This window comes from Lepisma saccharinum, chromosome 18 (genome assembly GCF_977018435.1).
Source record: "Lepisma saccharinum chromosome 18, izLepSacc3.1, whole genome shotgun sequence".
Classification (NCBI taxonomy): Eukaryota; Metazoa; Arthropoda; class Insecta; order Zygentoma; family Lepismatidae; genus Lepisma; species Lepisma saccharinum.
The window spans coordinates 37,832,319-37,963,741 of NC_139246.1; the positions used below are offsets into that span (position 1 = coordinate 37,832,319).

Here is a 131,423-nt window from a genome sequence, read left to right on the forward strand (position 1 = left end):
TGTTATGACCCCCCCCCCCCCCGCCTTACTCTTTAGCACATCACTGCTCTGATTTATGAATATGTTTATGAATACATAAATTTATTAGTTATTAATAATTTTATCATGTTACTAATGGCATAAATATTTTTTCTCCAGATGTCGGCCAAATGCTACAATAATGAAGAGCTCCTGGGTATTCTGTTTTCACTACCAGATTGTCCCAGTGATTCGGAGGCTGAAGGAGATTTAGATATTGATGAAGCTGGTGCTGTTGATGAAGGCTTTCACTCTGCTATTCCTGGTACGGCAGCAGCGAGCATGACTCCACATGCAGGCCCCAGCAACATTACTGAAACTAGTCCAGGAATAATGACAAGAAAGAGAAGAATTGACGAAGAACATTTGAATCAAACCCGTGAACGGAACATGAAGAAACAAGAAACTTATATGGGACAACATATATTTGCAGTAAAGAATGAAGTTTGTGCTATCCAATGGAAAGATACCAAACATGTAAACCTTCTTACCTCAGCCCATAAACCTGACTCTGTTGTACAAGTGAATAGGACACAAAAGGATGGCACCAAACAGCTGATAACGTGTCCTGTTGTTGTGAGGGACTACACACTGTACATGCGCGGCGTTGATCGTTTTGATCAGCTTCGCGAATCTTATACAGTTTCAAGAAGATCACGGAAATGGTGGTTCCGTATCTTTTACTTTCTGCTAGATGCTGCTCTTGTGAATAGTTATATTATGTACAAAATTGCTGAGCAAGGAAACACAAATGCGCACACTCATCTTTCTTTCAATCTAGCAGTATCTAGATATCTTGTTAAGGATTTCACATCAAGGAAGTATGCTGTTTATCCAAACTTCGTAAATAGAAACAAGCATCTGACTGGCAAAACATTGGGAGTTCCAGAAGAAGTGAGATTCTGTAATGTAGGGCAGCATTTGCCAGAAGGACTGGAAAAATTCAGAAGATGCAGACTATGCTCAACAAAGAAAAGAGACAAAAGGACAAAAATTTCATGTGTGTATTGTAAAGTGCCATTGTGTGCAGTTCCCTGCTTTGCAAATTTTCATAGGAAATAGTGATAATGGATCAGATTATATGTTTATATTCAACCATTAGCTTAAAATAATTTCGCCTAATTGGGCAGTGGGAAAAATATTCCCACATTGTAGAGGAGTGTATTTGGGCAGTGGGAAATATAACGCCACCTCATAAAAATTATTGTGCATTATTTATTATTAAAAAATCACCTTTTTCCATCAAAGTGTACCTAAACTAGTGGTTATTTGTCAGAATTTTCAAAATTCCAATTTCAGAACAAAATTGCCCATTTAAGGGTTAAAAATGGAAGTAGCAAAAATTAAGATTGGAAACCGCAAAAACACTAACATGTGGCCTGATTACTTGTTAAAAAGGAGACAAACAACCAGAAAACTAAGGAAATCATATCAACAGGCGAAGACATTCCGAGATAAGCAGTTTTTCCTAGAGAAATATAGGGACTCCAAGTGGATGTATAATAACTTGCTAAAACAACATAAGCAGAAATCCTGGGCGAACTTTGTTAAAAGAGAATTGGCTCGAGATCCGTGGAGTTTTCCTTATAGGATGGTGACTGGCAAGTTAAAGCAATCAATAATACTCACAACAATTAAGAAAGAAAATGGTGAGTATACTAAAGATTGGGAGGAAACGGTGAGTTACCTCATGGAACATCTTCTTCCATTGGATTATCCCCAAGATGATAATGATATACAAGCTGAAATAAGAAGCAGAAGAAGAAATCAAATATATACATCAAAGACTCTTTTGTTACCCTTTACGTTTGAGGAGGTGGCTTCTGTTATAGATAAATTAAAGCCGAAGAAAGCGTCTGGGCCGGATGCAGTCCCGAATGAATTGGTTAAGATTTCTAAGAATGAGATATCGTATCATCTTCAACAGATCTACAACCTATGTTTAATAAAGGGTGTCTTTCCAGAATGCTGGAAAGAAGCCAATCTAACCCTAATACTGAAGAATAAAAATAAAGATCGAACTGACGTCAAATCTTATAGACCAATATGCCTGCTGGACACTTTTGGGAAGATCCTAGAAAAACTACTGCTTAAAAGGATAGAGGAAAGAGAGCTCCTCAGAGGCACACCACAAAGGCAATATGGATTTAGCAGAGGACTGTCAACGGAGGATGCTATTAACCATGTTAAGAGAACAGTCCATGAATCCACGTACAAGTACGTACTTGGAATAGCTGCTGATATAAAAGGAGCTTTTGACAACGTATGGTGGCCCTTTACACTCGCTACATTAAGGGAACTTGATCTCCCAACAGCTCTTTATAACGTGATCAGTGATTATCTAAATAACAGAGGGGTCAACTACGTTTGGCAGGATCAGAGTGTCCATCGTGAAGTCAATAAAGGATGTCCCCAGGGCTCCGTATTAGGCCCCAAGTTATGGAACATCACCATAGAACCGCTGCTGGAAGAACTGAATGAGAATCCCTTGTCCATTGGAGCAATTGCTTACGCAGATGATCTGATGATCATGGTAGGCGCCAACAATAGAAGAGAACTGGAACTTAAGGCTATGAATCTTTTAACACAGTTAGATGCTTGGTGTTGCAAGGCAAAACTTACCATTGCAACTCATAAAACTCTCTCAGTATTACTAAAGGGGAAGCTTATGGGATCTCCTAGTGTAAAACTTAATGGTAGACCAATTCGGAATGTTAAGTCCCTTAAATACCTAGGAGTATATATTGACTCCGGTTTAAGATTTAGATCGCACGTTGACTATGTTATAGAAAAAGCAAAGACGGAGTTACATCGAACGTTGAGCATGGGGAATACAGTCTTCAAGGTTCCTTTTGATATCGCATTGATTTATTATAAAGCGATTTTTCTCTCAATTATAACATACGCCGCCAGCACCTGGGCTAATATAGCTTTTGAAGAACGGGTGAAGTCCAAACTTAGATCAGCGCAGCGCAACGTCCTTCTTCGGATCTTGGGAGGTTTTAAAACCACTCCTACTCTCTCACTTATTGCGATTGCTGGGGTCCTTCCCCTGGACATTGAGGTACAGCAGGCGGCTACCAAGTATTGGATTACCAAAGGAACGGGACAGAACTTCCTTGCGAACCATCATATTAATATTATGAGGAAACAAGAGGTTAAAGCCTTCTTCGCAAATAAGTGGGAGCACGAATGGAGTCAAGATGCTTCAATACGTACTAGGAATTTCATAACGACCATTGGTAAGAGGAACAAGTGGGTATACTTTAAACCATCCAAAGGTCTCACACACTTTATAACAGGGCATGGGCCCTTTAAAATGTATCTCAGGAGATTCAACCTGAGAAATAGCGACACCTGCGATAACTGTGGCGAACTGGACACACCCGAACATAAGGTGCTAAAGTGTAAGGAACACGCCTCAAGATATGTGAGTGAACTTAGACGTAACCTAGGCCAGTTCAATAAGGAGACAATTTTTGACAGCCAAATTAAGTTTAATATTCTAAATAAACTATCTGCTGAAATTTCATATATGGAAGAACTTAATTATAGTGTCAGATCCTCGTCGCAACAAAATGAAGTTTCGTCTGTTCCTACATATGTGAGAACAATCAATACAAGATCAATGACAAGGAGATCACTCAGGACAGAATCCCCTGAACAGTGTTAGACTAGATTTTATGAAGGTCCCTCTTGCATAAACAGACGGAAATTTTATATTACGTCAAGTAGATCAAAGTGAAATCGGTGGGTGCCGGACTATTTGGCCCCGAGACAATAACGGAACTAAGTGATCTTAAGTGATAAGTCTGAATTGGAAGAACTGTATGCAAAGTGCTCTTAGATTGAGGCTCGTGTGAGTGTGGAATTGCCAACTTGGCTCTAGACCCTTTTGAAGATTTAACCGGATAAAACTTCGAGGGATTCAAGTGCTGTATTAGAACGGAAGAAGTTTGAATGAATGTCATGGACAAAGACAACTTAAGAACTTAGAACTCCCTTGTTGGGAACTATTCTTCCCTTGGAAATTCCCTCAGGGAATGCGAAGGTTAAAGGATAAGGAATTTTATCATATCATCTATTCAAGAAGTCCGACTTCCAAACATCTTCCACTGCCTTGAAGAGTAGGGAGTAGATTGAAAATGAAGAAGAAATTATGGAACCCTCAAGAGTTAAGGTTACACTAAGAAGCCAGATTGAATCCACAGCCGAATGATCCATCCAGAGCTCCAATGCCAATGGTGCCTTAGGGCTCCCTGTGTGCCACCCAGGTTAGAAGGAAGTTACCAGAAGCCAAGAAGCCATCAGAAGCCAGGATGACTACAAGACTGGAACTTCCCATACTTCGGGAAAGTCCTTCCTTGGGTAATTCCCTTGTTTTCGGGAAGCTTTAGGTCCAAGGACCTGTAATGCATATATATTATCTATTTATCTGTACACTGTTATTTTCTTGTATATATCTATATCTTGTATTTTACATAATCTATCATATTATTATATTATAATATTTTCTCTATTAAAGTGTATCTAATATATATTAGATTACACAGTCAAATAAATTTAGAAGACTTAACACTTAGTCTAAGGACTAATTTAGTAAATACTTATTACATTTTGAACATCTTAACTTACTGCTTATTTTCTTTTCATTCATATATTCTCTTTCTGAGTCATAACTAATTAGTACATACACCTTGGTTTATAACATAGGTATCAAGGTATAGAACCCACTCTCCTTTCCCTGTCCTCACCTATTTACCAAGCTGTCTCCCTGCATCCATGTATGCGAATATGTAAAGTTCAACCACAGCTTGTCACATACACCCTCACTAGGGTGTATCGAAAAAAACTTTTTTTCGAAATGTTAAGGTGGCTAGTGCGGAAAAGTGGCCATTTGAAATCAAAAACACGTCTGATTTTGATTTAAATTTTTTGGAGGTCGTTTAGGTGGCGCGCATCGACCTTGAAGTTTTGATAGTGATTTGGTTATGCAAAACGCACAACAATTTCAAAAAAATGTCATTATTTGGCTATTTCATGTGTTTTTTTCTGCACTATGGTCATTTATTGTTTTGTTTATGGCAAATATGTTACATTCGTGCCTTAGGGGTGGCTTCCTATGCTGTTTACGTATGCTTTTGGTCAAAATTTGTCAATTTGAGGCTAAAAACTCCATTTTTTCTATTGATGGTTTCCAATTGGTTTCGACTGTGTTTTATTCGAAGGTTTTCCGATATAAAAGACTAAATAAAATATTCTGGCTTTCTAATTGCTAACAGTTCCTCAATTACTGTCCAGCGCTTCGCTTATTTTCATAGCTTATTATGCTTTGAAAATAACCCAGAGCTCACCACGAGGAGGTGGCTGGACTGGGAGCTCCGCCCACCCAAATGATGTTGGCAAGCATAATTTTACTAAGGGGCAGGCCAAGATTTTCTTCTAGTTTTCTCTTTGAACTTTATAGTCACTTTTTGTTCGAAATGTCTGCATATGTTCTCTAGATTCTAATTTCGCTTTGATGTAGCCATCACATGCGCTGGCGCCGAAAACGGAAGAAGCAGCCTCTGTGATAATTTTCACAAGTCGCTCCACTCCTTGTGTGTGGCAGGGGAAGTCTTGAATTTCCGCTATATTTTTGTTTTTATTGTAGTCATCTACTTCTTCATTTGTAATATTATTGGCCAACGTAGGCTCGTGGAGGGAGCATGAAGCCCAATCAACCATGTCATAGTATTGGTCTGCATTAAAATTGATGGTTGGTAAAACAAAAGTGCGAATTCTTTTGCCTTTTTTTCAATCCTCTTGCTTTCTTAATTCTTTGCCAACCAAAACTTCTTATTTATAGGATTTTGTCGGTTATTAAAGCCAGCAGGAGAGTTTCAGGATGGGCCAAGAATGCGTTTTGTTGAATGACCCTATTAATCAGATCTCTCAAGTGGGTGGGAGAAATCGGGACAAGTAGATCAAATTCCACATACTACATAATGAAGGTGTACGCACCGGTGTGGTTTGGGATCAAGAAGGAACCATCGATAACTGACGGAGCCCGACACCGAGCACAGCGGAAGCAGGCCCGAAGCTCACCCGATCTCAAGTCGCTCACGCTGCCGCTATGGATGATGGGAAACCAGCAGCCACACGTGATTGCAGCGGCGCCAGCCATTGGTTGTCATTCCAGATCGGACGTTGTTATGAGCATTTTCTTTACTCGATTTCCTACTCCGTTTATTACTTATATTCTCATTTGTATGGTATGTGTTAAATATAGACGTATTCTCCGAAATCTCATCTTTACATTGATCTAGAATAAGCAGCAACATTTTGCTTCTTGACTGCTGTCACAATTCTTAAAGCTAACCCTTCCGATGGAAAATTTAATGGCTTGGGATAGGAAAAGACACGTGGCAGCTTTGTTTCGACTCATGACGTGACACTAATATGGTCCACTCCCAGACTTTACCCGGAGGATGATCGTCAATGCCATTGTGTCACTTTACCTCAAAGAAATGAACTTTTTGCTTTTAGTGGGATGCCCACTCCCAGGCCGCCCGCAAGATTTTTTCTCAGGAGGGGGGCATAGTAAGATTACATATCTTGCCCTTCAGTCATTGAAACTTGTATTGCTGTTATTATTATTATTATTCCTATTTTATTATTACTTTACAAGTTCAGACTCCAGTCTCCTATCTAGGTACAAACTCGATTTGCCTTACGTCCTTTCCATAAACATCTATAACTTTGTTGATGGACAGTTATTTGTTACGCCTTGCTTAATTTGATAAATTTGTTAAATTATTTATAAAGAAAGAAAGAAAAATTGAATAAGGTGCCAACATGAAAACTAAAACATATGTTATAACCAAAAGAGTTGAGTTGAGTTGGTGTTTTAAGTCCACTTTGTGCACAGCAAGGCTAATCGGGACTGGACCTACAGTTTAAAGTGGGATCCGAACCACTATGTGCCTCCACCGGGTATCGAACCCCGGACCCCTTGATTACAAGGCAACGACGCTGCCACATCGCCATCGGGGAGGCCTTTATAACCAAAACAGTAGATTTGATTACTCCGCTAAACTAAATGTTATGACGAAATCGAATGAACGCCAATTAAAATTTAAAAAGATGCTACTAACCTTTATGTAAGAACAAATGGCGGAAGTTTTTAATTTTATACTTATCGATGTACAAGTATTTGTTAACTGTAAAAGATGTGTCAGAACCTTTTTGATAATTTATCAAATCCAAATTATGTATAATCTGCTCATTTTATTGTAATTTAAGAAAGATTATAGCTTGCTAGTCAGGGGTTCGAGAGTACAGAAATCGGGTATAAATACGCCGAAATTTCATTGCAAAAGGAGTTGTTTCTTGGTATCCGCGCTTACGTGGGTCTGTTTACAGGCCTAGTGTTGAGTCGCCTACACCCCGCAGGTTTTCTATACTGAGTATAGTTCTTAGGAACGATCTCAGGCGGATATTTAAGAAGTCATCATATACAAAAAACCGCAATTACCCGGTTTCTCAGTCTCGAGCTCCTTCTATTCCGATGTACATAAATTGACTTACTCTAATAAAACAATATAAAATCTATATCCGGTGGTTCGAGTCTTTCTTTTGCCCACCTGAAGATGGCTCCAGTGCGGACTCTTGGAGTTCCCATGATGCTGACTACAGGAGCTGAGGGAAATTAACTTTGTTCCTGCGACTGCGTGTGTCTGTTTACAGATACAGTGTCGAGCCACTCACACCCCGCAGTTGCGGGAACTTAACATATTTGTATTTTTGTAGTTTTTCACAATACACAGATATCGAACAGAAACCACTTAATCTACTGTCCTTCATGCCATCTCTGATCCATGTTTTGACTCCCAAAGGGTACAGTAAACAAATAAAAAAAAATATTTCAAAATGACGGGGTGTGAATTATCGAGGTCATATCCCGGCTTTTAAAAATCCCGAACTGCCGAGAAATTACAACGGATCTTATTTAAAAGAGGCTAACTCTTGATATTTTCTGCACTATAAGTTGGGTAATGTGGTACATTTTCGATCAATTAAAACTTTGTTCAATATAATTTGAAAACAATAGGCAGCAATATTGCAGTTTTTGTGCCAATGAAATGCTTACCGTGCTACTCTAGACAGAAGAACGAATTTGATCAGATAAAATTTGATTAGAATTACAGAGGTTGTTCGCTTTATATCCGACCATTTTCGATTCCGTGCTGCCACCTGGTGTATCATGCTGGAACTATGGGTCTGCTGACGGGGGCAGTGTAGTGTCTGACCTTGTAGGTGCGTGAGTGTTGGTAGTGAATGTTATCAAATGGCGCCGAAAATCAACCGGTATTGAGAGGATTACGTAATGGCCCTTTCCAATGCTAAGTTTTCATACGTACACATTTTCCATGCTAAGTTTACATACGTACGCATTGTGAACCAGTGTCGGGAGAATGGGTTAACACTCGGTGTGACTACTGCGAAAGCTATTGCGGCCCGTTACACACAACAGGCTCTCATTGCGAAACATTCACCCACAAATATCACCAGGAGAAGGGCTGCAAGCAAAGTGTCACCCGTAGTGCGAAGGTTGATCCGTCGATTGGGGTGCCAAGAAAATCCCCCGACTCAACGTAATATGGCCCACAGATTTCACCTCGCACCGTCAACTGTGAACAAAACAATTCGCAAGCGCCTCAGGTTGAAGTGTGTGCGGAAGGCCCGTGTACACCACCTTCTACCGCGTTACATTGCCGAACGTAAGACGAATTGCAGGAAACTGTATGAAAAGTACCTGGTTCCAAATGGAAGAAAGTTGCCACAACGGATGAATCATATGCCCATCTCACTGCTGGTAGTCACATTCGGGCGATCACATACCGTGACATTGACGGCGAGGGGCGCAGTAACTTTGTTCGTCAGTGCAGGGAAAGTTTCCCTCGTGGCTTTATGGTTGTGACGGGATTCGGATATGAGGGTAAGTTGATGATAAGCAAGATGGACAAAAACGTGAAGGTGAATGCCAGATACTTTCAAGACTCCATCCTAACACCTATCTATCGGAGAGACATCCCACAATTGTATGGAATGGACGCGAACCAGATGATGATCCATATGACAAGGTTTCGAGTCATACTGCAAAACATCACTACGTTTTTATCAGGAAATGGCAGAGGAATTAGGAATTCGTGTCATTCCGTTTGCAGACATTCCTGTGAAAAGCCCAGATGCCAGTCCAATGGATTTTTGCGCATTCGGACTGTTGAAACGACGTCTTCAACATCGTCGCCGCGCACCTTGGATGGTCTATGGAAAGTTTGCAGGGAGGAGTAGGACAGAATTCCCATGCCTGTCCTGCGCCGGAGCTTGCTGCAATGGAAACTGCGATGCTGGGCGATGGTCCACAATGCTGGGGGTCCAATAGAACATGATCGGTGGTGGCGGCGTGGTACCCGTCAAAAATGGTCGGATATAAAGCGAACAACCTTACTGTACACCTAGGTAGGTACAAATCTGATCAACGTGCGGTACAATTTGGATCAACATTGAGTGAAGAAACAGTATTCTTAATACTGTATATTCTACAAGTTTAACATCATCTATGGCGTAGGCCTAGAGGAACAAAATATAAACAAACTGCATGTTCTGTTAGTTTAATAACGCTGTTTGACTACATACATCGTTAGACAGCTACCGCACATCCATCGGTGTCAGTCCCAATCCACGTCCTTCCCAATACAGAACGTCAGTTTCTCCACAATTGAGTCTTCCACGTGCTTGGAGAAAACTGTTGGATGGCCAACATCAATCCTGGAAGAGGAAAAAACACACTGTTTCTTGACGTGCCATCGTTACTTTATTTTGGAGGGTGGCCAATGGAATATGATAAAGTTGCGATGCTCCGCGTATATATAAGTGTCACTCTAGAATACTCTGCACGGCATTTTCGAGAACTCGGGACGAATACTGTTGATATACCTTCTTCTGCGTTCTTTTGCAAGGCATCTGTAACTATAAATTGAACATCGCATATACTTTGTGAAGTAATATGTTGCACGCCTTACGGTAATGGAACTCAAACTGTATACCTCGCTGATCTCAATTTTACCATTTCCGCCGATCGAATATGTACCACTTTGTGCATGCTAACAAATATTTCTGTAGTTCCCTTATCTCTCACCAAATAGCTACAGATGCAACATGCTACAGCCAGCACATTCTTGTCCACGTTTGACCTGAATTTTGCTGTCCTACATTCAAGCATAAACACGGAACACGCAAAATGATAGGCAAACATTTATATACAAAGCACCAATTCTATCCACAACGCACTCACCTTGCCATACAAAATTACGTCTGGTTCTCCGGGTTTTTCGTAGAATTTCTCGATGTTTCTGCACAACATATCTGACACCCCACGGAACAACTTTCACTCCTCAAATCCGCGTTGTCAGTAACAGGAAGCAAAATATTCGACTTTTTAGAACGGCTGATCGGAATAGTGCCTATATCGAGTATGCATTTTTTTTAAAAAAATTAACAGTTTTTTTTCCAGAAGTGCAAAGACAACCACTTGAAGAGGAAATAGTGTGTACAATTCGAGATTCAAACCACATCGGGAAATTTTAAAAAATTTCCGACCTCGTCGGGAAATGGAGGATTTTTTCATTCCCGAACGTCAGGATTATTAATATTATTTCAAATCACATCCCGAAGAAACATTTTACGTCCCGTTTGCCATGGTTGCGTCAGTCTACATGGTTCTCTTGTGAGAAAGTTCTCTCGCTATTTTGTTTGACATGGCAGTTAGTTGCTGTATCTGACATCCTGTAAAACTAGGCAGAAAACAATATTATTTGTAATAAAATATCGCCTGAATTTCGCCATTCGAATTACATGATCATTTTCAGATTTCTCGTGCGGGAGGGGGCTAGTGCCCGCCTTCGTTGCTGGCCCCGTTGGCCCACTCAGGGGTTTATTTGTGAGTTTTTTTGTCTGCAAATTTGTATATATGTTACGAGTCAGTAAACTAAATATTACCTTGCGGTTCTAAGTACCATAGAACAATTGTTCTGAATTAGGCTATTAAATCTTACTTAATACAGTTATGACGTAATTAAGAAACAGTACACAGTAAAACCTCGTTTATCCGGACCCAGATAAGCCGGACATCGCTTAATCCGGACCGGCTAAAGGCAAAAAAAAAAAAAAAAAGAAAGGAAAAAAAGCAGAATGCAAGCTTTTAAAAGTGGCTAGAAGTCAACAAGAGAACTTCCTAAAGAAAAGGCAGTCAACCACTGATGAAATTCTGTTTCCCTTTTTCTGCATACCTTTCGGCAGGAAAATGTTAATGGGCAAGAATGATTTTTCAATTGTGTTTGTCACCTAGTTCAGAAATGGTATAGTACAGGGTGTTTCATAAAGGACTTTACAACTTTGAAATTATATATAAATTTATTCACACGACTTACAATGCTGATTTTGGTGTCATTTTGTAGTAAGATACATCACGGTTTTACCCTATAAGTTAGTAAGGTTCAATGTGACCTCCATTGGTAAATTGGTAGACATACCATCTGAAGTCGATTTCTTGCCAAACCCACTGCAGCATGTCAGGCGTAACTTCCTCAACTGCAGCGTAGATTCTTGCTCCGAGATCAGCGAGTGTAGCAGGTAGGGGTGGTCTGAAAACTTTATCCTTGATAAATCCCCTCCAGTAAAAATCAAGAGGTGTCAGGTCTGGTGAACGAGGTGACCATGCAATCGGCCCAACTCAACCTATACACTCATTTGGAAAGAGGTTACTGAGGAAATCCCGGACGTAGTTGAGGTAGTGAGGCGATGCGCCATCTTGCTGGCAGTGAATTTGCAAACTCTGCAAACACTCACTGGAAACCAGTGAAGGCACCCATTTTGGTACAACTCTCGCTAGCACTAGCGGTGGTGTGATTCGGAACTAAGCTACTACCTGTGTCAAAACGTGATGTATTTTGATAAAAAAAATGACACCAAAACCAGCTCTGTGAGGCGTGTGAATAAATTTATATATAATTACAAAGTGGTAAAGTCTATTATAAAACACCCTGTATATTATTTCAAATCCATTTTATTTGAGGGGTATAAACACATCCCTGGCAGGTGTAAAAATAATTTACCTCTGCTGCATATGACTAATAATCCTTTTCTAATTTACTACCCCTGACAACACTTAGTAGCGAACGTAAAATGTAAGTTACGTGATCTGTCACCTTTGGTTAAAAGGTCGTAACAATCAGTTCCAGCCTCGATGAAAATTTTTAGCCTCAATGATAGTAAATTGTCACCTTATTTCACTCACGCAATATCGATTATTGGCGTCAAACATGTCATTCGGTGATTTCGGTTGCGTGCACTTTCACACTGGACGTCTACGTAAAAAATCATAATTATCTGTCTTATCGTAATGTCTCTATAATTTTCGAAACTTCACACACCCTTCATGTTAGTATATAAATGTGTGCTTGGACAGGGAATTTTCAAAGAAGTACTTGTTCCACTTAGAGACCAAGCCGTAAAATTTTCCATTTCGGTTTTATTCATATTTCTTATTGAGGTTAAATGCAACCATCAAGTTATTCAAAGGATAGGTAATAGAGTACTACAATGAAGACTTTTCGCTTCAGCGTCAACAGTTCACACAGGTGACGCTAGATGCCATACAGAATTGATAGGTCTTCCGCTCGAGCGAAAAACGCTCGAACTAGCGAAGTACACTCGAACTCTCGAACCCCTTTAGTACACTATTTCCGTCATTTGTCTGTGGTAGTGGGCAATGAAAATTGGGTATTTTAGTAAAAGACGCAGTGAAATTAAAACTTAAGTGAACATAGTCATTATTTCCTTATTAAAATTTAATTTAACCTATCTTACCAATTCATAGCATATATGGAAATGAATAAATGATTATGGGCTGAAACTACCTACGCTGACATTTTATGATTCTACGATTATAGATGTATTTCACTCACGTCACAAGCTGTTGTTTTGTGACTTCGAGAAGCCATGATTGAGGCCAGTTCTTGCAAGCATACGGAATTCAAGCGGGCGGGAGGGAGAATTTAACACAGACATTCTGATTTAAAGCAAACGTTCAGTAGGTCATATGTAGTAATCAACGTTACATATTTGGTATTTCCTTCAAAACGACGAAAAAATTGGCCGCAAACATGACGTGACATGAAACCCACCTATTGGCACATTAAAAATGATGTTCGATTGAATGTAAAGCTGCCTTTTATTATTTCGCAGAATATGATTATCATTTTCGGTAAGGGAAGAATGTTGTATACGTACTTATTGCACTGTGATACAATATTTGTAGTTGCTTAGGCAGGTCTGTCAACATGAGTATTCATTTTACGTTTCCGTCTGTAGATAATTGCATACTTTCATATATATTGTATTTGAGTCTTACATAATAATATACGGAATTATGATTTCGATTTGTAATTGCATAGAGTGGTTTCCTTCCATGTACAGGTATTAGGTTGACAGTGTTGCTTATTAGGCTCTGAAATACGGGAAGTTGTCAATCATTCCACTACGAGTGTGGTACGCTCGATCGTGGGAGACTCGAACGAGTTTGAGCAAGCGAAACATACACTACCCAACCAAACGTCACCGGACACCGAGTGCTGTTCACATCAAAGACACCAGCCAGGTAACTAATAAGATATCGGACCTCCTTTCGCTTTTATTACAGTATTTACTCTTCGGGGAAGGCTTTCCACTAAGTTCTGGTATATTGCTGGTGGTATTTTGTTTTCATTCGTCCTATAGCCTCGTGAATTGTTCATGGGTGGTTTTCGGTGGAGTGTGTCTGAGACGCAACCGACGCTCCAGTTTATTCGAAAGATGTACTATGGGGTTGCAGTCAGGGTTTTGAGCGGGCCAGCTAAGCACATCCACCTGATTGTCCTCCAACCACGATGAAATGGACCCTGCTTTATGGATAGGGGGAGTATGATCCATTCCAAACTGTTGCCACATTGTGGGCAGCATGCTATGTCTAAAATGTCCTCACGACTGTTCATATTGCCAATGACCATAACTAATAACCCGAGCCAAAACCAGGAAAAACAGCCCCAGACAAAGACACTATCGCCATGTTCACTTCGTTCTCCGGTGACTTTTGGCTACATAGTGTATAATTGTGGATTATTTTGCACAGCCAGCCCATTCTATCGTAGTTGTTATACGATCTCGTGCACTGGAGTCCGCTACTTCTACTCTTCAAACAGTTCAAACAGTTGTCCTCTTGGAGCTTGGTTTATCGAATCGTTTGGCCGACCAAGTATCGAGACGAGATCCGGCGAGACTTGGTCGAGTTGTAAACGCTTCCTCTCGATTTATAAAGAGCAGTCTCGGTATCGTCTCGGTTGATTCAAAGATTAATTTCGTTCATTTTACTTTGCTTTTCCACCACTTTTGGATAATCGCGGAGATTAGGATGAGTGATGGTATGATGAAATTGATTAAGGCAAACTCACAAAGAACACCCAAGCCAGGCCGGGATTCTAACATGCCATCTCCGTGGTGGAGTGGTTAGCACATCGCGCTACGATGCCAAGAGTAGCCGGTTCGAAACTCGACCTGCGCATGGATGTTTGTAAGTGTCCATTCATCAATTTCATCATATCATCACTCATAACCATCTTCGCAATTTAGCCAAAAATGACTCAAAAGCAAATCAGAGCAAAGGAATTGAAACATGGGACCCCTGGAGTCGTACCGTACTGTGTTAACCAGTTCGCCATGGAGGTCGTCTCAAGTGTTTCTTTCGTCGCCTTTTCAGACCTACCTACCTTCTGAAGCAGCGTTAAATAATAATAATAATACAACACCACCCTTAATTTTAGTTTTGGTAACCTTTAAAAATAATGGCGCTTAAATACATAACTAATAGCACAGATAGGGAAACAATTATAAAAGCGGGCCAATATAACCAAAGCACTCCAAATGAGTCTTGAGATAGCATAACTGTCCTACTTCCAATGGGCAACCTTCAATTTGTGCATTCCACAGGTATCGCATGTCGTCACGCTATTCTCATAAATAAATTTTTGTCTAATGAGTGTTTCCTGTTCGAAACCTTGGTGAATTTATGATCCTCGATATCCGTACATCAATGATAGAACACCCGGAAAAACCCTTCAAGGAGTTATATATACAAGTTAATTGAGCTTAATTCCGGGAGCCGACTTTGGGGATAAGTTCGTTAAGCATCGTAAGTAGTTGCTGCTTTCTCGCTAGTACATTATGACACTCTTAATTATACTTATTAGTTTTAAGCAGTTCGTCACAAAAATTCGACAGAGTTCGTTTTATATTCCAGGGGCATATGTCAATATTTCATAGTCCCACGGACTATTGGTTTTTGAATTAAGGGAATATATGACTAGCGGTGATACGTTGCTAGTGTGGTACACAATCCTGTACTACTAGATGCTTTGCCCGCATATGGCCTATATGACGTCATAAATCCGAGATCGCTGCCACTTCATTCACTAACAAAGAAAATCGATCAGAACTCCTTTAAGAGTGGTTTTTAACAATTTTATATAGAAACATGTCTTCTTCAAAATTCAAAAGCGAACAAAATTCATTCAAACATTCTTTTTCATATCTCGAAATGTTATGGAGATTTATCCAGTGAAACTATCTCGTGCCCTTTTCTGCAAGGATTCTAAGCGTTAATTTACACCTTACTTGACATTCTGGCATATAAATGGGAAACGTTACTGCCTGTGATATTTTGTTCATGCTTACTATTGTGGCGTGTGGCCAGTGTGACGTCATACATACAAGATGGCTCCCTCTGCAGACATTAACAAACAAAAACGACCATCATTTGTAAGTTTGTTGGGTTGTGCACGAAGGGAAGGCATATGTATGGAGGATTCTTTCAATTGGAGGCATGCAATCATGTATTACTACAGGTGTTTTGCTGGAAAATGTGTCTCAGAGACCATACATGGGTCCGAAATCCACGATGAACAAGAAGACAGAATGAATTTATTTATTTCACTTCTCGTTTCTGCTTCTTTTGGCTAATTTCAAAGATGAAAATGAATGACGATAAAATGAAATAGATGAAAGGACAATCACAAACATATGCGATTGATTGGTTGATTTGGTGTTTTAAGTCCATTTTTTTACACAGTAAGGCTAATTGGCACTCGACCTACAGTTTAATTGGGATCTGAACCGCCATATATGCCCCCCGGGTATCGAACCTGGGACCCCTTGATTACAAGCCGACGACGCTACCACTGCGCCATCGGGGAGGCCTTAGACGCCAGAGCATTGTTAGTCTGCAAAATGCCGTCCAGGGTGTACAGTCAACGGCATAGATAATGGTAGGCCAATTGTCCACCTCTATTTTCACTACTTTTTAATCTACATCCTGTGTTGTTTTAAGAAATTATACTATGTTGGTTCTTAGCAGGCATTGTTCTCTACTTATTGACGTCTTTATTTCAATTCATTGTCATCACATTGTGTAATACAGACCGACTGAGAATGGTGGAGGTTTCTTTCGCCGTTGAGTGTACTACATGGAAGTGAGATTAACATTTGGGTCTCTCTTACATGACTTTTAAGAAATTCTATCATACAGTATACCTGCCTGACACCAAAATCAAAGATTTCGGTAAACTATAATAGTACATGTTTGCGAAAAGGGATGTGGAAGGCTCACGTCTTGCTCGAACCTAAGTGCCACTCACACTCAAGGTACATAAAGACTAGATAAAGCCATCCGAAGATTGCCGATCTTGCACGAACGCGTTACGTCACCGGAGAGAGTAGTGTAAACTTATTGTTTCTAAGTAACACTTTGTAGGTATCCTCTTTTTTTATCAATTGAATATCAGTTTTTGACATAAATTTTGACAATTTTTTGTCGATGTTTTAGCGTTTAGCGATGTTTTAGTACAATTTTCAATGCACCACTTTTTTTCCCACCTCACACTTGTAGGTATATCACGATCTTACGTGATATAACTTAACCTATTCATTTTTTTTGCTAAACTACACGACAGCCTCTACGTGCTTCGACCTACTTTAAGAAGTAGTATGAATGCTTCTTTCTGGAACAGTCCTTTGACCTACTTTTTATTTTACGACGTTTTACGCACTAAACTAACCTACAATGAGAGAAAAATGGACAGAAAAAGCTCTGGCATCACTTTTTAAGCTATTTTTTACCTCCTGCAAATTTTGCTCTTATGCTAACTCGTCCTTTGACCTACTTTTGAAATGACTTACGACATTTTCCTATAAGGCTGCTGTCTCCTCATACTGTAAGATCCCTCAGTGTAATCTACTACGACCTTGCTCTCAGCGTAATCTGCCACGATGTGTTTTTTAAAATTCATGTGTGATCTTCTACAATGTGTGTGGCCCCCTGCTACGACCTAACGGGACCTCTATCTCCTACGATGTTTTTTTGGGCCCCTGCTACGATGTTTTTCTCCTCATGATGTAAAAAAAAAATGGTATTGTAGCGGTATTTGAAATCGACTGTGGTGTGTGAAGGGCATGTTCAGTGAACATTAGGAGAGCAGGAGAGTACAAGCAAGCGTCCCCTCATTTTTTTTTAAGAAATTCGATTTTGTCAAGTTAGTTTTTTGATCCTAAAAAACTCTGCAAACCTATTGGAGTGCTTTGGGCGTTTTTTTAGATTAAAAATTTTGTAATGGGGGTTGTAGAAAAGCCATTCTTGCTCGACGAAGGCAATATTTAAAACTGCTCCGTGACCCTCTCGTTCTTCACGTCGTACGCGAAGGACTTCTCTGCGACCAGGATGACGCTGCACACGGTGTCTTCGGGCAGCGCGTCGTGGAACTCGCAGACGACCTTGATTTTGGTTCGATCGTTGACCACCACCTGCTTCCTTTTCGTGGTATTGATGACGAACATGGGCCTGTGGGTTTTGAATTCGCTGGGCGTGTAGTACATGTCCACGTTTCCCTCGGTCACGCGCTTGTAAGCGGTGTAAGCTTCGTAAAGTTTGAGGTAATCATCTTTGGTCATGTCGAGGTTTTAATTTTCGCGCGGGATCACTTCGTTCCTGCCATTCTTGAGATAAACGTTCTTGATCTTGCAGTCGTCGAATTTGCTGGAATCTTTTTCCTGATATCGCGTCCGGTCTGAAAGAGTACAATGACGAAATCTGGCATGTCGAACTGTATGTTGTTGAACTGCGTCGTCACGTCGAATTCCATGTGACTTCCCGACGCTAATTTCTGCACGCACTGGTAACCGTGAAAGTGAATGGGCACCTGCGGATTTTTCAAGATCTCCGCTTTGTACTTGAGGGCGTAGTTCGTTTCGTATTCCACGATCGGCATTCTCAACTCCATGCTCCGGATGACGCATTTGGCTGCTTCGGGTAATGTGTTGGGCAGCGGCGTGATACCGTCCGCGTTCAAGTTACTGTATCGCATCAGTGCGTCGTTGTCGTTGGCCGCTCTTCGAAATGTGATTCTCAGTCCTCCCTTCCACATGATCTCCTTGTAGTCCGAGAAGAATCCCGGAAGCAGACGCATGGGAAAGAGCACCGTGTGACTTCTCGCCGATGTTTTCGTCCCCGCTTCGAATCCTCCCGCCTGATAGTATGCTGCGTCCGTTTTGGATAATTTCAATGTTCCCACTGCCGTCGACGTGATGCCTGGATAATCGATTCTGTCGATGACGGTGTTGTGTTTCCTCACCTCCACCTGCGAGAACAGGTGAGGCACGAAGTTGTCCAAGAGTATCAAATTTGCTGCTGCGGGGAACGCGTCTCCGCTTTCTTTCTTCACCACGTCGAATTGAAGGTGAGGATGAACGAACCCATCGCCTACGTCCACGTCGTATTCGATCTCCCGGTTCGCTTTGTTCAAATTTGCGAACGTGCGACGGTTGGGAGGGAAAGATTGCAATTCGTAACTTTCGATTTGCTCCATTTTTCTTCATTTATTATACGTCGATCTCCAGGATGGCCGTCGTCGTTGCACCTGCGAAATCCACCACGTCTCCTTTCTCGTTCGTCACCACCAACTCTATGTTGTCTATGCGATTGCGACATACTGGAAAATAGATCGGCGAAGAGGGTGTGTAGATGATCGGTTCCATGAACTCGGAACTGGGTTTGAACGTGGCTATGATTCCCGTCTGCTTGTGACTTCCTAATAATCCGTCAGATTTCGTGATCATGCCTTCCGCTACGTTACAGTGTACGTTGAGAGTCTCTATGGCCAAGAATTTAGGAATGTATACTTCCGTGTGCTTGATGCCAGCTTCGAGTTTGGTGTCGTTCTCGAAACCTAAAAGTTCTCCTATGGTGCCCAGGTCCACGGTCTCCGTCGCGGATACGATTTCCACTCTGTGCGTGACCGAATTTTGAGAAAGGTACGTGCCTTTGGGTAATTGAGCTTGCAAAGTAGAAAGATTGTATTGACCTGGCGTGACGACGATATGTTCGCTTCCGACGCTAATTTTGTTGTTGTGCTGCGTGACGTTAGGTATGAGGTACATGCTGTAGAATGCACGCAGAGCTACGGATTTAGGATAGACGATGTCGTCGTGCAGCGTGAGTTTCAAGATCGAAGATTCGCTCGTGAGATGGAACACGCCCATCGTGATGCTTTTTCAGGTTCCTCAATGCTTTCTGGAAATCATCCACCTGGGGCTTATTTATTTTATAGAGAAACGCGAGCATGGAGAGACAGAGATGACCGCAGTTCACGTCTCCGAAATTTTGAATGCGTTCGTCGTTGTAGTATATAGGATTGTTCGTTTTCAGATAACGAACTAAATTTGTAGGTGGAACACCTCCGAAAGAATCGAAAACGAATGCTTTGTCATTTTTGCGGTAACATATCCAATGCGTGCCTGGATTTTCTTGACTGTCCAAGTTGACTACTCCGCATTCTCTTTTTTTAACGGTTGAAGGTAACGAGTCGGACATAAAAACGCCTCTGAAGTGTTTCATTTGTAACGGTTTGATCAGAGATTCAATGTCTCGGTTGGTGAGTGCTGTTTCTTTTTTTTAAACTTCCTCGCGACGGCCTTCCCATTCTTCTCCATGGCCAGGTTGTGACGTTTCTGTTCTTCCAATTCCGCCTTGTTCTTCTTTGAGTCGATGACGGTTTTCGCGATGGCGGCGCTACCCCCAGCCAAACTTCCAACGGCCCCCAATGCTGCCAGGATGGCCGGGATGCTGAATATGAACCCCCCTGTCTTTTGCTGTTTCCGCGAACGCTGCAACCGTCTCAATTGAGGTGTGCTGAGCAGCAATTTCATTCCGTGTCCTTTGGACAAGCAAGAACGTTTCTTCTCGCGTTGTTTCTTGGTGAGTAACCCATCGAGGGCACCCAGCGTTTTCAGATTCGAATATGGTATCTGGTATACGATGCCCTTGGACTTCATGTTTTTTTTCACGGTATGTTATTTATATTATGTTCTGAGATTTTTTTTTGTTTCCCTCTCTCCTGTAATTTTTTTTTCAAGGTATGTTACTTTATATACTCCGCGCAGCCCGTTACACAAATTCTATTACGTGCTTTGTTTTCTTACCAAGATGTTCCTTTGTCCCCTTGTACACGATTCGAGTTTTGTTATCGATTAAAATAGATGGCTTCTCGTCGGATAACATGTTAGCGTATCGATCTGGTAAAAATAGACTGTATTGTCCGTTGAGCAACAGACGCAACTTGGGACCATACTGGTTAGAGACAATTGAACCGGAAGTTATCGTGTAAGGTTTGTCGACGTCCAATTCCTGAATTTTTATATACTCGACTGACAAATTTAGCATTTGTCTTAATGCTAGGAAGTCACTCATTTTTTCAGTCATATCGAAGAGAAATTCAGGGTGTGTGTGTGTGTTAGAGAATTTTTAATTTTTCACAATGTGTTATTTATATACCGAAGATTTTTTTTCACGATGTGTGTTATTTATATATCAAGTCTTTTTTTGACATGTACATTTTTTTTGACGTACATTTTTTTGTCTCGTACATTTTTCTTGACAGTGTGTTAGAGGAAGAAAGTTCGTGCTTTGGAAAACGCGATGATATGCGTAGTAGTGTAAGTTAAGCGTTTCAAAATAGTACTTAGTAGGTATGCATTTGTAGCCTCTTTTTTATCAATTGAAAATCAGTTTTTGACATATTTTGACAATTTTTTGTCGATGTTTTAGCGTTTAGCGATGTTTTAGTAAAATTTCCCTTCTTTCCCACTCGTAGTTGGTAGGTATGCATTTGTAGCCTCTTTTTTTATCAATTGAAAATCAGTTTTTGACATATTTTGACAATTTTTTGTCGATGTTTTAGCGTTTAGCGATGTTTTAGTAAAATTTCCCTTTTTTCCCACTTCACACTTGGTAGGTATATCACGATCTTACGTGATATAACTTAACCTATACTTTTTTTTTTATTACGTGCTAAACTACACGAGAGCCTCTACATGCTTTGACCTACTTTAGAGTAGTGGTGGTGGACCGGTTCACAAACCGAAAATGAGGCTCGAAGTGAGGCTCGGTGAGGCTCGCCTTAATGGTTTTCTCTTGTAAGGCATAAGCCTCATTTTCTCGCAGTGTTGCCAACACCTTACTCGAAATAAAATCACCAAGGTTTTTTTCCTTGGTCTAACCTATGTTATTGAACTGCGTCGTCACGTCCAAACCCGCATGACTTCCGGACACTATTGGTTCTTTTCATACTTTTTCTTACGTATAGGTGTACGTGATGAATCCGCAAACAGATTTCTCCTAAGTCTTACCGTTTCCAAGATAAACCCACTTCCGGTCGCCATTTTGGATTTCCGAACATAGGTTCTATTCATACTTTTTCTCAAGTATAGGTGTACATGACGAATCCACAAACAGATTTTTTCTAAGTCTTACCGTTTCCAAGATAACCCCACTTCCGGTCGCCATTTTGGATTTCCGAGCATAGGTTCTATTCATATTTTTTCTCACGTATAGCTGTACGTGATGAATCCCCAAACAGATTTTTCCTAAGTCTTACCGTTTCCAAGATAACCCCACTTCCGGTCGCCATTTTGGATTTCCGATCATAGGTTCTATTCATATTTTACTTACATATAGGCGTAGGTGGCCGCGGTGGCTCAGTCGGTAACGCGTCTGACTACCATGCTAAAGGTCCCGGGTTCGATCCCCGGCCGGTTCAAATCCGGGAACTTTTCTAACGATGGAAGCGGCCCCGGCGCCCACTCAGCGTCGAATAACATGGGTACCTGGGGGAAACCCTGGGGGGTAAAGGCGGTCAGGGGCGTGATGCTGATCACATCACCCCCACTCACGACCGGATCAAGAAAGTGTGGGGCGTTACCCCCACACCCCCTATACGCCTTCATGGCGTGGTGCTAAGCACAGGGGAGCACTTTACCTTTTTTTCTTTTATAGGCGTACGTGATGAATCAGCAAACAGATTTTTCCTAAGTCTTACCGTTTCCAAGATAATCCCACTTCCGGTCGCCATTTTGGATTTCCGAGCATAGGTTCTATTCATATTTTACTTTCATATAGGCGTACGTGATGAATCCGCAAACAGATTTCTCCTAAGTCTTACCGTTTCCAAGATAAACCCACTTCCGGTCGCCATTTTGGATTTCCGAACATAAGTTCTATTCATACTTTTTCTCACGTATAGGTGTACATGACGAATCCACAAACAGATTTTTTCTAAGTCTTACCGTTTCCAAGATAACCGCACTTCCGGTCACTATTTTCGATTTCCGAACAGTAGGTGGAACCGTACGTTCTGGAGCTACCCTTTGACCTACTTTTTATTTTACGACGTTTTACGCACTAAACTAACCTACAATGAGAGAAAAATGGATAGAAAAAGCTCTGGCATCACTTTTTAAGCTTTTTTTTACCTCCCGCAAATCTTGCTCTTATGCTACCTCGCTACTGAACTGTCTCGGATTTTTTAGTTTTGTATTCGACCTGAGAAAATTCTATATAAAATAACATACCTGAAAATTATATTCACAGTAGATTGATTTTTTTGTGTTTTGTAATCACCTCAAGAAATTCTATATAAAATAACATACCTGAAAATTGTATTCACAGTAGATTGAATTCTTGAGTTTTTGTATTCGCACACAAGAAATTCTATATAAATAACATACCTTAAATTCTATTTACAGTAGATTGAATTTTTGAGTTTTGTAATCACTCCAAGAAATTCTATATAAAATAACATACCTGAAAATTGTATCGCTATATACTAGACTTTTTGATTTCTGTGATTTTGGAGAAAGCAATGGCATCCACCACCAGTTTCAATCGTAAAAATAATAAAACTGAATGTGTTACTTGTGGGAAGCTAATCTCAAGGAACAATTTATCGGTACACAGGGCAAGATGTAGCGAAACAGGTTCGAGAATTAATCGTTCGTCACCTTCTAAGTCTTGTGCTCGATGCGGAAAGATGATTAGCATTACAAATTTAAGTAAACACCTCAAAATTTGCAAACCATCGACCGGACAAGCATCGAAAAGGAAAATCGATAATGCAGATACGGAAGCTTCCACTTCCAAGCAAATTAAATTATCCAATGAACGCAAACCAATCAGATCTGCATTCAACGACCAACTCCAGGATTTTTCAATTATGTCAGAAGCAGGCCGTGACATCCTTAGTTTCTTGCATGAAACGAAAACATCTGTACTAAATATTTTGAAAGATAAACTTGAAAACAACTCTATAAAAGTATACGTTGTTCTGTTTTCCGAATACGAGAAAGTTGATGGCACAACGAGTATTTTTTATCATCGTACAAAAAACCAGACTCTTTATTTTGCTGACGTCGAAAATTTGGACAACTTCTATTATAAAGTTTCCAACGAGCTGGTTAAGAAACATGACGGTTTCGAGGCTAAAAGGTCGGGATGGTCTCTGTGTGGAAGTCCTCACACGTTAACTGTTTACGTGAACCGATTCTCGCCTCTTCGCGCTTCCAGCTACGTTCCTCTTCCACCGAACATTCAACACAAGAGAGCTGTGTTAAATATACAGAACAGCGATAAAAAATGTTTCCTTTGGTGTATATTGGCTGCACTGCATCCTGTTTATTGCAAAAATAATCCACAGTGGGTTGGACATTACAAACAATACGAGTCCGACTTTGAAAGTGTAATGTCTGACATTGAATACCCGGTGACATTGTCGGATATAACAAAGTTCGAAAATCGTGCAGGAAAACGCATCGCTATTAATGTATATTCCTTCACGTCAGATAAATATCTCGTGCATCCAGTCAGGATAAGCGATATCGACGATGACGATGTTCGTGTAATAAATCTCCTTCTCATTTCCAACGAGGATGTCTATCATTACACGCTAATTCGTTCTCTATCACGTTTGGTCAGAAGTCAAACTACCAAGTATAAACATTGCATCGAAGTTTGCCCGAGATGCCTAACCACGTTCGACGATCAAAAACAACTCAATTATCGAAAATACACCGGACGTCAAATTGCTATCGATAAACTTGCCGAACATAAAATTTATTGCGGTGACAACAGACCGGCTAGAATGTTGATGCCCGAAACGAACGAAGTCGAAGAATTCAAAATGCACAAGGCATTGTTGGAACATCCCGCAATCATCGTCGCAGATTTCGAGTCTTTCCTGAAACCACTCTCCTACTGCGAACCGGATCCTGAAATTTCCTCCACAACGCCGTACCAGCTTCATCAACCTAATAGTTTCGGCTATGTTGTTGTGCGACGTGATAAAATAAATGAAGCATATATATACCGCGGGCCAAATGTAATCGAACACTTCCTGGAAAAAATGGTGGAGGAGGTTGAGGTAATTGGTAGCGTACTGCTTACATCAAAACCGATGGCACCTTTAACTGAAAATGAACTTCAAAATTACAATTCCACTGAGGTGTGTCCGGTATGTGATCAAAGTTTCACTGATGAGAACAAAAAAATATTCCACCACGATCATTTCAGCGGAAACTACATAGGTGGAATTTGCAACACGTGCAATCTTAAAATCCAGAAACCTAAATTCATCCCCATATTCTTTCACAACGGAAGCGGATATGATTTTCACCACCTGTTGAGACATCTTGGCTACGATCCGAAACGTATAGGTGTCTTGACCGAGAATGAAGAACGCTACATTAGTCTCAGCAAGCAAGTGTCGATTCCGGGAACGAAAAATACAATCGAGATGCGCTTCCTGGATTCGTATAGATTTCTCTCTGCAAGTCTGGATGCTTTAGCGAACAAACTCACCGACGATCAATTTAAAATAACTAGAGCTAGTTTTCCCAACGTAGACATAGAACTCGTTAGACGTAAAGGGGTTTATCCTTACGAATATGTTAGTGATGGTTCTAAATTTAACGACGACGCTCTTCCACTTCCAAGAGAATTTTACAGCAGACTCAGAGAGAAAGGAATCACGGACGAAGAATACCAACACGCGCAACTCATGTGGGAGAAATTAGAATGTAGGACACTCGGAGACTACCACGACGCATACTTAAAATTAGACGTGACGATACTCGCGGATGTTTTTCAAGCGTTCAGGAAAACGGCAACGAATATTTATAAATTAGATCCAGCGTATTTCTACAGTCTACCGGGATTAGCGTGGTCGGCAATGTTATTCCAGACAAAGGTCAAGCTGGAACTGATATCGGACGTTGACATGTTGCTATTTATCGAAAGAGGGATACGAGGTGGAATGGTGCAATGCGTACAGAGACATGCAAAAGCTAATAACGTACACATGAAAGAAGATTACGATTCAAATCGAGCATCGAATTACATCTTCTACGCCGACGTTAATAATCTCTACGGACATGCCATGGTTCAGAAACTTCCTTACGGGGGATTCGAATGGTTAGATCCCACTTCGATAGACATTATTCATTTCGACGATAGCGAGTGTGGTTTCTTCGCAGAGGTAGATCTCCAATTCTCCGACCACCTGCACGACACGTTTTCGGATTTGCCTCCGACTCCCGAAATCAAATGTTCACCCGACTCGGTTCAAGATAAGCTTTTGTTAACATTGGACCCTAAACAGAGATACGTCGTCCACTACAAGAATCTCCGGTTTTTGATTGGGAAGGGTGTTCAGATAGTAAATGTTAGAAGAATACTAAAGTTTAAACATTCCACGTGGTTAAGACCTTACATAGAAACTAACACACAACATAGAACAGCTGCCACTTCCGATTTAGAAAAGGACTTCTTTAAATTAATGAACAATGCGGTGTACGGAAAGACCATGGAGAATGTTAGAAAGCACGTAGACGTGAAATTAATTTCCGATAAGAATAAATGTCGGAAGTGGATAGCCGATCCTAGATTCAAGTCGAGAAAAATTTACAACGAGAATTTGGCACTTTTCAATCTAGATATAAAATTGATGAAATTCAGAAAACCAATTTACGTTGGCGCAACGGTTCTCGACTTGTCGAAACTTTACATGTTCGAATTTCATTATGACGTGATGAAACCCTTCTACAATGATAAAATATCACTTTTGTACACGGACACCGACAGCTTTATTTACAGCATACAAACACCTAACCTATACGAAGACATAAAAAATCCTTCCATGCTTGAGTATTTCGATACTTCTGCGTATCCTCAACCCAACAGATTTGGAATTCCATCTCGTAACAAAAAAGTCCTAGGTAAACTGAAAGATGAATGTAACGGTGATATTATTGTCGAGTTCGCGGGTTTGCGTTCGAAGATGTATGCCATGAGAACAGAGAGTAGCGTCACGAAGAAAGCAAAAGGCGTGGGCAAAAATACGGTGGAGAACAAACTCACCTTCCACGATTACATCGATTGCCTTTACTCACAATCGACGATACTAAGTATAGAACAAAGAATCCAGAGCGTCGACCACGTGATTACAACAAACAAAGTTAGGAAAGTAGCATTAGATCCGCATGACGATAAAAGATGCATTTTGTCTTGTGGAATGCACACGTTGCCTTGGGGACACTGTCGTTTAGAAATTAGTAAAAATTGTAGGCAATGCAATTGAAAAAAAAAATAAACTTAAATAACTATAACTAAAATAAAAAAAATCTTTAACTGTCTCAAATTATCACATACACAATAAAGAACTAGCGAGGACAATGAATCTCTTTGGTTTCCGAAAGCAAACAATGGAGACTGTACACCGCAAGGCAGATCATGAATTTCTACCTTCCATGTTATCTAAACTCAACGGCCTGTTGATCAATCAATTTTCGGAACGCTGCTCTTGATTGATCAACAGGCCGTTGAGTTTAGATAACATGGAAGGTAGAAATTCATGATCTGCCTTGCGGTGTACAGTCTCCATTGTTTGCTTTCGGAAACCAAAGAGATTCATTGTCCTCGCTAGTTCTTTATTGTGTATGTGATAATTTGAGACAGTTAAAGATTTTTTTTATTTTAGTTATAGTTATTTAAGTTTATTTTTTTTCAATTGCATTGCCTACAATTTTTACTAATTTCTAAACGACAGTGTCCCCAAGGCAACGTGTGCATTCCACAAGACAAAATGCATCTTTTATCGTCATGCGGATCTAATGCTACTTTCCTAACTTTGTTTGTTGTAATCACGTGGTCGACGCTCTGGATTCTTTGTTCTATACTTAGTATCGTCGATTGTGAGTAAAGGCAATCGATGTAATCGTGGAAGGTGAGTTTGTTCTCCACCGTATTTTTGCCCACGCCTTTTGCTTTCTTCGTGACGCTACTCTCTGTTCTCATGGCATACATCTTCGAACGCAAACCCGCGAACTCGACAATAATATCACCGTTACATTCATCTTTCAGTTTACCTAGGACTTTTTTGTTACGAGATGGAATTCCAAATCTGTTGGGTTGAGGATACGCAGAAGTATCGAAATACTCAAGCATGGAAGGATTTTTTATGTCTTCGTATAGGTTAGGTGTTTGTATGCTGTAAATAAAGCTGTCGGTGTCCGTGTACAAAAGTGATATTTTATCATTGTAGAAGGGTTTCATCACGTCATAATGAAATTCGAACATGTAAAGTTTCGACAAGTCGAGAACCGTTGCGCCAACGTAAATTGGTTTTCTGAATTTCATCAATTTTATATCTAGATTGAAAAGTGCCAAATTCTCGTTGTAAATTTTTCTCGACTTGAATCTAGGATCGGCTATCCACTTCCGACATTTATTCTTATCGGAAATTAATTTCACGTCTACGTGCTTTCTAACATTCTCCATGGTCTTTCCGTACACCGCATTGTTCATTAATTTAAAGAAGTCCTTTTCTAAATCGGAAGTGGCAGCTGTTCTATGTTGTGTGTTAGTTTCTATGTAAGGTCTTAACCACGTGGAATGTTTAAACTTTAGTATTCTTCTAACATTTACTATCTGAACACCCTTCCCAATCAAAAACCGGAGATTCTTGTAGTGGACGACGTATCTCTGTTTAGGGTCCAATGTTAACAAAAGCTTATCTTGAACCGAGTCGGGTGAACATTTGATTTCGGGAGTCGGAGGCAAATCCGAAAACGTGTCGTGCAGGTGGTCGGAGAATTGGAGATCTACCTCTGCGAAGAAACCACACTCGCTATCGTCGAAATGAATAATGTCTATCGAAGTGGGATCTAACCATTCGAATCCCCCGTAAGGAAGTTTCTGAACCATGGCATGTCCGTAGAGATTATTAACGTCGGCGTAGAAGATGTAATTCGATGCTCGATTTGAATCGTAATCTTCTTTCATGTGTACGTTATTAGCTTTTGCATGTCTCTGTACGCATTGCACCATTCCACCTCGTATCCCTCTTTCGATAAATAGCAACATGTCAACGTCCGATATCAGTTCCAGCTTGACCTTTGTCTGGAATAACATTGCCGACCACGCTAATCCCGGTAGACTGTAGAAATACGCTGGATCTAATTTATAAATATTCGTTGCCGTTTTCCTGAACGCTTGAAAAACATCCGCGAGTATCGTCACGTCTAATTTTAAGTATGCGTCGTGGTAGTCTCCGAGTGTCCTACATTCTAATTTCTCCCACATGAGTTGCGCGTGTTGGTATTCTTCGTCCGTGATTCCTTTCTCTCTGAGTCTGTTGTAAAATTCTCTTGGAAGTGGAAGAGCGTCGTCGTTAAATTTAGAACCATCACTAACATATTCGTAAGGATAAACCCCTTTACGTCTAACGAGTTCTATGTCTACGTTGGGAAAACTAGCTCTAGTTATTTTAAATTGATCGTCGGTGAGTTTGTTCGCTAAAGCATCCAGACTTGCAGAGAGAAATCTATACGAATCCAGGAAGCGCATCTCGATTGTATTTTTCGTTCCCGGAATCGACACTTGCTTGCTGAGACTAATGTAGCGTTCTTCATTCTCGGCCAAGACACCTATACGTTTCGGATCGTAGCCAAGATGTCTCACCAGGTGGTGAAAATCATATCCGCTTCCGTTGTGAAAGAATATGGGGATGAATTTAGGTTTCTGGATTTTAAGATTGCACGTGTTGCAAATTCCACCTATGTAGTTTCCGCTGAAATGATCGTGGTGGAATATTTTTTTGTTCTCATCAGTGAAACTTGGATCACATACCGGACACACCTCAGTGGAATTGTAATTTTGAAGTTCATTTTCAGTTAAAGGTGCCATCGGTTTTGATGTAAGCAGTACGCTACCAATTACCTCAACCTCCTCCACCATTTTTTCCAGGAAGTGTTCGATTACATTTGGCCCGCGGTATATATATGCTTCATTTATTTTATCACGTCGCACAACAACATAGCCGAAACTATTAGGTTGATGAAGCTGGTACGGCGTTGTGGAGGAAATTTCAGGATCCGGTTCGCAGTAGGAGAGTGGTTTCAGGAAAGACTCGAAATCTGCGACGATGATTGCGGGATGTTCCAACAATGCCTTGTGCATTTTGAATTCTTCGACTTCGTTCGTTTCGGGCATCAACATTCTAGCCGGTCTGTTGTCACCGCAATAAATTTTATGTTCGGCAAGTTTATCGATAGCAATTTGACGTCCGGTGTATTTTCGATAATTGAGTTGTTTTTGATCGTCGAACGTGGTTAGGCATCTCGGGCAAACTTCGATGCAATGTTTATACTTGGTAGTTTGACTTCTGACCAAACGTGATAGAGAACGAATTAGCGTGTAATGATAGACATCCTCGTTGGAAATGAGAAGGAGATTTATTACACGAACATCGTCATCGTCGATATCGCTTATCCTGACTGGATGCACGAGATATTTATCTGACGTGAAGGAATATACATTAATAGCGATGCGTTTTCCTGCACGATTTTCGAACTTTGTTATATCCGACAATGTCACCGGGTATTCAATGTCAGACATTACACTTTCAAAGTCGGACTCGTATTGTTTGTAATGTCCAACCCACTGTGGATTATTTTTGCAATAAACAGGATGCAGTGCAGCCAATATACACCAAAGGAAACATTTTTTATCGCTGTTCTGTATATTTAACACAGCTCTCTTGTGTTGAATGTTCGGTGGAAGAGGAACGTAGCTGGAAGCGCGAAGAGGCGAGAATCGGTTCACGTAAGCAGTTAACGTGTGAGGACTTCCACACAGAGACCATCCCGACCTTTTAGCCTCGAAACCGTCATGTTTCTTAACCAGCTCGTTGGAAACTTTATAATAGAAGTTGTCCAAATTTTCGACGTCAGCAAAATAAAGAGTCTGGTTTTTTGTACGATGATAAAAAATACTCGTTGTGCCATCAACTTTCTCGTATTCGGAAAACAGAACAACGTATACTTTTATAGAGTTGTTTTCAAGTTTATCTTTCAAAATATTTAGTACAGATGTTTTCGTTTCATGCAAGAAACTAAGGATGTCACGGCCTGCTTCTGACATAATTGAAAAATCCTGGAGTTGGTCGTTGAATGCAGATCTGATTGGTTTGCGTTCATTGGATAATTTAATTTGCTTGGAAGTGGAAGCTTCCGTATCTGCATTATCGATTTTCCTTTTCGATGCTTGTGCGGTCGATGGTTTGCAAATTTTGAGGTGTTTACTTAAATTTGTAATGCTAATCATCGTTCCGCATCGAGCACAAGACTTAGAAGGTGACGAACGATTAATTCTCGAACCTGTTTCGCTACATCTTGCCCTGTGTACCGATAAATTGTTCCTTGAGATTAGCTTCCCACAAGTAACACATTCAGTTTTATCATTTTTACGATTGAAACTGGTGGTGGATGCCATTGCTTTCTCCAAAATCACAGAAATCAAAAAGTCTAGTATATAGCGATACAATTTTCAGGTATGTTATTTTATGTAGAATTTCTTGGAGTGATTACAAAACTCAAAAATTCAATCTACTGTAAATAGAATTTCAGGTATGTTATTTATATAGAATTTCTTGTGTGCGAATACAAAAACTCAAGAATTCAATCTACTGTGAATACAATTTTCAGGTATGTTATTTTATATAGAATTTCTTGAGGTGATTACAAAACTCAAAAAAATCAATCTACTGTGAATATAATTTTCAGGTATGTTATTTTATATAGAATTTTCTCAGGTCGAATACAAAACTAAAAAATCCGAGACAGTTCAGTTTTAACGTGTTCATATTTGAAAAAAGAAAATGCAAAATACGCCTTGGAGATTTCAACCAATCCACTTTACTAAATTGGAGAAACTCTAACTATTGTTATTTGGAACCTTTAACCTTTTTTTGGTGACGTAGAGTACGCGTAGAGAGGTCGAGTTTAGTGTTTTGGTCGATTCTCAGTGTCCTCTGTCCTCCCATACCAAAATCAACATAGGTCGTCATGGAACCATTTTATTTCATCAATCGAAATTTTTTTTCCAAGTCCTGCGTTAAATTGCAAATATCTCGAATTTTTGACAAACAGAGGTGTCCCATAGGACCTTTGAGAAAATAAAACACGTGAAACTCTACAGAGGTGTGGTTATCTAACCGCAGCCGTTAGAACCTTTTTTTTTGGGTTGGGCACCACGCACCCCCGGCGAGGTTATAGGGGCCAGGGATCCTAAAAAAAACAATTATTATTTGTTTGTTTGCGTCACAATACGGAAATAATGAGAGGCACGCGCGCGCGCGTGTGTGGCACATCGTTCCCCCGAGAGAGGTTCACAAAGGTCACGATATATAAACATTGGTCCCGGACTTGGAAAATTACGATAAGGTGCACTCATCCTTCAAAGGATGAGAGGATGAGAGAGTGAATTTCACTCATCACTGCTTTTCTACGCTGTGAAACATCGTTACCGCAATAAATGAGGCGCGGAACGTGGAGAGAAAGTGAGTTTTTCAGGTTTTGGTGGTCGTTTGGTCAAGAAATCAGAGTTGGCGTGAAAATCACATTTACTATCTACGAAATCAGAGTTGCGGTGGGAGTCACATTTACTATCTACTACAGTGGCAGATTACGAAGAGAGCAAGGTCGTAGTAGATTACACTAAGGGACCTTACAGTGAGAGGAGACAGCAGCCTTATAGGAAAATGTCGTAAGTCATTTCAAAAGTAGGTCAAAGGACGAGTTAGCATAAGAGCAAAATTTGCAGGAGGTAAAAAATAGCTTAAAAAGTGATGCCAGAGCTTTTTCTGTCCATTTTTCTCTCATTGTAGGTTAGTTTAGTCCGTAAAACGTCGTAAAATAAAAAGTAGGTCAAAGGATGGTTCCAGAACGAAGCATTCCACCTACTACATAGCGACCGGAAGTGGGGTTATCTTGGAAACGGTAAGACTTAGAAAAAATCTGTTTGCGGATTCGTCATGTACACCTATACGTGAGAAAAAGTATGAATAGAACTTATGTTCGAAAATCCAAAATGGCGACCGGAAGTGGGTATATCTTGGAAACGGTAAGACTTAGGAGAAATCTGTTTGCGGATTCATCACGTACGCCTATATGTAAGTAAAATGTAAATAGAACCTATGCTCGGATATCCAAAATGGCGACCAGAAGTGGGATTATCTTGGAAACGGTAAGACTTAGGAGAAATCTGTTTGCGGATTCATCACGTACGCCTATATGTAAGTAAAATATCAATAGAACCTATGCTCGGAAATCCAAAATGGCGACCGGAAGTGGGGTTATCTTGGAAACGGTAAGACTTAGGAAAAATCTGTTTGGTGATTCATCATGTACACCTATATGTAAGTAAAATATGAATAGAACATATGCTCGGAAATCCAAAATGGCGACTGGAAGTGGGGTTATCTTGGAAACGGTGAGACTTAGGAAAAATCTGTTTGGTGATTCATCATGTACGCCTATATGTGAGAAAAAGTATGAATAGAACCTATGCTCGGAAATCCAAAATGGCGACCGGAAGTGGGGTTATCTTGGAAACGGTAAGACTTAGGAAAAATCTGTTTGCGGATTCATCATGTACGCCTATACGTGAGTAAAGTATGAATAGAACCTATGCTCGGAAATCCAAAATGGCGACCGGAAGTGGTGTTATCTTGGAAACGGTTAGACTTAGCAAAAATCTGTTTGGGGATTCATCATGTACACCTATACGTAAGAAAAAGTATGAATAGAACCAATAGTGTCCGGAAGTCATGCGGGTTTGGACGTGACGACGCAGTTCAATAACATAGGTTAGACCAAGGAAAAAACCTTGGTGATTTTATTTCGAGTAAGGTGTTGGCAACACTGCGAGAAAATGAGGCTTATGCCTTACAAGAGCAAACCATTAAGTCGAGCCTCACCGAGCCTCACTTCGAGCCTCATTTTCGGTTGCAGAACTGTCTTTATGGTCCTACTCTAAAGTAGGTCAAAGCACGTAGAGGCTCTCGTGTAGTTTAGCACGAAAAAAAATGAATAGGTTAAGTTATATCACGTAAGATCGTGGCATTCGTACCAAGTATGAGTGGGGAAAAAGGAAAATTTTACTAAAACATCGCTAAACGCTAAAACATCGACAAAAAATTGTCAAAATATGTCAAAAACTGATATTCAATTGATAAAAAAAGAGGTTACAAATACACTCGTACCAAGTATTATTTTGAAGCGCTCAACTTACACTACTATGCGTGATGATATCATCGGTCTCCTGTCTAGACTTACGCCAATCATCCGTGTATCGTCTTCTCTCCTGCCTCGCCTCGTGAAGTTCGTCCATCTTATCGTTTAATTTTTCCCCTGCGGCCGAAAGAAGAGTGTCGAGATCACCGCACCTCATTCCACTGATCTCCCGAAGATGGTCCTTGAAAACCATTTCACAAGGGATACGAAATGCCGGCGTTGTTTTTGCTATGATTACAAGTTTATCAACATCCTCGCAATCTCCGTTTAAACAGTGTGTGAATATTTTACATAGCAGTTCGGGCGGTAAGTCGGTTATACAAGACATGTTGTTGTTATTTTTTTATTTTACTGTATGTTATTTATTTATATACCCCATCCAAATTTTTGTTTCCCGTTCATGGCAATGGTGGTGCCCAATGCTGCAACTCTTTCACCCAAAGAAGCGTCTCTGCTGACGAATCTTTCGAAAGCGGCATGTTCCAATTTCTTGTCTGCTTCGTGACGTGCATCCAGATCCGTGCGAGTGTTGTAAGCGATTTCGTGATTTTTGAATGCCGCATCCAACGGATTCACACCCTTGTCTCCTCTCTCCAATCTTTTCTCGAGTTTGGTACCCGGTCCGCAGTACTGGTAGCCAGGTAAATGCATCTCGAAAGGTAACTTGTTGATGATGTCGTTCACGAGTCCCTTTCCTTCGGCCACGTTCCAGAATCTCGGAAGCAGCGTGTTGATAATATTGATCAGGTAGCCGATACCTTTGTCGTCGTTCACGATGAAGTTGGAAAGTTTGGTGCTGATCATGTCCACGATGCCAACTTTCTCGTTGTAAAAATTACGATTGCCTGCATTCTCTTCGCCGGCTATCACTAAGAATCTGTCGATGAGTTTCCTCACGTCGTCCACCCAAACGAATTCTTTGGGTAACGTGTTGTAGCGTTTGACGCCGCTCCCACTCTTCACCTCGTTCCATATCGGTTTGATGAGATTCCTGTACTTCTCACCGCTGCTCGATTTCACCCTATTCTGCGAGGCATCGTTGTTCTGGTACATGTCATCCGTGATGATTAGAATTTCCCTGTAACTCTGGTAATCTTCGTCCGTGTAATCTTTCGGATATTTTTTGGCAACGAGTTCCCACAGTCCCACCGTACCCGGATACCTGGTCCAACTGTTCTTCTCGCCTAAATTAACTCTAATGTCGTTGCCTTCGAAGGTGACTTTCGATTTCCCAATCTTCCACACCACACCCTCGTTGGTTTCCATGCTCGGATACAATCCGAACACTTCATCCTTGTCGAATTTCCCCGTGCTCAGGTAGTCTCGTGCCAACGGTCCCAACTCGATCTTATCCGAAGACGACGTGCTACCTATGGCTTGACGTCGTGCCGGTACTTCCTTCAGTTCGAACGGCGTCGAAGGAATGCTTGAAATGGACGTGGGTACAGTGTAACTTTTAGCTGCAAGTGGTACGAGTTCGTTGATCAAATTTTTATTTTGTTCCGTGACACTTTTAATTTTTTTACCTAGAAAGTGATGGCGTCGATCACAGGTTGATCCTGACGCTTCTTCTCTTCGTAGAATCCGCGATTCTCGGATTTGCAACCTTTGAAGCGTTTCACTAGATATTCCCGCAACTTGAGATTGTCCTCTTCTTGTAATTGACGTTTTAACATTTCTCGTTGCAAATCTGAAATTTTCCTCTTGTTAGCCTCAGGGTGATTAATATACTCCGAGACGTCTAGATAAACGTTTATTTCATTCCTATACTTTCCATGGTTTGCTTTTCGAGTCATGTCAATGGTCACGAATCCGAAATCACGTTGATTCCAACAGTGGGAGCAGAATTTAGAAAATATATTGTAATTCATGTCAGCCCCTACGTAATCATCATGTGCGTGCTTTAAATTGGTGTGGTCTTGTCGAAACAAGGAAATAAAATTAGCATTATCACGTAGCAGTTGTTTCGGAATCTTGGAAAAAGTTTGTGCCAGGTAGAAACAATCTAATCCTTTGTGACGACCTCGAGTGAAAAAATTACGAATCTCGTTTTGATTTTCCAGGATCATGTCGTCGAACACCACAACGGAATTCTCGAGACAATCGTCCAGTGGAATGATTTCAGATGTGAAAGTTGCAATGCCCAGTCCCTCGTACAGTTTCATAAGTTGCTGGAAATTCGGTTGTTCGAGACTTTTCGAAAATACGTAGAGGTGTCTGTTTTCCCAGTCTAACCAATTGGGTGCGAGGATAAAATTATCAATGAGCAGTGTCGTCTTTCCGCACCCTGAAGGTCCTACGATCAGACACCGTATGCTATCGGGGAGCAATTCGCCGTTCCTTTTTTTCGTTTGACTTTCCGAATCAGGTAAACGTTTCACAACATTCCACGTACTCATAGAATCACTTCGTTCGAATCGATCCAACTTGTTCCCGGAAGTCCCAGCCATTTCACCAAAAGTTTGTCACCTCTCTTACGCAAAACTTTTTCGATAAGGTACGTGTCGGGGTATTTAGTTTTAGAGAGTTCCTCTTCGTAGAAGCGCCCCAATAAAATTTCACCGCCACTGTCCTTTATTATATACGTGTGACGATTCCCGGGTAAAACTCGAACCACGGTAAAAAGTTCCGTGCTCCAATTTCGTGTGAAACCCTTGCCGAACGTTCGCTTCAATTTACTGATCCTCACCTGGTCTCCAATTTTGTATTTAGGTCTTTTTGTCGTGGGTGTGTACTTTGGGCAGTAAACGGTAGAAATTAAGCGCTGCTCGTCGGACTTCGTAACGTCAGCTGGCTTCATGCCTATCGTTCTGTGCACCGTGTGATTATAGTCGTTAACGAGTTCCGGAAGAATGGTGACCCACTTGTAGCTTCCCTGAAGCGTAAAGCGTGACCACATGCGCGATTTCAGAGTCCGATTGAATCTTTCCACGATGCTGGCTTTGACGTCACTCAAGGTCAAGTAATGTCGAACGTCGTGTTTCCGAATAAACTGCCTGAACGTGGCATTGTAGAATTCCATCCCCTTGTCCGTGTGCAGAAACCGAGGTCGTCTGCCGCTTTCGCGAAAAATTAATTTGAATGCTTCCGTGACGCATGTTCTCGTTTTCGCTTCCAAAGGTAGAGCCCATGCGAATTTCGAAAATCTGTCTATGACGGTGAGAAGGTAATTGTTGCCCTTGTTCAATTTATGTACATTTTTTAACTTGCCGCTACTCATCTCCATGAGGTCATTTTCCCAGAGGTCATCGATGCCCTTGGTTACCACCGCTAAACGTTCGTAGTTGCGGCGTGCAGGTTTATGCAATTCTTCGACGATGGCTTGCCTAGACATTTTTTTTTAGAGATTACGTTTCAAGAGAAGCACGAGCGTGATGGGATTCAAAGAGGGTGGCACCTCGCTCGTGTTTTGAATGATCAGCTTATCGCCGGCACTCACGTCGAAAACGGTAAGATCTTCTTCTTCGTGTATTTCATATATGTTGCGCGTTTCGTTCCAACGTGCCAGAGGAATGTTTCCTGCTTTCTGGACACCACGATTCGATATCAAGGTCATGGTGGGAACGCTAGCTTTTCTGCCGTGAGACCAGTACGAAAATTCGTTTATCTGAATCGTGCCATCGAGGAGAAACTTGTAATACGGATGATAAAGATGTAACATGTACAGTTTGTTACCTTCGACGAACGTGGAGATTCTCTGTTGATTGGGTACGCTGTTGATTTCGATGGCTTGCAAGGTGAACAATTTGGCGATTTTAGTGTCGACGCTGAGCAAATTACTGTGAACGTGTCCAAGTTTATTTTCAATGGGCAACAAATGCTCGACTATGGTATCCGTTACGGCAGAAAATGACGGTTTGATTTTCACTTCCACGTTCAACTGCTTGTAGTTTTCGTTCAGTTCTTGCAACTCGGCACCGAAAGAGGCCAGCGTCGATTCCTGCGTGGATTCCAGCACTCCAACTTGATCTCTGATGTTGACGACAATGTTCTGAAGGTTCTCAACTTGATTCAATTTCGAACTTTTCTCGGTAAGATCATTCACGATGCTTCGCATCTCTGTAAACTGCGTGTGAAGATCCGTGACGCTCTGCGAAGTGGGCAACGTCGACACCAGCGAAGTAATTTCATCTCGAATCTGTTTCACGTTTGCCGTTTCCGTTTCTAGTCGTTTCAGCATTCGAGATATGTTCCTTTTCAAGGTGTGTAATTCTTTGGAGGTGGGGAGATTGGCCACCGTACTTTCGAGATCGCTCAATGAACTTTTGATGTCGCTCGATTCGGATAATGCCGTCACTGCCGTTTTCAATTTTTCCAAATCTTCCTTCGAAGGCACGCTCGTCCGTAACGATTCCAAGTCACCCTGTATGTTGTCCAGTACGTGATGAAAATGAGCAAGGTTCGATTCGACGTTCAAATTTTCTAAATATTCGATCTTCTGCTGAACCGTGCTTAACGTGTCTTGAATACTCGTCAACGCGCTTGCTTGAACGTGAATATTTTAATTTCTTCGTTGATCAACTCGAAAGACGCCTGAAGCGTAGCGATGGTGGTTTGAATGTGTTCGAAATCTTGATAAGCTTCCAATTGAATTTTTATGTTCGCAACGCTTTTACCGATAACTTGCAGTTCGTCTGACGATGGTAGGTTTGTCATTGTATCTTCCAAAGTCTGTAACTTGGATTTAATTTCTTCCAACGTGCTGGTGAATTCTTCTTGTAATTTAGAAACGACGACATGCAAGCGTTCTACATCGATATCATTCACGACGGTTTGAAGTTCAGAGAAATTCTTTTCAATTGCGGAAGTTCGTTCTTCGATTTCTAGTTTCAATTTTTCCAAATCTTTCGATTGAAATTGCTGTAATTTGGCCAAATCATTTTGAAGCGAATCCACGCTCAACTGCATATTTTGAACGTTGTCGTAAGAAGGTACATCAACATAATTTTTTTATGAGTGTTTTCAGTTCCGAATCAATTTTCAGAATAGGATCGAGACATTGCGTGTGGAGCGTAGCGATTTCCGACTCTAAACTTTTGTTTAAGGTCTCCTGCAAAGCGATCAAATCGCTCCTCAACTTTTTAACTCGAACATCGAGCATGAGAATTTCTTCTGCGTGGTCTTGTCGCTTGGTGTGGCCGAAAATGTCGTTAGGCATTTTTTGTTAACGGTTATTTATAATAGGATAGGTGATTTGTAATTCTACGAAGAGAGGAATGAGTTTGTCGTAATCTCCAAGGAGTTCCACGTATAAACAATCGCCTGCAGACACATCGTACGCCATGTTAGAAAGTACCTTGTCGTGCTTCATTCGAAAAATGTTCTTGCCGGTAGAAATTTTGATTTCGCCTGCGTTCTCCGGATTCACGGTGATCCGAAGTTTCCCGTCGATCGGAATTTCGTAAAAATTTAAATTGTTATTGAAGACGTAAAACATCTTGCCGATCTCGTCATCCAATTGCGTCCAAATGCTGTTAAGGTGAATGATCAACAGGCCGTTGAGTTTAGTTAACACGGAAGATAGATCTGTCGTGCGGTGTACAGTTTTCATTGTTTGCTTTCGGAAACCAAAAAGATTCATTGTCCTTGCTAGTTATTTATTGTGTTTGTGATAATTTGAGACAGTTAAAGTTTTTTTTATTTTAGTTATAGTTATTTAAGTTTATTTTTTTTCATTTGCATTGCCTACAATTTTTACTAATTTCTAAACGATAGTGCCCCCAAGGCAACGTGTGGATTCCACAAGACAAAATACATCTTTTATCGTCATGCGGATCTAATGCTACTTTCCTAACTTTGTTTGTTGTAATCACATGGTCTACGCTTTGGATTCTTTGTTCTATACTTAGTATCGTCGATTGTGAGTAAAGGCAATCGATGTAATCGTGGAAGGTGAGTTTGTTCTCCACCGTATTCTTGCACACACCTTTTGCTTTCTTCGTGACGCTACTTTCTGTTCTCACTGCATACATTTTCGAACGCAAACCCGCGAACTCGACAATAATATCACCGTTACATTCATCTTTCAGTTTACCTAGGACTTTTTTGTTGAGGGAAGGAATCCCAAATCTGTTGGGTTGAGGATATGCAGAAGTATCGAAATACTCAAGCATGGAAGGATTTTTTATGTCTTCATAGAGGTTAGGTGTTTGTATGCTGTAAATGAAGCTGTCGGTGTCCGTGTACAAAAGTGATATCTTATCATTGAAGAAGGGTTTCATCACGTCATAATGAAATTCGAACATGTAAAGTTTCGACAAGTCGAGAACCGTTGCGCCAACGTAAATTGGTTTTCTGAATTTCATCAATTTTATATCTAGATTGAAAAGTGCCAAATTCTCATTGTAAACTTTTCTCGACTTGAATCTAGGATCGGCCACCTACTTCATGCATTTATTTCTATCTAACCAATTTCACGTCTACATGATTCCGCACGTTTTCCATCGTCTTGCCGTACACCGCGTTATTCATCAATTTAAAAAAAATCTTTGTCTAAATCGGAAGTGGCAACTGTCCTATGTTGCGTGTTTGTTTCAATGTACGGTTTGAGCCACTCGGAATGTTTAAACCTGAGGACTCTTCTAATATTCGCTACCTTAGCACCCTTCCCGATCAAGAATCGGAGATTCGAGTAATGAACAACGTATCTCTTTTTCCCCTCTAGAGTCAATAAAAGCTTTCATTGGTTAGAATGAGGCGAAGATTTGAACTCGGATGTCGGTGGTAAATCGCTGAACAGATCGTGTAAATGGTCGGGGAATTCGATATCCACCTCTGCGAAGAAGCCATACTCACTATCATCGAAATTTTCTATATCTATTGATGCCCATTCGAATCCCCCGTAAGGAAGTTTCTGTACCATGGCATGTCCGTAGAGATTATTAACGTCGGCGTAGAAGATGTAATTCGATGCTCGATTTGAATCATAATCTTCTTTCATGTGCACGTTGTTGGCTTTTGCATATCTCTGTACACATTGTACCATCCCGCCCCGAATCCCCCTCTCGATGAAAAGTAACATGTTCACGTCCGATATCAGTTCCAGCTTGACCTTTGTCTGGAATAACATTGCCGACCACGCTAATCCCGGTAGGCTGTAGGAATGCGCTGGATCTAATTTATAAATATTCGTTGCCGTTTTCCTGAACGCTTGAAAAACATCCGCGAGTATTGTTACGTCTAATTTTAAGTAGGCATCGTGGTAGTCTCCGAGTGTCCTACATTCTAATTTCTCCCACATGAGTTGCGCGTGTTGGTATTCTTCGTCCGTAATTCCTTTCTCTCTGAGTCTGCTGTAAAATTCTCTTGGAAGTGGGAGAGCGTCGTCATTAAATTTAGAATTATCACTAACATATTCATAAGGATAAATCCCTTTACGTCTAACGAGTTGTATGTCTACGTTGGGAAAACTAGCTTTTGTAATTTTGAATTGTTCGTCTAAAAGTTTGGTGGCAAGAGCGTCCAGGCTGGCAGAGAGAAATCTGTATATATCCAGAAACCTCATCTCGATGGTATTTTTAGTCTCAGGAATCATAACTTTCTTACTTATAGAGATGTATCGTTCTTCGTTTTGAGCAAGAAAATCTATTTTTTGAGCGTCGTATCCGAGTTTCCTAATTAAGGGATGAAAGTCGTAATTAGAACCATTGTGAAAGAATATGGGGACGAATTTTGGTTTTTGGATTTTGAGGTTGCATGCATTACAGATTCCGCTTATGAAGCGACCGTCTGTATGCGAATGGTGAAACATTTTACGATTGTCGTCTGTGAAGTGGTTATCACACACAGGACACTTGACAGTGTCATAGTAATTTTGAAGTTCGATAGCAGATAACGGAAGCATTGGTTTCGATGTTTGCAGCATGCATCCAATTTTCCCAACCTCCTCGATCATCTTTTCGAAGAAGCGTTCGATTGCATCGGGTCCTCGGTATACGTACGGTTCATCTATTTTATCCTGTTGCACGACAACGTAACCGAAACTGTTTGGTTCGTGAAGCTGGTAAGGTGTGGTGGAAGAAACTTCGGGATCCGGATCGCAGTATGAGAGTGGTTTGAGGAACGCCTCGAAATCAGCAACGATGATTGCGGGATGTTCCAACAATGCCTTGTGCATCCTAAATTCTTCCACTTCGTTCTTTTCGGGCATCAACATTCGAACCGGTCTGTTGTTGCCGAAATATATTTTATGTTGAACAAGTTTATCGATAGGAATTTGACGTCCGGTGTATTTTCGATAATTGGGTTGTTTTTGATCGTCAAACGTGGTCAAACACCTTGCGCAAACTTCGATGTGGTTTGCATGCTTGGTTGATTGACTTCTGACCAAACGTGATAGTGAACGAATGAGACAGTAATGGTGAACACTGTCGTTTGACATGAGAAGAAGATTAATCACACGAGCATCATCATCGTCGACATCGCTTATCCTGACGGGATGCACGTCATGTTTATCCAACGTATAGGAATACACGTTGATGATTAAGCGTTTCCTTCTGCATCTCGTGCTCGTGTTTCGAATTTTGATATATCAGAAATGGTCATCGGGTATTCGATGCCAGCCATTGCATTTTCCAGTTCAGGTTCATGCTGCTTGTAATGATAAACCTGTTCTGGATTATTTTTGCAATAAACAGGATGCAGTGCAGCCAATATACACCAAAGGAAACACTTGTTATCGCTGTTTTGTATATTTAACACAGCCCTCTTGTGTTGAATGTTCGGTGGAAGAGGAACGTAGCTGGAAGCGCGAAGAGGCGAGAATTGGTTCACGTAAACAGTTAACGTGTGAGGACTTCCACACAGAGACCATCCCGACCCTTTAGCCTCGAAATCGTCATGTTTCTTAACCAGTTCATTTCAAAGATCAGAATAAAATTCGTCCAAATTATCGACGTCCACCAAATGAAGAGCCTGGTTTTTTGTTCGATGATAAAAGACTCTTGTTGTACCATCGACTTTTTCGTACTCGGAAAATAGATCAACGTATACTTTTATGGAATTATTTTTCAATTTATTTTTTAGAATATTTATCACGGTTGTTTTCGTTTCACGCAAGAAACTAAGAATGTCGCAGCCTGGTTCCGAAGTAAAAGAGAAATCCTGAATATGACGGTTGAAAGCAGATCTAATTGGTTTTCGTTCATCGGATAATTTAACTTGTTTGGAAGTAGAAGCTTCCGTTTTTGGATCATCGATTTTTCTTTTCAATGTTCATTGTTCGATCGATGGTTTGCAAATTTTCAGGTGTTTACTTAAATTTGCAATGCTGATCATCTTTCCGCATCGAGCACAAGACTTAGAAGGTAACGAACGATTTAAACTCGAAGCTGTTTCGCTACATCTTGCCCTGTGTACCGATAAATTGTTCCTTGAGATTAGCTTCCCACAAGTAACACATTCAGTTTTATCATTTTTACGATTGAAACTGGTGGTGGATGCCATTGCTTTCTCCAAAATCACAGAAATCAAAAAGTCTTGTATATATAGCGATACAATTTTCAGGTATGTTATTTTATATAGAATTTCTTGGAGTGATTACAAAACTCAAAAATTCAATCTACTGTAAATAGAATTTCAGGTATGTTATTTATATAGAATTTCTTGTGTGCGAATACAAAAACTCAAGAATTCAATCTACTGTGAATACAATTTTCAGGTATGTTATTTTATATAGAATTTTCTCGGGGTTCATACGTCCCTCTACCCGAGCGTCATGGTCGCAGCGGGGCTCTCGCCCTTCAACATGAACTTTGGGAGTGGCGTGAATTCCACACCGGAACGTCCGTTCCACCAGGCACGGAAGTGGACGTTTATCGCGGCAGCACGAATCCCACCGGCTGCACGGAAGCGGATCTCCACGTGTATTTTTCGCCCGACACGCTCAACGCCCTGTGCATCCGTAAGATCATGACCTTGCGTAAGCCAAGAACTGCAAGACCCTGCCGCCGGGCAAATTGCTCAAAATGGAGGCGAAACAAAATACTGCGAAGTTGATGATGAACAGCATGTACGGTCAGATGTACGAACTGAAAGACATTCCCGAAGAAATTCGCGCTCACGTGAACCAACCTTACATTCGCAAGCCGTACGGAAAAACGTGGGCCTCGTTCGTTTCGAAGAACCCCGCTTGCGCGTCCCTCGTCACTTTTCTGTCGCGAACCATCCTACTGAAATCGCGCCACGTGGTCGAAAAATTTCCCTCGAACCCGCGACCGTGCATGATGTACATGGACACGGATTCGCTTTTCATACTCACGGATAAACGTACTCAGGATAGCTTGATCGATCACCTGCAAGAGCGGTTGGTTCCCGAACTGCGGGTGAAGGTCGAATTCGTACTGAAAAACTTTTTCGCGCTGACCAAGAAAAAGTACGTCGTGCAGCTGGCCGACAGCGACGAGGTGCAATTTAAAGGGCTGAGGACCGCCATAGACGTGCGGGAAAGAAATTTTCTGATCACGATCTTGAAGAAAGCTTGGGGTGAATACTTCGACACGGGATATCGTACGACAGACTCGGTCGATCAGATCGTCACGAGCATCGTGTGGCCCACGGCGAAGGCCTACCTGGAGTTCGTGGAAAGACACGCGACTCAATTCGATTTGGGCCGGAAGGGAGATCGAATACGACGTGGACGTAGGCGATGGGTTCGTTCATCCACACAGAGCGGACCTGTACCTTCAATTCGACGTGGTGAAGAAAGAAAGCGGAGACGCGTTCCCCGCAGCAGCAAATTTGATACTCGTGGACAACTTCGTGCCTCACCTGTTCTCGCAGGTAGAGGTGAGGAAACACAACACCGTCATCGACAGAATCGATTATCCAGGCATCACGTCGACGGCAGTGGGAACATTGAAATTATCCAAAACGGACGCAGCATACTATCAGGCGGGAGGATTCGAAGCGGGGACGAAAACATCGACGAGAAGTCACACGGTGCTCTTTCCCATGCGTCTGCTTCCGGGATTCTTCTCGGACTACAAGGAGATCATGTGGAAGGGAGGACTGAGAATCACATTTCGAAGAGCGGCCAACGACAACGACGCACTGATGCGATACAGTAACTTGAACGCGGACGGTATCACGCCGCTGCCCAACACATTACCCGAAGCAGCCAAATGCGTCATCCGGAGCATGGAGTTGAGAATGCCGATCGTGGAATACGAAACGAACTACGCCCTCAAGTACAAAGCGGAGATCTTGAAAAATTCACAGGTGCCGATTCACTTTCACGGTTACCAGTGCGTGCAGAAGATAGCGTCGGGAAGTCACATGGAATTCGACGTGACGACTCAGTTCAACAACATACAGTTCGACATGCCAGATTTCGTCATTGTACTCTTTCAGACCGGGAGGGACAAGAATCAGGAAAAAGATTCCAGCAAATTCGACGACTGCAAGATCAAAAACGTTTATCTCAAGAATGGCAGGAACGAAGTGTTCCCGCGCGAAAATTACAACCTCGACATGACCAAAGACGATTACCTCAAACTTTACGAAGCTTACACCGCTTACAAGCGCGTGACCGAGGGAAACGTGGACATGTACTACACGCCCAGCGAATTCAAAACCCACAGGCCGATGTTCGTCATCAATGCCACGAAACGGAAGCAGGTGGTGGTCAACGATCGAACCAACATCAAGATCGTCTGCGAGTTCCACGACGCGCTGCCCGAGGATACCGTGTGCAGCGTCATCCTGGTCGCAGAGAAGTCCTTCATCCATGACGTGAAGAACGAGAGGGTCACGGAACAGTTTTAAAAAATTCGTAAGAAAAATAAAGGATAGGTTAAGTTATATCACGTAAGATCGTGGCATTCGTACCAAGTATGAGTGGAAAAATAGATGCGGTGAAAAAAGTCGTCAAACGCTATAAAATCAACAAAAAAAATCGTCTAAATATGCTACCACTGAGGTTAAATCCATAAAGAAAAGCTCGCCAGCTTCTTGCTTTAGGTTAGGTTAGACCAAGGAAAAAACGTTGCTGATTTTATTTCGAGTAAGGTGTTGGCAACACTGCGAGAAAATGAGGCTTATGCCTTACAAGAGAAAACCATTAAGGCGAGCCTCACCGAGCCTCACTTTCGGGCGTTGAAGTGTCTTTACCCCACTACTCTCTAAAGTAGGTCAAAGCTCATAGAGGCTCTCGTGTAGTTTAGCACGAAAAAAAATGAATAGGTTAAGTTATATCACGTAAGATCGTGATATACCTACAAGTACGAGGTGGGAAAAAAAGTGGTGCATTGAAAATTGTACTAAAACATCGCTAAACGCTAAAACATCGACGAAAAATTGTCAAAATATGTCAAAAACTGATATTCAATTGATAAAAAAAAAGAATACCTACTAGAAACAACTAATTTCCACTACTGGAGAGGCAGTGAGCTCGGCTGAAGCAGACGGCCCTTAGCATTTATATGGGAGATTCAGAGAGCAAAAGTATATTATTATTTTTAGGAGGGGGAGAATATTAATTGTCATTCTCCAAGATGGTATTGAGGCATCCTTTTAATGATTAGTAACATAATTGAAAACGCGCTACTTTTAAAAGGGGGCAAAGTACATGTGAAAAAATGTATTTTGAAAATCCATATTCCTGAAACTTTCTGACCGATGCGCTACAAAGAATGTTGCGTGTTCTCCTTTAGAATTTCGTCATTTTACAAATAATTTTAACAAAAACGTGGCATGCTAAAGAAGAATTAAAGAGTTTAAAAAATAATTGATTAATAGACTTAGTTTATTTTACTTTGCTTATCTGTCACATATGGCTGGCTAATCGCAAAGATGAGGATGCGTGCTGATATGACGAAATTGAAGAAAGGAAAGTAGACCCATGCCCGGGCGGGGATTCGAACCTGGGGTTCCTTGGCATCGTAAAGCGTTGTGCTAACCACTTCGCCACGGAGGTCAGCATTACAAGGAAATAAACAGAAAATGGCATCTATGTTTTAATATGCAAGAAACATTTGCGAGAAGGTTATTGAAGTAACAAATAATTATTACAGGACGTTGTGATGAAAATTATTAATATATCTGAAATATCGAGAGTTGACCTTGCAGTTTCTAAATGTACTTTTAGGGTTACGCAAAACCTTTACTCAAAATTGCTAGTTTAAATTTATAACCTATTAAAATTTAAAACTTATTCCTGTTCGAAAAAAGAAACTGCCAAGTCAAATTAATATTTCGTATAAATACATATATTTTATTTCATGAGGCCAAGAGAGTATTTGGAGGGGACGGTGGCTTGGGAAGGCTATAGCCCCGGATCTCGATCTGCAAAGGTGCTTCCAGTGGGAAAACATTGTTATGAAATAGTCCAGATGAAGGGGCGAAATTACTATTTTTAAATGGCTCAAGAATACAAAGATATAAGTGGACATTTGACAAGCTTAGTCTAAAACGTACAACTGAAATCGTACGTGTGTGGAGAGGGGGGATGTCTACGTGAGGTAACACAGTGGAATATGATTCACAATAATAAAATTAAAATAAATATGTGGGAACAATAGAAATCAAAATATGTTGTAGCTACTGACGGCGCAATAGAAAAGATGGAGGGGTAAATCATATTTTCCGGGGCAATCATGTTTATTATTCCGTTACATACGACACAAAAATGCATATTTTGGCTAAAAGAGCATTCATTCATTTATTCATTTTTGTCGTTTTACTGGGGGCAGATAAGAGAGAGAGAGAGAGAGAGAGAGAGAGAGAGAGAGAGAGAAATTGTCGAACAAGAATAGGAGGGGCGTTCCTGCCTCCCCTGTAGTGTGGTTACTGCCTATAGCTATGCTGGAGAAGAATGCATCAATTAATACGCTATTAAATAAAACAGATACTTTTAAATCTTTTAATCAAATTATTTGTGAACTATGATTTAAATTTAGAGAGAAATCATACCTGTTTAATTTAATTTGGATGAGTTAACTTCTAAAGCCTGCCACTTCCGAGCCTTCTTCCAGTGTAACTGCACTGCCCTTTGAGCCCTAGCTGCTGCGTTCAGGTGGCGGAACGAGCAGAATACTAATTAAAACAAATATATATATATATATACACACACACATATATATATTGAATGTTGAAGCTATTGACGGCGCCAAAGAAAAGACAGAAGAGAAACGTGCAGTGATATTTTACGGGAAGCAGTCACGTTTCTTACACCCTTAAATTTACATAGCCTACAATATTAAAAAGTTCTGCTTTTAGATCTCGCACAATGCCTTTTTCACAAAAATGGGCAATCCCGCATTTATTTATATCAATCAAGCTGTGACATTTTATCTTTCTTCCGTTAGTTTTCTGATAATAGTTTTCACAGCTTTCCATAGCATTTAAGCATGATTTCAGTTGATAAGAACAAAATAATAATCTTATTTCAAAACATAGAGCAAAAAGAAATCCAACGCGTTTAAGTTAAAACTCCCTTACATTGGAAGCCTGGAGAGAACAAAACAGGGGTTCCTTAGTAACACGATTTCCTGAAAACCATTTTACACATTTGAATCAACTTTGTGATAAATTGATTAGAAAGGATGAATCTTAACAGTAAAAGTTGTAACTTTTTCCCTGCTACTATATATTAGAAGATATTCGTTGTCAAATATCTCAATATTTGCATAAGGAACCAGCCTTTTCCGTGCCAGGCGTTTCGACGATGACATCATGCATCTAAGGACAACTGCGCATACGATATGCGGCGCAGAACGAGCACCCCCTCCCTCACACTATTCAGCAGAAAAGGAACATTCAAATCTACCCACCCCAATAGACTCTTAATGGGATAAAAAATAAAATTGTGTATGACAAGAAGAACATTTCTGTCATATTGACACTGAATAGAGCTCCAGAGAATGTTGAATGTGGAAGTCACAGGCAACGTCATTACGGCTCTGTTACTTTGTAACCCTATATTTTTGTACCATCAAAACCTCATTTGCCAAATATTGTACAATTTTTGTACTACTCGAAAATGCCAAAAATAATTTTTGTACCACTCAATTTACAGCCGAAAAACAATAATCAATTTTGGGGTTACATAGTAACGTCTGAACCTCATCGGTTTTGGCTACGTTATCCACATCAAAATATTGTACTACGTATTGATGTACCATTTTGTACCACTATTTAGAAATTTTGTACCCGTCAGAAACACCCAGAAAAAAAGGCAGGAAAATTTGTAACTTGCAACCACATATTTTTGTACCGTTATGACGAGACTAGGCTGGCGAGACTTTCCCGTCCCTATAGTGTCCTCATATACCCTCACTACCAAGATCCAATCACCTAACATCCCAATTTGAACATTTCACGACACGGTATTTCAGACACCCCCGTCAAGTAGCGCACGGCTACGCAGCATTGTGTTTGTCCTAGCGAACCAATCCGCACCAACCTCAATTAAAAAAAAATATGTTTCTTGTGACACTAATTCCAAATGTTCAGAGTACCCCAGACACGCAAACGTATGCCAGTTATAGTATCAGTTTCATGCTAATTGAACAGTCACCATGAACCCCTAGTAAGGTATGCAATCAGGATTATCCTATTTAAACCCCAACTTATAAACAAACCTCGCACATGTGACCAAATCAACAGGACCTAGTTGTATTACATTGGAAAGAGATTTGCATAACCCCGTATATTGTTGCTTAGGAATGTGAGTATCGTGAACCTTATGTTATCGACTTCTCACATACCCTGTTTCTACAATGCATTTATAAAGATGAATATTAAAACGTCTGCATGACCACTGCATATACGGAACTCTTCCCTGCTAAAGTAAAATTCAAAATTAGCGTACATGAAAACATAGTAGCAAATAATTTTGGAATATAGAAACACAGATAAATTCCTGATTTCCAGTGTTTAAATTACATGCCTGTTTATTTGAGATAAACCAAAAGAAAATCTTACAAGAATGACATTCAATTCTCACTATGAAAATATCTTTATGTATATTCTGTTAACTTATCCTTTCATCTGTCTTGACAAGCTACAGAGCTTAACTGGCTCAAATTTACTCTTTACAATCGCCAGTTTTAATGAAACACATGTGACCTTTATGTCAATTATTTAACCGTTGACGTGTTTGGATAATTGGATACACAAAATGTTTAATAACACGCTCACCAGACAAACAATCAATCCGATACTTAGAATAATGTAGGGGAGAGCGGGGTCAATTGTAACACGGGGCAAATGTAACAATCGCTACTGTGCTGTTCTCGTGAGGTATTTTTTAAAACTATTCAAACCTGTAGAAAGGAGACGTCAGTTGGGAGTGACTCATGTGGTGGTGGTACTTCCGTAGCGATTGTTCCGGTTATTATTGGGAGTTTTTCAAATTTTCAACACGTAAGCAAAAACATAAGGTTTCTTTTTATTGTTTAATAGTGATTTCGCGATGTCGTCTGATCAAGATTTGTATATATCATCGCAATACACAATATTTGATGCATTTGTTAAGATAGTAGTGATCAATTTCTGGTGTCGGGGTTAGTAGCTGCAAGCCAGCAAACAATATGACGTCAGGACGGGGCAAATGTAACAAATGTAACCGGAGCAGTTGTAACACTGTTACAATTGCCCCTGATGCGTTTCTTATGAAAAATATTCACTTGCATTGTAATAAAAAACATTGTTCAACCATCCTGAATTATTACATTCTGTATGTTTCAGAATGGTGAGAGACAGAAAAAGAAATACCGAACGAAGCCCTTCACAAGATAAGATGGAAGAAGTTGCAAAGTTACTTTTGGAAAGCAATGTTTCCATCCGACACGCAGCAAAAGCGCACAATATTTATCATGTGACATTGACCCGTTTTGTTAAGAAGAGACAAGAAAAAGGGAATCCTGTAATGGGTTATAAACCACACCTACTAATGATGAGAATGAAGTTAATGAAACAGAACGATCAAGTAACTTGGAAGAAACTAGTTGTACCCAGAACAAAGAGCAATGCAACCCTTGCAATGAACCTCTTCCGTCCACCTCAACAGCTGTTTCTCCGGCTGACATTCGACCTCTGCCTCATGCAGAACCTAAAGAATCAGCACCTCGAAGGAAAAGAAAGAAAAGTGCTATATGGACAGATACACCTGAAAAAGAACAACTTATGGCACAGCAAAGATCGAGACAAGAAAACAGCAAAGGGAAAAAGAGGCTGTTCGACAGAAGTGATAGTCGTCAATCAAAGAAGAGAACTGCAAGCAGAAGCGCAAGAAGGTGTCAGGAAAGCAGCTCTGAAGGCGACGAATGTTTTTGTTTAGTTTGCCTTGAGAAGTGGTCCAATAGTGCATCTGGTGAGCAATGGGTGCAGTGCTTAAACAACTGGTCACATGAGAAATGTACCAAAGGAGACAGCTTTTACATTTGTCATAACTGTCAGTAAGAATGATCAGATATATCTTTGTTAGAAACAGTGTTTGATATGGTTCGATTAGCCTACTTATTAACGAAAACACAGTTAGCTAATTCTTAATCATTGTGTAAGGCTACATGTTATTTCAGCAAAAAAATGAATTGTATTTCTGGTAAATGTTAGTATGTTACATTTGCCCCTGTAGTGTGTTACATTTGCCCCCGAGCAAGGATCAATTGTAACATTTGCCACACATTTTTAAAACATTAATTATGATTATCATATTATATATGGCGGGATAGTGACTGCATAATATCCGTAACAACATATTGTAGTGTTTCCATGCCGATTTTCATGCTGCAAAAATGATAAATAGTTTCATAGAAAATGCATCATTTGTCAAAATTGTTACAATTGACCCCGCTCTCCCCTACCCATGTGAACATAACTCTTTTGGGCGGCGTGCGCTATCCAGATTTGAAAAGTTGCACCCACTTTTTCATGTACACTTCTTTCACAGGTGTGACGTCACTTGACAGACAATAAAATAAAGAAACAACCTTTTCGGTATCAAGCCACAAGCCACTTATTCGAAAATAACCATGCCGGTTCAGTACATATAGCATCAGCCGACTATAAGACTGCCAATTATTTAGCAAATGGCGTCGGTAACCATAATCCTATAACCATGAGGTCTTGTGCACATGCATAACGATGATAGCTTTCATCATGGAGCATTTAACGTACGTGTCACTACGGTAGATCTACCTTATACGCGCTTAGATACAAGCTTAGATACCGATATACGAAAGTCACTTCAAAGAATGTCGTTCTACTTACGAGCTCCTGGACCGAGGAAGGAAAAACATGCTGTCGGTCGGTTCATTTTTCAAGCATATCTCTATCACCTGACGTTGAGCTCCCGGTAATTTTACCAACAACTGTTCCTCGAGTATTGTGATCACTTATTAGCATAGTACGGAAGCGTACATCGATGCTAATTGCAATGATTCTTCATTTTGTTCCTCACGAAAACATCGTTCGTGAAATGTCCTTATGTATTTTTTATCCGAGTTCCATCATCCCACACATTCCTCCATCTCCATTGTTCCCCTTCCGGTCCTGCTCTCCTATTCCTCTGTCCAACCATTGGGCACTTCCCCAAAATTATCCACTCGCAAACAGACAATAAAGAAAACCGAAACTTTTAACAATGGATGGTGTGTTAAGGAACCACTACTATCTGAATTTCTCTTTTTCTTGATTTGAACTGATGTCAAACAACAATTAATAAATGAAACGTAAATAATCCACTGACGTTTTACCAGATTCAACCAATGTGTTATATGAACACGTCCATGACCGAGATTTAGGCAGAAATATCCCAACTGCAAATACGTACTAACAAATTTGGATATTGTCGCTGTTCACTAATTACCATGTCTAACAACTATTGTTTCGCAACGACAATGCTAAAAACCGACAAAAAGGTTTATTTTCCGTTAAAAAAGGTAACTTTTACTAACAATACGGCTTTTCAAAATAAATACGAGGTCCTTTGCTCACAAGATCATATGAAGGACATCTCGTGAGAGATTGTTGAACTCGATGTTGAATTGCTAGCTATGTTTGTGAATTCTCTTCAATTCGAAATCTTTTCCTTGCTGGACAAGATAAAGTTAACTCAATTCAATATTCAAGCATTACAAATGTTGATCAATATATTTCTTATGATAACTAATGTCATACCGTCTCCAGTTGCTTCGTAGAATATTATGCTATTTTTGTACAAATTTTTAAAATAAAACCTTGTACACCCCGCGCCTACTTTGGAATAAGTGGATATTCTATTTTTAGGCCGTTGTTAAAAATACGAAAAATAATTTTTGAAATTTGTATTTCTTACTTAGAGGCAGAAATTCACGGAAAAATTTGGACAAAATATTATCGAATGTGAAAGGTTTTTATCTGCTTAATGTTTAAATAAAATCTTTTAAATTAGTACTTTCTATTAAGCCCCTCCTTGATTTTTGTACCGTCACGGAAAACCCGAAAATAATTTTCAAATTTTGGATCTTTCACTTCAATGTACTAATTCGTATCAATACACGGACAAGATATTATTATATTGGTGAGGTCTATCAAGTCCTTTTCATGTTTTTGTACCGTCACGGAAACCACGGGAATTTTCTTTTAATTATTCCTTCCTCGTTAAGACACGCAGTTCACAAGAAAGTATGAACCAAATATTATCGAATGTGTGAGGTTTATACAGGGTGACTGGTAATTAGATGTATTCCCTGAAAGGGGTTAAAGTAGAGACAATTTGCAATAAATTTGACCATATGATGCCCCGTCCGAAAATTAGTAGTTTTCGAGATAATCGAGTTTCTATTGTTTTTTCTAAAAATGACAATTTTCCACATAAAAAGATGAATTGAGAAAAAAACTGATAGTTGTAGGGAACTTATTTAAGCGTTTTCTGATAGCTAACAAACAAGTGGTTCGTTTAAAAAAAAGTTTTTTCCAAATAACAATCACATGTAAGTACCGGGTGGGTCTAAACTTACAAGTGATGATAAAAAAATGCACTCTTAGTTTACTTGGCAACGTATTAATAACAAAAATGGTATGACACGAACCGTACAAATTACTTAAATTACTTCCTTGAGTCATCAGCTATCCAACAAGGTACAAATGTTGCTAACATTTACATTTGTGTACAAGAAATAATACTTCATTCATCCTCATGTGTATGGAATCAATGAACAATACAATTAAAGAACATTACACGTCTTGCTCAAAGTGGGCACCTCCGTTACGAATGCAGGCACGCAGGTTTTTACGGGTCATTTGGTGTCTTAACTCGTGATGTGATGGTGGCCTTGACGTGTTGACCAGCTGTTAAGATCCTCTCCCTGAGCTCTTCTTGCGAGTTTACCGGTGCCTTGTCATGTGGCTCCAAATGTAAAAGTCGCAAGGCGTCAAATCGGGGGATCGAGCCGGCCAGGGAATCGGTTCGCCTCGGCCAATCCATTTCTTTGGGTACTTTTCATCCAGCCACTGTCGCACGCCCAGGCAGAAGTATGGATGGGCGTAATCAACAATCATTTCATCGAGCCATTTTTCCTGCCCCAAATCTTAAATGGCATCACTTATGAACATTTTTTGCGGAACGGGATGGCAATGTTGTTGGAGGATTTGCCTCTAGCTACAAGACGTGACATGATTTATCAGCATGATGACTGCCCAGCTCGATCCCCCGATCGATTTGACGCCTTGCGACTTTTACAATTGGAGCCACATGACAAGGCACCGGTAAACTCGCAAGAAGAGCTCAGGGAGAGGATCTTAACAGCTGGTCAACACGTCAAGGCCACCATCACATCACGAGTTAAGAGACCAAATGACCCGTAAAAACCTGCGTGCCTGCATTCGTAACGGAGGTGCCCACTTTGAGCAAGACGTGTAATGTTCTTTAATTGTATTGTTCATTGATTCCATACACATGAAGATGAATGAAGTATTATTTCTTGTACACAAATGTAAATGTTAGCAACATTTGTACCTTGTTGGATAGCTGATGACTCAAGGAAGTAATTTAAGTAATTTGTACGGTTCGTGTCATACCATTTTTGTTATTAATACGTTGCCAAGTAAACTAAGAGTGCATTTTTTTATCATCACTTGTAAGTTTAGACCTACCCGGTACTTACATGTGATTGTTATTTGGAAAAAACTTTTTTTTAAACGAACCACTTGTTTGTTAGCTATCAGAAAACGCTTAAATAAGTTCCCTACAATTATCAGTTTTTTCTCAATTCATCTTTTTATGTGGAAAATTGTCATTTTTAGAAAAAACAATAGAAACTCGATTATCTCGAAAACTACTAATTTTCGGTCGGGGTATCATATGGTCAAATTTATAGCAAATTGTCTCTACTTTAACCCCTTTCAGGGAATACATCTAATTACCAGTCACCCTGTATATGTTTAATGTTTAAATAAAATCTTATAAATGAGTACTTTCTATTAACCCTCTTTTTTATTTTTGTTCCGTTACGGAAAACCCAAAAATAATTCTCAAATTTGTTTTTTTTTTCACTCAGATGAACAAATTCGTACAAAATTTATTAAATTAGTGAGGTTTAGAGCTCTTTAATTCTTTAATAAAATTGTACTAATATCAACGGCTGAATGTGGAAGTGGTTCAGTGCCATGAATCTAACATTTAATATTTACAATAACAGTATAAGCTGCTGGAGAGTAAAGCTTGATAACCTAGACACGGTTCGATATTCATCTAACATTAGAACCAGTTGCTCCACAGTTTTTGTTGCTGCTTACACCCTGCATAGTATCTTCTTCTTGCACAGCATCCTGTTGTTTCACAATCTCTTTTTACAACAAAGTATTCTGTTGTGCGCAGTGTCCCTTTGCGGTGCAGTCTCGTGTTGGTGATAAATCTTCTGTTGCTACATATCCTCCTGCTGTGTAGACTCTTCTTGACAGGCAGTCCTCTCTTGTTGCACAATTTTCTGTTCCTGCGGAATCTACTTTCGCTGACCTGTCTCCTCTTTGCTGCACAACCGGATCCTGCTGCTTTGTCTGCTATTGCTGAACCCTCTCCCATTGCTGCAGAATCTTCTTTTGCGCACAGTCTCTCCTTGTTGCACTGTCTCGTGTTGCTGCACAGTCTCTTGCTGAGTCGTCTCCTCTTGCTGCAAAATTTATTTTTGCTGCACAATCAAGTATTTCTGCGCAGTCTTCTGTTGCTACGCAGTCTCTTATTGCTGCTTAGGTCCCCTATCTGTGCAGTATTCTGTCTCTGTACAGTCTCCTTTTGATTCACAGCCCCCGTTGCTGCATAGACTCCTGTTGCTATAGTAACCCTTTTGCTGTGCAGTCTCGTGTTTCTACTTAGTCACCTCTTACTTAATCACACTTTTGTTGGGTAGTCTTCTCTTTCTGCGCAGTCTCCTCTTGCTGCATAGATACTTGTTGCTGTGCAATCTCCTCTAGGTGAAGCCTCCTGTTTCTGCACAGTTATCCCTTGTTGTTTAGTCTCCTGCTGCTCTTACTGCACTGTCCCTTCTCGCTGCACGGTCTCCTATTTCCACGTAGTATTCTCTTGCTGTGCAGTCTCTTCTCACTCCAATCTCCCGTTGCTAAGTAGTCCCCCTTTTGAGGCACAACTCCTCTTGCTGCACGGTTTTTTCTTATTTCACAGTCCCCTGTTGCTTGTTAATCTGTCTTTTGTATCTGCACAGTCTCTTTTGGTTGCACAGTTTCCTGTTGCTGCACAGATTACTGTTGCTTCTCAATCCCTTGTTGCTGCAATCTCCAGTTGGTGCAGAGCCTACAGTCACTTCTTGTTGTGTTGTCTCCTGATGTATCGTCTCCTCTTCCTGTGCAGTCTACTGTTGCTGCACGGTTTCCTGTTTTATGGGCAGTCTCCTGTTGTTGCACAGTCTTATTTTGTTGCAGAGTTTTCTGTTGTTGCACACTCCCATGTCGCTGCATTAATCCCCATTGTTACACAGCGTCCTCTTGCTGTGAGGTCTTCTGTTGCTCCGTTTTCTACTGTTCTGTATGTCCTCTGTTGCTGTAAACTTTCCTATTACTGCACAGTCTCCTTTTGAAGCGAGGTTTCCTGTTCCTGCAAATCTTTGTTAGCTGCTCTGTCTCATGTTGCTACACAGTCCATTTTCGTTACACAGTCTCATCTTGCTGCACAGTTTCAGTTGATGAATAATTTTCTCTTGATGCAGTGTTTTCTATTGCTGCAGTCTTCTATACTAAAATGTCTCCTGTTCCTTCACAATCTATTATTGTTGCAGCCATTTCTTGCACATAGCTGAATGAGGTTCATTCAGTAGCCGGCAATTGACAGAGACACACGAACCACAACGAATGGAAAAACTGTCAGTTGCATTTTCTCGGTTCCTTACTTCATGAAATATCATATCACTCTTGTGCCGTTTACTTTTAACCACTGAAACCCTTTTGGCGTTATGTTGAGAAAATGTATTCATTTTTGGCTCATCTGGTGATAAGCATTGCTCTTCGCAGTCATATTTCATTACCATGGAATCCAAATAATTTGATATGATTGTTTCTGACAATTGTATCCATGGAATGACATTGTCTTCGTGACAGACACCGACAACTAATAACAGATTGGAAAAGTGACCGCATATTTCTAACAGGTAACCTAACAGAATCTATCAGAATGCAACTGGATCCAGTGCGGTTTTCAAGTAGACAATTGTAAAGAATAGCTTCAAAACTATTCAAGGAGGCAGAAGGTATGCATAAAGAAAGTTTTGAATAGAGAACATCTGTACTAGAAACATAACGGACTATAATAGAGTCATTCGGGGTGAAGTCGGTAGTGGGGCGAAGTCGGTAACGCGAAGCGTATGAAGAACTGGCAACATCGCAGTGTATTGAGGGACTGAACACTTGTTTTGGCACGTCATACTCCGTCATCCAGGGAGGAAACGAGGAACGAAGAACGCACAGCAAGCAAACCACGAGGCTTTGTTGTTTTGAAGGTGTCTCATTTGCGCTCTTTGTCATCTCGCTTATAAATTTCCAACTCGATAACCTAAGGCGTAGAATGTGTTTTGTTAACTATTCTGGTTTGCGTATTATTACAAATGGTAAGGTAAGGTTTGTGTGTATAGTGTAGAAAGTAAGTACCGCGCTGCTTGCTAAACTGATAGTAAGTTGGTACAAAACCAAGAACTACACTATATGGGGTGAAGCCGGCACTATTGTGTGGGGTGAAGTCGGTACTTCCTTGTCGCACATGGAAAATATAGAGCGAAACAAGGAGAACGGACTGTGAACAGCCAAGACAGGATGCGGAGGTCACGACTGGAGTGAGGCAGATTCTACCTTCACCCGCAAAGAGAGCGTCCCAGCAGAAAGTAACAAGAACCAGACAGGAAACTGAAATACTGACCTCTCCCGATCACATTTCCAAGCTGTCAGGGCGAAGAGGCAGGTCTAAGCCTACACCTACAGCTACGTATCTTCAGTGTGCTTCGGCAAGTACTGACGACAGGTCGGCAAACACTGTAGATTCAGCTGATACAGGAAATATTTGCGGTTTTTGTGGACGGTCATACAGCAACGAGACGTGCAGCAAATTCTTGGAGTGGATACAATGTCAACGTTGTGCAAAATGGTATCATGAATACTGTGTCGGTGCTTTTCATAAATTGTAGTTTGTGTGCGGAAAATGTTGAAGAGAAAATGTGTGGTGAAAATATTGAGCAGTTATGACGTAGCCGATGCATATGGTGATGTGATGATAGAGATGCATAATGATAATGTAGGCCTAGTGATAGGGTCAATAGTAGTTTTTAAATATGTGGTGATAGGATCTATACAGGGTAGAATATAGTATGATTATTAATAAAAGTGCACTTGGTTCACCATGTACTTTGTGTGTGGAAAATGTTCAGAAGTTATGATGGAATGACTTGTGATGATGTGGTGATGATCGTGTGATGATGTGGTGGTGATGATATATTAGATGCCTGATGATGTTGTGATGGTGTTGCCTGAAGAATATGTGATGGTATATATATGGTTATTGATGAACATGTACTAGGTTCAATCCATCTACCTACCGACTTCACCCCGTCTACCTACCGGCTTCACCCCGTTTGCTGGGGTGAAGCCGGTAATACCTCTACTTTTTTATATTTTTTCCTCCCATTTTATTATTTTACACATACACATAAATTTATATTGCGTTTGCTGCAGAAGGTTCAAAGTTTGTACCATGCATTTTCATTTTCAAATAATTATCTATGTAAGCAAATACTACTGCATTTTGTCCTTAATATGCCGACTTCACCCCGAATGACTCTATATATAAACCATACAATATGCATTAACTTTTAATGTTATGAATAGTAATGAACGTTCAATTGAAACTATCTTATTGCAAGTTTTAGTCTTGAAATGAGTATCACATCCTCGTTTTCGCTTAATCCATCAATGAAAATTAAATAAATACCAATAATATAAATTATCGGTAATTGTATCGTATCATTTCAACGACAAAATCAAAAACCCAGAAAAACAATTATAACACTTCATATACGTATTATATCATATCCTCTTCATAACCATTCTAATCATTTAGAAACATTAATGAACAAAATAACAGACAAAACCGTCAAATTTAGAATTTGCTGATGTGTCCTAAAACGTATCACTGCACAGTGATCCACAATGCCAAAAAAATCGGCAAAATTTGAATTTTTTTACTTTCCGTTAAGGAGATAAAATGTAAACAGCTCTCTAAAGAACTAAATGGGCCAGACAATTTCTCTCTAAAATGGATTATTTGTTGTTTTCGGACACAAAATGGCCGTTCTTGGAAATGGTCGTGCTATATTTTGTACTCATTTTAAAAGACTTGTTGTAGCTTCTTTTGCTATAATTATACTATGATTGTGACACCTTAATTGTAGACTAAGAATTTCTCACTAATGCACAGAAAGACTTGACTTGACTTGCATTATCATACTTTGCTTTTCTGTGACTTTTTAGCTGATTGCGAAGATGGGGATGAGGGGTGATGTGATGAAATTGATGAATGGACACCCACAAACATATATGCCCAGGCCGGGATTGGAACCTGGAAACTGTGGCGTCGTAACCACTCCGCCACAGGGGTCGGCTTGCACAGAAAGAGAACACATTATAATTAAAATAAAATGTAATGCTTTTATTTTTGACGAGAATATCTTGAGTTAACATATCTTTCGCCGCTATTTCCCGCCACGATTTATAAAGCAAAGGATACTTTAAAGTTTTGTGAATCTGGCAAGGGTGAAAAGTTTTCATATTTTTGGCTAATTTAGCTTATTTGAAGGGCTCGGGTGTAGAGCATGGTAAGTGACATTTTGGTCATTTTTGAGTTACAATTTAACTTCAGCTTTCGAGTAAAACTGCCATGTCATACAATTGGCATTGGACTCAGTGAAGCTTTCAGAAATTAATACACACAACACAAAAACAACTCATCTATATTATAGCTTCTAATAACTTTTTCTTAATGAACTCAGAAATGACCAAAATGTCACTCACCATGTTTTACACCCGAACCCTTCATTTGTGAACGTGTGCTCCGCTGGCAACCCCGAATGAATCGAACACGTGTGTGGGTGTAGTGAAGTGGGATATTCCCATTTTCCTATCAGCTGATGCTCAATATATATAGTATCACTGCAGTGTTTCACACAACCCGCAAAACCGTCTAAGACCTTCCGAAAATTTCATCAACAACCCTTCCTCAAAATTTTCCTAAATGCATTTATCGTTATTATTATTATTATTCTCGTTATTAGTATTATTATATTTTTTGAGTAAGTATTTCTGTGTTCAAGAGTCTTGCCTAGTATTATTACTGTGTGTATCGAAATAGCACATAGCCTTATTATACTGTTGTATGAAAAATCTAAATACTCAACTTCGCTTCAATTCTGTGGACCAACAGTGTCCATTTTTCCTTAAAATTACTAATACACTGATTTGTATTGACTTAACCCTAGCTTACCCGTGCCATATAAAAAAAACTTACTTACCTCACAAGCCCACACTTTGTTTAATCACTAAAATTTAATAAATGATTTTGGTATTGAAATGCTGCATGTTCTCTTGTCTATATAGCTTCAGTTATTTATTAATTATGATAATTACAAAAATTGCCATCATTAATAAAAAATGTAACCAATTATTGCATGAGTGTCGCATACATATTACCACGTACATATTTTTAAACTCACAAAAACTATAATATTTTTGTATTAATGCTTCTTTCTTAATTGAGAGGCAGTTTTTTATTAATTACAATAATTACAAAAATATCATCATTATCAACCAATTGCACACTCTCACTGGCATGAGTGTCTAAAATAATCCACATTCAAAGATGGCGCCTGATATGCCCACCAAGTGTATATTGCCTCCCATTTACAATAAATTTAAGTTTTTATGAACAAAACTAATACACACTCTAGGGAACAATGTAATTTAATTTCAATTTTTGAAAACAATTTTCACAGTTCAAAAATCGACAAAATAGATTTGGTGGGTGGTGACAGACCCCATCACCCGGTATGATAGGGTGAAGAGTCAAATAGCAAGATTCAGATAGATTTTTGCCAATTTTTTCGGCCTTCTGAATCACTGTGCACTTCACTGAACACCTAGGAATCTGTTAACTGAAACAAAATTGGAATTAGGACAAAATCGGTCTCCGGTTGTAACTGAACAATGATGAATTTTTAGTTTAGTAATTTCTTATCCTAAAACGTTTAATAGTAGATATAAATGTACTGTCATAGACGTTTGTGTTTCTTTTGTAATGCGATGTGTTTACTTGGCTTCTTCTAGTTGAAAAAATGACCATGAGGTTCCAATTTCTGCTCGCTACACTGCTTCTCTTAGTGGTAAGTTGATTTGTACTTCATCAATGAATGATGAAATATACATTCTACTGTATGTATAAATTGGTGTTAAAGCAATACAGAGAGTGGTCACAGGAGTTAAGAAACATATTTTAGTCAACATTCAACCTTCAATGAGTGAAATAACACAGTTAAATTGTTGCAATAATCATTACCATTTGAATACCACTGACCACAATGACCAAAATGTGGTGTGGACTTCCTGAAAATAATCTCTCTCTTTTTAACCCAAACTTACCCGTGCCGTACGAGAAACTTACCCGATAGGGAGCCTCACAGGCCCACACTACTTTTTATTACTAATATTCAAGAAAACATTTTGATATGTATGTGTAGTTATTTAGTAATTGTAATAATCACAAGGTTCGATAGGCGGTGGAGGCACATGGTGGTTCGGATCCCACTTTAAACTGTAGGTCCAGTCCCGATTAACCTTACCGTGCATAAAGAAGACTTAAAAAACCAACTCAATCAATCAATCAATAATAATTACAAAAATTACCATCAATAATAAAAAGTAATAACAATTTTTTGCATGAGTGTCACACATATTTTACCATTCGCTAGAACTCACAAAAGCTATAATAATTTTTCAATAGTATTTTTTGTTTATAGAAGTGTAATTGTTTATTAATTATAATAACAATAATTACCATCATTATCATTCAATTATACAATGTCACTGGCATGAGTGTCTCGAGGGTCTCTACGATATAATCAAGAGACCCTGGGTTCGATACCCGGTGGAGGCACATGGCACAGTGGTTGGTTCGGATCCCACTTTAAACTGTAGGTACAGTACTGATTAGCCTTTCTGTGCATAAAGTGGACTCAAAATAAGAAATTAATGAATGAGTGTCTCAAATAACACGCATTTGAAGATGGTGCCTGATACACCCACCAAGTGCATTTTGCCTCCAATTTGCATTACATTTATTTTTTTATGAAGAAAAACAGTAATACAGAAATATTGGGAACACCCTAGTAAACAATGCAATGTATTTTCATTTTTTTAAGAAAATTTTCAAAATTGAAAAATAGAGGTGGTAATCCTGAGAGCCCTCCCCCCTTTCTTGAGTAAGCTAAGGTTAACACCAATTACTTTTTAGAGAGGCAGATTGAAAGAGAGAGAGAGAGAGAGAGAGAGAGAGAGAGAGAGAGACAGAGAGAGAGTATTTCTGTGTTCAATTACCTACTATCTTCCTCTACTTCCAGAGCTAGATTTAAGGGTGGGTGACAGGAGAACTCGCCTCAGTCCACATGACTGAGGAGTCCGTATGGCTAATCGAATATGGGGACAAGGTAAAAACATACTGGCTGCAATTTTAGTATGTAATTTATATGGATATGAAATGTGGTCCATTACACCCAAAGTTTGATTGATTGATTTCATTGATTGGTTGGTTGATTGATTGGTTGATTGATTGATTGATTGATTGGTTAGTTGATTAATTGTTTGATTGATTGATTGGTCGGTTGATTAATTGGTTGATTGATTGGTTGATTGATTTTACTTTGCTTCTTGTGCCACTTTTGGCTAATTTGCTATTGGTTGAATGATTTGCTTCATTTTACTTCGTTTTTTGTGCCACTTTTGGCTAATTTGCCAACATGGGGATGAGTGATGATATGATGAAACTGATGAATGGACACTCACAAACATCCACGCCCAGGCCGGGATTCGAACCCGGGACTCCTAGCGTCGTAGCGCGATGTGCTACCCACTCCGCCAGGGGGTCAGTTGGAAAGAGAGAGAGAGAGAGAGAGAGAGAGAGAGAGAGTAACACAAAGTAAGAGTGCAAGTGGTTGGTCATCTCACTGAAAAGATAAAACATCATCGTCTTATGCACATAAGTAATCCTATTCCATTATGTATATGGGTCTCCCCGATAGAGCAGTAGTAACGTCGTCGCCTTGTAATCAAGGGATCCCGAGTTCGATACCCGATGGAGGCACATAGTGGTTCGGATCCCACTTTAAACTCTAGGTCCAGTCTCAATTAGCCTTGCTGTGCATAAGGTAGACTTAATACACCAACTCAATCAATCAAACCGTTATGTATATGTACAGAAAGTTTCATTCAGATTGCTTAAATACAGTGATCGAATTGGACCGGTTAAACTACTTATTGGAGCTACGCAATGCCCAAAAATGTACTCACTCGTTTCCCCCCCCTCTCTCTCTCTCTCTCTCTCTCTCTCTCTCTCTTTGTGGTGATAAATGGTAATGAGAATTGATAGATTATTTGAAGGGCTCGTGTAAAACATGGTAAGTGACATTTTGGACATTTTTGAGTTACAGAGTAAAATGTGCCATCCTTAAAATTTTGAGTGAAATTGCAATGCTGTGCAATTTGCATTGGAGTCAGTGAAGCCTTCCTAAATTGGTGAACACAATACGAAAACAATTTATGAGGAATGGCCAAAATGTCTCTTACCATATTTTACAACCGAGTCCTTAATTTAATAAATCGCATAGCGATTGTATCAAAAGACAAAACTGAGCATACCGGCAGTAACTTATTTCCTATTCGGCCAGTGCTTAAATATTACTAAAACTTCAGCAAATTTTCAATGCCTAGCTACTTTTCGCCTACACGATCACAATCAGATATTTGACTGACATGAAATCATTGTTCCTCTTCAAGCTGTTAGCATCCCATGCCGAATCGCAACTTCTGGAGGGTCTGCTGAGTGATCTAGGCCTTTCGGGTGGTCCCCCCGAACCCTTGGTGTCAGTGACTGTCAACACAACGAAAGATTCCTCAGGCGAAGAACCCGAATGTGGTCAATCAGATTGCGGATGGAGACGGTGATTGTTTCGGAGGTGTTCCAGGAATCAGTGGTGCCACATAGATGAAAACAGTAGAGCAATCTCAAGCCAGGATATCGTAACCCTTGGGAGAAAGTCTTGAACGTTTTCATTCTAGAAAGCTATTGAAGATCATGTTTCTGTTTATGTCAAATAAATAATCGTATCATTAAAAACAATCTTTTTTTCATAATTTGTACTTGTTGCATTTTAAGGCTGGGGAGAATTTGAAAATAGTATGTATAGTTCGTATGTGAGTTATGTTTGAAACATATTTTATGCCACTATATTTAGTTTCATAAATACCTATTGTAGACTTATTATACTTAAGTCTTCCTTAATTTTAAATTTTCGAATTTGTTTTGAAATTTTGAATTTGAAATTTTTGTTTAAAGTCCACTTTGTGTACAGATATGCTAATCGGGGAAATATTTGGAATGCCTTATTTGTACATATTAAAATCGATTCTACATATAAGGTGTCTCCTGCGGGGATTTTTTCCTAATAGTATTGGCAACACTTATCTATTGCCACTTGTTTAGCAAAATTACTCCAATAGTACTTTTTCAAGTTGAGGAAAGTGAAAAATGCATGGCATTAGCGAATCGGCTACAGCAAAGAGCAGAATCCATACGGATATGAGACCATTTCAATTGAGATCTTGAAACATGTGATGGTTGATATCCTCTTCAGGCTGTTTATGCTTGAAAGTCGTCATGGTTCTTGGTAACTGCAAGACTTACTACTATGAAGGTGACTGTGGTTGTATCGCTAATTGATTGATTGATTTGAATGATTGATTTGCTTTATTTTACTTCGCTCTTTGTGTTATTTTTGGCTAATTTGAGAAGATGGGGATGAGTGATGATATGATGAAATTGATGAATTTGAACTCACAAACATCTATGCCCAGGCCAGGATTCAAACCCTGGCGTCGTAGCGCGATGTTCTAACCACTCCGCCAATGAGGTCGGCTTGTATCGCTAATGGCAATGTGTAAAGTTGCAATTATTGTGTTTGTTGTAATGTTTATCTTGTTAGCAGGCATATCTTTCATTGCAGGGGTGTAAGGGGGTGATCCTTCCTCTAGGTACCCAATTGCGAACCTCCCTTCCACGTACACCCTGTACTGCATTTTGCAGAGTAGCAAGGCTCTGTGTTTGGGCCTCTACAGGACTTTGGTCCTGTCCATATGCGTTTGTGATTGTCCCTTCATCCATTTCATTATATCATTATTCATCTTCATCTTCGGAATTAGCTAAAGAGTCAGAAACGCTAAGTAAGATAAATCAATCCATTCATTCATTTTTTACTGCATTTTAAAACGTTCGTTCTATTGAAAAAACATGTATTGATAGTGATAGTTTATAATATTACGTATTTGTTGGGTTTTTTGCTATTTGAACCATTGTCTCCAATGTTACGATCACTAACCATTCTGTTATGATCAATAACGTCTGACGAAATATATCTTTATGTACAGTTTACCTTTGGAATTTTGAGTTCTTTCATTTTTGTTTTGTCAACTGTTCAGTGTGCCACAGACAACCAATGGACGAAGTGGATAGACTAAGCTGTAAATGTCAACTTGTTGTTGTTTTTCTACCATATTTCGTATCGTTGGTTCACTTCCGGTTGGGTTACATAACGCGTTTTCTCGCTTTGTTTTACGTTACATAATATGGCTGGTTGTAGCTATGTAGCTATGTTACTTTTCAAAGAATATGTATGTTTCTCGCAACCCTGGCACGCAGTGGCGCAGGATCGGGGAGGAGGTAGAAGGGTACATTGTACCCACAAAATTTTGGAAGGGGAGTACTGTACCCCCTAAATCCGTAAATTCTATTGTACCCCCTGTATTCCCTGTATCCCCTTCGATAATTAGACAGACGCAAGGTGATACTTTTGAAAGAACATATTTTCAAGTCGCTCAATTAGAATATTTATATTGTTTATAACTTAAAGCATTATATTTCTTACCACAGAAATTCAAACCATTGTAAACTTATTCTACTACATTGTGCTTGCTACTAGTTAGTTGATTGGCCTGTATTCTTGGAATCCTCTTCAAGAAGATGATTTTTTTTAAAAAAAAATGTGTGTGGAACAATGGAATCAGATAAAGTTTACTCTGAAAAAATCGCGCTCCAGACGAATTCTCTTTTGCGTAAGGGGGAAGGTACACTGTTCTAAAGAAGGAGTCGTGTCCATTCGAAGATAAGATACAAATTTTCATCATGAAGGTATATGAATTTTTCAAATGGAATTTTTCGAAAATAAATACTTACACAAACGAGACGAGAAACGACAGACCAACTTGGGGGGGGGGGATGCAATGTACTCCTGTACCTCACCCATAATTTTCATAACTTTCTAAGAAGGTGTTGGGAAAACTATACTTAAACCTATACATTAATATTTTTTAAAAAAATAGAGATGGTATTGAGACAAGAAATAGTCTCCGTTTCCTCTTAAATTCCGAGACGAGGCTGAAATAAATATCTTGAATACGAAATCGTCTCGCTTTGATATTCAAGAGACGATTTCGTTCGAAATTCTGGTATCATATTTGAAGAAATTGCTTAAAATAAATTTAAATTACTATATGACTTATCCAGACATACCAAGCGTATATCTTATTGATTTTTTCAAGTAAATCGTATATTTTGTTTACCGTAATTGAAAAGTTAATCCATTAGTGACAATTGCGAGCCTGTGATGTCCGGTATCATCTATTCAGGATATTTCATAAACCAAAAATCATAAAAATCTGAGTCGGCAAGGTAAAACCCCTGGTTGATTTGCCATGGAATAACCCATACTTGTAATTTTTGTGAATGTGTTGATGTAAGTGGCAACAATTGCATAGCTTTTTTGGTGGGAGGGGGTGCTGCATTAGTGAATTTGTAACTAATGTATGAAGTTCTAAATTTAATTTCTTCTTTATTAAAGTTACGTGTTTCACGCATTACAAGACTATTTATTTCCGATTTGGTTTTTACAGAATTTTTTTTTTTTACATTTTACAGTACTTAAATAATAATCAGTGTGGTATTAAAACATTTGCAGCAAGGGGAAAATGTCAGTAGCTTCTTTGGAACCATCCAAATATTATGCATCTTTCCCCAGGGTAAACTATGCAATCAGAGAGGAGAAAGCTTCATCCTCATCCAAGCTTCATTCTCCTTTAGAGAGGAATAAATTGGACAGCTTCGTCTCTTGTCGTTTTTGTGACTGCGCTTAAAATTTATATTATGACTGACTGATTACCCGGCGTTGCCCGACAGTCTCATATAATGGAATAATGGTTTTATACACTTTATCATTTAAATACTAGCAAATATGATTTTTAATCTGCTCACTGTATTTTGCAAGTGCAAAAAATCGCTTAGAGATGGTTAACTTTCTTATTGCACATGGAACGGGTATTTATCTATCCCAATCTTGTATTAAAGTTGTTCGTGGAAGAAACATGGCGATCTTAAATCCACTCCACATTACTTAATAGACTGCCCTTGTGACTTGTTGATTGTGATCGAGAAAGCAAGTGTCTCTTTCTCTTCTCTCTCTCTCTCTCTCTCTCTCTCTCTCTCTCTCTCTCTCTCTCTCTCTCTCTCTCTTAAATGTCATCGTGAATGTTACCAATTAGCTTAGCGACTCCGAAAACTACGGATTCGACACTAATGTAGGTCATTTTTGACATTTTATTTTTCATCCCCTCTCACCCTTCCATGCCGATAGGTGATGAACTTGAAGTTGAACGGCAATGGGAGTGTCACTCTTCATCTTAGCGACCCCGAAAACTATGGATTTCACACTAATATCGGTCGTTTTCGATTATTTTTACATGTCACCCCTTCCCACCGCCAACCTTAGGGTTACGAGAGGTGCCTTACCCCCACAGTATTTCTTTACATGTTGCAAATGATATATGTACCAAATTTGGTTGAAATCGGTCCAGGCGTTCGAGAGTTATGCCGCAACAAACATACACACATACATTTTTATATATACAGGGTGCTCGGAAATTCCCCTTACAAACTCCTAGGGTAAGTAGAGAGGACTGAGTAGACAAAATTTTAATAGAAACCCATGTCCGGAAACGTACCGTTTCCGTGCTACAACCATGACAATGTGTCGGATGTGCCTGTGTTGGTATGCAACCGGGTAGGCAGTACATGACGTCAGAAGATCACCTGATGACCTAAAGTATAATCATTTATTACAACCATGTCAAATGAGGTGTTACGTAAGGTACAGAAGTGAATGACGTGTGACTCAGTACATAATACAAACAAATTTATTTGGTGACAATGCCAAGGGAACAAAAAAGAAACGTACTATTCATTCACTGTGTCGACAGTGGAACGCGACAATTTGTAGACGTCACGTGCATCAGGTGATCTTCTGACGTCATGTACTGCCTACCAGGTTGCATACCAACACAGGCACATCCGACACATTGCCATGGTTGTAGCACGGACCGTTTCCGGACATGGGTTCCTATTCCAAATATTGTCTACTCATTCCCCTCTACTTGCCCTAGAAGTTTGTAAGGGGAATTTCCGAGCACCCTGTATAGAAGATTGCGTGCATAATCACTAAATATTTTTATCACGAACCGCAATGAGGAGAAAAATAGAAATCATGAAATATCATGTTGATACAAGCAAGATATCAATAATAAATAGACACCCGCACTTGGATATTACTTCTTGTTCCTCCTGCAGTAGAGAAGAAACAACTCACGCACGCAGAAGAATCGAATCAATGGATAAATGTTTTGGTTTATTTACTTCGCTTTTCTGCCACTTTTGGCTAATCGCGAAGGCGAGGATGAATAGCGATAAGATGAGATAGATGAAGAGACAATCACAAACATACAGAGTGTCCAAAAATAGTATCTACATTCTTAGAATTTGAATATCAGAGAAACTGTTGAAGGTGACTTGACTGGACTTTTTGTATTTGAAGCTACATCAATGTTGAGTATTTGTAAACCCATATAAGCCTTTCTTTACTCTTATTTCCGTCACAGCCTGCCAGGTGGTAGGCATTAACGTATATAAAATGGCATAGGTGAGAAACTTTCGTTTCGAGAAGAGTCGAATATCCACCCAGATCTCACGTTTTCACACCCTTAAATTTCTATCTGTGACGAACCGTGAAGAACGATGTGTGCTCCACAAAGCCACAGGCACTGGATGACATGTGACTAAGACAACGTATGTTTCCCTTTCCATGGAAACCATATCTGAGATGTATTGCTGCCAATGGTGGTCATTTCCAACATCTACAACTTTAAGGTATGACACCCAAAAATGTTCGTACTTGCTGTAATTAGTTCCTGTTATTAACGTTCAAAGAGTATAAAAACTATTTTGGAACACCCTGTACATGGACGACACAACACGATCCCTACTGAGTTCAGACGAGAGTCTGGCTAGACTGCAAAATGCAGTACAGGGTGTACTACGTGGAATTGACGTTGGTTGATTGATTGATTGGTTGATTTAGTTAATTTTATTCGCGTTTTGTGCCTCTTGGCTAATTTGCGAAGATGAGAATGAGTGATGAAATGATGAAATTGATAAATGGACATTCGCAGCGTGATGTGCTAACCACTCAGCTACAGGGTCCGGCGAATTTGGGCGTTGGTATTTGGATGTCTTCACAAAGCGTCACACCTTGAACCACAGGAAGATTGCAGTATGTCAGAATAGTCTTAAAACTCAAAGTTGTCGCAAGCACTAGACACGCAATATCGATACATTCAAGATAAATAAGCCAGAACTAATGCAACCACCTTATTCTAGGTTACCAGTCCATGGCATCCTATCAATGACTTAACTCGGACATTCACTTGTTTACGAGGGAACCGCTTGACCCGATACCGACTAGAGGCCAATCCAGTTATGGAGTACCTATTACTTAATCAGCTCTATTCTAGAACGTGTGCCAGATCCATCTGACACAGTAGCAGTATATTCGGCAATGCACTTTAAGCTCCTCACGAGCTCTCTTGTATAAATGCTACTCTGTCCTGTCGGGGAATATTCTGCTCCAAAAACTCACCGTAACTACACAACGGTAAGCTTTTTTACGTTATTTTATACAGTGCATTCAGTAATGCAAGTTAGCATAACATAACATAACCCGTGCCTCTACAGCCCTGGATCGGGTTACACTACTCACTCGTAGCTCCCCAATTTTCTCACGATGGTGGGTTGCCACCGGTCCTATACACAGGCCGAGAACCCAGGCGGACTCGAACCCATGCCGTATCGCAGTCGGAGCCCAAAGCACAGCACCTTAGACCGCACGGCCAGGGAGGAGGACGATCTGCAACTTAGAAAATATTAATTCAATTGAATGGAATTGTTGTTGTGTCTATTTTATGCACAGACAGGCTAATCGTAACTGGATCTACAGTTTAAAGTGGGATCCCAACCACTATGTACCTCCAAGCGAATGTGACATCTTCTAGCAACCCGATCAGACTGCATCGACTACATCGCCATTTTGAACAACTACTGTAACCTCTTTGTTGTAGAATGCTACAATACACTGTAGTAATGTTCATATTAAATCTACAAGCCGCATCATTAAAGTTTCTTATTCCACTGTCATAGGTAGCCCAACTAATTTTGGCTTATAAATTTTTAATGCTACTTTTCCGGACTTGGGTCTCTCATCATCTCATATTGGTACTTGGGTCAGTCTCCATCAACCCTGCAAGTTTCAATCCAGGCCACGGAAACAACCTGCATATGTACAAAGTTTATGTATCTACACAAACTCTCGCAAGCACGCACTTTCCCAAATTTTTCATAAAGTTTCGTCGGCCGTTTTGAACACGCTGAACACATTTTCGTGTATCCTTGATGCATTTCTGAATCTTGTCTTACCGTGAAAGTGTCTCTCTTTTAGGCTGAGAAGAGTCCAGAAAGTTGTACAAAATGGTCCATTTGAAAATCCTGTTCGTCGTTGCTGTCGTCTGCTTTTCTGTGGTAAGTAACTCATTTTGTGCTTGTAATCCTCTTCGTCTCATATTTCCCCTTAATGATTAAATTAAGAAGTGAGACCAAGATTATCTTATCTGCACAGTTGAAGGTAATCTTCCTTTTATATCTTTCAGTAAACAATTATACTATTCAATATAAAACTTAATATTCAGTCAAACTCAATATTTATTAACAAATCATGATATTAAATATAATTTCCAAATATATATATATATATTGCGACTGCGACATCTATATATATATATATATATATATATATATATATATATATATATATATATATATATATCACATGGTTTACCCATAACCAATTTAAATCCCTAAGAACCTCATTTTTGTTAACACAACAATATATTCTCCCCATTCAATTATGACCGTCAGTTCAATTAAATCGTCAGTACGTCCATAAGTACGTAAAGGCTATATTGAGATCACTGCACACCCGCCCAAAATCCCGAAAGCCAACATGGCCCGGAGCAATCTACCCTTAAAACTCAAAATTTCTCCTTTAGAATTTCTCAAAGGTCTAAATAAATATATATACTAGGCAAATTACACCCGACCATTCAGGCCCAAGAAGGGTAATATACGAAAATACAGTCTACTCAGCCTGAGTCCAGAATGTCCTTGGTATCTACCAGTCGGCAAGGTTCTGCCACGCCAAACTCCTCGCTCACCTAGCTCAGAAGCCTAGCCAATCACAATAGTGCCGCCGTACGAGCCGGTCCCCAATCACGACGCAGAGCGGCTATTTTGACAAAATTCTGTTTCCCTGCAGGCTGCTTCGGGGAGGCGTGTGTGAAATGTTGGCGTTTGTTGCCCGAATGGGGAGACAGCGGTAGGTCTAATTGGCTGTTTGACGGCAAGTTCCTTCCTAGGTAAACGCGGCGACAGAGGGTCACTGCCATAAAGATAGTCACCGAGCCGGCTATAAGGGCGGCGTGACTATAACTTCATTCAAAGCATAAAGGTTATTATGTACGTGCATACAATTAACAATTTCCCTCCCCCTTCTTACAACTTTTGCCCCCGCACTATGTTAAACCCTGTGTACAAGGAGTAGTAAACAGTCCTCCCCCCCCCCCCTTACCCAAGTTTTGGAACCGAATCGCCACCACCGTGTGCATATCACTCCTTCTCCATGGATATAAACTTTCAATGAGAAAAACGGATGCAGAATTTAGATGGGGGTGATTGAATTTCCCTTCATTCCTCTTACAAATACTGCCCTGAATACATAAGTTTCCTAGTCTTCAAACAAATGCATAAATTGTGATAGGGATATTCAAGGGCTTGAGCAATAGCTGATCCAGATGTTACAGCTGGGAGGGGCGAATTACGGCCGGGTACATCATCTCACCGAGAATCAATTCAAACCTACACTTGCACGGTTTTATGTATGTAATCAATGTATGTAAATAAGAACCAAGCTGACTTCCATGCTGAAGAGATTAGAGTATTGTTTTGTAAAGTGTCCAGGGCTGGAATACATGGTAACTATTGTGTGTCGTTATCTTAATTCCTCCCATTGCCGCTGCAAACTGAAGAATCAGATATGAGAGGTAAACTGCAAAAACAAAGAAATCAAAAACATATTTTGTCAAGGGGTTTTGGGTTCAATGCCACATTGAGGCATCAAACTTAACCAAATTTAAACTGTAGGTGCATTTCCGATTAGCCTAACATATGCATAAACATTTTATAATATTCTTGAGACTTCAAAAATATTAGGTATAATATTATAGTATATCGTAATATATTCAAGCACGTGGCAGTTGGGAGGGGCCATCGTCCCTATCGCCCTCCCAGTAGATCCGCGCCTGGGCGTGAGCTCCTTGCTCGACACATCCTCTCTGAAATGTACCAGTAACGTCTTTTCTTTCCACAGGCTATGGCAGATCCCGAACCGGACCCTGGAATATGGGAGTGGATTGGGATGGGAGGGGGTGAAGAGATCAAAAACGCGGCGTCCGCCCAGTCGGAGAACACCAACGTCAACAACATCGGAGAGGGAGGGAATGCTGAGGTGGATATTGGTGGCGGTGGCGGAGAGGGTTATTCGGGGGGCGGGGGCGGCAGTCAGGACTACATGGATGACGGCTGCAATGAGTGCGGGCAGCCTTACTGTTGTTAGCATCCGAGGCACTCGCTCCTGAGTTGTTGCATAGGTTTATTGTGCACAGAATCCGTGATTGTGAACCAAAGTTCCAAGTTTCCACAAACTGATTTACTGATACAGCGTCTGGTTTTATAGCTGTTGTCTAGTCTTACGGCGGGCGGTCTACATGCTGGTAAGGGAAGTGGGGAGCGGGGAATGCTCCGCAGACCAAACTGACAACAGAGGTGGCGCCGAGAGTTACGACGTCGCTGGAGGATGTGCTGCGCGAACCTCGTTCTACAAGCTGCTGTGTTTCTTATCGCTCAGGATTGTTTTTTTCCCTGCTCCCCACTTCCCTTGCCAGCATGTAGGCCGCCCGCTGTAAGACTGGACAAGAGCTATATATAGCACCGCACAATTTCCGCCTTTTAAATCCTCAGTTCATACAGTACTTATACATAGCAATTTGTGACACTAGTAGCTCTGTTATGCCTATATAAATACGTATATGAGATCAAGCAAACTGAAGCTTAGCCAAGGATATTTTAATTATATCAATCTGGTCGGCACACTTAAATCTTAATGCTAATTATGAAAGTAATAATAAGTTATTATATATTTATATTGTGTGTGAGAGAGAGAGTTGTGTTCACGTAGAAAAAAATAGGTTGCATTAATTGCTAAATAAATGAACATAAACAAATTAATTAGATTAATTCAAAAATACAATGAATTATTTTTTTAAATGTTCTGAATGAATGCGTATGTGGATTACATTCAGACATTGGATGATCTAAACATGATCGAAATGGTGTTAATGTGTAGCAGCTATTGTAATTATGTAGGGCTATAAATAAATATATGTTATGCTGCAAGTTAAACTTTTCATACTAGTAGGACATATTGGATCTAAATGCGTGGCGAGTTTGGCATCCCTATTATGTGGCAATAATAAACGCTTACCCAGATTAGCCCACTATATAGAATTTCAGTTAATGTATATAACAACTTTTAGACCATGCCAGACGATTGGTTATATATATGTATATATACTTACACTGCATTTCAAATACCATTTTTGGCTCAAACATCTGGGCCTGAGCATTGGCATGTTAAACGAAATAGAACATTCGAGAGGTGATATTGTGTGACAGACGTAGAATTGGTTAAGTAGTTTAGTTTGTACCAAAGTCCGTGTATTACTGGTAATAACAAGACCACTGTTGTCATCCACAGATTCGAAAACATACATCTAACGTATGTACAACGTCATACTTCGCTTCCGCCAAATATGCACTAATATATGTGTATAAGTATAATTAGTATTGAGTTATTTATTTATATATTGTGATGTGTTTAGAATGCGCTTATGAATGTAAATTTGTGCCTTAGATTAGCTGCTTTAGTTATGTACCAAGGCAATACTCTTAGTGAAAAAAATTGTTTGCCTGTATTTCGTGTAGTTTTCGAAATAAAAAAAATCATAAATAAACGACACGTTTTATTTTTACTGTATTACACAAAAACGTTTAAGCTGATAAATATGTTTTTCCATGCTGATGACCTAGGAATGTATGACCTGATGTCCATATCTGCCCTAGGTATTTTATTGTAGACAAATATGAGAGTGCGAAATGACAAATAACTTTTTTAGTAAATATTTTTAAACAGTTAAAATTTAGGAAGGAAGTATTTCTTATGTCTTCGTAGTAAAGTGCGTTCCAATATCCAACGCCATTAGAGCGTGAGAAAATCCCAAGCTTATGCTTGTCGGTTTGGGAGTTCCAACTGCCTACTGTGACGTGCAGTAATCACACCCTGCAAAATCCAATCGCATCTTTCATGAATTAATGATGCCACCGTCTAGAGACGGGTGTCTCGAAACGCCAAGAAGTATGGCGATTCTAGATTATTTGTAATATTGCTCCTATATTATGTTCAATACATAAATTTACAAGCCAGAACGAGGTTTCCAAATTTCTGTCCATGAAAGTTGCAGTGTGGTTTTTACGCACACAGCTGGAAAATGGAAATATACCTATATGTAAAAAGTTTGGCTATTTCTAAATGCTCTTGCCTAGGTTGCTTCTTGGCCTGTAGCTGTAGAAGCCAACGGTTGTCTTCCCTTAACGACCATCCTGTTTCTAAAGTAACAATACGACCTTACCCTGGTGGTTGGGGGCGGGCCAGTTTGTCGGTGGTATGTATACCGGGTTCCGACTTGTTACGCCGTATGTATAGGGACCCTTGCGTGATAAACTGCGGGGGTGGGTTAGCGCTATGCTAAATAGTTCGCTCGTAGAGTGAAGTCCTGTTAAGTACATTTATCTCTATGGGGCAAAAGGCAACCAAGAGCGATTGTTGATGGATTGATAGCGGAAACATGTATATACGGAATAGGAGATGTATGTGTAAATAAACTGTACATAAAGAAGATACCCGTGAGACGTAATTCTTCACAACAAAGTTTCCCTTTCAATTAATATGACCTCTCTAATGTTTCGTCTGGCACACTTTTTTTTCTGTAATGGAATTCATCTTCCACTTACACTGAAATGATATAACATATTTTCAAGTTTGGGATGTCTTTAAAAACGAACAACAAATGGAGTATATATGTTTAAATAAAACATGATATTCCTGTACAAACTACTGCTTCAGATATAAAATTATATAAGTAGCTAGTCAAAGTCGTATATTATTTAGTCAAGGAAAGGCTATGTCTGGCGCATCTAAACTATCATGTTGAGGAAGTTATTTCCTCTTTACACATGCTTCTAAGTTTCATCCATTGTATAAGAATCAAGTACAGACAACCAAGTTTCCCTCACTGCAATTTACACTTGGTTAGACACATACACTCTTACATAAGAGGCTAACGCTTCCACAAATAGCTAGTAACTAGTTAGTTTGGCGTTACTTGAACGCAATCCCAGCGTTAGCAATCATATGATACAGGTACGGTTATTTGATATTGTACAAGGTAAGTCAAAAAGAATGAAACAACTTTACACAGTTATTATGATGTAACCATTTACGATAGAATATGAAGCAAAGCATCAATGTAATGTAAAACTGTGGTAGTTTTATTCCTACTTGGTGCTCTTGTGCATCTTTGCCATTTCTCCGCCAGGATCGCTAGTGTGGCAAAATGGAGAGTGACCAGCAGAAAGAGTATTCTGTGTTGGAGTTAGCGAAGACTGATTCGATCTCAATGATGGAGAGACATTTCTGCACACGCATTTTGATAGTAAACCACTATCTCGGACGAAATCTACCATTAGTACAAACAATTTGATAAGACTCGGTCTGTGTGTAAAGGGAATAGCAGTGGCTGTCGCGTGTACCCTACGAGTCTGTGAACAGAATTAGGGAAGTTTTCGCACCATTCAACGTCCTAGTGGTGGATCAATACCAAAACAAGTACAGAAACATTTGTGCACCATTCCGATCGAATCAGTCGTCGATAACTCCAACACAATACGCCTTCTGCTTGTCACGCACCATTTTGCCACCCTAACTATCCTAACGGAGTAACTGCAAAGCAGTGTAACAGCGCCAAATGAGAATAAAACTTCCTGGGTTTTCCTGTATATTGATGCCTTGTTTGACTTGTCCTGTATACGAAGGTACGACCCAGACCTCGCATCAGCAATGGAATGCCAATAATGAACTGTGATTTGAAAACTCTGATAGAAATATCCCTATTATGTGAAATAATAATAACAGCGTTCAAGACGTATGAACCACATTACGAAATTGAGAAATTGATTTCTGGCAACAATTGGAAGGTCGTGGACAGGAAATGAGATCTTGGATACCATGGAAATGCTGCTTAGGATTCCAGTCATTCAGTGTCTTGCTTTGTTATGAAATTCCGAGTGATTGACCGGGAGGAAATCGTAGTTGGCGGTTTGGTATAGAGATGATGACTGAAGGACATGAAGAACAGGAATTTGAGAATACGGTGAGTATAAGTACATGGAATAACAATCTTGCAAATGAAGGACATTGCCCATTTCGAATGCAGTTTGAAGAATATCATCATTTGAAACAATAGCGAGAAAGGTTCATAGGAAAACGTATGTCTATAATGAATCATAGGAAATCAGAAAGTAGAAATTTGCAAACATAGGACTCAGTACGATCTGAACGAAGTAGACTCACGACATGTCTTAGACATTGACATATCCTAGTAGGGTCAGTGTATGAATGAGGACATACTTTTGGAAAGACAAATTCCACTACCTGACAACCCAGAAAGCACGTCACGAAATTTCGTCATGTCTTCCTTGGAAGACATAACGAAATGCGTTGGATGCTGTCATTTCCATATCGAGCATTTCATGATGTGGTCTTGTATTTAGAACCAAGTAAGTGACCGGAAAAAGAGAGATAGATAAATAAATAAATAATAAATGTAATACTAAAGAATAAATAAATAATAATAAATAAACAAATAAATAATTTAATGTACCACTAAATGTAATAGTAATTACATTAAGGAAATGCTCATATACATAAAACAATATAGTATTTTTTTATTTTTATTATTTTTATTTACTTAAAACTTCAGATACAATACTGAAAGACCATTTTATACTGAAATTGTAGCAGCAAGAAAAATATAAAAATAATAACAACAAAACAAGACAATACAATATGGCAGACGAAAAAAATCAATGGTTACATGTACATTCGTAGTGATTGTCGGAAACTGTGTACTGACAAGAAAATATCAACATTTACGGGCAGGTTATTATATAAGTGGGGGGACCTATAGTAAAGAGACCGCTGTAGGAGAGAGAGCCTTGTAGTGAGAATGTGAAAGAGCTTAATGTTGCGGGTTGGCCCTGCGGGTACTCGTAGATGTTCAAATAGACATAATATCTGCTTTATGTCTAAGAGAAGGTATTCTATGGCGAGCAATGGCGAGGAAAAAGCTGAGGACAGAATCAAGCCTGGAAAGATAAGTTTTAGAAGTCATAGTCCATATGGGAGAGCAGAATTCAAGAATGGGAGAGATAAAGGATTTGAAAAATATGCTAATGGCTGATTGGTTTTCGATTTCAGGGAACCTATACAGAATGCCAAGGAGAGGCACGGTTCGTTTAGTAGTATATGTAATGTGCTCATTGAAGTTTAGCTTTTCGTCGATGTTAACACAAAATCTTTTTGAGAGGAAACCTGTTCCACTTTGTTCCATTTCAAGGAAATGGTGAGGAAGGAGCATTTCTGAGGATTCAATTCAAGTTTCCACTGGCGACACCACAAAAGTATTTCTCTAACAGCTTGTTGTAGGATTAGTGAATCACGTTCAGATGAAACTTTTTTGAAGAGTTTACAGTCATCAGCAAAGAGAAGTACATTTATGGGAAGAGAAGACAGTCTGTCGGACAGATCATCAATGTAAAGAAGGAACAAAAGTGGGCCTAAGACACTCCCCTGGGGGACACCAGACAGGACGTGTAGAAAGCTGGAAGAGGAGCCAGAGAGGATAATACGCTGCTCTAGTGCATTCAGACAGTCCTTTAGCAAAGATAGAAGTTTGCCATGGATGTGAAATCTGGATTGTAATTTATGAAGAAGGAGATTGTGGTTGATTTTATCGAAGGCTTTTGAAATGTCCAAATATACTCGTATAACTTCAAGCTGGGAATTCTTTGAGATAGACTGAGTAGCATGAGAAAGTAATACCGATAGATTGGTCAAGCAAAAGCTGCCTGGAAGAAAAACCATGCTGAGCAGTATTTATAAGGGTAGATGTGAACTTCAGCAACCTGTCTTTGATTACTTTCTCACAGATGATAGAGAGAGGTGACAAAAGAGAGATAGATTGATAAGATTTTACCGAATGTTTGTCTCCAGATTTATAGATCGGTACAACATTGGCACGATTGAACAGTTCAGGAAACGCACATGCATAAAAGCACTTGTTTAGTAAGAGACACAGAGGGTGAGCCAGGGAGTCAGCAGTTTTGTGAAAGAAAATTGTCGGAATTTCGGGGCCTAAGGAACGGTGCAATGGCAAGGAGGAGGTGAGGAGAGATTTCACTTCTTGAGGGGAGGTTTTAATCGAAGAGAGTGTGTGCGAACTAACAGACTTTACATGAGGAAGAGGTTCGGAAACTGTCTCTGAGGAGAAATTTTCATGAAAGAAATTGTTAAAAAATTGTGCTCTCTCGTCTCCCACAGCTGTGTCAGAATTATTTGCAATTTCCATAGGCACACGAGGGGTTTTCTTTCTCTAATTCAATAATGAGTAGAACTTCTTCGGTTCAACACGCTCGGCTGTTACGCTATTTACATATTCAGTATACCTTGTTCTGAGTAAGTTTTTGAATGTCTCTGAATATCACAAAAAGTTTTGTGGGTATGTTTATTTGGGTACTGCTTCCACCAGTTCTAGGCCAGCTATTTGTATTTCAAAGTAAGGATAAGCTCGTTGTCGAACCAAATTGGATATTTAGCAGAACGCGTTTTCTTGGTAGGCACAAAGTCCTTTATAAGAGCATGCAGGGCTTCCAGGAACATCTCCACTGCGTCGGTGATCTCTTCCTCCTCCAGCAGAAACCAGGGAGGAATCGAGTGCTCGCCGGACGTCGTTCCAGGGGTTTTTTTCGCCGCAAGTGGCGAGGTCCGTTCTGGGAGTGGAGATTTTCTACCTTCTCATCGGAGGGGAGGCGCACAACGACATCAAGAGAGGTATGGTCCGAGGGTAGCAAATTCCTTTCAGGTGTTATTTCTAGTTCATACAGTATTGCCAGCACATAGTCCAAATTGCTCTCTCCGCGCGTTTTGTGCATGTTATGCTGCTTCAACCCTATGCCGTGTAACAAAATGTCGAGAAACCGCTGATCACTTGAGCAATTTACGATTCCAGTTGTTGGATTTTCCCACTCAATGGAGAGTTGAAATCACCACACAACACGACATTTCCACACTTCATAGCTGCCAACACTGATCCCTAAAAGCTTCGAGGATATGAAGGGGAGAGTTTGTGTGATGGCGATAATATGTACCAAGAAGAAGTTTCTTTCCTTTATGAATATTGACCTCCACCCAAATAATTTCGCAAGCCCGAGTCAGATCACTACGTTGATTACTGTTCCATTTTATATTTATGCAGATCATAACACCTCCGCCACGTTTATTTGGTCGATCATTTCTAAAAATGTTGAAATGTTCGGCGAACGGAAATTCAATGTCATCTGAAGAGTCATTTAAACAGGTCTCAGTGAATTCTAAGCAGTCATATTCAATTAACTCACTTAAGTTAATAGCACAATCAGAGAGCTTGTTTTTTATAATCTGTATGTTCTGATAATAAACAGAGAAAGCAGTTTTGGGGGGTTCAAGTGAATGTCGCCGCACATGAGCGCGAGGCAGAGCAGGTGAAAGTGCCGGGCGAGGGTTTGCTTCCTTCGCGGTTGGTCCTCTTGGGTCGGTGGCCGCGTCAAGGATGCAGGTAGTTCAGGAACAATGCCAGCAGAAAATAAATACCTCCTATTTCCAAGATTCCATCCATCAAATGGAGCGTCAAAACTCAACACTGACCCACTAGGAAACTGTTCTTCACATATACGGCGTTGAAGCACACAAATGTAGCGCAAAAACAGTAAAGCAATGACACCTTTCGCGGAGAGAAAAAAAACATGTTTCGGCTACGTCCCGCCATCTTGAATATACAACAACAAACTATAACAAAATAAATAATTACCTTTTCCGATAATTCTACGTATCTTTGTTGCTGTTTGTTTGCCATCAATACGTACAACGTGACTGGTACCCCTCAATAAGTCTTACTTTTAAGTCATTAGTTACAAGGACTCTCCTATAGGAACACCGCATTATTATGTTTATATGTTCAGGACGCTCCTATACTACGGCCACTTTGAAATCTCAACATGTTTTGCAGATCAGAATGAACACATGCAAATTACATTTTGATAAATAAATAACGCTGCAAATATTAGAGAAAATTATAAAATAAAAGGGGTGATAAAAATTATGGAATAATCTTAATGTATTACTTGTGAATTATGAATAGCCAGAAAGGCTGAAAGCTAAATTCTCTCCAAGGTTACCTCAAACAGCTGAAAGTCGCTTAGCAACGCAATCAACAATCTTCCGCTATAAAAGCGAGAAAATTTGATAGAAATATCGAGACATGTGGTATTCACTCGTATGTACTCCGCTCCAAAGTCCCTCCAAGTCAGGATCTTAATCCGTTGGATGACGACTTAGCTGATTGTGGATCACTTCGGAAACCTGGAAGGGGGACGAGGTCTTAACCTAAACCCAAGCAGGACCTTTCGACTGATAATCACCAGCAGAGTCAGTAAGAAAGCGACCTGTGGTCTTTACTCGGGTATCTTTTTCTCACCACTAACAAGAATATTGATCATATCGCAGGAAACAGCAGCTTCAAGAAATTCTGCGCAAAGCTACGTCTTGGAATAGCGGTGTCGCATAAAGCTGGTGCTATCAATACATAGAATTGTGATCAGGAAAAGCGGCAAAGCCGTTCGAGGTTTAGAACGGAAGATTCCGACCTGCATCTCTGGCAACGGACTAGGTGTTACCTTAGCCTTCGTAAAACAGAGTCCGATACAAGAATGTAACGATACCTGTGGTGTCCAAAGGAGCCGGACGCGGGTACGTGACAAACGCTGGTAGTACCGAGCTCTCTATCTGCACGTGTATATATACAGCTGATAAAGTAAAGTAGCTGCAACCTTAAATGTCCCATCCGCAAGCCATCTTCATGAATTCTTGATATGTTCCAGGCTGGTGTTAGTTCCAAATAGAAGAATCCTATTGTTCTTCTTTTGGCAAGAATCGTACAACAGAAATTGCTGTCCGGTTTTTGGGATTCTGTATTCTTCTGGAATCTCCAATTCAGAATGGCTGGTAGGCAGTGTATGAACCGTAATAGACTGCTGCTTCTTTATGCATAGTGTTCCTTTCATCGCGTCAAAAGGCGGCACATGAGATGCCACTTCAGGTTCACCAGACTCCAAAAATATCCCCAAAAGTTGTTGACTTCTTTCTTGAGTTTCCTTGGCACTGGACTTCATTTCAGTGTATAGTAATCTGGCGTTTAGTCCACAAACATCTGGTGCATGTGTGTGTGTTCATTTACAAATTTCACAATTTCACCGTTCACAGTGTGGATACGGGCCTTGCACTGCTTTTTCAGAGGCAGTACACTTTGTCATATCTATCCTTTTCTTTTAAATACGAAAATCCATCATTAATTAGTTTCTTTCCACCATAAGAACTATTCGCACATTTTTGAAGTGACAAGGAAGTAACTAACATTCAGTATTTATAGTCACTGATAAGTGAAAGTGAATGACAGAGGTAAGAGGTGAAATGATATAAAGAGAAAGGTACCAAAATGTCCTAGCACCAAAATGTCCGGCTTCCAGATATTTGTACTCAATAGGAAAATATCTACATAGTGGCTATTTTAATAAAATGTATAGATGGATAACAATAACTTCGAGTTTGCCATGGTTGTTGTTGAACATGGAAGTGTTGCTAGGGAACTTAGAGAAAGGTTATTTTCATCCCGAAAACTACGGTGAGTTATATTGAATTTTTGTCTTTCAAAATAAGAGCATCACAATCTATTACAGAGGCAAGGAAGGAATTTGGGGAGAATGACGGAAAATAGTTATTTTTCAATTATGTTTAACCCGTGTCTCTACAGTCCTGGAAGGAGAGATGTCCAACATCCTGAGACGGGCCTCATGTGGCTCGGCATCGGCCTCCAAGAGCCTTGGAGGCAGAGGCCATATGAGGCTGGAAGCCGAGATGGAGTTTGGAGGCTGAGGGTTCAGCACGTCGAACTCAAAGTTTTCAATTATGTTTAAAAATTTGAAAATGCAATGGAAGTAAGTGTTGCTTTTTCAATTTAGTGTCGTTATTTAATTCGTTTATATAAAACATACAACTAACTATTTTGAAACTGATATAACCTACCCAGTTTATTATAAAGGAAATAGACCATAAGATTTTTAGTATTTGTGCAATATTAAAGAACATACACACATAAAGTTACCTTCAAAACTTTTCGAATATGAGAATGGACTTACTCGTTCCCCTTCCGCCAATAATACATGCGATATTTTGAAAGATATTAAAAGCATTGAGGAACCCAAAAAGTGGCCAAAGGTAACGTATGCGAGCTCAGAAGATCAGGTCGAAAATGTGCGAGTTAAACATATCTAAAGGTCTAATCTCACTGACTCACTGACAGAAATGTTCTCCATGATGGAAGCCCCGGAAACAAAAAAAAAAATCCATTACAAGCTCCATTAAAATTGTTTCAAAACGATGATAACAGTAACAAATCACTCACTTAGCCCTTTTTAAGGGTGAAAACTCCCTTTTCGCATGTCCCTAGCAACGTTCGTTTCCAGGGGCAAAAAATAGTCCTACATTTTTCTTTCACAGATCAATAACACCGAGAGGAATCAATTCCTAGTTAGATAACGTGCTTCAAACAATCTTAACGGCTACATAAGATATTTCATAAACAGTTACAACTTACTACTAAAAAAATGTTTAGAGATGCAACAATATTTCGTGTTTCTCATCTTTGTTTGTTGGCCATGGAAACGGGTGTTACTAGGAAACTTAAATAAAGTTTTTTTTATTCCTGAGAATCTACGTTAAGTAAGTACGTAATAATGGAATTTTCGTTATTTCAAAATGTGGACCTCAGGATATATTAAAGACGAAATTTAGAAATTTGAGGTGAAGGATGAAAAACATTTAATTGTATTGTTGTCATAATTAGATGCCACTATTTAGTTCGTTTATGTAAAACATCTAACTGACTATTTTTAAACGGACAGTATAAACCCAGTTTATTAAGAAAAAATACAAAAATATTTTGAGTATTTTAGAGTATAAGAGCCCGTACACACATACCATTGCTTTCTAAAATTTTCAATTAAGTGTACGTACTCAGTTATTTGCCTTTCTTTAATACTGGATGCCGACATTTTCAAATACATTAAGAGCATTGACTTCCCCATCTCTAACATGAGAGCGTAAAGAACGTGGCTCAAGATATAGTCGGCGAGCACACAAAACGTGGCCAAAGACCACTTCGAAAGTGCGCTGGTACCTATTGTTATAAATTCTCAGCATGTGCGTCATTGCTGAGGATGTAATTATTTTTTGTTAGTTACAACATATCTTGTGTCCGGTATCCCATTCTACACCCTCGATTTCGGAGGTTGTTTTCTTTTCTTCAGACTTGCGCCTGTAACATGAATCCATCATCCGACTTCATAGAAGCTCTGAAAAACCTTTTTTGACGTTACGCAAGGGATTTTAAGTAGTTGTATTGGCTATAATATAAACTCGATAAAGTATGAACCCCCTTCAGGCAGATTTGGCTACACTTAAAACTAGCTCAACATGCCCATATGAGTTTTTTGCTCAAGTGTGGAACCCTGTCTAATCCAAGATTTTTGTAAAAATGCCCTCGGGAATTTCCCGTGAAAGTATGACCCCCCTCAGATTGATTTGCCTACACTTATAAAAGGCACTTCTGTGAGATTGTTGTCCATAAATTTGTTAAAAATATGCCCCTCTTGATATTTTTTTGGATACACTTAAAACTAAGCCAAGATGCTCATAAGAGCTACCCACATACACCCACACCCACCCACACCCACCCACATACACCCACACCCACCCACACCCACACATATTTACTTCCGGTCCATTTCCGGTCTATTTCCGGCCATTTCTGCCCACTTCCGGTCCACTTCCGGCCATTTCTGGCCACTTCCGGTCCACTTCCGGTCTATTTCCGGCCATTTCCGGCAATTTCTGGCCACTTCCGGTCCACTTCCGGTCTATTTCCGGCCATTTCTGGCCACTTCCGGTCCACTTCCGGTCCATTTCTGGCAATTTCCGGCCATTTCTGCCCACTTCCGGTCCACTTCCGGTCATTTCTGGCCACTTTCGGTCCACTTCCGGTCTATTTCTATTGCATCATGTTGTGCAACAAATTATTACCCAATATTATGCAATAAATTATTAGGCATGTGTTGTTTTCTGATTGGTTGGTTATGACATAATGTGATGATGTGTTATATTCTGATTGGCTTATTGTTTCAGGTGTTTTCAATGCGGTCCGTGCTTAGGCTATATAAAGAGATTTTGCATTGCATATCAGCCAGTATTGTGAGAGTTGTTGAAGACAACAGATGTGTTGTTGCAGTGCTCCTCATATTTTTTAAACACAAAAATCAAGATGTGAATCAATACCTTCCGTGTTGGTGCCTCCATGATTCATACATTTCTGTGGACACTCTTATCATCCACATCTTGAGCTGTGCTGGTGCCTGAATACAATTGTTCTGTAGAAATTTTTATCAGTTACGTCTTGAAGTTTTCAATACATATGATTCATACACGCACAGAAATAGCCTGCTGTGTAATAATATTTATACCTGTTAAATCCTAACATAATATTCTCAGTTCTGTTCTAAAATATTATAACCTGCCTGCTGTGTAAATCCCTAATACTCGGGCCTAAAATATTATAATCTGCCTGCTGTGTAATAATGTTTACCCATGTTCAATCCAGAGACATGATACTCTCAGCTCTGTCTTAAAATATTATAACAACATGCCTGCTGAGTAATAATGCTGAGACATGTTCAATCCAGAGACATGATACTCTCAGCTCTGTCTTAAAATATTATAACCTGCCTGCTGAGTAATAATGTTGAGACATGTTCAATCCAGAGACATGTCTCAGCTCTGTCTTAAAATATTATAACCTGCCTGCTGTGTCATAATGTTTACCCCTGTTCAATCCAGAGACATGATACTCTCAGCTCTGTCTTAAAATATCATAACCTGCCTGCTGAGTAATAATATTGATGCATGTTCAGTCCAGAGACATGTTCAATCCAGAGACATGATACTCTCAGCTTTGTTTTTATAACCTGCCTGCTGAGTAATAATGTCAATCGAGAGACGTGATACTCTCAGCTTTGTTTTTATAACCTGCCTGCTGAGTAATAATATTGATGCATGTTCAATGTCTTAAAATATTATAACCTGCCTGCTGTGTAATAATGTTGATGCATGTTCAATCCAGAAACATGATACTCTCAGCTTTGTTTAAAATATTATAACCTGCCTGCTGTGTAATAATGTTTACCCCTGTTCAATCCAGAGACATGATACTCTCAGCTCTGTCTTAAAATATTATAACCTGCCTGCTGAGTAATAATATTGATGCATGTTCAGTCCAGAGACATGTTCAATCCAGAGACATGATACTCTCAGCTTTGTTTTAAAATATTATAACCTGCCTGCTGAGTAATAATGTTGATACATGTTCAATCCAGAAACAGATCTGTCTTAAAATATTATAACCTGCCTGCTGAGTAATAATGTTGATGCATGTTCAATCCAGAAACAGTTCTGTCTTAAAATATTATAACCTGCCTGCTGTGTAATAATATTGAGACATGTTCAATCCACAAACATGATACTCTCGGTTAGGGCCTATAGTTTTAATATTATAACCTGCCTGCTGTGTAATAATGTTGAGACATGTTCAATCCAGAAACAGTTTTGTTCTAAAATATTATAACCTGCCTGCTGTGTAATAATATTTACACATGTTCAATCCAGAAACATGATACTCTCGGTCCGGGCCTATAGTTTTAATATTATAACCTGCCTGCTGTGTAATAATATTTATCCATGTTCAATCCAGAGACATGATACTCTCTAATATTATAACCTGCCTGCTGTGTAATAATGTTGAGACATGTTCAATCCAGAGACATGATACTCTCAGTTCTGTCTTAAAATATTATAACCTGCCTGCTGTGTAATAATGTTGAGACATGTTCAATCCAGAGACATGATACTCTCAGTTCTGTCTTAAAATATTATAACCTGCCTGCTGTGTAATAATGTTGAGACATGTTCAATCCAGAAACATGATACTCTACTCTCAGTTCTGTCTTAAAATATTATAACCTGCCTGCTCTGTAATTTGACACATGTTCAATCCAGAGACTCAGTTAGGGCCTACAGTTTTAATTTCAGAATTAACACAGGTGCCCATATACAAATAATTTCATTCTGGGCCGATGGGATGACCCGGCATGGCTCACAGAACAACATACTCAAATTTTGAAAAAATCGATAATTTTTTGAATTTTGATTATCTCTGGAAGCATGAATGCTAGAGACATGGGGCTTGCTGATTTCTCATGGGCATTTCAAGATGCAACTTTTTGATCTCTATACATTTTTCAAAATATCTTGTTGTTCTCTAGATCTTGAATAACTTGCCTATTTTTCAAGATAGAGGCATGGGAGTTGTTTATTTCAACTCTAGAGGCTGTTTAGAAGTTTTGTTAAAAAATCGATATTTTTTTGAATTTGTGATTTTTTCAAAAACTATCAGTGATGGAGACTTAAAATTTTGTAGGCATATTCTAGGCATGATTCTCTACATTTTTTGTCTCTATACTTTTCCTGATATATGCAATATTTAAGCTGTAAATCTCTGATTTATGTCTGTTCTATAAATAGAATTTTCTGAAAAGTGCAATATTAACAAAATCTATGCATGCTCAGACACTCTAGCAGTCAGGTATAGGCTTGTTAGGTCCCACTGAGCAACATACTCAAATTTTGAAAAAATCGATAATTTTTTGAATTTTGATTATCTCTGGAACCATGAATGCTAGAGACATGGGGCTTGTTGCTTTAACATGGGCATGCCGAGATGCAACTTTTTGATCTCTATAATTTTTCAAAAATCTCTTGCTGTTCTCTATATCTTGAATAACTTGCCTATTTTTCAAGATAGGAGCATGGGGGTTGCATATTTGAAATGTAGAGGCTGTTTAGAAGTTTTGTTAAAAAATCGATATTTTTTTGAATTTGTGATTTTTTCAAAAACTATCAGTGCTGGAGACTTAAAATTTTGTAGGCATATTCTAGGCATGATTCTCTACATTTTTTGTCTCTATACTTTTCCTGATATATGCAATATTTAAGCTGTAAATCTCTGATTTATGTCTGTTCTATAAATAGAATTTTCTGAAAAGTGCAATATTAACAAAATCTATGCATGCTCAGACACTCTAGCAGTCAGGTATAGGCTTGTTAGGTCCCACTGAGCAACATACTCAAATTTTGAAAAAATCGATAATTTTTTGAATTTTGATTATCTCTGGAACCATGAATGCTAGAGACATGGGGCTTGTTGCTTTAACATGGGCATGCCGAGATGCAACTTTTTGATCTCTATAATTTTTCAAAAATCTCTTGCTGTTCTCTATATCTTGAATAACTTGCCTATTTTTCAAGATAGGAGCATGGGGGTTGCATATTTGAAATGTAGAGGCTGTTTAGAAGTTTTGTTAAAAAATCGATATTTTTTTGAATTTGTGATTCTTTCAAAAATTATCAGTGCTGGAGACTTAAAATTTTGTAGGCATATTCTAGGCATGATTCTCTACATTTTAGGTCTCTATAATTGTTTTGATAGAAGCCATATTTAAGCTGCAAATGTCCAATTTATGTCTGTTCTATAAATAGAATTTTTCAGAAAGTCCAATATTAACAAAGTTGTTAATATTTTGAGAACTATGCATGTAAGGGGGCTCTAACAAGCAAATATATGTTTGTTAGGCACCACTGAACAACATACTAAAAATTTCAAAAAATCGATAATTTTGAATTTTCAAATTTGATTATCTCAGAAACTATAGGTGATGGAGACCTGGAATCTTTTCAGATGTTAAACATGTACAATTCTCTATGTTTTGTGTCTCTATAATTTTTTCAAAAAACCTATAATTATACCTACAAACTTGAATAACTCAAAAATAATGCATGTGACAGGCACGGGGGGTTGAGATTTGAACTCTCCTGGCTGTTGTACATGTTTTTGAACATGCAGATGTTATACATGTATAATTCTCTATGTTTTGTGTGTACTCAGATCTTCTGGCTGTTGTATATTTGATTATTAGAAATTTTCAACAACTGTACAGTGGTGTAAACATATAGACTTAAATTATACAGCAGGCAGGTTATACTTGAGAGTTCAACTGCTTACAAGTGTATAAATATTTTCCCATGTATAAAATTATAAGCTCATAGAATAGGTACAATCCCTGTGAAACTGCTCAGAAACATCAATAAATTGATTTTATACGGCATGCAAGAATCCCAGTGCAATCCCATTAGGCCAAGTGAATATTTTCAACCTGATGAATCACATTAGGCCAAGTGCATGAATTAGTTTAAGTGCATATGGATTGCCCAAGACATGCAGATGGTAGTAATATTTCAGAATATAACACAGCTTGGAAAATTACACCTACAACTGTACAATACTTATATGAAGCTGCAACCTGGCCTGAATCTACACCACCTATTAACTGTTATAAATTAATTAATATAATTGACCATAGGTCAGAATTTGTTACAACAGACAGTGGGATGCTGTATAGTGGTGCAGATTTCAATCATCACCTGCAATATTTTGATGCATACACAGCAAAAATTTAAAAATTGCAGCATTGGGTGCTTTAATAGGATAATAAAATCATAGAATATATTTACAGAATGTGAGTGCGGGAAACCACTAAGCTGCATGCCTCTGCTGTTGAGATAGCCCAGCCTAACATGTCATGTTGTTTGCAGGTTGATTCAAGATGCAAACATTTTTTGAAAGAAGGGATATTTCCAGATACATCAAATCCAAATCTCTTGTTCCTGAATTTAAATTGAGATTCTCAAAATTGTAAAGTGTATTGTGTGCTCCATAATGCTTACATAATTTGTGGAGAGGCACTTTATAGCCTGTTTCTGGTGCACAGGGTCTAGCTCCTGGTCTAGAAAATTACAAAATATGGCCTTGCAATCTAAGTTATACAGGGCAATCACACAAATATTTCCAATCAATTTTGTTTGGAAATGTTGATGACTGTGCAGAACAAGTATAAGTGAAATATTCCATGCTATATTTTCTATGGCATTTTGGGCATATTTTTGTGAGAATTTTGCATTTGTCTGGATTACAATTCTTTTGGTGCTTAACCCAATTGGGGCTGGATATATTCTTATTGCATTGATTACAATATTTTTGATTTGGCATTTTTGTTGTTGGTTTATTATATATATTTCTTGGGGTTCAAATCAAAACTTTATGCTTAATAAAAAATATCAGTTGGGTTCAGCAGTGTGCTTTGTATACCTAGTGTGTGTGTGTGTGTGTGTGTGTATGTGTGTTAATATTTTTGGCTTTGGTATTTATATAAAATTTCTTGGGGTTCAAATCAAAACTCTATACTTAATAAACCTATGACAGGTTGTATAAAGCTGATAGCCTACATGCACAAAGGTAGAATAAGTACAGAAGCACTGCCCTAGCACAAATGCATGTCTACACAGGCATGTCCTAGAAAAACAATGACCTAATACCATGTATCATGTATAACAAACTGGGGCAGATATAAACCCTTTGTTCAATATGTTAGATATAAATAATAAAAAATTCTCTATATTAAATCAAACAAACCTATAATTCAATTTATACAAATCTGCTATATTTTTGTGTTTAAAAAATATGAGGAGCACTGCAACAACACATCTGTTCTCTTCAACAACTCTCACAATACTGGCTGATATGCAATGCAAAATCTCTTTATATAGCCTAAGCACGGACCGCATTGAAAACACCTGAAACAATAAGCCAATCAGAATATAACACATCATCACATTATGTCATAACCAACCAATCAGAAAACAACACATGCCTAATAATTTATTGCATAATATTGGGTAATAATTTGTTGCACAACATGATGCAATAGAAATAGACCGGAAGTGGACCGAAAGTGGCCAGAAATGACCGGAAGTGGACCGGAAGTGGGCAGAAATGGCAGGAAATGGCCAGAAATGGACCGGAAGTGGACCGGAAGTGGCCAGAAATGGCCGGAAATAGACCGGAAGTGGGCAGAAATGGCCGAAAATATACCGGAAGTGGGCAGAAATGGCCGGCAATGGCCGGAAATAGACCGGAAGTGGACCGGAAGTAAATATGTGTGGGTGTGGGTGTATGTGGGTGGGTGTGGGTGGGTGTGGGTGTATGTGGGTAGCTCTTATGAGCATCTTGGCTTAGTTTTAAGTGTATCCAAAAAAAATATCAAGAGGGGCATATTTTTAACAAATTTATGGACAACAATCTCACAGAAGTGCCTTTTATAAGTGTAGGCAAATCAATCTGAGGGGGGTCATACTTTCTCAGGAAATTCCCGAGGGTATTTTTACAAAAATCTTGGATTAGACAGGGTGCCACACTTGAGCAAAAAACTCATATGGGCATGTTGAGTTAGTTTTAAGTGTAGCCAAATCTGCCTGAAGGGGGTTCATACTTTATCGAGTTTATATTATAGCCAATACAACTACTATTTTTTTAAAAAAAAAAACGTAAGTTTCGTAGCACGTAGATCTAAAAAATTAACTTCCGCGCTATTTGCAAACGCTGTTTGTAATGAGGAACTAAATATTTTCACGACAATATTTGAAATGTTCTTGAAATCGAGGGTGTAGAAAGGGATACCGGAGCCCATATCTTACCTATTTACCTATTTACCCACAGAAATTGTTTGTGTGAATCCTGTGTAAAAGTCGATATATGAGATTATTTTTGGTTTGAAGTTTTCTCTGATGTTAAACGTAACTGTCCTTAGAAATGTCATTGCATAGAAAATTGTGATGTGCCCGTGCCATAATTCAAGGTGCTGTGTCGTCGAATACAGTTGGGTCGTTTATGTTCTTAATTGGTCACAGTAGTTCTTGTAGTGTACTTAGTGTCGTTATTTTCTAAGATGGATGATTTGCGATAAGTTCCCTTATGTATTTAGTAGGTTTGAAACATTAGGCTTATTCTAGAAGACACAGATGAGGACAAACAGAAATAAACAGATAAGAAAATGGAGGAGAGAGAGAGATTGAAAATTTCCTCTCATCTTTCGCCAAAACTTGTCACAGGAGAGTTTGAATACATGACCTTCCAGAAAAGACACGGTTACGATTTCGTGTTATGACAGTGAAAAATGAATTATGGAAAAGTTATTTCTGCAGGGTATTAGACTAGACGTTTCACACTCATTTTGACTTTTCCACATTTTAAGATAAATTTTCAAACCATTCTGTAGTGTTTTATAACGTTAATAACCATGCAAACTCAAAGAAAATGAGTACAAGAGAACTATGATAGCGTTTTATGTACAGCGTGTCCCGCTTATACGTATAATAAAAGAAAAATTCATAACTTCTAAACAAGCTGTCAGAATGATGTGATTGTTGTTTCATTTTAAAGAATGACTCAGAATATTTTTTAGCAGCACATTCAGTGGTAGTTGCGCATGCGCAGTAGCCAGAATGTCTTGAAAACTGATATTACCAGTTTCTCAGTAACCATTCGACATGTGGTCGCCACAAGAAAATGTGTTTTGTGTTTAAACGTTGTCTGAAGTGAAGTCTGTGACACTTGTGCAGAGACGAATTCGTGCACGTTATGGTGTGGGTGCTAAAGAAGTAGTTCCATCGTACATTTCAATAAAGAAATGGGAAAAAGAGTTAGGCGAAACCGGTTCATTTCTCAAATCTCGTTAGAGACTTCCTGGACGAGCATTTCAATGGAAAATGTATAGGAAGAGGTTCGAATTTTATTGAATGGCCTCCACGGTCACCAGACCTCACTGTATGTGATATTTTGTTGTGGGGGTGTGTTAAGGACAAAGTTTACTGTACACCGGTTAGAGATTTGCAAGACTTGCGTGAAAGAATTGTGATTGCAGTAAGCAACATTACCCCGCACATGCTTCAAAACGTGTGGCTTGAGGCTGACAACCGGTTTGACATTTGCCGTGTAACTAACGGTTCGCATGTGGAAGTGCCATAGTTTTCTTGATTTGTAAAAAAATTCTGAGTTGTTATATGTTTGTACAAAGTTTGGACAAAAAATATTGTTAAATAAAAAAGTTTTGATTTTTTCTTTTATTATACGTATAAGCGGGACACGCTGTAGAACATCTCTCATCAAGAAGCAAGAAGAAGTAGGCATTATTTTTTATTAATTGACTTTTCACTCAATGGTCGATAACTCTAGCTTTCCCAGGATTTTGAAGTCAGTGGCAACGCTATATTAAGACAATAACACATATTCTCTAGATCTTTATTGATAGATAAGTGCTAGAACATTGAGAATCACAGAAATTTAGTTGGGTGGCATTTCAGACTCCGTGACGTCATTATGAAAATGCCTGTTTATTTCCGTCCCACAACCGTCGTCCCATCTGCCAGCGACACACTGGGGCTATCTCCAGATCCGCTGCCTCCCCCGCTGCTTCCACTTCCCCCGCCGGTGCTACCACCTCCGCCCCCGTATTCGCCTCCGCAGTAGGCGCAGATCTCCTCGGAACTCGAAGAGCCATCGTCGTAATAGTTGGAGCCACCTCCGCCTCCGTCCTGTGTGCTTCCCCCCTCGGAGCCGCCCACCTGGTTGACGTTCACGTTGGACGAGTAAGCACCTGCGTAGTTAGTGTCCGGGCTTGGCTCGGGCGACGCGCGTACCTAAAAAACACAAAATTGCAATTAGACAGTTCCTGTGAAGAGAACTAACTCTCTAGCCTTCTTAAACCCGAAGATTTAAGGCTGCAGCAACACAAGTCTTCCACCTGTCCCTGGGCAAGATCAATCCAATCTTTTCCATCCTTGCCGATTTCCTTTAGGTCCATCTCAACGTTATCCCTCCACCTTCGTCGTGGCTTTCCTACTGGTCTCTTACCATCAGGTTTCCCAACAAGAATCCTGTTTCCTCTCCCATTCGTGCCACATGGCCTGTCCACCTAAGTCTTCTTGATTTAATTATTCTAATAATATCTGGGCATGAATACAGTTCTAAATTATGTAACACTAGCTGATTACTCGGAGTTGCCCGGGTGTTTAATGAATTCTTACTATAGCGTAAAATGTAACTAATTTTATTTACAGGTATTTAAAAGTATAAGTACAGTATACAAATTATAAAGTAATATATTTTACATATTCACTATAATATAAATTTAACAACAATTTATGAACAACATTTTTTGTTCCACCTTCAATAGTACATAAATTGAACGGCATTGGGAGTGTTGCTATTCATCTTAGTGACCCCGAAAACTATAGATTCCACACTAATATCGGTCGTTTTACATGTCACCCCACCCCTAAAGGTGTCAGAGGTGTATTGGAGTTGAACGGCATTGGGAGTGTCACTATTTATCTTGGCGACCACGAAAACTACGGACTCCACTCTAATATCGGTCGTTTTCGATTATTTTTACATGTCACCCCCTTCCCACCCCCTCCCCGAGAGGTGACAGGGGTATATTGGAGTTGAATGGGATTGGAAGTGTCACTATTCATTTTAACGACTCCGAAAACTATGGATTACACACAAATATCGGTCGTTTTACATATCACCCTCTTCCCACCCCAACCCTATGGGTGCCAGGGGTGTCTTGTAGTTGAATATTAATGTTATCGACCCCAAAAACTATGGATTCCACACTAATATCGTTCGTTTTCTATTATTTTTACATGTCAAGAAACTCTGTATGCTACTATTCATTACAACGATGTCACAAAGAAACACTGATAATACACTAGTATTCCCAAAGGTTTACTGCACACACAAACACACACGCACGCACGCACTCACCCCCCTCCACACACACACACACACATCATAATAAAATCAAACCGTCAAATAAATAATATCCACTGTATATATTTAGGCTGAATATACTGAGTGTATGTCACCTGGAGATTGTCGAGAAAGTGCAATTGTAATCGACTTCCATATACCTTGACGATACCGCTAAACATACACTCCAGATTTCAGTCATGCACTTGTTTTCAATCAGACTAGTTCATTCAAAATATTAATGTTCTTTTGTACTAAAAATGTTTAGGTAAAACGATAGACGATGGATACAAATTTAATGTCGATTGTTCATAAAGAACAAAAACATGCCAATAAATGAAAAACTAAATATGCTGACCAAGGCAGTAATTTATTTTATTAAAAACATAAACTAAACGTAACGTTTCAACCTTCTAGGAAGGTCTTCTTCAGACACTGTATCAAGTACAAATGTAACAAGATACAAAAACAGGGCATTGTATATACACAATCATTACTCCCTTTCTTGTGTACTGGCACAATTATGTTCCTTTTCCACTCTTCTGGTATAGTCTTAGTTCTCCATACTTCCCTTAATATATTCAGTAGTATTTCAGCCATTCTTGGTCCTCCATATTTTATAAGTTCTGGTGCTATTCCATCCCATCCTGCTGCTTTCCCAATTCGTATCCGTTTAATTGCTTCTCTCACTTCATTCTCTGTTAAAATCATATCTTCTTCTACATGCCCCTCCTCTTCTCTGTTTCTTATTCTCTCATCCTCCTCCTGTTCCTGTTCCTGCTCCTCATCTTGTTCTTGCTCATTTGTCCTATCCTTAAACTTTTCTTCATAGTATTTTCTCCATTCCTCCATCACATTCTCCCTTCCTATGACTAGTACGTTTTCCTTATTTCTTGTAGCTCTTGCTGCTTTTCCCCATTTTCCTTTCAAGCTTTTCACCATATTCCAGAACTGCTTTCTATGTTCTACAAAACTTTGTTCAATATCATTTCCAAACTTCTCCCATGATTTTCGCTTTGCCTCCTCTACAGCCAATTTACTCTCATTTCTTTTTTGCACATATATTAACCAATGTTCCTCTGATCTTAATTCTAGGTAATTCTTCCATGCTATCTTTTTCTCTTTCACTTTCCTCTTTACTTCACTTTCGATATGTCTATCGTCAGTGGTATATAAGATGTATACGAATATATTGGAAAGGAGGCTGAGAAAAATCATAGAGGGAAAACTTGAAGCGGAACAAGCTGGATTTAGACCTGGGAGACAGACTCAAGATCACATTTTTATATTAAGAACAATGATGGGGAAAATACTGTACAAAAATAAAAGAATATACTTAGCATTTCTAGACTTGAAAGCGGCATTTGACTCGGTACCTAGAAAATATCTATGGGAGGCATTAAAAAGTAAGGAAGTACCTAAGGAACTTATTCAAGAAATAAGAAGTGTATATAAGGATGTAAAAGGCATAGTAAGAATAGAAGGAAACGAGTCTATGGAATTTCAAATAGAAAAAGGAATTAAACAGGGAGATAGTCTCAGTCCTTTACTTTTCATTAATGTAATGGATGAAATAACTAAAATTTGCAAAAGAAGAACCCCAAGAGTACAAATAGGATATTGGAATATGAGAGTAGTACAACTGCAAGTACTGATATATGCTGATGATATAGTCTTAATTGCTAGCAGTGAAGAGAATTTACAGAGGAGCGTAATAGAATGGGGAGAAGAACTTGCGAGAAAAGGGATGAAAATTAATATTAAGAAAAGTAAAGTTATGCAGGTGGCAAAAGGAGAAAAAATCATGAAATAGCAATTAGATATGGAAACGAGAACTTGGAAGAAGTAGATGAATATGAATATTTAGGAACCATCATAACAAGTGATGGTAGGTGTGATGAAGAAATCCTAAATAGGAAAAAAAAAGCAAATACAGTATATTATCAGTTCAGTAAAACAATAACTGGAAAGAAAGAAGTGGCAGTAAAGACAAAAATGCAGCTATACAAATCAGTATTGGTTCCTACATTAACATATGGAATGGAAAGTTTACCACTTCAAGATAAACATATGAGTAAAATACAGGCTAGTGAAATGAAATACCTGAGAAGAGCTGTTAATAAGACTAGGGGAGATAAAGTGAGGAATGAAAGAATAAGAAGAGAAGTAGAACAGGAGTCGCTAGAGAAAATAATTGAAAAGAGACAGCTAAAGTGGTGGGGACATGTATTCAGAATGAATGAAGACAAAAAGGTAAAGCAAATTCTAGAAGTAAAGGTGCAAGGTAGGAGAGGTAAAGGAAGATCAAGGATAATGTTTGAAGACAGAATGGAAAAGATTGGAAGAGAAAGGAATAAGACAATAAATATGATGAAGAGAATGATGAGAAACAGACAGGAATGGAGGAGATGGATCGAGGCAACCAACCCTACGCTACGATGGCAGAAGGGGACTAGAGGAAGTAAGTAAAATCATTACTCCCTCCAGACTATTAGAAAGTTGTACTGGAACTTTCTAGCAGGTGGCTTTCTCTTGTCAACTATACTTTCACCTAAAAGGCTAAACATATTTACTTCCATATAGAATGTGGTTGCACTGTTTATCTCACGCTCTTTTTCCTTCATTTTTCTTCCTTCTCCACTCCTCTTTCTCTCTTGTCCTTTCCACTCTTTCTAACACCTTCTTCCATTCTTTGTTTAACTTCAGTCCCCCATTCCAGTTCATTGTGTCTTCTTCACCTTTCTTCTCTATAGTAATGTTTGTATATATATATATATATATATATATATATATATATATATATATATATATTCTACTTTCTAATATAATTATGTAAAATATATATATATATATATAATGCCCTGTTTTTGTATCTTGTTACATTTGTACTTGATACAGTGTCTGAAGAAGACCTTGCTAGAAGGTTGAAACGTTACGTTTAGTTTATGTTTTTAATCAAATAAATTACTGCCTTGGTCAGCATATTGAGTTTTTCATAATCATGGAAACAAGGCTTAATGGTATTATAATGCCAATAAATACTAAAAAATGGAAATATAAGCTTGATGATTCATCGCACATGTCCAGTAGTTCTCATGTTACACCACAAAAATAAAAGCTTATTTTCTAGGTTTGAAAATACCTACCACTCCAAAAAGAAGGATTCCGCACAAAGTGATGCCTAATTTCCCCATTCTGACTTTTGATAAGGACCTGGAAAAAACAAGGGTTGTTAGAGTGAGATTGCTTTCCTAACATCTCTGGCTGTTACACTATTTGTAACTATTTGAATATTCTAGTAACGTTGAGGGGGAAATGTAACAGTTAAAGGGGAAGTTAATTATTTTTGGTGTCACCGGTGGGTCACAATAGTAATCAAAAGCAAATCAAAAAGTTAAAATAAACGAACAATACGTAAAATGCCTTCTACTTTCTAATATAATTATGTAAAATACTTGAAATTTTATGGAAATGGCATTTTAGATTGAGTACTCACAAGACATGATAAAATTACAGCATTGCATTTAATTTTAAAAATTGAGGTTAAGAGGAGTAGAAATGCCCCTACAATATGAATTATGAGGACGAAGACGAAAAAGGGCTATCCATCATGATGGAAGAATTTGAATTTACACTCAGAGAAATGAAGAAATGAAGAACGGCAAAGCAACAGGAAGTGACCAAATTCCTGTAGAACTCATAAAAAATCTGGGTGAAGGAAAGAAAGAAATGCTACACTACTGCAACAAAACTATGAACAAGGTGTTTGGCCAGAAGATTTCGTGGAAACAATCTTTGTACCTATAAAGAAGATAAGTTACGCCAAGAAATGTTCTGAGCATAGGACAATCAATTTCATATCACAATCAGCAAAAGTTCTTTTGAGACTTTTAAATAAACTCATATACTCTAAAATAAACAGAGAGATAGAGGAAGAAAAGTTTGGTTTTATAAAGGTAAGAGATACTAGAGACGCCATAGGACTATTGAGAACAATTAGAGAAAGATACCTGGAAACAGGTAAAGAAATGTTTGTAGCATTTATCGACTTGGAGAAAGCCTTTGATAGAGTGAACTGGATCAGGTTCTCAGGGACCATGAAGAATATTGATATAGATTGGAAGGAAAGGAGGCTTATCTGCAACCTATATACGAGACAACGTGTAAAAGTGAAAATAGGAGAAGAAATGACCCAGGGAAGTGAAATTGGAAGAGGGGTACGGCAGGGCTGCCGCCTTTCCCCTACACAACATCTATTTAGAAGAAATAGTCAAAATCTGCGTCCAGAGCAAGGGAGAAGTAACAATGGGAGGAAGGAAAATATCTTGTATAAGATTTGCAGATGACATGGCCTTGTTGGCAGAAAATGAAAGATCCATAAATTTCATGCTAGCAGAAATGAATACCGACTGTGAACTGTTCGGGATGAACATAAATTTGAATAAAACGAAAGCAATGGTAATCTTAAGAAAGCAGAGGAAATCAAATGTGAGTATCAGAGGTAAGATAATCGTTAAAGTAGACAGCTGTAAATATACTTTCTCCCATAAGCAATAATATGAAATGCAGCCAAGAAATAAAAGTAAGAATAGCAATGGCAAAGGAAAGGAAAAAAGTATGTGGATGGATGTATGAACAAAGAACTGAAGAAAAGACTAATGACATGCTTTGTATGAAGTGTAGCTCTATATGGTGCGCAAAGATGGACACTGAGAACATGCGACTGGAAGCTCTAAAAATGTGGTTATGCAGACGAATGGAACGGGTGAAATGGACAGAAAAAGTGACAAATGAAAGTGTGCTAGAAAGAGATCAATGCTGGAGATAATCATGAAGAGAAAAATATATTGTTTGAGCTACTGGATGAGAAGAAATTGTATCCGAAGGGATGCTATTGAAGGAATGGTCAGGAGAAAGAGAATCCTGGGAAGAAGAAGATTCCAAATGATTCACGATATCAAAATAAATGGGTCATACGCTTTTACAAAGCGAAGAGCTGTAGATCGAACAGCATGGAGGTTGCAAGGAAAGATCTGCTCCTGGGCAGGAAACAATGAACGAATAAATGAATATACAAAGATAAATACGTTCTATCGCTTTCATTTTTACGATGTTTATAATGGATACAAGAAAGAATATATGCACATGTCCAGTGCTTAGTAAATGGAAGGGTACATCAAATTTTGTAAAAAGAAAGGAAGAAGAAGAAGAAGATTAAAAGATAGAACAATTTAACAAAAGAAGAGAGGCAAAATACTTCCGCACATCGGTCCCATAGTTCTCGGCTCGCAACCAGAGATACACTATGCACTATGCGGTCCAATGAAAGTGCAGAATTAACTTATTATCCATGAATGGTCACCAATAGAAACGGTATTTTACAACTTTATGGACAGTTTGTTGAGCACTTATCGAGTGTAACTACATGGAGTTTACAAAGTTAGAAAGGGGAGGGGGAGGGAAACACCCTCCGCAGATCGTCAACCGACATACTTTCTCTAATGAACTACAATAAGCAATAAAAGATGGTAATAGAACTAACTTCTATTCCAAAAATAAATCTTACACATTATATTTAACGATATGAAATATAAATCTTTACATAAAACGTTTTACTTGTTAAGTCATATTTACTTGAATTTTCTTGGGCCACACACACTGGCGTTTTAGAGAAAATCAATATTTCCGTATAAAAATAGTGGAGAACTCGGGGAAAGCCAGAGTGGTAAATGCAAACCCCTTCAAATGACCCCCGATTTCAATTTTTGATAGTGGAAAGTTCTAAATATACGAAATCTTTTTGGGTATTGCATTCTAGAAAACAGATACGTACTATCCAAATTTACAATTCCAGCCTTGTCCCAAGGAAACATCTAGCGTACACCAGTGGCTACACACATTAGACTTGATTTTGTTGCTCTGCAGTCAACTTCTCAGCAGTAAACCTTCCTATCATTTCCAAGTTTTTAAGTTTATGAGCAGAAAGGTAATCTGCTTTTTGCAAAGGATGCCATATCACAAATATAGAAGATAGAAAATTATTATGATATATGGATAAGTGCATGCAAAGTTCAAAAATAAGCAAAAAATCCATTTGGAAGTGTGGTTCCGTGAATAGTTACTCCCCTGCTTTAAGGCCACGTATAGTCTCTGTAAAACTATATTTCAGGCAGTTTGTATTGAACAGGCAATACGTTCGAAGCAGAGAAAGACTCGCGAACAAAAGTTGGCAGTCATTTGTTTCACCTCTCGCAGACAACGCACCTCCCTGGCTCCCTTGCCATACATGGAAAGGGGGGGCTGATAAGTATTGAGCCTTACCCAGAAGAAAAGGATCTAGAAGGCTAAAATTTGCAGGGTGTACTGACCAATTCCTATATATGTAATGGTGCAAGAATAGACTCCCTATGATTTTAACTTCCCTTTGTTCCTCAGATTCAAAGTATAAATGGCAGCACCTTCAGAAAAGCTCATAAAGGCGTCATCCTGTTGCATGATAATGCCTCGCCACACACTGCAGGCGAAACAATGGTGACACAGGCCTCCTTAGGTTTTCAAGTGTTGTCCCATCCACCCTATTCGCCTGATCTGGCTCCATCTGACTAACATCTGTTCCCCATCTCAAAACCACCTACAGGGACAACGATTTGAAACATGATGTCGCCTTTATAGAGCTTTCTGGAGGTGCTGCCATTTCCACTTTGGTCCTGAAAAACAAAGGGAAGTTAAGATCATATAAAGTCGGTTTTTGCACCATAACATATAGAGGAATTCGCCAGTACACCCTGCAAATTTAAGCCTCCTAGCTCATGTTTTTCTGAGTAAGGCTCAATACTTATCAGCCCCTCGTAAAATTCAACAACGCCAAAAATTACATCTCTGCATTCGCTGTGTACTGTTATTCCCTTTATGATGACACAAACTCTTCGCACAAAATTGATGTGGCAACGCAGGGGCGGTATTACACTCCAAGCAGCTGATTGCATCGCCCACGCTCTCTTAGGGTTAAAAATTCCACAACAGTGCCAGACGGTTTTTCTCTTTATGGTAGAGCTCTTAGGGTAGTACAATTATTTTTCTACATTGCTATGGAAGATTTTTTTAAAGTAGCAGCTTACCCGCTAGGAATGGCGTGGTTCTTGGTTACTTCGACTTTAGTGTTAGAGCTTTATACTCGGCCATACATGAGGATTTTGACACGGGTTTTCCTAGCCTTAATTTAACTCTGTTTCAAGGTCTCTAGTGTGACGTCAGTCACACTCAAAGAGGGCTCACAATCTGCATGTACGACGGTTAGAAAACACATTTTGACATGCTGTAATTGCTGTTTGTTATCGAAATGGTTATTTTTTAATGGTTCAAATGTTCGAAATAACGGAAAGCTAGCAATCTCAAGTGTCATAATTATATAAATATTTATTGAAACAGTGTTTGTGGTTAGAGAACAAGATTTTAATAACCCACAATTTGGGTATTTAACACAAAGTCTTACACAACTTAAGATCGAGAATTACAGAAGCCTAGCTAGAAAATCCTAAGGCCGGGACGAGAATGTAATAAGGTGGCTCCTTCAAAGAACTCACCCTCTCTGCTATGGGTAATTACAATTTTTTTTAGTAATCCATAGCAATAATTACTTGGATTTCATCTCAAGTGAAAATTCCACTTGCTAAAGCAAAATTACCCTGCAACAATAAGTTAGAAATGCGAATTAGACACTATTTATTTTCCTGTTTTTATCGAGTAATGTGCAAGACGTTACTATGAAGTACACAGTTAGTACAACTATTGCAGCATAGCATACAGGGAATCAATAATACAATAATATTGCTAATAGAACCATATCATCAAAATGATTCACCTGCTTTAAATTAAGCAGTATACCGACACTAGACATTATATTTTAAGAAATTATATTATTAATAAATATCGAGAATATTGTTTATGTTGTGTAATGCAGCTACAGTATAATTCTTCACAATCGTCTCATGAAAATGCCAGAGACTAATTTTTGTAACGCAAAGTTGCGAGAGGAGCAAGAAAAGTTTTATATCCATTTCTTTGCAGGCTTGCAAGAATATTAATTTAATGGGACGTCAATACTTTCGTAGGATCCCTCTATATTTACTCTTTCCAGCTTCTCTTTTCCCATGTTCGGCGCCGAAACGTGCGAATACCATAGCGCTAAATATAGTTCCCAAATATAATGTTCGAACCCTAAGGAAATCCCTTGACAATCTAAGATTTTACACTTTATTAAGAGCTCCATATCTCCTCCCCTCAAATTTAATATTCAATCATGCAACCAAAATTTTGGACTTACTGTTGATAGATAATACCCCCTCCAAAAGAAAAACTCTGTCCCCAAACCACATTTTCCACTACAATATAGGACGTAATATTAATACACAAGAGTTGGCTATCCCCCCCAAATTAAATTTTCAACCCCCCCCCCCTAACTAAAATTCCCAGGATAATCTAAGATTTAACAATGATATTCAATAGTGGGATATTGCCCCACTCCCCCAACGTTTAATCCTCAATCCCCCACCTGAATCCACGTGTCGATTTAAGACATTATGTGTAATTACCCGTTACAATTTCTTTGGCAGTCTAGAATTTGCTGTTTATGTAACAGCAATGGATAACTAATAACTTAATTCAACTTGTGCCAAATGCTTTACTGTTTCACATCAAATTTCCATCAAAAAAGTTGTCCCCCCAAAAAAAAATAAGTTCCTTGGACATAACGCGAGTCCACAAACCCACCTGTGGGCATCGCTACTTCATTTTTCTCATCTAATAGATTAAATATGGTGTACCTAAGGTGTAAACGTCCTTACATTTATTTTGGAAAAATATAAAAATGTTAAATTTTATATTACATTTTGGAAAAATATCCCCCCCAAAAAATTTGGATGGCGCAATCTGCGCCATAATCCACCCTGTGGGCACCCCTGATTTAGGCATACAGCTTTAAATGTCCCCCGCGCAATACAAAAACACAGAAACTCAATTCACTTCTTTAAATTAACGCCTTTTCCTTATCAAAACTGCTATTCTGTTTAAGTCTCTACAATGACGGCTATTCTTTTTCATGTTCAAAAAATCGCAATTGTAGGAACTCATTGTTGAAAGGCTACCTTTATGTAAGCACTGGTTGCAACGCTACTATTGTTTGTATGTAACAATGTTTACCTAGCGCTCCAAGGTGGAAGATCAAAAAAAAAAAAACTGTGATGTATTCTATTTGAAATCTTGATTAGTGGAACATATGGTCCCCGTAAAAAGGCACATGGACTTCAACTTTCATTGTATTCTTTCATTATCTGTGACTGCCACACCACACACAAGTTTCATGGGAATTGTCTAATTTCTGTGTTCACTTTCTCTTTCCTTAATTATTTTATGCATATATCATAATGCATATGCATAAATGGCTGGGGGAGCTAATGGCTGGTTCTGGGATGGCTTAGCACCCCTAGCCCCTACCTAACTACGCCTATGAGCGTATTTTTGCTTTTTCAAGGAATATACAGCGCTTTTCGAAGTTGATTCGTGCTTACTCCCATGTTCACTCAAGTTGTTGATTTTTTTACTACAGAACTTGAGTCGAATGGCATTGTTTACTTTAAATATGCTTCTCCTGTGTCAGCCGAAGTAGAAAGAAGCTTTTCTCAGTGCAAAGCTTTGCTGGCTGACAATAGGCAATCATTTGTATTTGAAAATTTACAGAAAGTATCCATTGTACATTGCAACTTAGGGTTCATAAGGTGAACTAAAAATAGTATGTGAAAATATCTCAGCATGCGTTAAATATTGATGTTTAAAAAAGCTTAGTTGTGAGGGCATATTTTTCAAATTATAGTTCATATTTTTTTAAAAAATTTAGGTCATGAGCATTTTATATTTTGCTTATATATGCCATTTTTAAGTTATAAAAATTATATTCCTAATCATAACTCATCCTCATCGTCGCGATTAGCCTAAAGTGCAATAAGAGCGACGCTAAAAATTGCCAATACAAAAACAAATATTGAAAATTCTATGATATGTTTTTCTGTAATATAATTGTATTGTTAATACATTTCATGTGTAAATAATGTTGCCATCACTTGTTTGAAACAATTAAAATTAATTGTTTTTTTATGTGTGTTTCATTGGAAAAAGTTGTTTGTTTTCTTAACGCTGAAACATTTTCATAGCATCCTGTGCGATTCTCTATGTATATGACAAGATTATACACTAGGTATACTAAAACGAGGGAGGCGATATGTTCTTGTTTTCGTCTAGTAATTACTTAACGACCTCAATTTCGTAACCCAGAAAGCTTAACCGTCTTTGACACCCGCCGTTAATCTTTTTCAAGCTAATGAGTTATGGGAGATTAACTTTGTCACTGAACTACATTTTAGACGTTAACGTTTGCTTTGACCTTGGGCTGGCCATGACATTATGGTAAGGAAACGGAATTAGTCCCTGAAACCGTTGGAATTATCATATTTTGATACCTTGTTCGATGGTGCCAAATGAGACGAATTCTGGAGAAGATACCATGTATGCAAATGATTTCAAAAAGTGTGAAACGAAAAAGAGCAGATTGCAACACTGCTGACGGTTTTTTTATTCGGTTTAGACAAGAAAAGGTGGGGGAACTCCCGAAGTAAGCACGCCTCCCGTCGCATACATTCATGGGTATGCGCTTATTGTCCTGGTGCCTTTAAATAAACCAGGACGTCAGTTCCTTTGAATACGGTTCCGCCTCTTTATCTAATTTTTTAAAAATGTATTATGATATACATACTAAATTACAAAAATATGAAAATGAAGCAAAGATAATATACAATACAATGATGTTGTTGAAGTGGTGTTTGTTTGTACAGGGTGAGGCACGAACAGTTGACACATGTAACAATTGAATAACAAGGCTGTAAGTTATCTGACCTTCATGCACACGTCAACTGTTTTGTGGAAATGCGCACAGAGTTTACATTGTCTCTTTATCTCCCTTTGTTGGGTCTTTCAGGTGGTGATTCGTCATGGCAGAGCACGGACGTTTATCTGTTGAGCAGCGCGCTTAAACCGTCCTGCTGCTACGCAAAGACGATTTCGGGCAATATTTTAGGCACGTGTGGGCAGGGCTGCAGAAAGGAACACAATTCTTCGTTTACACAGACAGTTTGAAGAAGAAGGAAGTGTCGTGTAAAGGAAACGACCGCCAGCAACATAAGTTCGTTCTCCTGAAAACATTGCAGCGCTAAGGATTGCCATGCAGCGCAGCCCCAACAAGTCAACTCGACAAGCGGCACGAGAACTTGGAATATCTCGCCGCACGCTACGAAGAATACTGCACAGCGACCTAAACCTCTTTCCATACAAAATGACTGTGTTGCAATAGCTCACGGATAACAACAAACAACAACACCTGTGTATAAACCTGAGTGTGCTCTAACATAAATTAATAATAATAGCAATATAGTTCAAATCAATGACTACACCTAATAATACTATTTTGAAAATTAAGTGATAGAAAAAGATAAAGTAATTATAAGCTTTTTAACATGTCAAAGTAATTAGTTTAGTTTGTTAATTACACGAAATAAAAGTTAAATACACTAAATAAGTACAACCGATTGGTTTGAAAGCAGTGAATATATCGAAAATTGTGCAAAACTTTGCATTATAACCAGTAAATTAAACAAAACTTGCCTTATAATAGCGCAAAACAGCATACTTATTAGATTACTAACCAACTTTCTAATGGAGTAAGTATTGACTAGGACTGAATGATTCAATTACTGTAAAAAATTAGTCTCTGATTGAAGAAATTGAAATGTAAACATTACCTTTTGTTTGTAAAATATGCTTGTCAATTCCTCTGGTAGCAGAAATATCAACTTCTACATACATTCTAAACAACCAAACTTAGACACCTAAATTAGTAACAAGTCTTAAAAATTAAGTTAAACTCTAAAAGTAATTACCTTGGTTCTTCAAAATAAGCATAAAGTATTTAAAAATAATGAAAGACTTTCCTTTTATTCGTTATCAAAAGGATGCCGGATAGTGTAAACCAGTTGTTATATTACAAATTTAATTTATTATTAATCATGTATAGAGCTTAAGGCCTAACTAAATAACATAAAAACATAACATTTGAAGGTAATAACAATATATTTTTTTAAAAATTCTGTTTTTTTAACTTAACTTTCTTAATTAATTCCTAATATCTTTGGTCAAGTTATAAATAAAATGTAGCTATTTCTTTGGTACTTGTGCTATAGTCAAAGAAAATGTTATTAAATATTAGGTAGTAGTTCGTATGTTCACCGATAATCTGAGAGTTTTAGCATTATTTGTCCTGAAATGGATACAAGTGTAACTTGTAAAGCTTGCCAAAAACAAAATATTTAACAAACAGTACAGTATAACCTCAATTTTGAAAGCTAACAGTACTCTAGTGTTTCTACATACCCCTCTGTAGCGATAAATTATATCCAGTACTTAAGATTTTTGTCCTTTCGCACATCCTCAGCGTCGCGATTTGTCACAAAAACAGAAAAGAGAAATCTTGTGTTTGCTCTAATTTCTACTTTTCATGCAATCATCTACACTATAGTACTATGTTTAGTGAATTTTGCCGTCTTCCTGTTTGGTCTGTTAAACTTAGAAATCAATACAAATATACTTACATACAAGAATACTGATATAGTTGGATTCTCAAAAGTACGTACAATCAGTGGTTTGGCTACATTTAGCACCTAATATACAGGGTGGTCCAAAAGTGTGGAAACACCTGAATAAAAATTGAATGGCATGATATTTCCAAAAACTAACATTGCAGGTTTGTAATAGGGGTGGGGCAAAATGTTATAGGGCATATGACGATTACGGCCGCCATCTTGAAATCCGCCATCTTGAATGCAACTTTAAAAGTTCAAATAGAAACCATGTCGTGTAATACCTCATTTCAATAGGAAATTTTCTCACGAGTTCAACGGTGTGCATAATTTTGCTCTAGCACCAACAGGGACGAAGTTATTAACGTTTTTATGCTTGCTTTATCGTTGCAGGTGACGTAACACAGCATGGGTCTCACACAGGCAGAACGAATTGAGATCGTGTTGATCTCAGGCGAACGAAGCACGAGGGTGATTGCAGACCCATGCTGTGTTACGTCACCTGCAACGATAAAGCAAGCATAAAAACGTTAATAACTTCGTCCCTGTTGGTGCTAGAGCAAAATTATGCACACCGTTGAACTCGTGAGAAAATTTCCTATTGAAATGAGGTATTACACGACATGATTTCTATTTGAACTTTTAAAATTGCATTCAAGATGGCGGATTTCAAGATGGCGGCCGTCATCGTCATATACCCTATAACATTTTCCCCCACCCCTATTACAAACCTGCAATGATAGTTTTTGGAAATATCATGCCATTCAATTTTTATTCAGGTGTTTCCACACTTTTGGACCACCCTGTAGTATAAATTGAAGTCTAGTTAGTCTTGGGCTGTAAGGTGTTCTGGTACATGTAGTTACTTGAAATAACAAATATTGGCTGTGTAACTGGTAACCTTATAGTATAACACACAAAAAATTAACTTCATTTCATCGTAGTACTCCTTGTAAGTGCTTCTTGAAGTCTAATAAGGCTCTGGCGTGTGGTCCTATGCCTCCTACAAGCATCTGCAAGGTTCATATTGTCCTATGAATTGTCACTATACGTGTTAAATGGCCCCTTTAGAGCCTAAGCTTTAAGCTTCAGTCAGTGGAATTTAGTCCTGATTGTAGTAAAAATAAGACTCGTATGATATAACAGATACAATTAACCCCTGATATTAAGTCTATCACTCACAAAAGTTAGTAATACTTGAAAAGTACCCTGAATAAAAGACTATAAGACTAAATAGCATGGTAAGAAAAGTTTGGCAGGTGGACTTAAGAGCCACGTAGTCGTCTGCTAGCATCGTCTTGCCCTGTGATTTGTCAATATATTGTTATATTTAAGGGGGGGAAAGAAACAATATTAATAAACGTCCAGTTATAGTCCCCTTGGTAAAGGGATTTCAGTCCTCATAGAAAATTATAATTTTAGTTACAGTAAAAGTTTGGCCTCGTATAAGTAGATGAAGTGGGCCGGTTGAAGATCATCATGTGGGGTTCACCGAAACCTCAAAAACTCACTTTCTCTCCACGTTCCGCGCCTCATTTATTGCGCTAACGATGTTTCACAGCAAAGAAAACAGCACCAAAACATCAAAAATTCACTCTACTCATTTGGGGTTCTGGAATCTCAAAAAACTTATTTTTATTAATTGAGGTTCACCAAAAATCTAAAAAAAAAACAACTTGTTTTCTCTCCACGTTCCGCGCATTTATTTGTTGCGCTGACACAGCGTAAATAATGCACTCTCTCTTATTCTTGAAGGATGAATGCATTTTATCGTAATTTTCCAACTCCGGGACCAAATGTTTGTATATCGTGACCTTTGCAAACCTCATTCGGGAACGATGTGCCACACACACACACAAGCGCGCTCGCTTGTATTGTGACCACTTTCTCTCCACGTTCCGCGCTTTTATTCGTTGCGCTGACACAGCGTGATGAGCAAATAATGCACTTTCTCATTCTTGAAGGATGAATGCACCTTATCGTAATTTTCCAACTCCGGGACCAAATGTTTGTATATCGTGACCTTTGTAAACCTTATTTAAAATTCAAAAATACCTCAAAAACTCCACGTTCCGCGCTTTTATTTGTTGCGCTGACACAGCGTGATGAGCAAATAATGCACTTTCTCATTCTTGAAGGATGAATGCACCTTATCGTAATTTTCCAACTCCGGGACCAAATGTTTGTATATCGTGACCTTTGTAAACCTTATTTAAAATTCAAAAATACCTCAAAAACTCCACGTTCCGCGCTTTTATTCGTTGCGCTGACACAGCGTGAGGAGTAAATAATGTACTCTCTCATTCTTGAAGGATGAATGCACCTTATCGTAATTTTCCAAGTCCGGGACCAAATGTTTGTATATCGTGATTTTTGTAAACCTCATTTGGAAAACGATGTGCCGCACACACACACACACACGCGCGCGCTTGTATTGTGACGCAAGCAAACAAAAAAAAAAACTTTGACCGCATTCTTAAATAACTAACAAGGACAATGAATCTTTTTGGCTTCCGCAAACAGATCAACATGGAGACTGCACCGCCAAATTTCAATAACTTCTTACCTTCCGTGTTATCTAAACTCAATGGTTTACTGATCGTTCACCTTAACAGCATATGGACGAAACTGAATGACGATGTGGGCAAGATGTTTTATGTTTTTAATAACAATTTACATTTCTACGAAATTCCGATCGACGGGAAACTTCAAATCACCGTGAATCCGGAAAACGCAGGCGAAATCAAAATTTCTACCGGCAAGAATATTTTTCGAATCAAGCACGACAAGATGCTTTCTAACATTACGTACGATGTTTCTGCAGGAGATTATCTTTACATGGAACTCCTCGGAGATTACGACAAACTCATTCCTGTCTTCGTAGAATTACGAATCGTCTATCCTATTATAAATAACCGTTAACCAAAAATGCCTAACGACATTTTCGGCAACACCAAGCGTGTAGACCACGCAGAAGAGATTCTCATGTTGGACATTCGAGTTAAGAAGTTGAGGACCGATTTGATTGCTTTGCAGGAGACCTTAAACAAAAGTTTAGAGTCGGAAATCGCTACGCTCCAAACGCAGTGTCTCGACCCCATTCTGAAAATCGATTCCGAACTGAAGACGCTGATAAAAAATTATGTCGACGTACCTTCTTACGACAGCGTTCAAAATATACAGTTGAGCGTGGATTCGCTTCAAAATGATCTGGCCAAATTACAGCAATTTCAATCGAAAAATGAAGATTTGGAAAAATTGAAACTCGAAATCGAAGAACGAACTTCCGCAATAGAAAAGAATTTCTCTGAACTTCAAACCGTCGTGAACGATATAGACGCAGAACGCTTGCATGTCGTCGTTTCCAAATTACAAGAAGAATTCACCAGCACGTTGGAAGAAATTAAATCCAAGTTGCAGACTTTGGAAGATACAATGACGAACCTACCATCGTCGGACGAACTGCAGGTCATCGGTAAAAGCGTCGCGAACATAAAAATTCAATTGGAGGCGTATCGAGATTTCGAACACATTCAAACCACCATCGCTACGCTTCAGGCGTCCTTGGAATTGATCAAAGAAGAAATTAAAAATATTCACGCTGAAGCAAGAGCGTTGACGAGCATTCAAGACACGTTAAGCACGGTTCAGCAGAAGATCGAATATTTAGAAAATTTGAACGTCGAAACGAATCTCGCTCATTTTCATCACGTACTCGACAACATACAGGGTGACTTGGAATCGTTACGGACGAGCGTGCCTTCGAGAGAAGATTTGGAAAAATTGAAAACGGCGGTGACGGCACTATCCGATTCGAGCGACATCAAAAGTTCATTGAGCGATCTCGAGAGTAGGGTGGCCAATCTCCCCACCTCCAAAGAATTGCACGCTTTGAAAAGAAACATATCTCGAATGCTGAAACGACTAGAAACGGAAACGGCGAACGTGGAACAGATTCGAGACGAAATTAGTTCGCTGGTGGCGACGCTGCCCACTTCGCAGAGCGTCGCCGACCTTCACACGCAGTTTACAGAGATGCGAAGCATCGTGAACGATCTTACCGAGAAGAGCTCGAAATTGAATCAAGTCGAGAACCTTCAGAACATTGTCGTCAACATCAGAGATCAAGTTGGAGTGCTGGAATCCACGCAGGAATCGACGCTGGCCTCTTTCCGTGCCAAGTTGCAAGAACTCAACGAAAACTACAAGCAGTTGAACGTGGAAGTGAAAATCAAACCGTCGTTTTCTACCGTAACGGATACCATAATCGAGCATTTGCTGCCCATCGAAAATAAACTCGGACAAGTTCACAGTAATCTCGTCACCTTCGACACTAAATTCGCCAAATTGTTCACCTTGCAAGCCATCGAAATCAACAGCGTTCCCAATCAACAGAGAATCTCCACGTTCGTCGAAGGTAACAAACTGTACATGTTGCATCCTTATCATCCGTACTACAAGTTTCTCCTCGATGGCACAATTCAGATAAACGAATTTTCGTACTGGTCTCACGGCAGAAAAGCTAGCGTTCCCACCATGATCTTAATATCGAATCGTGGTGTCCAGAAAGCAGGAAACATTCCTCTGGCACGTTGGAACGAAACGCGCAACATATATGAAATACACGAAGACGAAGATCTTACCGTTTTCGACGTGAGTGCCGGCGATAAGCTGATCGTTCAAAACACGAGCGAGGTGCCACCCTCTTTGAATCCCATCACGCTGGTGCTTCTCTTCAAACGTAATCTCTAAAAAAAATGTCTAGGCAAGCCATCGTCGAAGAATTGCATAAACCTGCACGCCGCAACTACGAACGTTTGGCTGTGGTAACCAAGGGAATCGACGACCTCTGGGAAAGCGATCTCGTGGAGATGAGCAGCGGCAATTTGAAAAACGTACATAAATGGAACAAGGGCAACAAGTACCTCCTCACCGTCATAGACACATTTTCGAAATTCGCATGGGCTCTACCTTTGAAGGCGAAAACGGGATCGTGCGTCACGGAAGCATTCAAATTAATTTTTCGCGAAAGCGGCGGCAGACGACCTCGGTTTCTGCATACGGACAACGGTAAAGAATTTTACAACGCTGTATTCCAAAAGTTTATTCAAAAACATGACATTCGACATTATTCGACCTTCAGTCACATCAAAGCCAGCATCGTGGATAGATTTAATCGAACCTTGAAAACACACATGTGGAAACGATTCACGCTTCGGGGAAATTACAAATTACAAACCGTGTTGATGATTTTGATCAGGTAACCTATGCCCTTGTCGTCGTTCACGATGAAGTTGGAAAGTTTCGTGCTGATCATGTCCACGATGCCAACCTTCTCGTTGTAGAAATTACGGTTGCCTGCATTCTCTTCGCCGGCTATTATCAACAATCGGTCCACGAGCTTCCTCACGTCGTCCACCCAAACGAATTCTTTGGGTAACGTGTTGTAGCGTTTGACGCCGCTGCCTGTTTTGACCTGGTTCCAAATCGGTTTGATGAGATTCCTGTACTTCTCGCCGCTGCTCGATTTCACACTATTCTGCGAGGCGTCGTTGTTCTGGTACAAGGCATCCGTCATGATCAGAATTTCCTTGTAACTTTGGTAATCTTCGTCGGTGTAATCTTTCGGCTGCTTTTTGGCAACGAGTTCCCACAGTCCCACCGTACCCGGATACCTGGTCCAACTATCCTTCTCGCCTAAATTAACTTTAATGTCGTTGCCTTCGAAGGTCACCTTCGATTTCCCAATCTTCCACACCACACCACCGCCTTCGTTGGTTTCCATGCTGGGATACAATCCGAACACTTCATCCTTGTCGAACTTCCCCGTACTCAGGTAGTCTCGTGCCAAAGGTCCCAACTCGATTTTATCCGAAGACGACGACGTGCTACCTATAGCTCGACGTCGTGCCGGTGCATCCTTCAGTTCGAACGGCGTCGAAGGAATGCTCGAAATGGGCGTGGGTACGGCGTAACTTTTAGCTGCGAGCGGTACGAGTTCGTTGATCAAATTTTTATTTTGTTCCGTGACACTTTTAATTTCTTTACCTAGACCGCTGATGGCATCGATCACAGGTTGATCCTGACGTTTCTTTTCTTCGTAGAATCCGCGATTCTCGGATTTCCAACCTTTGAAGCGTTTCGCGAGGTAATCGCGAAGCTTGAGATTTTTGTCTTCGATTTTTCGTTTCGTCATGACGTTATTTATACACGTCGTTTCTCACAACGTTGCAACGTTTAGAAAGTCGTTGATTTTGTTTCTGTATTTTCCGTCGTTGGGTTTCCTCGTCATGTCGATCGTCGCGAATCCGAAATCGTCACCGTTCCAGCAAGTAGAGCAGCAGCGTTCCGAAAATTGATTGTAGTTCATGTCTCCGCCTACGTAGTCATCGTACGCGTGCTTGAGGTTGGTGTGATCTTGACGAAACAAACATATGAAATTAGCGTTGTCGCGTACTAACTGTTTTGGGATTTTGGAAAACGTTTGAGCTAGGTAGAAGCAATCCATTCCTTTGTGACGACCTTGCGTGAAAAAGTTGCGAATTTCATTTTGATTTTCCAGGATGGCGTCGTCGAACACAACGACTGAATTTTCAAGACAATCGTCGAGTGGTTTTATTTCCGAGGCGAACGTTGCAATGTCCAGACCATCGTACAGTTTCATCAGTTGCTGGTATTTGGATTGCTCCAAACTTTTCGAGAACACGTACAGGTGCCTGTTCTTCCAATCTAACCAATTCGGTGCGAGGAGAAAATTGTCCACGAGCAGTGTCGTTTTCCCACACCCCGAAGGACCTACGATCAGACAGCGGATGCTGTCGGGAAGCAACTCACCGTTCTTTTTTTTTCTCGTTCGACTTTCCGGATCCGGTAGACGCTTCACCACGTTCCACGTACTCACAAGATCACTTCGTTCGCGTCGATCCAACTCTTTTCCGGAAGTCCCAGCCATTTGACAAACAGTTTGTCACCTTTCCTACGCAATACTTTCTCGATGAGGTACGTGTCGGGGTGTTTCGTTTTAGAGAGTTCCTCTTCGTAAAATCTTCCTTTCAAAATCTCGCCGCTACTATCTTTTATTATATACGTGTGTCGGTTTCCGGGTAAAACTCGAACCACCGTAAAAAGTTCCGTGCTCCAATTTTTTGTGAATCCCTTCTCGAAGGTGCGTTTGAATTTGCTGATCCTCACCTGGTCTCCAATTTTGTATTTAGCTTTTTTTGTCGTGGGCGTGTACTTTGGACAGTAAACGGTAGAAATTAAACGCTGCTCGTCAGACTTGGTAACGTCAACTGGCTTCATGCCTATCGTTCTGTGTACCGTATCATTATAGGTGTCGACGAGTTCCGGCAGGATGTCGACCCATTTGTAATTTCCCCGAAGCGTGAATCGTTTCCACATGTGTGTTTTCAAGGTTCGATTAAATCTATCCACGATGCTGGCTTTGATGTGACTGAAGGTCGAATAATGTCGAATGTCATGTTTTTGAATAAACTTTTGGAATACAGCGTTGTAAAATTCTTTACCGTTGTCCGTATGCAGAAACCGAGGTCGTCTGCCGCCGCTTTCGCGAAAAATTAATTTGAATGCTTCCGTGACGCACGATCCCGTTTTCGCCTTCAAAGGTAGAGCCCATGCGAATTTCGAAAATGTGTCTATGACGGTGAGGAGGTACTTGTTGCCCTTGTTCCATTTATGTACGTTTTTCAAATTGCCGCTGCTCATCTCCACGAGATCGCTTTCCCAGAGGTCGTCGATTCCCTTGGTTACCACAGCCAAACGTTCGTAGTTGCGGCGTGCAGGTTTATGCAATTCTTCGACGATGGCTTGCCTAGACATTTTTTTTAGAGATTACGTTTGAAGAGAAGCACCAGCGTGATGGGATTCAAAGAGGGTGGCACCTCGCTCGTGTTTTGAACGATCAGCTTATCGCCGGCACTCACGTCGAAAACGGTAAGATCTTCGTCTTCGTGTATTTCATATATGTTGCGCGTTTCGTTCCAACGTGCCAGAGGAATGTTTCCTGCTTTCTGGACACCACGATTCGATATTAAGATCATGGTGGGAACGCTAGCTTTTCTGCCGTGAGACCAGTACGAAAATTCGTTTATCTGAATTGTGCCATCGAGGAGAAACTTGTAGTACGGATGATAAGGATGCAACATGTACAGTTTGTTACCTTCGACGAACGTGGAGATTCTCTGTTGATTGGGAACGCTGTTGATTTCGATGGCTTGCAAGGTGAACAATTTGGCGAATTTAGTGTCGAAGGTGACGAGATTACTGTGAACTTGTCCGAGTTTATTTTCGATGGGCAGCAAATGCTCGATTATGGTATCCGTTACGGTAGAAAACGACGATTTGATTTTCACTTCCACGTTCAACTGCTTGTAGTTTTCGTTGAGTTCTTGCAACTTGGCACGGAAAGAGGCCAGCGTCGATTCCTGCGTGGATTCCAGCACTCCAACTTGATCTCTGATGTTGACGACAATGTTCTGAAGGTTCTCGACTTGATTCAATTTCGAGCTCTTCTCGGTAAGATCGTTCACGATGCTTCGCATCTCTGTAAACTGCGTGTGAAGGTCGGCGACGCTCTGCGAAGTGGGCAGCGTCGCCACCAGCGAACTAATTTCGTCTCGAATCTGTTCCACGTTCGCCGTTTCCGTTTCTAGTCGTTTCAGCATTCGAGATATGTTTCTTTTCAAAGCGTGCAATTCTTTGGAGGTGGGGAGATTGGCCACCCTACTCTCGAGATCGCTCAATGAACTTTTGATGTCGCTCGAATCGGATAGTGCCGTCACCGCCGTTTTCAATTTTTCCAAATCTTCTCTCGAAGGCACGCTCGTCCGTAACGATTCCAAGTCACCCTGTATGTTGTCGAGTACGTGATGAAAATGAGCGAGATTCGTTTCGACGTTCAAATTTTCTAAATATTCGATCTTCTGCTGAACCGTGCTTAACGTGTCTTGAATGCTCGTCAACGCTCTTGCTTCAGCGTGAATATTTTTAATTTCTTCGTTGATCAATTCCAAGGACGCCTGAAGCGTAGCGATGGTGGTTTGAATGTGTTCGAAATCTCGATACGCCTCCAATTGAATTTTTATGTTCGCGACGCTTTTACCGATGACCTGCAGTTCGTCCGACGATGGTAGGTTCGTCATTGTATCTTCCAAAGTCTGCAACTTGGATTTAATTTCTTCCAACGTGCTGGTGAATTCTTCTTGTAATTTGGAAACGACGACATGCAAGCGTTCTGCGTCTATATCGTTCACGACGGTTTGAAGTTCAGAGAAATTCTTTTCTATTGCGGAAGTTCGTTCTTCGATTTCGAGTTTCAATTTTTCCAAATCTTCATTTTTCGATTGAAATTGCTGTAATTTGGCCAGATCATTTTGAAGCGAATCCACGCTCAACTGTATATTTTGAACGCTGTCGTAAGAAGGTACGTCGACATAATTTTTTATCAGCGTCTTCAGTTCGGAATCGATTTTCAGAATGGGGTCGAGACACTGCGTTTGGAGCGTAGCGATTTCCGACTCTAAACTTTTGTTTAAGGTCTCCTGCAAAGCAATCAAATCGGTCCTCAACTTCTTAACTCGAATGTCCAACATGAGAATCTCTTCTGCGTGGTCTACACGCTTGGTGTTGCCGAAAATGTCGTTAGGCATTTTTGGTTAACGGTTATTTATAATAGGATAGACGATTCGTAATTCTACGAAGACAGGAATGAGTTTGTCGTAATCTCCGAGGAGTTCCATGTAAAGATAATCTCCTGCAGAAACATCGTACGTAATGTTAGAAAGCATCTTGTCGTGCTTGATTCGAAAAATATTCTTGCCGGTAGAAATTTTGATTTCGCCTGCGTTTTCCGGATTCACGGTGATTTGAAGTTTCCCGTCGATCGGAATTTCGTAGAAATGTAAATTGTTATTAAAAACATAAAACATCTTGCCCACATCGTCATTCAGTTTCGTCCATATGCTGTTAAGGTGAACGATCAGTAAACCATTGAGTTTAGATAACACGGAAGGTAAGAAGTTATTGACATTTGGCGGTGCAGTCTCCATGTTGATCTGTTTGCGGAAGCCAAAAAGATTCATTGTCCTTGTTAGTTATTTAAGAATGCGGTCAAAGTTTTTTTTTTTGTTTGCTTGCGTCACAATACAAGCGCGCGCGTGTGTGTGTGTGTGCGGCACATCGTTTTCCAAATGAGGTTTACAAAAATCACGATATACAAACATTTGGTCCCGGACTTGGAAAATTACGATAAGGTGCATTCATCCTTCAAGAATGAGAGAGTACATTATTTACTCCTCACGCTGTGTCAGCGCAACGAATGAAAGCGCGGAACGTGGAGTTTTTGAGGTATTTTTGAATTTTAAATGAGGTTTACAAAGGTCACGATATACAAACATTTGGTCCCGGAGTTGGAAAATTACGATAAGGTGCATTCATCCTTCAAGAATAAGAGAGTACATTATTTACTCATCACGCTGTGTCAGCGCAACGAATAAAAGCGCGGAACGTGGAGTTTTTGAGGTATTTTTGAATTTTAAATAAGGTTTACAAAGGTCACGATATACAAACATTTGGTCCCGGAGTTGGAAAATTACGATAAGGTGCATTCATCCTTCAAGAATGAGAAAGTGCATTATTTGCTCATCACGCTGTGTCAGCGCAACGAATAAAAGCGCGGAACGTGGAGAGAAAGTGGTCACAATACAAGCGCGCGCGCTTGTGTGTGTGTGTGGCACATCGTTCCCGAATGAGGTTTGCAAAGGTCACGATATACAAACATTTGGTCCCGGAGTTGGAAAATTACGATAAAATGCATTCATCCTTCAAGGATGAGAGAGAGTGCATTATTTACGCTGTGTCAGCGCAACAAATAAATGCGCGGAACGTGGAGAGAAAACAAATTTTTTTTTTTTTGAGATTTTTGGTGAACCTCAATTAATATAAATAAGTTTTTTGAGGTTCCAGAACCCCAAATGAGTAGAGTGAATTTTTGATGTTTTGGTGCTGTTTTCTTCGCTGTGAAACGTCGTTAGCGCAATAAATGAGGCGCGGAACGTGGAGAGAAAGTGAGTTTTTGAGGTTTCGGTGAACCCCACATGATGATCTTCAACCGGCCCACTTCATCTACTACAAGTGCAAAGAGTACAAATATTGAACAATTAGTATAGTTTATCTAGTAAGCAATAGCTAAAAACACAATAAAAGCGTAACATACTTAAAAATTAAGCAAGCAGTGATATTCTTGTGGCACATAATAAGCCCGAAATGTAGTTTAAAATACTCTCACATATGGTTGTCGGTTATCTGAGGTCGAAATTTTCAAGCTTTCTCTCATGCATAAAGTGGCTCTAGGAATCACTAGGCCTTAATAGAATGGAAACATGCAGTAAAGGCACTTGGAGCATGGTGCTGATCACGTCAAATCAAAAACATGCAAGAACAAGAATATATGGAACCCTACTCATATCTTCAGAAAACTTTACCAACCTTAACAGTAAGAAAATACCGATGAAAGTAAATAAACAAACTTTCGTTCGTATCATGCATAACCTGACTTAAATAAATATAGAAATCCAAAACCAAAAAATAGCATAGTGGAAGTCAATAAACCCTAACAACAACAACAATAATAATAGTAATATATCTGTGGCTTATGTTTTCGTTACAGCTTCTTCCTTAGTGATCAGAGAAATTACTTAAATAAAAAACAAAACTCTAAGTTAAAAATTAGTAAATATACGATACAAAACACAATAAATAGAAAACTTAATACAAGAAGTTCAAAAAATCAATTTGTGAGTCCAAGATATGTTACCTGAATAGCTAAATTGTGTTATTTGAGTAAAAATGGAAATAAACTTGTAAATAATAAGTTAAATGTTGAAAAATGTCTTTGTGAGTCCAAAATACGTATATTGAAAACTCTTGCCTGAATAGATGAAATTGTGTTATTAGAGTAAAAATAAAGCTAATCTTCAGTTAAAATTGAAGAAAGAGTCTTGCGTGTTCAATATGTAATAAAAAGCACGTTTATATCCTGTTAACTGAATAAAAATGAGTCTAAACTTGTACAATAAACAGATAAAAGTTGAAAAAACACACTTTTCGTTTCCAAGATGCAATAGAAACTCTTGCTTGAATCTTATGAATAGTGTTATTTGAGTAAAAAATAGGAATAAAATTGTGTTATTAGAGTAAAAAATAAGCGTAAACTTGTAAATAATAAGTTAAAAGTTCAAAAAATTTCTTTGTGAGTCCAAAATGCAATACAAAATGTTAATTGAATAGCTTAAAATGTGTTATTTGAGTGAAAATAGGAATACACGTCAGTTAAAGTTGAAGAAACACACTTTGTGTGTTCAATATGTAATAAAAACTCTAGCTTGAATCGTATAAATTACGTTTATTGGGGAAAAAATACGCGAAATTTGTAAAATATTGGACATAAAGTCAAAATCGGGTCAATCTTATGAAAAAATACGCATTAACAATCATTCTGTAGCTTATAAAGCAACAATCAAACGGTCCTTGGTTCGAAACCCAGTAATAAAAGCAAATAGCTGATCTCATCTAGGCCTGATTGCCTTGTTCCCAGTTCAGACACATCCCTTAGGCTTTAGGTCAAATAGTCTTTACAATGCTACGAAAGGAGGAAGGAAACCCCTCTAAGTTACTTCCGCAAACAAAATTGGTTCCTCAGAATGATCAATACAAACGTGTTAAAATATTGGCGGCACGCGACTTCCATCACATCCCGTACAGTTCCGGTAGGGGGACCGCTGGGAGCTGACAATGCACTTTTTCTTCCCCCTCTGCCTAGGATAAACCCTCCCGGTTTGGGGTGGAGGAAAATATTCTTCTTTTCTTATGTTGTCAAATCTGTACAATAGGGTCTCTCTGCACGCAAGGCATTCTTGTCTTATTAAAAGTAATTATTATTAATAACATGCATACTGCCCATATACTTCTTCGTTTCATATAGGCTACATTGTTCAATTTATTCGACTTAAAAGCGCACACAGGGTAGCGCTTCGTGGCCGGTTGAATCCGGATAAATCCAGATACTCAATCATACCAAATATAAGTCACCACCGGCGCCAAAATGGCCGCTCATGACGTCATCACCAACTGCAACCCTCGCATAAATAGCCAAAAACGTGTCCACGATAGTGAATATTGTTCCAACGTGTTCACTTCAAGTTCCCACGACTGCATGAACCATACGTGACTCATCCGAGCGTAGGCCTCCCCGATGGTGCAGTGGTAGCGTCGTCGTCTTGTAATCAAGAGGTCCCGGGTTCGATTCCCGGTGGAGGCACATAGTGGTTCGGATTCCACTTTAAACTGTAGGTCCAGTCCGGATTAGCCTTACTGTGCATAAAGTGGGCTTAAAACACCAAATCAATCAATCCAAAGCATAAACTGCCTTAGAATAGGCCGGAACCGGGTTCCATAATAGTATGTATGATACACTAATGAAAAACCATTAATTCCAAGCTCCTATGACAGTATGAATCATCCATGACTCATATCCGCCTAAAACGCGTATATGAAGTACAACAATTGGGTTAGAATAGGGTGAAATCGAGTTCCATAATAGTATATTTTGTACACGAATGGAAAACCATTAGGTTCAAGCTAGCACGCCAGCATGAATCATCCATGACTCATATCCGGCTGTAACGCATATATAAAGTACAACAATAAGGTTAGATTAGGGTGAAAATGGGATACATGATAGTAATTATTGTGCACTAATTGAAAATCAATAAATCCAAGATCCCACATCCGCATGAGTCATCGTCGATGACTCATCTCCCTCCCCCTCCCCTCCCCCTATACTCTCCTGTTGATTAATTAACATAAAAACTATTAATCATAATTAAAAATGACAGGATGACAATAGCCGAGCGTCGTTATGAATAAATTAATGTCCGTTAAGGGTTATCCCTTCTACTACGCGTTAGTAGTAAAAGTAGACAAGATATTTTAATAATAAAAGGTCATTAGACTTCAGTGGATTATAACCGTATTGGGATATAAGAGATTAAAGTACCTATTGTTTCTACAATGTGAAATGACAGAAATTGCAGAGCATTTATATTTCTGAGTGCATAACGACGAGTCTTTAGAGTAATTTTAGTTAATAAATAAAGAATATGAAGTTTTCAATTAATTAATTTGCAAAGAAAATTTTATTAGCATTTCTCCTATCCAAGAGGCACGGAATATTAAGTTTATCTAACAAATAAGATCCAAAAATCTAAAAATGTAAATCGTGGGAAAATACCATGGTACATTTCCTAATATGTACAAAAGAGTAAAAGTGTGCCGGCTCCCGTGGCGGATTGGTTAGCATGGATGTCTGTGAGTGTCCATTCATCAATTTCATCATATTATCACTCATCTCAATTTAGCCAAAGGTGGCACAAAACGCAAAGTAAAATAAAGTAAATCTATCAATCAATCAAAAGAGTAAAAGTGAAGAATTGAAACAAGAAAATGAAAAATAAGATATTAAAGGAGTTATGAAAAGAGTCGAGAGATCCGGGTTCGATCCTCAAAGTGTCCAGTACTTACGACGTCTTAGAACCTTCACCACAGAAACGTGTAAGCAATATCTCTATTACGTTGGAGACTTACAACAAATACACACTTTTGAGTACCGGATATACTGGGTGAGTCTGTTAAAAAAGGCCCTGTGGAAAATGTGCTCCTTGCATGTAGGCAACCCTGGTACACCGAAGAGAAGAGCGGGATGGAGAACAGTCCAGGATATCGGTGCCTAGCAGTTTAGACAACTTGACATAAACGTAAATGAATTAAACATCTCTTCTGTAAAAACAGTACAGTGTGACAACAACCTACCTAGAGGAGGTGCTGGAGGGCCTCCCTCATGGCGCAGTTGTAGCGTCATTGCCTTCTAATCAAGGGGTCCCGGGTTCGATACCCGGTGGAGGCACAAGTGGTTCGGATCCCACTTTAAACTGTAGGTCCAGTCCCGATTAGCCATACTGTGCATAAAGTGGACTTAAAACAGCAACTCGAACCAAACCAAGGAGGTGCTGGAAATGTCCTCCGTTTACCTCGAGGCACGTGTGCAGACGATACCACATGTTCTGAAAATCTCGGGCGAGAATATCCTGCGGGATGGCCTGGATAGCTGTGATAATGTTGTTCTGGAGTTCTTCGAGTGTGTGAGGGTTGTTGCTATACACCTCTTCCTTTAGATCTCCCCAGAAGAAGAAATTACAGGGTGATAAATCTGGGAAACGAGGTGGCCAAGGTTGGTTAGTGCCACGGCTGATGACGCGATCAGGCGGGAACACTGACTCAATGCGCGTGATCCTTGCACATGCTGTAGCTATGCGCCGTGGCTCCATCCTGCTGAACGTAAGCGTTCCTTCGCTCATCCTTAGTCAGTTGTTCAACAAACACGTTGAGTATGTTACTGATGTAACGAGACGAGTTCACAGTCTCATGGAAGAACACGGGGATGATGCGACGTGACGACACGGCACACCAAACACCGAGTTTCTGGACGTGCAGTGGAACCTCTATGAACACCTGTGGATTGTCACCTGACCAGTGTCGGGTGTTCTGGGAGTGTATGTAGCCTGTCAGATGAAGCCATGCTTCATCGGAAATGAACAAGTAACTATCCTGCAGCACCTCCGGAGCAATATTGAACAGAGACCACTCACAAAACTGCACGCGAATTGCCTTGTCCACATCCCGCACCTGATGCGTGCAAGTTCAAGTCCTGCTTCAGGATCCACATAGCGGTTGACTGGGACACCTGTAACTGTTGTGCCAAACGCCGAGATGATTTTCGTTTACTGCGTATCATTAGCTGCGCTTCGTCGCCCACCTTTCCTCAGTGCGGGCAGTCTTTGGGCGCACTTTTGGCTTATTCAGCACGGATCCGGTTTCCCGCCATTTTGTAATCAGTTTTTGCATTACTGATTTGTTTGGGGCCTTCGCTGGAACTCCATTCACCGCGAACTCCGTCGTAAACAAATCAGCACACTGTTTCCAAGAACCGAGGCGTGCATACGTCTCGACAACAAAGCTGCTGCACCGTTAACACCATGCTGACCCACCGAACCACACTCACAACTTTCCTCACCGCTCAACTGCACTCAACTGACCTGCACGCTGCCTGCCTCAAGCTCACTACTGGACACTTTCTTTTCAATCCCCCTCTATGTCATGTTGTCGAAACTGCTTTGCATCGATATCCTGGACTGTTCTCTACCCCGCTCTTTTCTTCGGTGTACCAGGGTTGCCTACATGCAAGGAGCACATTTTCCACTGAGCCTCAGGAAAGGAAACTCGATAAGACAAGAAGCAATTAGTACCATATCTATGAATATCTCTTCCTTAATTTAAGGACCTGTCCTTCGTTAAACAACTTTACCTTGAAAGACATTGTAAGGTAATCTCCAACCAATCAGAAGCTCCTCTAAATATGATAAATACCTTAAACAACAATTTGTTGTTAAATACTCAGTTCCTGTATTGACACTTGTATTGACACATCTCGTAAGTAGTACATATTCTTAGTTGACACCAAATATATTTATTTTCTGTTTTTCACTCACGATAAATCGCATTGTTGTGTTCATTGGTCTTTCACAATCAGATTGCTATAAAACATATTTACTTTCTGCTTTTCACTCACGGTAAATCACATTGTTGTGTTTATTGATCTATCATAACCAGATTGTTGTAAAACATATTTGTTTTCTGTTTTTCACTCACGACAAATCGCATTGTTGTGTTTATTGGTCTTTCATAACCAGATTGTACTCCTATTGTGTATTTATATTTTATAAATATTTTTGTAGTTATACTGTGCCTATCTAAGCTAAAGCTGAAGTGCCCCTTGCATATAGCACCGTGCCATGAAGGCACATTTACGGGATGTGGGGGTAGGGCCCCACACTTTCTCGATCTCGGCAATTTTGGAGGTGATGTGATCAGTACCAAACTCCGGCCTACTTTACCCCCAGGTTTGTGCCCAGGTACCCATTGATTTGAGGGTGAGTGAGCCTCGGAGACACTTTATGCGGGGGCAAAAGCCGAAAAAATCTGACCATAAATCACCCATCTGGGAGTCGAACCCTGGTCTCCCGCGTGGAAGTCAGACGCCCAACCGATTAGACGACCGCAGCTTCAGATAACTAGAAAAAAAATTAAATTAAAAAAAGTGTACAAGATTTTACCGGCTTTTATTGAATGTATAATCCGGGAAAATGTAAAAAACTAGAAACGTAAAACCGAGGTTCGAATGTACTGTATTTGTATATTTCAATAAAATAATTTTTAGTTGGTAAAAAATATACATTAAATAGAGTTGATGTCCACAAATATAAATAGTTCAAGTACAAGGATTGTATTCCTTTACTATCAGTACAGTGTATTTCTAAAGAATCAAGATAAGTTACTTTCGAACAATATTCTTAAAATTTTGTATAGTAGGCCTACTATTTTCTTTTTTCTTTTTTTCTTGTTATTCCACAATATTTTGAAATTATTTAGATATTAATTTTCGTTGATTGATTGAGTTAATATTTGAAGGTCACTTTATGCACAGTAAAACTAATCGGGTTTGAAAGTTGGATCCGAACCACAGGGTACCAAACCCATGACCCCTCGATTACGAGGCTTCGGCGCTACCACTGCGTCATCGGGGAGGCACTTGACTTTCGTTGTTAGGAGCATTAAATTAGTCATGGTTCTCTGTAACGACGTAAAAAAATCAATTTCTGTTTCTGTCAGGCCGTTACTCGCGGCAGAGTGTGGCGCTACTCGCGGTCGGATCTGTCATGCAGGGTTTATGATCCGTAGTCGTCGAGTGGTGGAGTAGTCAGACCAGACCAGTGCACTAAGCCGATGGCGGTTCCTGGTTCGAAGGCATGGATGTTTGTATTTGTCTGTCTTGATGAAAATTGAAAGGGTAAAAGTTGAAAATTGAAAACAAGAAAATCAAGAATACGATATTAAAGGAGTTTTTAAAAGAGCGGGAGATCCGGGTTTTATCATTGGGGTGGGTGATTTCAATTGGATTTTTTTCTAGCGGCTCTTGTGGGGCATATTCTTCATGTTACCGCGTTGCCATTTTTTTATATAAACTTATTCATTTAGCCTTAATATGCATATAGGAAATTGCTGATTATGCAGAATATTAAAAAAAATTGTAATCCAAAATTCAAGTAAATTATTTAAATTAATTAAAGACTGGTTCATGTACGTCACTTATCGAAATTGCCGGAATATTTGAAGATATGACTTCTGTTTTGTTTTTACTTGAATGCTGTTTTATTTCTATTACATCTAATTAATGTACATGGGGTGAATAATAATTATATACAATAAATAAGAATTGTTGTGGTAAACCAGATTAAATTTTAAGAAAACACCCCTCTAATAAATTAATACCTGTTATGAACACCAGGATTAACACGGCGCTACTCGCCGTTGGATCTGTCACGCTGGTACTCGCGGGTGAGCGTGGCGCTACTCGCGGTCGGATCTGTCAGGCCGTTACTCGCAGGTGAGCGTGGCGCTACTCGTGGTCGGATCTGTCAGGCCGTTACTCGCGGGTGAGCGTGGCGCTACTCGCGGTCGGATCTGTCACGCCGTTACTCGCGGCAGAGCGTGGCGCTACTCGCGGTCGGATCTGTCATGCAGTAACTCGCGGGTGAGCGTGGCACTACTCGCGGTCGGATCTGTCACGCGGTTACTCGCGGGTGAGCGAGGCGCTCACCCTACTTATTTTCGTATTTTTAATGATTTTGTTTGCTAAATTTGACTCAGATCTGAAATTTTATGCAATATATGTGTATTGTGTTCATGAATAATAGTATACATTTTAATGCTTCACTTACTTTATTTAAGAAGCAAATAATATCTATTGTAATGTCCGGAAATAAAATGCTATCTAATCACAAAAACGCCAGCCAGCTCCCGGGTGTTTCGACTTGTGAAGTGTGTTCCTGCGAAGATTGGGCAGTGCCAAAAGTACACAACGCCAACGAACGACAGGGCGCCGACGCAACCCAGCCGACGGACCAGATCAGGTACAGTGATGACACTAGTAATTTAAGTATCAGTGTTTAGTTGTTTAAATCCGTCTCGGGCGTATTCACCCCCTCACCCGTTCGGCTCATGTACAATAAATTGGTGATGGACTAAGGAGCATTAATTAACGTAACGGTAACTCATTACCAAGCGAAAATACAGTTCCTCGCGGGTGAGTACGGCTCCCTTCTTCTCGCGCCTCCGACACAACTGAAGAAATATGGCTCAGCGGACGTTAGCAATGACTCATATTGCTTGGGTCTCACAGTTACACGAAGCTCGAATTACATGAATTTGAAAACGAAAGCGCAGCGCTCACCCGTGAGTAATGACGGGTTAACCTATCTCAGAGAGTGGTTCTGATCACATCACATACCCAAATTCACGAAGTTGGGAACGTGGGGTCTTACCTCCAGTTCCTCCTTATTCTTTCACGGCATGTTCCAATCTGCAGGGTGTAGCTTCACTGGTACATATTTATATTTACCTCCTATAAATATATAGGAACTCATTATAATATTATGTAATTATTAATCTTTTCAGAATAATTTCTAACAAAGGAAGATGTGTAAGAGAATACTAGTACTTCTCATGTTGGTCTTCATTTTGTCGGTGAGTATGTGTGATTCTCGTATCCATGATAAACAGTGGCAGTTTTTCTCGAATCATCTCTTTTAAAGTTATTAGTATTTGCACTCGAAAGTTTGCATACAACTGCTCCAAACAGTAGAACATCACTCTTCTTGATGAATATTACATGCAGTAAGTATACGTAGTTTTGAGCACAAGTAAAGTAAATACTGAAACAAAGATATATTTCCACAAATGTAACTAATAACGACGCACGCCCTCTAAATTTTCTAGATCTGTGATTGGTTGCCGTCAGTAGCTGCCAGTAGTAAACAAAACAGCAATGATCATTTCGGCGATACTTTCGGTTTTGGTTCTGCATTTGGAGACACTGACGCCACAGATTCTTCCAATACACTGAGCACCAACATAAAGAACGTAAACAATGTCAAGTTCAAGAAACATTAGCATGAATATACTGATTTGGTTGCAACATGCTGGCCTTGTGGCACAGTGCGTTGTTTCGTTTCAATGTAACCAATGTTATTCACTGATAAAATACAAGAGAACGTCAATGTTGCCAACTGCATCTTATTTTCTGCAATGAGTAAATACTCCGTATGGTAACCAATATAACCTGAATAAAATTTTCAATGTTTATCCTAATTAAATGGTAGTATGATTTTGTTCAATCCTGCACAAAAGTACAAGGAACTGAGAATAGTATATCATTTTATTTGTAACATTGATGACTGAAATTCTCTAGCAGATATTTTGGCTTTCAAAGATGGCTACCCTCTTGAATAATTTCTCCCTCTGTTCCCGGTCTTCTGTGTTCTTCCGGTTTTTAACAAATATATTCATTTCAATACAGTAGATTAGTCTTCAAGTGTGTGCAATCTGTGTATGAAAATTGTGTACATATGTAATAATCATAGTAATAATATATCTTTATTCAGCTGCTGGCTGCTCTACCACCTAACACTTGACAGTATTTACATGTAGAATAATACTGATTAAAATATAATACAGTAACTAAAATATAATCTTACATAATTAAAAGATAATGCATACATGAGAAGCGATTAAGATAATTTAATCTAACATATGTAGGATTACATAAACACATTTATACTTATTATACAAATACAGTTTAAACACTTGAGTAACGATATCAATATTAATTTATAAGTTAGGCTAAAAAAAAAAAAACTTGAAAGACTTAAGTCATGTACATGCAGCGTTAGCTTACAACTTCGTAACGAGCAAGTACAACCATTGGACTCGAACCACACTTGAATTCGTAGCGTTATGAATTGTTCTTATATTTCATTATCCACTTCGAAAATATTTTCCTCTTCGATGATACGGACTCGTTTCTATTGTGCCATCTCCAATGGTATTATTCGAACACGTCAGTTGTTTTATATTAAGTGTTAATGAGATTTAACAGTCTGAGATATTTTAGAGATTTGAGATTTTATTGACAACTTTTGACACCAAAATACAATACATGTTCATGGCACATTATAACAATATTTGATTTAATACAAAAGCATCCAAATCCAATTTCATCTTTAGTATCTTAATCTGTAGTGCACTAGCATAGTAATAATGCAATATTATATAATGAATAACGTCTAAATTTATTTCATAAACTTTATTGAATTTCTGAAAATCTTCAACTGAATATGTTTATTAAAAAAAATGTTTACTTTACTTTTGAAGGCTGTGGTTCTCTCAATGTCAGTATCTTAATGAGTCAGTCACTTCAATGACTGCCATACTAAGAAAATTCTATAGTACGTACATGAGGTATAAATGAGGCGTTGCAGATACGTAGGGCGAACTCAACAAACGTACATGGTGAGGGAAATGCGTTTCAAGTTGTCAGGCACAGTGCGAACTCCACAAAAACGTGGTAAGAGTAGATCGGAAAGTTTCCTGCGTGATTTACAAAGTATTTGTTTTTGAGTTTGCCCCGTGCCTCACAACTTGAAACACATTTTCCTCAAAATGTACGTTTGTTGAGTTCGCCCTTCGTATCCGCAACGCCACAAATGTTTTGTCATGCTGGGAAGTGTCAATCTTGTAAGTAAGTGTATTTTCGTGAGCGACAGGAAGGGAGCACTGTGATTGGACGCCTATTAGCTTCAAATTCTTTCTTTCTCTCTCTCTCTCCAACCGCTTCACGTTTTTGGGGAGTAATCGCACTCTACCCACATAATTCTTGATACTTTTTATGTCCTCTTTGCCGCTGACCAATCTTTCTCTCTTCAGCTTGCGTCTTCCTCGCGACAGAAGCGCCACTCGGAAGAAGGGAAAAGCGACGACCACTGGGGAAATACCTTTGGCTTCGGATCGGTCTTCGGGTCAGCCTCGGCCAAGGACGAATCCCACAAGATATCCTCAAATATAGAAAATTACAATGACGTAACTTTCGAAAGGTAAAAATGAAACTAACTGCATCAGTGGTGAGAGCACTTTAGCCTAGCTCGAATAAAAAAATAGCATAATTGCAAACAAAGCTATTGTCCATTCTTTTTACTGCCTTTTCCAATGCATGAGCAAAATTCCTTTGTGCAGCATCTCATCTTTTTTGCATTGTATTTTTTGTAATAGTGACGTCAGTCTTAAATTACTAGAGTTTACTTAAATCTGTATTCTTTCTGGAAAGAAAATTACAAATGACCGTGCCATTGCTTCATGATTTCTCGGAACCCTGTAAAGGTCTATGTCTATGTCCATGCTGGTACAGTTCCCGCCACTGACTGATCTGTCATCTGCCGGTTGCTGTTGCCAAATGTGTGTTTGGTACAAACATGGCGACTGCCAGTGCTCTTGCACGAGTCCTTAGATAGGGCAAGCAAGTGCAGTAATACTAATGAGGTAATCGAACTTTTAGAGGGAATTATTTTCCTTTCAATCTGAAAAACCTCCCCTTTCCTCATCTTCCCTTGCGCTGCGATTGTGTTAAGCAACTGTTCAAATTCCCCTCGCAAAAGAACGGCGACCTCTGGTTGGCACAGAACAAAGCTCGTGCTGTGTCACCAGCGGTCCTTTTAGTGGGTGGAAACAGTCACGGTATTATCGGTTTCAAAAGTTTGCAACGCTGACAGAGCAAAGCAGGGAAATCGGGTAACTCCCGTCGCACATTACACAATCCCGTTTCTCTCACTGTTCATTGGTGGAGCCGTCTCGCGTCACTACTTGCCCAGAGACTGGTTCTCGTTCGCCTTGTCTAAAGTTAGCTGGTACAGGACACGTGCGAGAACTCTGCTAGGTTAACCTTTTGGCCTGCAATTCGCTCAACTTTCCTCACCCTGAGGATCATCTTAGCTTCATCCTCACATAACTCCCTGGTAGAGTCAAATTACTTTCGTAACCTCT

The 131,423-nt window shown here is 39.4% G+C and overlaps 1 protein-coding gene and 2 long non-coding RNA genes across 3 annotated transcripts; 2 read left to right on the forward strand and 1 right to left on the reverse strand.

Moving 5' to 3' along the window:
• The first annotated feature begins 15,263 nt into the window (after nt 1-15,263).
• LOC146001991 (uncharacterized) lies at nt 15,264-64,938 on the forward strand. The gene is made up of 3 exons (XR_014443659.1): nt 15,264-15,286; nt 61,894-61,949; nt 64,615-64,938. It is a non-coding gene; the product is annotated as an uncharacterized LOC146001991 (long non-coding RNA).
• A 5,863-nt stretch (nt 64,939-70,801) lies between these two features.
• LOC146001992 (uncharacterized) lies at nt 70,802-75,387 on the forward strand. The gene is made up of 3 exons (XR_014443660.1): nt 70,802-70,868; nt 71,709-71,788; nt 73,692-75,387. It is a non-coding gene; the product is annotated as an uncharacterized LOC146001992 (long non-coding RNA).
• An 18,775-nt stretch (nt 75,388-94,162) lies between these two features.
• Nucleotides 94,163-102,806, reverse strand: LOC146001993 (uncharacterized). Its single transcript, XM_083139697.1, has 3 exons — nt 102,798-102,806; nt 98,826-98,892; nt 94,163-94,562 (listed from the first exon to the last, which is right to left on the reverse strand). Exons 2-3 carry the CDS (start codon nt 98,871-98,873, stop codon nt 94,257-94,259), a joined length of 354 nt encoding a protein of 117 aa, XP_082995823.1. The 5' UTR covers nt 98,874-98,892; nt 102,798-102,806; the 3' UTR covers nt 94,163-94,256.
• Between the last annotated feature and the right edge of the window lie 28,617 nt (nt 102,807-131,423).

Excerpts from the sequence above, each read along its gene's own strand:
- LOC146001993 (XM_083139697.1), bottom strand. The coding sequence starts at position 98,873 with ATGGGGAAATTAGGCATCACTTTGTGCGGAATCCTTCTTTTTGGAGTG. Across the intron at positions 94,563-98,825 it reads GAATCCTTCTTTTTGGAGTG|GTACGCGCGTCGCCCGAGCC; the intron begins GTAGGTATTTTC and ends TGTGTTTTTTAG.